The following is a 142665-nucleotide window of genomic DNA, read 5'->3' on the forward strand; positions in this document are numbered from 1 at the left end:
TGTATATATATATATATATTTATTTATTTATCGCTGGATTTATTTTTCATTATTATAATTTCATTTGAAACAAACAGAGAGATTGTTAAGGTCCGTTTGGATACAACTTATTTTTGCTAAAACTGAAAATTGAAAATATCGTAACAAAATAACTTTTAAATATGTGAATAGTACCATGGGACCCATTTTTAATAATTTTTTTTGATGAACAATGCACAAACAGTAGTGAACAGTGCACTGTCTCCTAAAAGCTATTGCGTGTGAATAAAAAAAGAAAAAAAAAAAGAAGGGAAAACGCAGATGTGAAACATAGCCCAACTTGGATCCAAACACTCATTTAGTTGAAAATTTCAACCAATGGCATGTCCAAATCTTCTACCAAACACATTCATGACAAATTCATATGAACTTTCCCACACGTATTGACTAATCAAACTAACAAATAAGAAATGAAGACTGTAAAAGGCTTAAAGTGAGTTCCCTTAATAGATTGTGTGATTTCGAATCCTAAATAGTAAATATCTAGTGTAAAAATTCATTGTCTCAAACACATGAAACATGAAAAGTGAACAGACTATTCCTTTCCTTTCTCTATCAAAATTAATAGTTCAATATATATATATATATATATATATAAACTATTTAAAATTGCAGTTTAAGTCGTTGGTCTGGAAGTAAGTTTTACTTAACTTAATTGGTAAAATCTTTGTTGCCTTAATAAGAGATTTAAGATGTTCAATTTTCGTCAACACTAAAAATTAATTGAATTTTAGTTAGATAATAAAGAGTTGTTATCAAAATAGACTATTAAATCTTTCTTAAAAAAAAAAAAAAAAGTTTCGTTGGCCTAGAAATAGATTGCGAATCTTAACCTACTAAATAAATAATAAAATAGCTACTACTGTTGAAATGATTGAATAATTTAACTAAAGAAATTGAATGAACAGTTTTTCTTTTTTTACAAAATGGGAAATGGAAAAGCCGTTGGCAATGAAAGAAGGTGGGCCCTTAATTAATCCTACTCTCTAATCTAATTTCCATAAACATGTCCTTGTCTCTCGTTTCTGGCCCATTGGCCCACTCCCTCTCTTTCTCTCTAAACTATTGGCTCTCTCTCTCTCTCTCTCTCTCTCTCTCTGTGTTTTGGTTTTCCAAGATAGAGAAAAAGGAAACGAAAGGAAAACGAATCATCATCATCACAGCAAAGAAGAGGAGGCGGCCATAGAGAGAGAGAGAGAGAGAGAGATAGATACTTTGTTGAGTTTCTCTGAGTTCTCATTTTAACTCATTGTTTGTCATGGCGGTACGTCCCAACTCACACCCCAAATACCCAGAAAATGAATTCTTATTTTACTACATGTATGCGTATATATAGATATGTGTGTATGTTTGTCTTGAGAGGAATTCGATTTGTTTAGTTTCCAATACGTTTTTTTGCTTCTGGGTTTTGGTCCATTTTGTCCTTTTGTTTTGTATGTGATTTGATTTTGGTTCTGGTTTTTTGTTCATTAACGATGTTAACTGTGTTACCTTTGATTTTTTAAGATGTATGTTTGTATGTGTGTATGTATTTATTCAGCAACAACACATGTTGGTTTTGTTCTTTGTTGTGTAAAGTTAAATCTTGGAAGTGCAACCTTAATGGATTTAATGAAGATGCCCAGTTTTATAAAGTTTGAATTTTTCATACTTTGACTTGATTGTTACCTCAGTTCATGAACTTTGTTTGTTTGGTCATAGCTCATAAGAATAGTTTGATTATAGTGTTTCAAACTATCCTCTATTTCTAAGGATAGTTTGAAATTTTGGACAGAAAAGTTAGTATGAGGTCATAAGAATTTTTTTTTTTTGGGGGAAGAGTAGTATGGTTATAGCTCATAAGAATAGTTTTTGTACATAAAATTTCAGTACTATGGTTATCCGGTCCATAACATGGCCTTTCGGAAATAAAAGTGGATTGGTCCCTTTTTCTTGACAAGGAATTGTTATCATTTCTGTTTATGCCCACATTTTGTATCCTGCCTTCTGTCAGTACAGATTGTTTACTCTCCAATGAGTTTTTCTATCATCTTAGTTCTTGCTTGTTTTATTGCGATTCAACGACTATTCCTTATAAAATTTTCTTTTTTCTTGACATTTTTAGTTTGATTTCATGGGTTTTCTTCTTCCTTTGTGATACTGTTAATAACACGTGAAACTCCAGTAGGCCTACTTTGTCACTACAGTATTGGGTCTTGGTCTCACTTTCCTTGCCTGCCATCATAACAGCTTATCATCGTCCAAGAAGCTACTTCTTTTAGTGATAAGACCTCTTGATTTATTTTTTCAATGTTTCTGTTTTGTATCCTGAAGTACATATTTTCTTAGAAGAATCTAATATCACCTTATGGATCAAAATGGTACAATTATTTTGGTTGCTTCATTAAGTGCATGTGAAGCACCCATCCTTCTATATATGATCATGGAAGAAGATTTCATTAGTCATACAAATCATACGAATTTTTAATGTCTACAGGAAAAGGATAGACCATTGCCAAAGTTTGGCGAATGGGATGTCAATGACCCGGCCTCAGCTGAGGGGTTCACAGTAATCTTCAACAAGGCTCGGGACGAGAAAAAGACAGGTGGACAGCCTGGCTCACCACCAAAGGATGACTCAAAATATAAGCACAGAGAAGTCCTTGGAAAGCCTCACTCTGTAAGTTGCAATCTTGCATATTTCATATATTGGCTTCCACTCTGATTTGTTTAGAGCCTTGTTCAAATTTATGCTTCGAGCCTTTTCGTTTCACACAGCCATTCCATGTTACTTCAATTGAGATCATATAAGATTATTCATCTTTTAGTTTGAACTAGTTTTTCTGGGTAAGAAGTGGTACAGAAAACGCCTTAAGCCAATGTTTGAGGGCCTTGATTCCCAATAAAAGCAGGAGGATTGTGACCGGTTGACAAAATAAAATATTCATCTGAACCTTCATTATCAGAAGAATACTCAAGTACTTACAACCGTTTTTGATCATATATCTGTATCAAAATCAAATTTACGCTATATAATTCACTATTTCTTTAGTTGCGGCCAAGATAATGTGATGTTTCTCAAAATATATGTTGAATTAGTGAATACTGTTTGTTCAAACATATTTCTTACATCTCAAACAATTACTAATCTTGCTCTCAAAATTTTGTTAGAATTACTTTCAATATACCTCCCACATTTAAATTATACTCAATAGTTCTGGAGTCCCAAAATTTTCTCTTTGCTGTTAAATCTTATCATTTACAATATGTGGAATTCTCTTTACTCAGTGTAAAGAAATGTGGGTGGCCTTAGTTCATCTACAAAGCCATTATTGCCACAACTGGGGGTAAATCTGTTCCACCATTAGACTTCATTTTAAGCCATGTATCATCCAATCAATCCTCATGCAATATTAGTTTTGGTCGTCCTTTTGCTTTTCTGCAATTACTATTTCAAATCAGTTCATCCTTACTATTTTTCTCTATGCTGTTAAATCTTATGGTTTGACAATGTGTGGAATTCTCTTCACTTAGTGTAAAGAAATGTGGGTGGCCTTAGTTCATCTACAAAGCCATTACTGCTATGACTGGGGGTAAATCTGTTCTGCCATTATACTTTATTGTAAGCCATGTATCATCCAATCAATCCTCAGACAATATTAGTTTTATTTTTCCTATAGCTTTTCTGCACTTACCATTTCTAATCAGTCCATCCTTACTATTGCTGCGCTCATTTTTTCTTCTTTAATGTCACGTCTTAGTTTACACTACTACATTCATGTTATTCTTACATGTATATTCACTTTTCATTTAGGTTTAGCTCATATTGCCATCATTTGAGGCTGGTTAATGGGTATGATTGTCAATGAAGATATGCATGAGAAAAAATGTCTTAGAGTGTATCGATGGGACTACCATGTTGCTTTACAATGATGTTTAATGGTTAATATATTGCTTTCACTTTGATGTTTACTGCAGAAGAAATGGTGTTGTTGCATACAATCTTCTTATGCAGAATCATGAGGCTGCCCCAAAATGTATTCCAGAAGACTGGAGCTATATACATAAGCAATGATGGTTCCTACTGGAATCTGTTTGTTGTGTCCTAAACATGGTGATAAAATAATGATGTGCACTTAGAAAATTTTAAAGAATAATGTTATATTATGTTCAATATTCTGGGGTAATTATTGGGGTGCTTCTCTCCTTTATCGGAATTCAATGATTTGACCCTTCTATATGTGACAATTTGTTTCTATATTGTTTTGAGTGGATTTGATTTTCTTCTGGTAACTGCAGAGTGCAAACTTAAACCTTATGTGGCCTCCTTATTTCTCTAATATAAGATATGATGGTTTGTCATTGAATCATGTGTGTTGCCTTTACTAGATCTGCTGAGTCTGCTATGTTTGCTAGTTAAGTTGCTGGGCAAAGAACTAGATTGGCTTTATAACGAACTGATGATAAGCAGATATTTCTTCGAAAGAAAAAATTTCAAGCTGAACTTTGTTAGCAATATTGAGCATAATGCTATTCATTTGGGAGGTTATAAGCTGCTTACAGCTTCTAAGCTGTTTACTGTTAGGGCTATAGGGGCAAGTAATTGCTATATGGGATAAAAGTAAGAAATATGTTTTTTTTTTTTAATTGAAAGTAAGAAAGATGTTGATTCTGCTCAACATTTTTTGATAATTTTTTTTTTTTTTTTGTTTGATAAAGTTGATTCTGCTAAACTTGTTCATGTTAATGATGGTTACTGTGAGGAAGACTTGGCCAAATTAGTAAGTTTTAGTCTGAATGGGCATGCATTGTTGTGTTGACGAAATAGTCCAACTTCTTTTCCTGGTGAATTCATCATCCGTGTACAATGATCCCGAGGTGATGGCAATGTGCAGTTGATGTGTGATGGAAGTGTTGAAGATTCTAAGTTATTTAAAAAACTGTTTTAGCAGTGAGACTTTCTGATATAGTGCTATCAATGCTGAAATATGAAGTTCCATTGGCAAATAATGCAGTTGTTTATAGGTGGTATCCATTTGTGAACCTGACTTCTTACCATCCATTTACTCTCCTTGACCACACGGAGAAACAAAAACTCTAAAGCCCTTTCCATGGTATGTGAATTGATCAACATGTACATCACAGTCAATAATTCTATGGTAGGGGTGCCTGTTAGTGGAACAGAATCGATAAAGCCCTTTCCTCTGATCTATAAACTCTAATTTCTCACTTGTCATGTAATGAAAATCTTGAATCAACTCACCAGTAAGTAGGTCCCTTTATCTAATAATTTCAACATAACAGTGAGATTAATAAAGATTCTTTAGTGAATGATTACAGGAAAAACAAATCAAAAAAATAACACAGCAAAGATGTGCAAAATATCTTAATCGATAAAGCCCTTTCCTCTGATCTATAAACACTAATTTCTCACTTGTCATGTAATGAAAATCTTGAATCAACTCACCAGTAAGTAGGTCCCTTTATCTAATAATTTCAACATAACAGTGAGATTAATAAAAATTCTTTAGTGAATGATTACAGGAAAAACAAATCCAAAAAATAACACAGCAAAGATGTGCAAAAAATCTTAAGTCCGTTAATATCGAATTCTCCACATGATTAAACAATATACATCTTTCTCCATCCAAAGTGTGCCACAAAAAAGTCGAAGTCAATCAATTGAATCTTTTGAGCATAAATAAATCATTTGTTGGGCATCACCTACATAGGAACTAATAAGTATCAGATGTATATTGAATCAAAGCTCTCATGAGATTACTATTTACTAGTATATTTAATAATCAACAATTCCCATCAATTCTTGCAAACAAAATTTTATACAATATATATAATTTATTTATTTATTTTGATAATCAAGGTACATAATTTATATAAAGAAAAAAATTATAGGGTTTCTGAATCACATTTAATCCGGGCATTTGTTACCCTAAGAAAATAAAAATAAATAAATAAACCCTAAAAAAGACAAAACCTTCAAGTTTTATTTTATTTTATTTATCATATAAGAAATGGCTAGTGTTATAGGATTAAGAAACAACAATTTACGTGGAGATAGAGAGGAAACGTTCATTAAGCTCTTCAATAAGGGAGGAAAAACGACAATTCAATAAATGAGATCTTTAATGTGTTCCCAAGAGTTTTCATATCAATATTATTTTTTCACCTATTTATGAACACAAGTATTTTCAATTAGTTGTGCCAATTCATATTTTTCTAGCAAAAATTAGATCTCTTTCATTCTACAACTCAAGACAACTAACACTCGCTATTTGAAGAATTTTAGGAGTAAGTGTTAATGGAAGGTTACAAGCAATTTGTGGTGAAGGTTTTAATGATCATATTGTTGGCATTCTTAGCTTTTTTTGGAAGCATACAAGGGCAACCAATTTGTTGCTTTCGTGACCCTTGTTGCTGCAATGGTTGTACCTTTCCCCTACGCCATCCCCCATTGAAATTGGAAAAAAACTTATAAAATGTATGAGTGAAGTATGCAATAACATATGAAATGTATGAGTAAAGTATTTTAACATTTGGTTGAGTTGCTTCATTTTTTGTATGTTGCCTCTCTCTCTCTCTCTCTCTATATATATATATATATATATATTATATTCACCATTTAAAAAAAAAAAAAAGTTCAAAGATACTTACATGATAGCATGGTTCAAAGATACTTACAAGCAATTTGTGGTGAAGGTTTTAATGATTGTATTGATGGCATTCTTAGCTTTTATTGGAAGCATACAAAGGCAACCAATTTGTTGCTTTCGTGACCCTTGTTGCTGCAATGGTTGCACCTTTACCCTACACCCTCCCCCATTGAAATTGGAAAAAAACTTATAAAATGTATGAGTGAAGTATGCAATAACATATGAAATGTATGAGTAAAGTATTTTAACATTTGGTTGAGTTGCTTCATTTTTTGTATGTTGCCTCTCTCTCTCTCTCTCTCTCTCTCTCTCTCTCTATATATATATATATATATATATTATATTCACCATTTAAAAAAAAAAAAGTTCAAAGATACTTACATGACAGCATGGTACAAACACCACAATAGCAATAGTTGTTGACACGACAAATGTCTCAAATGAGGAATTTTAGAGCTTCAACTTAGCGAAAATAACAACAAAAATTGAATGGAATTGGGTTTTATGTTGAAGCGTTAATTTTTTCTTTTGGTCATTTTATGGGCTTTAGGTTGATTGGAAGTTGCTAATGGATCAAACCCAAGGATAAAACTACACCAAGGCTAGGGGTCCATGGTTTTTGCTTAGTCCAATGATTGTGCTTCTTCACAACTTTTTTTATACTAACAAAAAATGGTTCCAACTTCATATATTTGATAAAAAACAAAAAAAAGTTGAAAATAACAGCTCTATCAAACAAAAACAACAAAAGGTACACCATTCATAACAAAATATTCGTTTTCTTCATTTAGTTTGAATGCTAGTTTCATTACTCAATATTGCAAAACACATGTTTTCAATCATCAACTAGTACATAATAATACCACCGAACTTCTTAGGCTAGTTGATACCTCCCCTAGCACAAAGTGCTTGGAGGTCTGAGGGACAGGATTTATGGTGTGGGTAGTAATTAATTTATATCTATATCTCAGTAGTAATAACATATAAAAATGGAAGCTTAGCATTTAATATTGTTATGGAGGGTCCTTGGTAGGCCCCAAATCGGTGTCATTTTCTACTTAGCCTTTTTTCTTACGCAGGATATCAAGTCGTCCATCACCCTAATGAGGAGCATACTGATGAGGTCAAATTGTGCTTCATCAGTTTGGCGCCATCTATGGGGATCGACCACAAGCCGTTGAATTCTCTACTGACTAAGTTCTTTAGAATCGATGGACTCAACCATGATTGCATTGCCGAACCCGGTGGTGATGGCTCAACAAATTCAAGCACTAATAGCTCATGTGCAAGAGTTGATGAAACAGAGGACTTGAAACGGAAAGCACATCCAGAGGGCATGAGTAGGTCACAGTCACGATGTAACCTATATTTGTTCTTTCCCCTCTAAATCAAATCCTATATTTGTTCTTTCAAATCTCGACATTCGTCGGTATAGTGACCATGATCCTTGTGGAAACGGCAGTATTTCTTTGAATGTCTATGCTTTGAGGATGAGCTTAATGGTTTGGGCCACTTCAAAGCAGGATTTTCCTTTATCTGCATGAGGATTTTGTCCACAGGCATCAGCAAAGGTGTGAAATTTAGCTTTTTCTTTGACGACATCTTTGGACCACTTTTGCTGGCCTTGGCTTATAAAGGATTATCTTTGCGATCCTTCTTCTTGCCCAAGGATTTAGCGCTTTCTTCCTTCTTTCACTTGCCCATCAGTCCTTTTATAGTCAACGCATCTTCTCCATTCATATGCTTCTATGATTTGAATAGCAAATCCATCATTGAGGTTGAAAGAACAAATATAAGCTAAATTAGCATTTAATATTGTTATGGAGGGTCCTTGGTAGGCCCCAAATCGGTGTCATTTTCTACTTAGCCTTTTTTCTTACGCAGGATATCAAGTCGTCCATCACCCTAATGAGGAGCATACTGATGAGGTCAAATTGTGCTTCATCAGTTTGGCGCCATCTATGGGGATCGACCACAAGCCGTTGAATTCTCTACTGACTAAGTTCTTTAGAATCGATGGACTCAACCACGATTGCACTGCCGAACTCGGTGGTGATGGCTCAACAAATTCAAGCACTAATAGCTCATGTGCAAGAGTTGATGAAACAGAGGACTTGAAACGGAAAGCACTTCCAGAGGGCATGAGTAGGTCACAGTCACGATGTAACCGCAATGACAATGACGACAAAGCCCATAGCCCAGGAAATAACAAATAGGAAATTTTAGAACACACCGCACAGTCGACTCATGGTAGCAATCAAATGATAAAGAACATGAGGAAGGAGTTAGACAAAGTCAAAAATGCCTTGAAGGGGAAGATAGCAATAAATCTTGATGGCATGATCAAGAGGACGAATTCACCCTTCACTACCAGCATTTTGGAGTGTCCCTTACCTCCCAAATTTTGTCTTCCTCAACTGGAAGTTTATGATGGCACTAAGAATCTCCTGGATCACATAGGGGCATTCAAGATGACATTGAATCTCCAGTAAACCCCAGATAAAGTCATTTACAGATCATTCCCAGCAACCCATAGAGGGGTAGCAAGGATGTGGTTCAACAAGCTGCCTACGGCATGTATTGCAAACTTTGATTAGCTGAGTGATTCTTTTGTTCGCCATTTCATTAGGGGCCAACACCATAAAAGGCCCACCTCCCATCTGTTAACTGTGAAGCAATAAGAAGGGGAGACCCTAAGAGAGTATGTAAAGCACTTCAACAAAGCAATGCAGGAAATTGACGAAGCAAATGATAAGGTGATAATGATGACCTTCCAAGCAGGGTTGAACAACCCTGACCTCGTCTTCTCTCTAGGGAAGACTCCTTCAACCTCAATGATGGATTTGCTATTCAAATCATAGAAGCATATGAATGGAGAAGATGCGTTGACTATAAAAGGACTGATGGGCAAGTGAAAGAAGGAAGAAAGCGCTAAATCCTTGGGCAAGAAGAAGGATCGCAAAGATAATCCTTTATAAGCCAAGGCCAGCAAAAGTGGTCCAAAGATGTCGTCAAAGAAAAAGCTAAATTTCACACCTTTGCTGATGCCTGTGGACAAAATCCTCATGCAGATAAAGGAAAATCCTGCTTTGAAGTGGCCCAAACCATTAAGCTCATCCTCAAAGCATAGACATTCAAAGAAATACTGCCGTTTCCACAAGGATCATGGTCACTATACCGACGAATGTCGAGATTTGAAAGAACAAATATAGGATTTGATTTAGAGGGGGAAACTCCAGAAATTTATCAAAAAAGACTATCAGGCTCACCATCGGACGGAAGAGAAGTCTATTGACGACCACAAGGAAGAAGATCAGGATAATCCTAAACAAGTCATGGGAGAAATAAGGAAGATCACCGGAGGAGCAGTTGTGAGGGGATTGTACAAGTCACTCAGAAAGTCAGTCCAAAGATAAGTTAACAGTGTTCATGTCAAGCACCTAATAGCCAAACATCATCGTGTCGAGAACGATGACATTGTTTATTCTGAGCGAGATGCAAAAGGAATTAGGTAGCCACATGATGACCCCCTCGTTGTTATGCTAACCATTGAAGGGTATAACATCTAAAGGGTGTTGGTGGACAACGGAAGCTCGACAGATGTAATGTACATGACAGCATTCCAACAGATGAAGTTGGATCCAAAACGTCTCAAACCCTTCAAATCTCCATTGTTTAGCTTCATTGGAGACCACGTATATCCAAAGGGCATCATTTCCCTATAGATTACAACAAGGACTCACCTAGCTCAAATAACAAGGGAGGTAGACTTTCTAATTGTTGACTTCCCTTCATCTTATAATGTGATTCTTGGACGACCAACCCTTAACCGCCTCAAGGTTGCAACTTCCACATACTGCTTAAAAATAAAATTCCCAACCCCCCACGAGATTGGAGAAATCTGTGGAGACCAACTTTTAGCTAGAGAATGTAATCAGACGGTCCTGGTGTCCAGAGAGAATCATGCTTGGCTGGTAGAAGAAGAACAACCCATGCCTATGGAAGAGGCGGAGAATATAGAGCTGGTGGAAGGAAACCCTTTTAAAACTACCAAGGTAGGAAAAGAGCTCTAACTGTCCTTAAAGGATGAGCTAGTAAAGATTTTGAAAGAGAACCTGGATGTCTTCGCATGGAGCCACGAAGATATGCTAGGAATTGACAGGTAGGTAATAGAGCACAGTCTAAACGTTGACCCAATGAAGAAGCCCGTCCAACAGAAGAGACGAGTATTCGCCCCAGAGCGAAACAAAGTAGTTATGGAAGAGGTAGAAAAGCTCTTGGCTGTGGGATTTATTCGAGAGGTTTACTACCCCGAATGGCTTGCCATTGTTGTCATGGTAAAAAATTCCAATGGGAAGTGAAGAATGTGTGTGGACTTCACAGACTTAAACAATGCATGCCCCAAAGATAGTTTTCCCCTTCCCAGAATTGACCAGCTCGTTGATTCAACAGCTAGTCGTGAACTGCTAACCTTCATGGATGCTTTTTCAAGTTATAACCAGATCCTAATAAAGAAGGAAGATCAGGAGAAAACTGCGTTCGTCACTAGCTAGGGCCTATATTGCTACAAAGTCATGTTGTTTGGACTAAAGAGCGCAAGTGCTATGTACCAAAGATTGGTTAACTAGATGTTCGACAAGCAGATAGGCAAGAATATGGAGGTCTATGTGGACGACATGCTCGTGAAAAGCAAGGAAGCCAAAACCCACCTTGAAGACCTCCAAGAGACGTTCGATACTTTGAGAAAGTATAGAATGAAGTTCAACCCTATGAAGTGTGTTTTTGGAGTTTTGTTTGGAAAATTCCTTGGTTTCATGGTGTCTCTACGAGGAATTGAAGCAAATCCAAAGAAGGTTAGAGTCGTACTTGACATAACTTCTAAAAAGACGGTCAAGGAAGTGCAAAGGCTGACAGTTTGAGTGGCAGCATTAAACAGGTTCATCTCAAAGGTCACTGATAAGTGTCTCCCCTTCTTTAAAACTCTTAAGCAGGCTTTCTAATGGATGGATGAGTGTGAAGCCGCTTTCCAGAACCTTAAAGAGTACCTAGCCAAGCCTCCACTCTTAAGCCCATCTGTAGAAGGAGAAGACTTGTTCTTGTACTTGGCTGTATCACAGACAGCCATCAGTTCAACTTTGATTTGTGAAGAATTTAAGGTACAACGACCCGTGTATTACATAAGTCAAGCCTTTCAGGGCGCTGAAGTGAAGTACCCAAGGATAGAGAAGATTGCCTTTTCATTGATCGTCGCTTCATGAAAACTTTGTTCGTACTTCCAAGCTCACACCATCATGGTAATGACGGATCAGCCAATTCGAAAAGCCATGAGCAAACCAGATGCAACAAGGTGCATGGTCCAGTAGGCTGTTAAACTCAGCTAGTTTGCAATTGAGTACAGACTAAGAATGACAATCAAAGCCCAGGCACTAGCAGATTTTATCGTTGAGTTTACTCTTCCAGACCCGGATAAGGAAACAGAGTATTGGACAATCTATGCAGATGACTCGTCTGTCACAGGAATCAACGAGTATAAGGAAAAAGAAAAAAGAATGAAGAGGTACCTCAAACTGACGAGTTAACTCGTTGAAGATTTTGATAACATTAAATTCAAACAAATCCCACAAGAATACAACTCAGCTGCTAATGAGGTTGCTAAGTTGGCATCAACTAAAGATGCCACAGCAAAGCCAGGGCTATTCATGGAAATCTAGACGATCCCTAGCATAGACGGATTGCAAACCTTCAGCGTCCAACTACCAAGCAGCTGGATGGATCCAATCCTTTCTTACATCAAAGACAGTCAATTACCATCTGACCAGTCCGAAGCAAAGAAGGTTAGAGTTTGAGCGGCCAGATTCACTATCATGAATGGTGAACTTTACAAGAGGGGATTTTCGATGCCTTACTTAAAATGCTTGAATCCTGATGTATGTGTTGCAAGAAATCCATGAAGGCATATGTGGTAATCATTCAGGACCTCGATCGTTGGTGGGAAAAACAATCAGGGCAGGCTACTTTTGGCCAACTATGCAAAAAGACGCTATTGAGCTCGTCAAGAAATGCGATAAGTGTCAACGGTTCGGAAATGGACAACACATTCTTGGAGAACTAATGACGAACATTTTCTCTCCATGGCCTTTTTCCACCTGGGGGATTGACATCGTTGGTCCACTCCCATGAGGGAAGAAACATGTTAATTTATTACTTGTAGCCATTGATTATTTCACTAAATAGGTTGAAGTAGAGCCATTAGCAGTGATCACTGAAAGCAAGATACAGAACTTTGTCTGGAAGAACATTGTTTGCAGGTTTGGAATCCCAAGGACGATCATCTCTGACAACAGTCGACAATCTGATAGCCAAGGGTTTAGGGAATTTTGTGTAGAGCTGGGGATAAAAAACCACTATTCATCGCCTAGCCATCCATAGGCGAACAGATAAACAGAGGTAACAAATCGTACTTTGCTCAAACTTATCAAAGTATGACTTGAGGGGGCAAAGCGTGCATGGCCAGAGGAGTTACCAGGGGTATTATGGGCTTATCGAACAACTGCAAAAACGCCAATAGGAGAAACGCCTTTCAAGCTAGCTTTTGGTACGGAAGCAGTTATCCCTGTTGAAGTAGGGTTGTCTAGACTTAGACGAGCCCATAATGACGAAGGTTTAAATAATGACGACCTAAGACTCAATTTTGATTGTCTCTCTAAAGTAAGAGACGAGGTAGCCCTGAGAATGGCTCGATATCAACAAAGGGTAAAGCTCAGAAGGTTCAACCTCGACGATATGGTACTGCGAAAAGTCTCACAAGCCACTAGGGACCCAACCCAGGGAAAGTTAGCCCTTACTTGGGAAGGACCTTATAAGGTTGTCCGTTACTCAAGAAGGGGAAGCTACTATTTGAAGGACCTCGACGGTAATCCATTACCTCGTCCCTGGAACGTGAAACACCCCAAGAAGTATTATCAGTAAGAAGTACTTGGATCAATCAGCTCCGTCCATAGGAGTACCTCGCCTGATGATGCATTAGATAAGCAAGCATTCTTTGTGTTTTTTCCTTTTAAAGCAATTTTTCAGTAATTTCCCTTCCAAGTATTTTGCTCAAGTTATTTTCAGTAATTTCTCTTGTAATCCCCTGATAAATAAGGTTGCATGAAATAATAAGGCTCCATAAGCCATCCCTTTTTCAAAAAGTTTGACAAAGCCTCAAGTTTAAATTTACAAACGAGATTGGGTTATGAAAGAGAGATACCCATTTTCAATATGGTAAAAACTTAGACGACGGGTTTAAATCATAAAATGGTAAAAACTCAAACGACGACTTTAAGTCATAAACATGGTAAAAACTTAGACGACGAGTTAAAATCTTAAACATGGTAAAAACTCAAACGATTAGTTTCAATCATAAACAAGGTAAAAACTCAAACGATGAGTTTAAATCATTAAAAAAAAAAAAATCAAATGACAAGTTTAAATCATAAATATGGTAAAAACTCTAACATCGAAGTACGTCATTAATGACGAAAACTCCAAGTTCAGATCATGTATTCCCAAAGGAATATCATGAATGGTCAAAAGAATCTCAAACAACGAAATTTGATGTTATAATGAGAACTTTGAGGTTTAGGCCATAGCAAAACCTTTTCAGCAAAGACTGAATAAGTGAATAAAGCTTAGGCAAAGACATTGCTTAAAAAAACGAAGGCCTCAAAATAGGAGGCATACAAAATGGTAAAAACTCAAACGACGACTTTAAGTCATAAACATAGTAAAAACTCAAACGACGGATTTAAATCTTAAACATGGTAAAAACTCAAACGACAAGTTTAAATCATAAACACGATAAAAACTCAAACGATGAGTTTAAATCATAAACACGGTAAAAACTCAAACAACAAGTTTAAATCATTTTTTTTTTAAAAGAACCCAAATGACAAGTTTAAATCATAAATATGGTAAAAACTCTAACATCGAAGTACATCATTAATGACGAAAACTCCAAGTTCAAATCATGTATTCCCAAAGGAATATCATGAATGGTCAAAAGAACCTCAAACAACGAAGTTTGATGTTATAACAAGAACTTCGAGGTTTAGGCCATAGCAATATCTTTTTAGCAAAGGCTGAATAAGTGAATAAAGCTTAGGCAAAGACATTGCATAAAAAAAAACAAAGCCCTCAAAACAGGAGGCATACAAAATGGTAAAAACTCAAACGACGACTTTAAGTCATAAACATGGTAAAAACTCAGACGACGGGTTTAAATCTTAAACATGGTAAAAACTCAAACGATGAGTTTAAATCATAAACACGGTAAAAACTCAAACGACGAGTTTAAATCATAAACACGGTAAAAACTCAAACAACAAGTTTAAATCATTAAAAAAAAAAAAAAAAAAAAAGAACTCAAATGACAAGTTTAAATCATAAATATGGTAAAAACTCTAACATCAAAGTACGTCATTAATGATGAAAACTCCAAGTTCAGATCATGTATTCCCAAAGGAATATCATGAATGGTCAAAAGAACCTCAAAAAACGAAGTCTGATGTTATAATGAGAACTTCGAGGGTTAGGCCATAACAAAACCTTTTCAGCAAAGACTGAATAAGTGAATAAAGCTTAGGCAAAGGCATTGCTTAAAAAAACAAAGTCCTCAAAACAGGATGCATACAAAATATTCAATGTTCCTAAGTTAAAGCCTCAAAACACGAGGCATCTATTGTCTTTAAGTTAAAGCCTCAAAAAATAAGGCAACCAGAGTCTTCAAAAAAACAACAGAAAAGGTTATTAAAAATCTTCGTTCAAGGAGCACTGACGACCTCCTCAATGTGGCCTTCGTCCATGTGAGCCTCGTCCACAACTCCACTTGTGGCAGTACCATCACTTTTAGTAGCATCAACAATAGTTTCACCTTCCTTCTCTTTAGTTTCGTCGGCAAGGATCTAAGTATCAATGGCTTCGAAATCAAGGTTTTCAAAGTCCGCTAATTGACTATAATGTTTCATCATCCACCTACGAAGAAGCTCAAAGCCTTTGAAGTACTGGAAGAATTGAAGATCAGAAAAGTGATCAGACTCAAGCCTTTGAAGTACTGGACCATTAGCTTCTCACGTTCTTCGTTTGTCTTCAGAAGGGCAGCTTGAACTTCCTCATCTTTTTGAATGACGAGCTTCTTCTCCACCTTTAGCGTGACCTTGAGCTCCTTCACCTTCTCCTTAGCCTTTGTCGCTTGGTCCATTGCCTCAATCAAATCTTTCCTCAACCTCGAGCTCTCAGCCTCAACTAAGTCAACCTTGGAATTAGCCACTTCTACCTTCTCTTCACTGCTCAAATAGTTTGTCATCAAGCGTAGGGATTCTCTGAGAACCTGAAGATAAAAGAAAGGTAAAAAATTTTAATAGGTGTAAAAATTCAATGAGCAAAAAAAGTAGCTGAGTAAAATACCTGCACTAGTTTGTGGATATGACAACTGACCAATTTGTGAGAAGGGATGGACGAGAGACCTTTGAGCTCATCATTAGTGATAACGTTGTGAGCTCATCCAAGGGCTGTGGCAGGATCTTCCCAGACACTTTTTCCAGCCTTACCCTTCCCTTTGGAGCCAGTGGTTGGAGGAGTGAAGGTTATCATCTCGAGGGAAGGTGTGGGAGAAGATGGGGTGCCAAAAAGAGATAAAGGGGCAGGAGTTTCGTTTTTTCCTTTGTCTAGCTTACATTTCTTCAATCTAGGGATAGGCTGAGATAAAGGCTCGTTCTTCAAGCTCTTCACACTGGCATATTTATATTTGCTGTACTTGGTAGCCATTTCTACAAAACAAAAGTCAGAAAGCCAAGCTCTTATGAAGAAAAGGGAAATAAGAGAAGAAAAAGTAAAGTTAAACATGCTTTTCTCTTCCCGAGCGATTTTCTTTAACACAAATGCAGAAGGTTCAGGTCCAAGACAACAGTCATACAAGTGACCAGGGTCTACCAAGTCATCAAACTCATCAATTGTATAGGCAAACTCAAGAGCAGTTTGAACTTGTCCTTGATAGCGGTCTTCCAACTTAGGACGATCAGAAACTGCAAAACAAGTTTAAAAATCAAAATATGATAAGTTAAAATAGTTGATCTAACGGAAAGGTAGAGGCACACACCAAGAGAGGGGATTTCCAATTTTCGTAGCAACCATGGGACCTTACCCCACAGGTCGTCAGTCATGGTTTCCCATCGGGATCTAGAAACAAAAAAAGTATCGTGATTTCCAGTCACGAAAAGAGGTAGGAAAACTACGGACGATCCTAAACTCCTTACTCCAAGGAAAAAGTTCAAAATACCCATAGTGGGTTGAATGTTTCAAGCAATATAGATGAAGGAATTCATTCAGGGTTATCATGTCCCCATCATGGGCAGATACCCAAACTAACATACAACCAATAATCGTCCTCCAAGCATTAGGGATGAGCTGTCCAGGTGCAACATTAAGAATAGAAAGTAGTTGCATGATGAAAGGATGAATAGGAAAACAAAGGCCACACAAAAAAGTAGCCTCGTAAAAACTCACCTTACCATGGGCGATGGAGCAAGCTTTTTCATTTGGACAAGGTGATTTTGTCACAACCCCTCTAGTGAATTGAAATCTTTTTCTTATAGATTTTAGGTGTATCTACTCCAAAGAGCAAGATTCATAGAGAGCATGGAAAGGGATTGAAGATGAAGAAGAGGAGGGTTAGAGGACGACGAGGGTTTTGATACTACAATCTCAAAGTCTTTATCCATAGATTCACCATTTGAAGACAGACCGGTTTCGGGTTTGCTAGACCTAACATCAATATCCCTATACTCTACAGCAGTCATCTCTAAATGATGAGCAATCAAAGAATGACGAAGCATGGGGTAAAGAGTGGTCAAAACAGGTCTAAAAGCTTCACAATCTCAAGGTAAAAAGAAACCTACTTGAGGATGATGCCCACCAGAAAACTCTAAGAACACCCCTAATCTAGAGAAGAAGAATGAAATAGAAGGAGCTTCCTGCCTAATGAAAGCAAAATCAACCATTAATGGAGTTCTGAAGAAAAGAAGTCTAACCGTACTGAATGTGCAGGAGCCCTTTTTTTTTTTTTGGTTTCAGATTTCAAATACAGCCTACGTTGAAGAAGAAGGAGAATATGAGGAGTTTTTGCTGAAAAAGGGAAGCAAAATCAATGCATGGGAAACACAAGGAAACACACATGTGCGACCAATTGAAGAAGGAAGCGTGGAAATCACCCGATGGGAATATCGCCTCACAATAAATGTGAGGAGATTAAAATCTCGGGGCACGAACAAGTTGACCTGCCAAAAAAGACTTTCCATATTCCTTTTCTCGTCCAAATGAATGACGACAAAGGAATAAAGGAGGCAATTGACAAGTAACATATAAATGGTCATCCGTACTTGCAAACCGTCCATGATAATGACGAGTAAGAGTATGGACAAGCGTAGGTGCATTAATTCTAGATAGCATTCAATGATTGAGTGATAAATAAGCGCGAAAGTGTTACTACTGTCCAATAATGTGTATTTAAATGGCTATTATGGACAGTAAAAGGCTGGGATTAAGTGGCCACCATTAAGCCATAACTCCTCCAGCTGTGGTACAACGTTACACTGAGCATTTATACACACTAAGGCTATATAAAGCCAAGGGAGACAGGTATATGGAATACATCAAACACATACGCAAATTGCTCTATAGATTACTGATCTCAAAAGAGTTTTAGCTAACTTAAGCATCGAAGGGTCCTTGGCAAGCCCCAAACCGGTGTCATTTTCTACTTAGCCTTTTTTCTTACACAGGATATCAGGTCGTCCATCGCACTGACAAGGAGCATACTGACGAGGTCATATCGTGCTTCATCAAAAATAATTTTAACAAACCATAATTGCCACATCTCTACAACATCATCAAAGGTTAGGCAACTCAACTAGCGTGATATGCTACAAAACTATAAATAAAGTGAAACGGCAATGGTTACATGATATTTCTATCTTGTAATTACACATCCAAGCAACAAATGAATTTAAACCCTGGATGTCCCAAGCTTCCGTTCAAACAAGCATCGAAGAAGGCAGACTTAAAGAATGCTAGACTTGTTGATTCAAACACTGCCTTATGTATTGCTCTCCGGCTCATTGCATCATTAACTACAACATTTAAAAAAAAAAAAAACCACTAATTTGTAGATCTTAAATCACTAAATACAACTTAACAAGTCCAAACATGATTAACTTTTTATGTGTGCATGTGTGTACGTGCACGCCCATGAGCTCGGATACATTGATTGAGGAGATGCATTGTACATTCAATTTCAACATAGAAAGGAAACTTGGTTCTTCAAACTTTACCTATTTGATTTTCAAACTAGATGTTCTAAAGGTCTTCCTCCAAATTTGCTATCTGTTCTAGCAAGGGGGAGAAGTACTCTGCGTAGATCAACAACAATTTCAGATATCATTCTTCAATGTTGGTAAAAAAATAAAAAGGAGGAGGGATTATTAAGGGTTAAAAAGAAATGAAGCCTCTCACCATCCTCATGCTGATCAAAGTATGTGAAGTTGTTAGAACATATGTGAATCAATGTTAGGAACATATTAATATAGAATTGGCTAATCCTTTGACAAAACGCACTTTACTTGTAATTGGGTAGATCTAGGATGTGTTTAATGCTTCAAGGAACAAGATTTCAAGTTCAAGTGTTAAAACCATGCAAGTCTGTCCAAGAAACAAGTAAAGAAGTGCTAGATTTTAAAGCTCGACAGCTAGTATCTATCGAGGTTTAAAAGGTTGCTAAAACCCGATGCTCGACAGCTTCTCGACAGATAGGGTATCTATCAAGGTTTATGAAATTCAGTTTTTCATAACTGATTTCACTCCAATCCGTGAATAGATGTTTGGGCTTTCTTTTCTCACAACCCTAAACATATATAAGGATTGTTTTAAGGGCCGTCACAAATGATGCAACTTAATGCAAAAGTTTTAATGCAAAAGTTTTTCACAAGCATATTGTGAACCAGAGACATATTCCCTAGTTCATCTTTCTCTTCAAGAAGCTGCTGTGTTTGTACACCATAGGGTTTTGTAACCAAGGAGTTTCGTGATTTTCATTGTATGATGAAATAAAGAACTTTGCAGCCAATATCCTTCTCAAGTTGGTAAGTAAGCCACGTACTGGGATCCATGCATCAAATTGGTTAGTCACGTACTGGGAGCAGTGCATTAAAAGGAGAGATTGTCACTACAGAACAAGTCCAATTAGGTATTGGGATAAGGGTTCAACTGTAGGTTAGTATAAGGTCCTGGGATTTCTTTACTTGTAACCACTTGTTGTGATAATAGTGAATTCTTGGAAGTGGTGACCTTAAAATCACCCGGTGGGGTTTTTGCCGTGTAGGTTTTCCCCATTTGTAAACAAATCACCGTGTCAATTTAATTTCCACTTCATTTAGTTATTTGGTGATTTTTTTCTGCTACCACGCTTATTGCATGCAAATTGAATTAATTAATTAACTTGGTTAACTAATTGGTTAATTCATTACAAGGGGTCAATACATTCTTGGCTTATCAGAAGTGATCAACAGGTACATCAAGGTCAATAGTTCCATTGTAGGGATAGTTGTTAGTGAAACCGAATTGACAAAGCCCTTTCCTTTGAGCTTTAAACTTAAATTTCTAACTTGTCCTATCATGAAATCTTGAATCAACTCGCTAGTATGTCCTTTTATTTGACGAATCACAAACCTCAACACAATAGTGAGATTAATAAAGATTCATTAGTGAAGGATTACAAGGAAAAAAAATCAATAAAATAACAAAGCAAAAATGTGCAAAAAATTTAAAGTCCAGTAATATCGAATTTCTAACATGATTAAAAAATAGGCGAAAATGCACTTTTGGTCCCTACATTTTGGGTCAATTCCCATTTTGGTCCTAAAATTGATTTCGTTACTAATGTAGTCCCAAAAAAAGAAAATTGTTTTTAAAATGGTCCCTGCCGTCAACCCACTAACGAAAACCTCCTACGTGGCGAACAGAGTGTCCTGCTTATTGACATGGCGCTAACGTTGCTATTAAAATATTATTAAAAATAATTATTTAGCTTTTTCAAATACCACGTCAGCATTTTAATTTTTTTAAACAAAGCCACGTCAGAAAATTTATATAAAAAAATAAATTAAATTAAAAAAACCCTTAAATCTAATTTAATTAAAAAAATTATTACTTATTATTATTAATTTTCATTAGAACATTACAAGAAGAACTCAAACCCAAATTACAAAAACACAAACCCAGCAACTAATAACTCAAACCTAGATCACAACAACACAAACGAAAAAAAAAAAAAAAAAAAAAAAAAAAAAAAACAGAGATCAAACACAAACACAGACCTAGATCACAAATAGAGATCAAACACAGACCTAGATTACAACAACACAAACAAAAAAGAAAAACAAAAAGAAAAAAGAAACAGAGATCAAACACAAACACAAACCCATATCACAAATTGAGTTTAAACACAAATAAAACCCAGATCACAACCCAAACCAAAATCATCAGCAGACCCAACCACCGATTTGTGTTCACAACACCCACTGATTCGAGTTCACCAAAACCACCGAGCGGCGGTGCTCTTCTTCACCAAACCCACTTCTCCAAGCCCTTGCTGCTCACATTCTTCAATCAACCCCACCAAATCATCACCAACATCAACATCAACATCATCTCCATCACGATCCTTACTCTCATCAATCTATGAAACTCAACCCCCACAAACTCCATCCTCAAAACCAACACCAACATCATCAAAAATTCCAAGAAATTCCATGATCAAACTAGATATGGTTTGATCATAGGATGGGTTTTGTGGGTCTTCAATTTAAAGGGTTAGGGTTTGTCAGATTAGGGATCATGAGATTGTGGGTTCTCTTGATCTTGATTTTGATTTTTGAGTGGTCATGCTGTTTGGCTTTTGAGATTGAGAGAGTGAGAGATGAGAGATGAGAGTTGAGAGATGAGAACAAGATGAGAGCTTTTTTTTTTTTTTTTTTTTTCCTAAATGAGAACACGATGGAGCTTGAGCTTCAATCTTTACAGCTTAAAAAAAGTAAAAAAAAATTTTGGTTTTTATTTTTTTAATTAAAATTAAAATTGTTAAATCTGGCTTTTTATTTTTTATTTTATTAATTAAAATGTTGACGTGGTATTTAAAAATACCAAATAATTATTTTTAATAATATTTTAATGGCCACGTCAGCAAGCAGGGCACTCCGTCTGCCACGTAGGAGGTTTCCGTTAGTGGGTTGATGGTAGAGACCATTTTAAAAACGATTTTCTTTTTTTAGGGACTACATTAGTAACGAAATCAATTTTGGAACCAAAATGGGAATTGACCCAAAATGTAGGGACCAAAAGTGTATTTTCGCCTAAAAAATATACATCTCTGTACATCCATAGTGTGCTACAAAAAAAGTCCCAGTCAATCAATTGAATCTTTTGAGCATAAATAAATCATCTGTTAGGCTTCACATAAGTAGGAACTAGTAAGTATGTATATGTAATCAAAGCTCTTGTGAGATTACTAGTGGAGTTAGTAATCATCAATTCCCCCAAATTCTTGCAAACAAAACTTTAATACCTTTTGTGGACGCCCCAAAAAAAGGGCTGGTGAGGGTTCTTTTCTTGGGTTATCGCACGTTAAGTCCTTGGCAATGCGATTCTTTGTGTGCATGTGTTTCTAGGGTGAGTTGTGTAAACTTAACTCTTGAAAGTGCAACCTTTATGGATTTAATGAAGATGCCCAGTGTTATAGAGTATGAATTTTTTATACTTTCTCTTGATTGTAACCACAGTTCATGAACTTTGTTTGTTCGGTCATATCATAACTCATAAGAATAGTTTGATTATAGTGTTTCCTCTATTTCTAAGGATAGTTTGAAATTTTGAATAGAAAGTTAGTATGATTTTTTTTTTTTTTGGCAGAGTGCCTAATTCTTCTTCGTACATAGAATTTCGGTAGTAGGGTTAACCGGCCAATAACATGGCCTTTCCGAAATAAAACTGTATTGGTCCCTTTCTCTTGACAAGGAATTGTTATCTTTTCTCTTTATGCCACATTTTGTACCCAGCCTGCTGTCAGTACAGATTGTTTACTCCCCAATGAATTTTTTTATAAAATTTTCTTTTTTTCTTGACATTATTAATTTGATTTCATGGTTTTCTTCTTACTTTGTGACACTGTTAATAACACATGAAACTCCAGCCGTTGAGGTACTGTTTTCACTTAAACAAACCAATCATATTGATATGTGTTTCTTACCATATGATGTGATATATAGATCCTGCATATGGAAATTGGTTAAGTATTGGCTGTCACTGTCAACCTATGAATCTTTTTCTTAACAATTGAAAAAGAAAAAGAAATAAAGGATGTAGTTTTATGATCAATCTCCCCCTCCCTGTCTCTTTCCCCAAATATGGTAGGCCTCCATTGTCACTACAGTATTGGGTCTTGCTCTCACTTTCCATGCCTGCCATCATACCAGCTTATCGTCGTCCAAGAAGCTACTTCTTTTAGTGGTAAGACCTCTTGATATTTTTTCATCAATGTTTCTGTTTTGTATCCTGTTCCATATGTACATATTTTCTTAGAAGAATCTAATTTCACCTTATGGATCAAAATAGTACAATTATTTTGGTTGCTTCATTAAGTGCAAGTGAAGCACCCATCCTTCTACATCTCATTCATTTGTTGTATCATATTTTCCTTTATATATGATCATGGAAGAAGATTTCATTAATCATGCATATCATACAAATTTTTAATGTCTACAGGAAAAGGATAGACCATTGCCAAAGTTTGGTGAATGGGATGTCAATGACCCGGCCTCAGCTGAGGGGTTCACAGTAATCGTCAACAAGGCTCGGAATGAGAAAAAGACGGGTGGAAAGCCTGACTCACCACCAAAGGATGACTCAAAATATAACCACAGAGCAGTTCTTGGAAAGCCTCACTCTGTAAGTTGCAATCTTGCATGTTTCTTATATTGGCTTCCACTCTGATTTGTTTAGAGCCTTGTTCAAATTTATGCTTTGAGCCTTTTCATTTCACACAGCCATTCCTTGTTACTTCAATTGAGATCATAAAATATTATTCATCTTTTAGTTTGAACTTAGGGTTTTTCTGGGTAAGAAGCGGTAGAGAAAATGCCTTAATCCAATGTTTGAGGGCCTTGATTCCCAATAAAAGCAGGAGGTTTGTGTTAGGTTGACAAAATAAAATATTCAGAACCTTCATTATCAGAAGAATGTTCAAGTACTTACAACTGTTTTTGATCATATATCAGTATCAAAATCAAGTTTACACTATAATTCACTATTTCCTGAGTTGCGGCCAAGATACTGTGATGTTTCTCAAGATATATGTTGAATTAATGAATACTGCTTGTTCAAACATATATATTACATCTCAAACGATTACTAATCTTGCTCTCAAGATTTTGTTAGAATTACTTTCAATATACCCAATAAAATTTTTGTCACCTCCCTCATTTACATTATACTCAATAGTTCTGGAGTCCAAAATTTTTCTCTGTGCTGTTAAATCTTATGGTTGACAATATGTGGAATTCTCTTTACTCAGTGTAAAGAAATGTGGGTGGCCTTAGTTCATCTACAAAGCCATTACAGCTACAACTGGGGTTAAATCTGTTCCACCATTAGACTTCATTTTAAGCCATGTATCATCCAATCAATCCTCAGGATATATTAGTTTTGGTCCTCCTATTGCCTTTCTGCTCTTACTATTTCAAATCAGTCCATCTATAGTATTTCTGCACTCATTGTTTCTTCTTTGATGCCACGTCTAGTTCACACTACTACTACATTCATGTTATTCTTACATGTATAATCAAATTTCATTTAGGTTTATAGCTCATATTGCCAAATTATTGATGTCCCAAATAATCCATATTCATGCCATTATTTGAGGCTGGTTAATGGTTATGAATGTCAATGAAGATATGAATGAAAAAAAAAAGTCTCAGAGTGTATCAATGGGACTAACATGTTGCTTTATAATGACATTTATTGGTTTATATATTGCTATCACTTTGATGTTTACAGCAGAAGAAATGGTGTTGTTGCATACAATCTGCTTATGCAGAATCATGAGGCTGCCCTTAGCCTATAATTGCATGAAGAGGAAACCATTGTTTTGATGATGCCCCAAAATGTATTCGGGAGGACTGGAGCTGTATACAGAAGCAATGATGGATCCTACTGGAATCTGTTTGTTGTGTCCTAAACGTGGTGATGAAATAATGATGTGCACTTAGAAAAGTTTAAAGAATAATGTTATATTATGTTCGGTATTCTGGGGTAATTACTGGGGTGCTTCTCTCCTTTATCTGAATTCAATGATTTGACCCCTCTATAGGTGACAATTTGTTTCTATATTGTTTTGAGTGGATTTGGTTTTCTTCTGGTAATTGCATATTTGCACCTAATGAGTCCTATTTCTCTGATAAGAAATGATGGTTTGTCACTGAATCGATGTGAGTGCCTTACTAGATCCACATGGGTCTGGTAAGTTTGCTAGTCAAGTATCTGGGCAAAGAACTAGATTGGCTTTACAACTAGCTGACGAGCAGCAGATATTTCTTTGAGAAGCAAAAATTTTAAACAGAACTTTGTTAACAATATTGAGCATAATGATGATTGTATGTCATCATCTGGTTCACTTGCCATATGGGATAAAGTAAGAAATGCGTTTGATAGGGGTATTTTTGACTAAGGTTCAATAATCCTAGACACGCCACGCAAGGAAACTGACAGCGCCTACAGGTCCGTCAGTCCCACAGAAGTGAAGGGAGGATCTAGAACGATGACATGAAAAGCGACGGAGCCACACTAAAACCCGACAAGATGAAAGGCTGACGAGTGAATGAAAGGCCGACAGAGTGGATGAAAAATCCGATGGGTCCAGCATGGCATTGCTTGGTCCTTACGAATGTTCATATAAGGAAACATCTTGCATGTCACGCAAGATGAACCTACTACTTATTTATATCTCCCTCATATGGAAAGACACCCTACAATCTCGGGAACCCTAGTACTAGATCTTCTCCATAAGGAAAAATCCCCACTTTCAAGGGATCTTGGTTCATCACTCGCCACTATATAAGCACCAGACCCTCTCTTTTCTCAAGTACACAGAAAATTCCTAGCTCTCTCACTATAGATTCCTTAGAGGTTTCTCATTGATTGACTTGACTTTCGGAGGGTTGTTGGCCAGTACCACATCGGTGCCTTCTATTTGGTCCTACTGTTCTTATTCCACAGATACCCATTGGAGTGATTCGAAGCCTACAACTCACTAACGATTTCGGCACATCATCAATGTTGATTCCACTAAGCATGTTCATGTTGATTGTATGGGTCATATTATTGTATGTTGGCAATAATATTTTATGAGTTCAAAAAAAATCAAAGCTTGTGTCATATTTTGTCTACAAGTTCTATAAATTGAAGACATAAGATTTCTCAAGAAACTATTGAAACTACTACCTTAATACCTGGCTCAACTGCACTCGACTAATAGAGCATTAGTGAATCTTGATAGTACCTCAATACCTCACAATCTATCGAGATTTCAAGATTTTTTATTTAACAAGCAACGTTCTATTTTAAGTGGGATATATTTTATGGGTTTTTATAAACTTAGTTGGAGAAACTATTTAAACACCCACTAAACCCCTATTTAAATAAGTGGTGGGGACAGAACACCAAAGATTTTTCATATTGAAACCCTAACCTTCACCTATTGAACTGGTGAGTTCAAAAAACAAAATGAGATATTGGCACCAACAATTGAAAATCTTATTCGTGTTTTGTGTGAAGCTGCTGCCAAAATCAACTACAACAATCAAAAGGGTTTCAATGGTGTGTTAGTCACAAATAGGAGATTCGTGCAAAGGAGAAGTCATTTGCAAGAAGCCAAGAAGTAGTCCAATTGGGGGATTGAAGTTGAACTTCCTTCTAAATCAGTAGGTTCTACTATAAGATGGTACTTCGAGATAGGATAAGATTCCTGACACTCGTAACATCTACTCTTGTTAGAGGATTCTTTGGGAGTGTAGCTTGAAATTCACCAATTGGGTTTTTGCTTGCGAGAATTTTCTCTATCTTGATCAAATCGCAGTTTCAAACTTATTTTCCGTTTCACTTAATTTAGTTTGACGATTTGATTGTGCCTTAATTGGTTTTGTAGGTGATTTGATCTAATTAATCAACTTAGGTAATTGTTTAATTTAACTGGGTCAATCAAGGTAGTTCTTGGTCCAAATTGGCATGGATTCTTTTGTGTAGACTAAAAGGTTAACTTCTTTTCCATTTGTCCTAGTGAATCCATGAACAATGATCCCAAAATGTTGGCAATGTGCAATTGATGTGTGATGGAACATGGAAGATTCCATGTAAGTTGTTTAAAAAGGTGTTATTGCAGTGAGACTTTTTAATATCGTGCTGTTAATGCTGAAACAGACACCGTTGTTTAAAAAAGAAAAAAACAACTCATATATTAAGGGAAAAATTCTTTTAACAAACCGTGGTTGCTACATTATCCAAAACTAAAAAAGAAAAAAGTGAACAAACAATGGTTACATGATTGTAATTACACATCCAATAAATAAGCCACAAACAAATCTAAACCCTGGGTGTCCCAAGCTTCCTTTCAAACAAGCGCAAAAGGTGGACTTGGAGGAAGCTAGCCCCATTGAAAGCTGTTGATTCAAACACTGCCTTATGTATTGCTATCTAGCTCATTGCATCATTAACCGCAACATTATATTGAAGAAGAAGCACAAGTTTGTAGCTATTACATCACTAAGTACAAATTAAAAAGTCTTAACTAGAATGAACCCATCAGCTTTTTTTTCAAATAAAAAGAGTAAGCATTGTATGTTTGGAGCCTCGACTCCAACCACCAATAAGAAAATGAAATTTGTCTTTATAATATTCATTGCACATGACTCATTTAATTGGTTGAATTAATGGAAGAATTACAAGGAAAATAAATCCAGAAAATAGCAGGGCAAAGATGTGCAAAAAATCTAAAGTTCATTAATATTAAATTTCCAGCATGAATAAGCAATATACTTTTCTGTCCATCCAAATTGTGTTACAAACAAGTCCCAATCAATCAATTGAATCTTTTGGGCATAAATAAGTCATCTGTTGGGCTCATTTACATAAGTTATATAATCGGTGTTCTCATGAGATTACTATTTACTTGTAGAATTAGGGTCTGTTTGAGATCTGCTTATTTTGCTAAAACTGAAAACTTGTTGTTGAAAGTACTATAAATAAAGGTAAATTTTTTTTTTTGAGAAACAAATAAAAGTAAATTTTAGTTGAAATAGTACAATGAGACTCATGGATAGTACTAAAAAGTGCCATGAGACCCATAAATAGTAGAAAAATAAGCTGAATAGTAAAATAAGTTGGCAAAAAATAATCTAGCCAAACAAACACTTAGTAATCAACCATTCCTCTCAATTCTTGCCAAAAAAAAAAATTTAATACCTTTATTGTCAAAGCACATACGTTTTGTTTTGTATTTTTTTTCCCCCTAATAATCAAAGCACATAAGTTACCCAAGGAGAAAATTAATATTTGTTTTTTTTTTTTTTTTAATAGAAGATAGAAATTCTACTCTAACCTAATCTAAGTGTATATATGTGTAAAGCTCCCTTCTAAAAACTTGAATCCCGACCTTGCCCCCCCACACCCCACAAGCACTTATACTTGTAGAGTGATAATCACATTAAGGGTAAGCGGTAGTTAATATTTGGGTTTCTTAATAACATTTAAACCGGGCATCTTCTACCCCAAAAAAATATAAATAAATAAATAAACATTAAATAAGATAATGGCTAGCGTTAAGGGATTTGGAAATGACAATTAAGTGGAGAGAGAGGAAACATTCGATAGGGGAGGGGGGGATAGGGGAGGGAAACAACAATTTAATAAATGAGCTCTTTAGTGTTTTCCCAACAGTTTTCACGTCAAAATTTTTTTTTCCACCTATTTCTGAACACAATCTCTGTCATTCTACAACTCAAGACAACTAACACTTGTCATTTGAAGAACTTCAGGACCAAGTGTTAATGGAAGGCTACAAGCAATTTGTGGTGAAGGTTTTTATGATTGTATTGATGGTATTCTTAGCTTTTATTGGACGCACACAAGGGATGATTTGTTGTTTTCGTGACCCTTGTTGCTGTCAATTTTGTTCCAACGGAGGCCATTTCCATTACCATTATATCCCTCATGGCATTGGCCTTCCCACAAACCACCCTATTGAAACTGGCCTTCCCCCAAATAGCCCTATTGAAATTGGCAAAAGCATATAAAATGTATTAGTGAATTGACAAAAAACATATAAAATGTATTTGTGAAGTATGCAATAACATATGAAATGAATGAGTAAAGTGTATATATATATTCAACGTTAAAAAAATAAATAAATAAAAGCTCAACAATTGTCGACATGGCAAACATCTCAAATAAGGAATTTTAGTGCTCCAACTTAGCAAAAATAACAATTGGAATTAAATGTATTTATTTTAATGCGTTATTATTATTATTAATTTTTTGGTCATTTTATGGGCTTTAGGTTAATTGGAAGTAGCTTAAGGATCAGAAAAAATGACGAAACTAAACTAAGGCCAATAATGCCAGGGAATTATGGCTTTTGTTTAGACAAATGATTGTGCTTTTACACAACTTTGTTCGTACAAACAAAAGATGGCTCCAAATTCATTTAATTTGAAAACTAATTTCTTTTTTTTTTTTTCTTTTTTAGAATTCAGTACTTTCATATAACAAAAAAAGTGACTCTCTAATCTTGCATTTAGCCTTTTTAATCTCTTCTCATTAACTCTTTTTAACAGTTGCCCAAAATATCATGTCAACTTTTTTTTACTGTTATCTAAAAGATGAGCTGCTATTGAATATTAGACCAATTCAGACAAAACCTTATGAAAAGCCCAAACACACTTATTCCCTTACATATTATGACCCAAGCATTATCCTTTCCCATGTGTAGATGACAGCTAAGGCTCTAACCCAGGAGAAAATGGGCAAATGCCCTTTTCTCCCAAACTAAGCAGCGTTTTGCTCCCTTTTCCAAACTAATTAGGGAAATACCCCTCTTTTGTAACTCGATTTGAGATAAATCGAGTTAAAAAAAAAAAAAAAAATATTGGAGCCCTATAGCGGCGCTTTTAAGGACATATAGTGACGTTTTAAGGACCTATAGTGGTGTTTTGTAACTCGACCTCCATGAAATCGAGTTATAGGCAAATTTTTTTTTTTTTTTTTTTTTTTTTTTTTTTTTTTTATACCTATAACTTGATTTCATAGAGGTTGAGTTACAAAATGCTATTATAGATTCTGAAAACGTCACTATAGGCTCCTTAAAAACGCCACTATAGGGTCTAACTCGGTTTATCACAAATCGAGTTTCAAAAAAGGGGCATTTCCCTAATTAGTTTGGGAAAGGGGGCAAAGAGTTGCTATTTTTTCCTGAAAATGGCATTTGGCAATTTTTTCCCTCTAACCCACTTACAAACTCTCTTTCTCCTCCCCCACATGTAGATGAAACTTGAAAGCCAAGGTCTTGACTCACTTAGAATCTCTCTTCCTCCGTACAAGCTTCCTTTCAAACTACACACTCTTTAGCTTCTTTGAAAACAACGATTTGTAGACAGGATTCAGGGATCCCATTTGACAAAATCAACATTCCTACTCATTTTTTAAATCTTAATTCATCCCTCCTGTGTAAACTAATGGAGATGTACCGTCAAGACAAATATACAATAACTATATAAATACAAAGAAAAAAAAGGAAATGTACAATCTAACCTTAACAATCCCACCACTCTATTTTCTCTTCCTCTTCCAAAACTTCTCTCTCTCTCTCTCTCATATTGAGTGGTATATTAGGATTCTCCAAATTGAATATAATATTCAATCTTACCAATAGGCTACACATTAAAAGGATTGTCTTCTAAGATTACGAGTACTTCTCTTGCTATGTTACAAAAAATGCCAAATGGTATGTGATATGTGATATGACATAGTCACTAATAGTCATATTGCATTCAACTATATTCATATTAAATTTTGAGTTGTCAATGATGCTATGGTATTAGGTATGAAGACCAATTTGTTGATATGACTTTTGATATGCTCCTACAACCGATTAAGAAATTCACAACAAGTTGGACCAAATTGTTTGTGATGCCTTCAGATTGCAAGTGTATCTTTTAAAATCAAATGCATGAAAGTGGTAAGTCTATCATAAGCATATAGATGATCATAAGTTTAGATATTGACAAACAATTGAGATACTATTGTCATAAATTTTGATCGCATTTTTCCCTTCTAAAAATCTAACCAATTTATAGGATTCTAGCCAAAAATATATGGCATATAATCTATGATGCAAAGAAAATTTTGGTATACCATATGGTAGAAACTAGAGAAGACTACATAAACTTTTAGTTAGATGTATACCATTTTTAAAAAAAGTCTTCCCGTAGTATTTAAATTTTTTTTTTTTTTGGAAGCTTCCCATAGTATTTACATGGTTTGGCATAAAGCAGAATTTCATTGGCAAAATCAAAGATATGTTCATTCAATCAAATCCATGAGCAACAAGGGTATGCCATACACGATCTTTTTATTGCAATGTTACTTCCTTTAATTATTTAATTATATATGTACAACTTTTTTTTTATTGTTAGTTCCTGATTTATATTGTTTTTAAAAAATTTTAAAAAAATATCGTGGCTAACAATATGTACTTGTAGGGACACGATTATTTTAACGACCCAAGAATGACATTGGGCTCGTATGTAAAGGGCCCTAACAATATGATTTGTAGAGAAGTGGACTTGAAAGGCAGGGCCTTGGTCACCGGTCAGCGATTTAGTCGTGATTTTTATGAGAGCTTTTACATGGTTGGATTTGGCTTGACTGGCTAAGCATTCCATTGGTATGAGTTGTAGGATATAGGTCCTCGGATTTCATCCAAGGAGCCTAGTATCCTTCCCCTTCTCCCTTTTTGTAGGATTTTTATCCTCCTTCTCCTGGGCCTCCTTCCCCTTCCTTCTCTCCTCTTTTTATACTAGTGATCACTCCCCTTTTAGTGTTTACGTGCCAGTTTCACTTTCTGGAGTACAGACCTGTTCTATCGATCCATACCTAGAATGGTTGGAGGTGTTGGGAAAGTTAAATAGCATGGTTTGGAGTATCGGCCTGTCAGACGCAGGATTCTGTACTGCTATGTTGGCAGCTTTCTCCCTCGTCCTGCTCCTGTACTGAGTTTGTCCTTTTTTTCGGGTGTTTTGTAAGGTGCTAAGCATAAGATCGTACTCGGCCATATCCTTGTGCCTCTTTTGGGCTTTCATTATGCGTCCTTGGCAATAGCTCTCCTCAGCTTAGGCCTTGGGCCTTAATGTAGAGTGGGCCTGGACCACGAATTCTCTGGCCCCACAGTACTTATTTTACTTATTATAGCAAATCAATGTTTATTTAGATGTTCATTTCTATGAATCCTCTTCAAGCTTTTCTTGCTTACTCAATTTCTATTTATGTAAATGGTGAAGATCAGAATCCTATAGAAAGCAAGTTTATTGTTTCAGTTTAAGACCAACATATTTGAATTATACTTTTATGCAAAACTTGAGACCAACATACTTTTTGGCAAAATTTTCCAGTGCATCGCACAGATTTTCAACTAGTTGGCCATAAGAGCTACTAGCATAAAAGAAATATGCTCAGGTAACAAGGTGCAAGCAGCATGCCCCATTTTTTAGCTCTAATGTCCCTTTTAATTCCCTATATAATTTGTTCCTCAGTCAAAACAACTCCTCCATGACATCTACTGTTCCTTTGCAACTATATGGGATAGATTGTGGCCCACAAGACCATTTTGCAGAATGTAGGTCTAAAACCTTTTCTCTTTAGATTAGTCACTTCCCATTGGACAATTTCATTCCAAATGATAGGAACATCAATTACTAGGAAAAGCCCCATCACATGCTTCCAATATCCTCTTGGTAAAGGAGCACACAAAATGCAAATGTTCCCTACTCTCTATATTATTTATACATAATGCACAATGACCATCCCTAGAAAAACCCCACTGCATCAGTATATTTTTTGTAGTCAACCTATTTTTCAAAGTAAGTCACTCCATAAGAGCATGTTTTTGTATTGCTAGAGGAAACCATACTAATTTCCACCACACCACTTCTATCTCTTAATTCTTTATCTGGTTCCAAGTAGCAGCACAAGTGAACTTGCCATTTGGAGAAGCAGTCCAAATAGGTTTGTCTTGGTTACCAATAGAAATGAGGTTGAGCATACTTTGAATGCTCACCACATCTTCTGATCTAGCAGGAGGCCAACACCATTCTCCTTGTTTCAAGACACTATTCACCTTAGCCTCAGTGGAGCTTGCTGCATCATATATTGGTCTCTACCCATAAGTCTAAATTAGAATACCATCAGGATGCCAATTATCTTGCATAAGAAGACCTGGCTGCCATCCCCAATCTCATGTTTTAGAAATTCTCTTGCTGTAACTCTTAGTTCTCCAACCCCATGTACTATTCTGTGGGAGTTTCACTGACCAAAATCTCATGCCCCTTAGTAGATTCTCATGAACCTAAGCAACCCATAATGAACCTGCCTTTGTGAACAGAGCCCAAATATGCTTCATGACAGCAGAAATGTTCCCATCGTCAATCCTCTTTGAGTCCTAAGCCATCCTCTTTTTCTGGGGTACAGACCTGAGCCCAAGATACCTTGTAATTTCCCCTCCCCTCTTCCAAACCCCTCCACAGAAAGTGGTTAAATTTATGTCTGTAGCTTTAATTGCTTTCTTAGGGAGGATAAAAATGCTAGACCAAGATCTTTGAATACTATAGAGTACAGATTGAATAAGGAGTAGTCTACTTGCAAATGAAAGCTTTCTGGCAGTCCAAGAATTGATCCTTGCTGTGATTTTTTCAATAAGAGGCATACAAATTGCCATAGAAAGTTTTCCAGTGATCCGAGGCATTCCCAAATACTTAACTGGAAGAGAACCAGCATTGAAATGCAATGAGGATAGTATTTGCTGCTGCAATACAGGTTTAACAGCCAAGCAAGATATTTCACTTTTGCTATGATTTACTGAAAGGCCTGACAACATTTTAAATTCTTCTAGAGCTTCCTGAAATAGTGTCAAGGATGGAATGTCTACTGCTGCAAAGAGCAATAGGTCATCTGCAAAGCATAAGTGAGTGATTTGGAGACTTTCACATCCTGGATGAAATTTAAACTTTCTTTCAGCACTTATTTTCTCCTTAACTATCTAATTAAATCCTTCCATTGCCAAGACAAAGAGATATGGGGATAGGGGATCCCCTTGTCTAATCCCTTACCACCTTTGAAATACCCTACCAAGCTTCCATTGAAGGCAATAGAGTATCTTGGGAGAGGTGATACAGATCCTAACCCAATTTACAAACTTAGGAGGACAGCCCACTGCCAAAAGACACATTAATATGAAATTCCAATTAGTGGAATCATAAGCCTTCCTCAAATCCACCTTTATAGCACATCTACCAAGACCCTTATTTCTATGATATCCCTTTACTAGCTTATGAGCGAGGAGGATATTTTCAGGCATGTTTCTGCCATTTACAAATGCAGTTTGATTAGAGTTAACCATGTCCCCAAGATGATCTCGTAGTCTAGAAGCCAGGATTTTTGTTATTACAGTGAGACTTTTTAATATTGTGCTGTTAATGCTGAAACAGACACCTTTTTTAAAAAAAGAAAAAAACAACTCATATATTAAGGGAAATATTCTTCTAACAAACCATGGTTGCTACATTATCCAAAACTAAAAAAGAAAAAAGTGAACAAACAATGGTTACATGATTGTAATTACACATTCAATAAATAAGCCACAAACAAATCTAAAAACCCTGGATGTCCCAAGCTTCCGTTCAAACAAGCGCAGAAGGTAGACTTGGAGGATGCTAGCCCCAATGAATGCTGCTGATTCAAACACTGCCTTATGTATTGCTATCCGGCTCATTGCGACATTAACCACAACATTATATAGAAGAAGAACCACGATTTTGTAGCTATTACATCACTAAGTACAAATTAAAAGTTCTTAACCAGAATGACCCCATCAGCTTTTTTTCAAATAAAAAGAGTACGCATTGTATGTTTGGAGACTTCAACTCCAATAGCCAATACATAAGAAGATGAAATTTTTCTTTATAATGTTCATTGTGTATAATTCATTTGGTTGACTGGGTTAAGTGAAGGATTACATGGAAAATAAATCCAAAAAATAACAGGGCAAAGATGTGCAAAATATCTAAAGTTCATTAATTATTGAATTTCCCACATAAATAAGCAATATAATTTTTTGTCCATCCAAAGTGTGTCACAAAAAAGTCCCAGTCAACCAATTGAATCTTTTGAGCATAAGTAAGTCATCTGTTGGGCCTCATCTACAAAAGTTATGCAATCAAAGTTCTCGTGAGATTACCATTTACTTGTAGATTTAGTAATCAACCATTCCCCTCAATTCTTGCAAACAAAATTTTAATACCTATAGAGAGATGCTACGTCTACAACATTTTTACAACAAATCACAGGTAGTTAGTTGTTATTGGTTCAAATTTGAAACTAACATTAACATTATTTTTTTTTCCTAACAATAACAACCAGTAACAACCTGCCACTTAGGATTTGTTGTGAAAATGTTGTAGACATATCATTCCTCATACCTTTATTGTCAAAGCACATACGTCCTGTTTTGTTTTGTTTTATTTCCCAATAATTAAGGCACATCAGTTGCATAAGAAGAAAATTAATACTTGGGTTTCTTAATCACATTTAAACTGGGCATCTGCTACCCTAGAAAAATAAAAATAAATATATAATCGTTAAATAAGATAATGGCTAGATTTAAGGGATTTGGAAACGACAATTAAGTGGAGAGAGAGAAAACATTCAATAAGGAGGGGGAGGGGGGAAGGAAATGACAATTTAATAAATAAGCTCTTTAGTGTTTTCCCAAGAGTTTCCATTTCCAAAAAAAAATTCCCACCTATTTATGAACACAATCTCTGTCATTCTACAACTCAAGACGACTAACACTTGTCATTTGAAGAACTTTAGGAGCAAGTGTTAATGGAAGGCTATAAGCAATTTGTGGTGAAAGTTTTTATGATCGTATTGATGGTATTCTTAGCTTTTATTGGAAGCACACAAGGGGAAATGTGTTGCTTTCGTGATCCTTGTTGCTGTCAAACTTGTTTATATATTCCACACCGTCATATCCCTCATGACATTGGCCTTACCACAGGCACCCCTATTGAAATTGGCCTTCCCCCAAATAGCCCTATTGAAATTGGCAAAAACATATAAAATGTATTAGTGAAGTATGCAATAATATATGAAATGAATGAGTAATATAAACACCTTAAAAAAACTAAACTAAACTTAAAAATGTATAAGTTTCCAAAACTAAACTTAAATAAATTTATCAAAAAATAATAATATTAAATCTGAAATTACAGGCATAAAAATCTGCTCCTTACCGGTATTAGCATTTTTGAAATTACACAGCACAAATTGTAACTTATCCTCTTAATCAAATTTGAAAAATCTACAACTACCACAATACAAATTGGGACGAATGGAGTATTATTTTTTTGGGGGGACATTTTATGTGCTTTAGGTATCCACAGTGACAAAACTACACTAAGGACAGGGAGCTATGGTTTTTGTTTAGACATGATTGGGTTTTTACACAACTTTGTTTGTACTAACAAAAAATTGTTCCAACTTCATTTAATTTGAAAACTAATTTCATTTTTTTATTTTTTATAATTCAGTAATTTCATATAACAAAAAGACAGTAATTCTACACACTTTGCTAAAAATAGCCAACTCCTCTGGTAGACTTTAGAATCTATAGAAACCTCAAAATAACAAAAATACCAACTAGCAATCCTATTACAAACAAAGAGCAATAGGTTTGCTGCAAATCATAAGTGAGTGATTTGGAGACTTTCACATCTTGGATGAAATTTAAACTTTCTTTTAGCACTTATTTTCTCCTTAACTATGTAATTAAATCCTTCCATTGCCAAGATAGAGATATGGGTCTAATCCCCTTACCACCTTTGAAATACCCAACCAAGCTTCCATTGAAGGCAATAGAGTATTTTGGAGAGTGTAAAGTTGTGATTTACAACTATATTTTATGTTGACTTTATTCCATAAAATAAAATAAAATAAAATAAAAAAGTGTTGTAAATGCAATAAATTATTTCCTTGTATTTTGTGGGATTTTATTGTATTGAGTTTAATATTAAGTTAGTGAAGAATCAAGCATGCAATGAAAATCAGTGCAATTTCGCAACTAGCTCGCAAGAAGTTCGCGAGTAAAGGTTCATACGAAAAGGCCACATGAGAAACACATGCTGGAAGTTGAAGAGTCAAGTGTCAAGCTACATTTCGCAAATACTTCGCGAGACAGGCCATCTCACGAGGTACCTGCGAAACTCTCTGCCTGGAGGATTTTAAGTTTGACTTTCTTACCCCTCACTCATACTATATATACCCTCATTACTGACAAAAGTATTAAAAAAAAAAAAAAAAGTGTGAGCTTTCAAGCTCAACCATAGGAAACCTTCCTCATCCAAACAAAATGATTGTTTGGAATGAGTGTCTCATGAGAAGTGAGACGAGAGTTGAAAGAATGAGAACTGGAGATCCACATAAATAAGGAGGTAAAAGCATTAACAACATATAATTTTCTCCCAAATCCAGTTTTGCTTTCATAGCACAACTTCCAAGAAGCTCAAGTTTCTCTTTTCTTTTGATTCTTTAAAGAGCTTGAAACTTAGAGCAATGAGGTCTTAGATGACCAAAAGCACCATAATGGTGACAAACAATGTGTTTAGGTTCACTAGGCTTTTTAGGGAGGGATCTAGCGACATGGTTTTGCTCTCTTCAAAATGGAACATTGAGGTCTTATGTGATTGATCACACCGCAATGGTGGCAAGTGGAAACAAACTTAGATCCATTCAAATCCCTAGGATGAGACCTAAACAAAGGCTTTGGCTTAAGAGCCTTTCTCTCCACCTTTTGATTTCTTTTGTGTGAGAGAATGTACATCGATGTCTTTAGAGGTAGAACTCACACAACATGATTGCAACAAATAATATCTTCCTTTTTAGCAATAGGTTTAGCAATCAAACACTTGACATGCATCTTAAGAGATTCATTTTCACATTTAAGATCATCAACAAGTTTGTTAAACAAAACAAGTTTAGCATCCAAGTCCACATTCAAACATTCAAATTCTTTTAGTTTTTCAAGAGAATATTTAGCAAGTTTCTTATACTTTTCAACCAATTTGTTGGATTCATTGAGCTTAGTAATCAAATCATCTTTTTCACAAATGAACTTGCTCAAATTCTCATGAAATTTCTTAGCCTTTTTCTTCAAGAGTTTGACGTTTGGAATTTTAACACCACCCAAAGATTCATGTAACATATCATCACAAGCATGAGGACAAACACTCACAAACACATGGCATATTACAATCAACAACATCCAAAATATGCAAAGAAGCACACAAAGCACTATCCATGGCAATAAACACAAAGGGCCAAGGATCACACTTAGGTAATTAAACAAAAAAAAAGTGTGACCGCTCTAATACCAAGTGAAATCTCAATTAGTGTGAAAACACTAATGGTTGTTTAGACCCCCAATTTTAAATTACGTCTTACTTGCTTTTACTTTAACTTAACTAAGTGCGGAACAAGAGTAAAGCATGCATTATAAACCAGTAACACTACTCTAAGCCATAAGCAACCATAATGAGCAATAAATGTAAAGCTTAAAGAGTAGGGAAGAGAAATACAAACGCAAGATAACACCAAGACGTCGAAGAGGAAACTGAAGTACTTGGCAAAAACCTCTCTGCGACTCTCCAAGTCAAAATTGATCCACTAGTGAATAAGTTGGAGTACACAAATATCAAAAAGACCCTCTAAGTATAATTTATCCAATGTACTTGAGCCCTTCAAGTTCCTGCTACCAACGAAATTCTCAGAGTCTTGTCTCTACTAACTTTCCGGATCCCACAATTTTGCTTAATTGCATTTGCCACTCAATGGCTTCTTCCAATACTTTCCAAAAGCACCAAAACTTCTCTCAACACTCAAAAAGAGTGAGGTAAGTGTTTGAGCTAAGAACTTCTCAAGGATGTATAGATGGAGAGGTAGTAGAGGAAAACCAAGAGAATTTGTGTAGATGATTGTGAGTATGACAATTTCTAACTCTCAAGTGTTTTGCAAGGGTTTTCTCTCTGAAAATGACTCCTTTCAGTTTTGTAGGTAATAAGGGTATATACAGTGTGTGTAAAGAATATAGAAAAGCACTTTTCATTTTTGCCAAACAAAGAGTTTTGCGAGTACCTTGCGAGATGGCCTTTCTCACAAAGTACTTGCGAAATGACAAGTTGGCATGACTCTTCAGCTTCTAGTTATGTGCTTCACACATGGCCTTTTTGCAGGTTCCTTTACTAGCGAGCTAATCACGAAACTACACTGATCTTCATTGCATGCTTGATTCTTCACCAATCTCTCACACTCATCCCTTAGAGTATTAGCATTGAAGAATGCTAATGTCATATCTAAGGCCTTTTTGGCATTTCATATCTAAAAAACATTTGCATCAAAAAATGGTATACCTCACTATTGCAAAAATTTTTACAATAGTGCTACAGTACAATTCTAAACTTAGAATTGTACTATAGCACTATGCTAAAAAATATATATATATATATTTTATTCCACCCCTTAGCTGAAAAAAAGTGATGATGTGAAAGAAATAATAAAGAAAGATTAAAAAATAATATTTTAATGAAAAAGTAAAATAATAGAGTTTTTGGATGTAGGGTGTATTGTAAAATAGTATGGTATAATTGATAAAGTAGTTTTTTGAAATTGTAAAATAGGATAGAGTAGCATTTTTCAATGCTGATGCTCTTACAATTAAACCTACATAAATACAGGGAAATGATTAACTGAATTACAACCAAATTTGACACGGAATTAAAACCAACAAAGACCAATTGAAAATCACAACTTTACAATGCTAAAACAGAAACCTTTGTTCAAAAAAAAAAAAAATACTAATAAATTAAGGGAAAATTTCTTTTAACAAACCATGGTTGCCATATCATTGAGGGTGTAGGCAACTTAACTAGCGAGATAAGTTACAAAACTATAAATAAAATGAAGAAGCAATGGTTACATGATATCTCGACCTTGTAATTACACATCCAATATATTGGCCATGAACAAATCTAAACCCTGGATGTCCCAAGTTTTCGTTCAAATAAGCGGCGCAGAAGGTAGACTTGGAGGATGCTAGTCCCAATGAGTGCTGCTGATTCAAACACTGCCTTATGTACTGCTCTCCGGCTCATTGCATCATTAACTGGAACATTATATAGAAAAAGAACCACCACAAGTTTGTAGCTATTACCCCTAGTACAAATTAAAAAGTCTAATCCAGAATGACCTTTGCATGTGTGTGTGTGCTCGCGCTCACCCATGAGCTTGGATTCATTATTGAGTAGACACATCATACATTCAAATTTTAACACACAAAAGAAACTAGTTCCTCAGACAGTACCTATTGCCTTGCGATCAGTCTGAGCCTCTAACCAATGTTGTTCAAATTGGATGTTGTAAAGGGCTTCCTCCAACTTTGCTATCTGTTCCAGCAAGGGGGCGAAATGCTCTGCAGAGATCAACAACAAATCCAGAGATCATTCTTCAAAAGAGCTTGGTAAAAATTAAAAAGGAAGAAGGATTATTAAGGAGTAAAAAGAAGCGAAGCCTCTCACCATCTTTTGCTTGCTGATCAAAGTATGTGAAGTGATCAACATGTACATCAAAGTCAATAGTTCCATGGTAGGGAGACTTGTTAGAGAAACAGAATTGATATAGCCCTTTCCTTTGAATTTTAAACTCAAATTTCTCACCTGTCCTATCATGAAAATCTTGAATCAGCTCGCCAGTGGGTCCTTTTATCTGATAATCTCAACATAATAAAGAAATTAATAATGACTCTTTGGCGAAGGATTACAAGGAAAAAAATCCAGTGAAATTCAGGGCAACTATGTGAAAAACAATCTCAAGTTCATTAATATTGAATTTTCTACGTGATTAAACAATATACATCTTTGTCCATCCAAAGTGTGACACTAAAAAGTGCCAGTCAATGATTTGAGTTTTTGAGCCACAAATAAATCTTTTGTTGGGCTTCACCTGCAAAGGAACTAGAAGTATCAGATGCATATGTAATCCAAGCTCTCATGACTATTTACTGGTAGATTTAGAAATTAACAATTCCCCTCAGTGATTCTACAAATGTCTGCAAATATATAATGAGTAGGACCAAGACAGCACATGAATTCATCCTTTATCCATCGAACTCAAGAGGATTTGATATATCTAAATATAGGACATATGTTCTCTAGAAGTGAAACCTTTTAACCTTCGTGTACATCGAACCTGTTCCTATTCTATATATATTCTCTTAGTCTAATTACACACTAAAAGTCCATACATGGACTCCACAAGATTTTGTTATCGTATTCCACCAACTTAGAAATGGGCATAAAAGAACCTTCAGTGACTTTTGCCTTCCGCTCTTAATTCATAAAGCGCATCAATCAAGAAAGCGTAAGAAGGCTTATTTAGAGAGCACCAAAGTCTCCACTATTAGGAATGGTGAATTTAATTAGCTCGAATACCATTATAAATTACCGATTGTCCCGAAAGCTTAAGTTAATATAAAATGATGAATTTTGTCATTAATTTAATCATTATTCTAACACTTCTTTCTTATTCAGCAGGATAAAATCAAAAGTATTAGGGTTGTATCCTTTTCCACTCATCCCACAATTTCACATCTCTCTTGCGCATTCTGGCATTCCCACAATAAGCATGAAATATTATGTTCAAGACACTAAACTCCAAACTCAACCCCAACTCAAGAGGCTCATTACTTCCCCACCATATATTACCCTCCTTACAATGCCCTACAAGGCTACAATCAACTGGGACCATAACAAGGCACAGCTCATTTCTTTTTGCTCGGACCAATAATTGTGCTTCTTCACAACTACTGTTCATACTAATAAAAAATTGTTCCAACTAATATCATTCATTGAAAAAAACAACAAAGAGTGCACCATTCACTACTGTATCCTTTTTGTTCATTTAACTTAACAACTAATATCATTTTACTCAATAAGTCAAAGTGCATATTTTCAATTGTCAACTAGTACTACATAACCATAAAAACAGAAATAGAAAAGAAGTATATGTCAGCATTCATTGTAAAAAAAAATATAAAAAAACCAGCACCAGTAATTCACTAAACATGGCAGAAAACAATCTACAAGCACAAGAATCTTCAAAAACAAGGACATATGGTAAATTATCATTAGTACACAAAAGTTTAAGCTATTAGAAAACTGTGAATTTAATCATTTAACCATAATAAGATCATGTATAAACAAATGCATACCACAAGATCAACACTGCTGTGATCGTAATGCCAAAATGAATTGACCTTAATGACAACGAAAGAAACATGAACTGTGTCCCCATCATACTGTAGATTATGTGACAATCAATCTTCTCTGTCTATCACAAACGTTATGCCTTCTGTTCCTTTTGTTGTGAATAAACACAGCACCACTATGATCACCACTGCATACCTCAGAGCCCACCATTCCATTTCTACTAAATATTTAGTTTCTAAGCTCTGGTTACTGATTTTACTACAGATAGAGAGACAGACACGAATGTTATGTTAGAATGTGTTTCTTTTGTATGAGAGTGAGTGACGATGACGAGTTCTGAGAAAACTATGTGGTCAAACCGTACGATGTCGTTTTCCTTGGCTTTGTTTAAATCCGGCGTGGCATTTTATGATTGGGTGAGGAAACAGCCTTGACCAATGGAAATATCCCATGTTGAGATCGTTACGTCTAATTAGTTGTCTTATAGATTTTTTTTTTTTTTTTTTTTTTTTTTAAGGAGTGACTTTATACACTTGTTAAGGAAGCTTGAAAAGAATCTCATCTATATTAAAAAATAGCAAAAGTTAATAAAAATTGTAGCAGTATAGGTCACGATTGTGTGGTAATTGTTGTGCTTAATCTCCCAATTAACATGTGTAATACTTTAGGTATAGCTCACAATTGGAGGTCCCAAGAAGAATTGGGTTGAGAATTGGTGGTTAGGAACGGTTGTGTATTGTCAATTGAGCTGCCTAAGGAGGTTCTCAAGTGGCCCAAATGCCCTTGAAGTATCTCCGGCTGGACTACTTCTTCTCAAATATAACGTGATATCCTCTCGTTCACTCATGTTTCTCTCCCCAGAAAAAGTTCCAACCCCTTCTCTAATGGGCTTCTCCCCTCTTATACTATTTCGTTAGTAGATTGGTAATGATGAGAATATTCCACTTGTGTGTAGGCCCTGTCATTTGCAAGATATGGGTGGCTCTTTGGGTCTGACTCTAGACAATTGTTCTAGCATGTCTAATCTCACATCAAGGGGTGGTTCCCCTTAACTTCATTACTGTAATGATTCTCAAGTAACTTGAGCCTAACATCGAGGTCCGTGCTCTTATGCTGGACTCCTCTAAGACATTATTCCTCACCGGCGTTATTTCACCTATCATAATCACTTGGTAACTAACGTGATGGTCCAGTTCGGACCTGGTACATGTGTATTGGGCTAAAGGTTGATGGGCCTCGCCCCGAGTTCAATTTGGGCCAAACTTTGTCCACCCACAAAACTTTACTGCTTTAAGTTAAAATTGACTCGACTCCATATAAAAAGTGACTCACTATGATATAAAATTTTACATTAACTTGTGCTCACATAGCCTTTAATTTATCCATTTCTTGATGACCAACTTAGGAAATTTGACCATTTGGATATGGAGGGTGTTCAATGGAGGGGATAATTGTGTCGTTTATCTTTTTGTTTTTTTGTTTTTTGTTTTGTTTTTTAGAGCAATGATAGGGATAATATAAAATTTAATGTGATAGTACATAAAATCATCCATGTTTATTAATGTTGTAATTCACTAAATCATTTAACCAAAGTTACATGACTATTAAGTACGTTATATGACTAAAAGTATACATTTATAATCTTTTGAGTTGTCACATAGTACAGGAGTAACTTTCCACTAATGTGGTTTGAAGAAAAATCTTTGACTATTTTTTTAATATTTCTTAAACATGACAAATTCTAAAATTTTAGCTTTAAGCTGCTTGAAAATTTTCATATAACTAGGTATGCTCTAATTTACGTATGATTAATAAGTTTGTAACAACAATGTAAAGTTGTAGAGTTGTATTGCTTTATATAAATTATATATGGTCTTTACGATGAATGATAAAAAATTTTAAAAGTGATTTATAAACCCTAACTGCATAAAATTTTCTTTTAAATCAATTTGGAGGAAAATTCCTCCAATCCATACATGACAATTTGAAAAACTATCCACTTATATTTTAGGTTATGTCACTTGTTTAAATAATGGAAAATGCTAAAGGTACTATAAATTTTACTACATAAAACTTAGAAACTGACATGACAATAGATATGATTAGTGGGACTTAACTATCTTATAACTGAATATTTAAATTGCCTCTATATGGTGGATGACACATCAAATAATTTATCAGTTTAATGATGTGGTAAATCCTATAGTACATGTAGCACTACTCATAAATAATTAAATGAATTTTATGATTTAATACACATAGATGGTCTTATAATAGTCATGCAATGAGTTAGAGAGTACTCCACCAACCCAATTTGAAGATGGAGTTTTTCCATATCTGCATGTACACAAAATTATGTAGTTGGAAGCGTAGTGACTTCAATGCTCAATTATGAACTAGTGCAGAGCATTTACACTCAGAAACAACACTCCTATAGAGAGGTCTAATTATTGCTTTTTCCCCTGCAGATGCCAACCAGAGAAAGCAAAGTTAATGGTAACAGAACCAAATGCACTTCTAAGCGAATAGAGACCAGCACAATATATTCGACAGAATAATCCTGAGATAAAGACAGCTATGTTTGTCACAGGAGTGCAAACAAAGATCAAATACATGAGACCAATTCCTTAAAATTAGGCGTTTGTAAGGAGAATGCTTTTAAACTCCCATGCAGGCAGTTGCCACAACAGAAGGGCAGTGATCTAAACAGACGTTTACAAAGCATCCTTGATTCTTATCTCAGGCATACAAGCTGTACTACTGCTATGACAGATTTGTTTCACATGAAACTCCAGATTTCTTTCCCTTCCTATTCTCTACAAAAATATGCACCTGGGGTTGGGGAACACGGCTCAGATTAGTACGTAAAACCTGGAAAACCTTTTCTCTTTCCACCACTTACAGTTTAGTCAATTGCAAACATTCATTTTGCAAAAGGGAACACCAAGTGATCATAGACATATTCGAACTCCATTATAAGTTCAGCCAAAAGTATCCAGATATTAGCAATAGACAACTAAAAACATATATATCAATGCACATCTTTGGATAGAAAATTGCTGAGTACATTTAGTTTCAAAAATTTGTACGCCAAAAACCCCATTTGTGAACAAGTACATTGGAATCCGAAGGCAACTACATGTGCATAAGAGATGGTGCATGACAAACTAAGTGACTCATTTACATTGATGCCAGCCTAACCCTAAGCATATGAACAAAAAACTGAATTTTAGCTCAGCAGTTACAATGCTTGATGTAGCAGTAAGATATTTTCAACATCCAAATCTAGCTTCTCACGCAGTCGCTTTTGATGATTAAAAAATTCCACATATAAATCCTTTAGCAGCTTAGCCATCTTGTGTTCTTCAGTTCCAACATGGACAACCTTTATTCCTTTGCTACTTCCAAAGCTCATATTCTGTAATGTTCTCTGCAAATTGTAAATGCCAAATCAATTAGTAATCTGAACAGTCCCCCACCCCACACACACACACACAAAAAATAATATAATGTTAAGTAGAGAATTAAATTTTGTAGTTACTGTTAAATTTAATCTTGCTTTTGTTGTTGGGGTGAGGAATCATTGTTAAGAACTAAGAGGTCATGTTGCACAAATATGTACTCGAACCAACAAAAGGCATGTAATTATGTACTTGAACCAAGTGTTCTTGCAGGTAAAAGGTGAGATTATATGCAGAGATTAGTCAAACATGCTATTGTACAACTAATTAATAATGGGGCTGTATGCCACACACATGCTGCAACCCTCTAGTGCTTCAGAGTGCAGCATATCTTTCAATACCAATATAACTGAATATGATCTATCACTTAGCAATAACATATTCTACTATATAGGCCAAAATGCTGAAATGCAGTGCTTGCCTGAGATTGGATCCCAGTCGAAGCTCTCAGTGGATTATGCCTTGTCATTTTCTCAACTATCACCCATGGCCTGCAGATTAAATAACAAATACTAACTCTATAGTGATTATACTAAATAAAATTAACCCAAAAAGCATGATAACAGGAAACAGAAAAGGGAAAGGGATCAACAATGAACCATTTGACTAGCACAGGGCATTTATTTATTTGAAGCATGGTGTAGAGCACACTGTTTTCATTTCATGAGCCACAAAAAATGTGTCAATTAGATACAAAGCAGTGCCTATGGGAAAAGAATTCAAGGAAGAAACAAAAAGAGGTACCAACCTTGAAGCTACAAAGGTGAAACTATAATGCATATGACATTACATACCTTCCCCCTGACGACATGATGATGTGCTTGGGACTATCCAGGAAATCAATTAACTTTTGAAATTCCTTTTTACTATCCAATGAAAGCACTCCCCGTGTTGATTTCTCTGAAGAAATATTTGGGAAAATGTAAACTTCAGGTGATACAGAAGTTGCTCTTTGTATGAACTCTGCAATCATTGAGGGAGACGATCCTTTATCCAGATTCTCAAGTAGTATCACATACTCATTTCCACCACCCCCAAAATCCATATCCAGTATACTACTATCTGAATGACTGCCAATCCTCTCTGCTTCAGACATACATAAACACAAAAGAAAAAATACAGAAAGAATCAAAATGGGGAACCAGTTTCTAAAACACTATTGGATACGATGGTAAACTAATGCAATTGACAAAAGGCAATTAATACTAAGGGACATTCATCTTGGACAGAATAGTCATATAAAAACAATGAGTATGCTAGGAAAAATTCAAAATTTAACTCATTTCAGTGTTATTAAAACATTCGGAAGGCCAAAGATACAAGTTACAAAAGTCCTCTGTTTAAAGGAGGATATTGCCCTAGCTAAAGCTGAATAACAGGAAAAGACAAGACCAACGGAGCCCAGGTATTTGGGATTTAGGACTCTTGAGATCAGTCTAGTTGAATCTCCACAGTGCAAAAGGACAAACCTTCAGATGAGCAGATTTTACTCACAGACCGCTTGGCACACCTTGTGTCCTACAAACAAGCATGTATTATGTCAATACTAAAAGATCATCCAAGCAATTGAGTATGCCATACAATTCTAAGTTGTCTCATTAGTCGTTTATCAGGTTAACAAAGATTTCTTTGTGCTTTCTACACAAAATGAAAGAACTCCATACATAAAGTAACCTACCTGGTTGGCAAATTGAGGAAAACTTCGCTTGAGCTTGACGTTTGGGCTACTGTCTCCTTTAGAAATCAAATCAGGGTCAGATGTCATTACAAATCTCTCCCCAGCTCTTTTAAGAAAACAATCCAACTTGGGATCTATTTGTTTACATGACTGGACTTGACAAATGTTTTCAATAGTAGTAGAAGACAAGTTTTCAGCATTTGGACCATGCATCCATATGAGGAAAAAGTTACATAAGCACTCTTCTTCTCCTCCTTCTTTACGAGCATGCGCATGATTTTCAACCTACTAAAACATGCCCATCAGATCACTTGTAAAATGACAACCCAAATATATAATTTGAGATGCAGAGAATAGGATAACCTTAACTGATACAGGAAACTCAGTTCTCAACAATGACATGTTGTAACTGTTAAAAGACAGCAAAACTGAATTGATATTTGTAGTACAATATTGTACATCAGAAACTATGTATAGGGAACCTAGCCTAACCCTATTATGATTTTAATAGAACTAGGCAACTTGTCGCACAAGTAAAGGTTTACAAAGATGAGTTGACCTGCAAGTACAGACTTGCAGATGGGATTGCAACAGATTTGGACCCAAGCGCCCTAATATATCTAATAGTAACCAACCAGCTAGAGAGTCCCCAAGGGGCACCATTTAACCAAAAATGAACTACTAATATGCACTAATCAAGAGAAAACTCCCAGGCAAACTCTTTTGGAAAGTAATTGATTAAGAAATACATATAACCAACACAAACAGTAAGTAAACCCCCAAATTATGCAAATTCACCAGCCCAACTCTATAGGTGAAAGAACAACATTGTGATGAAACATGATCAATATAACAAAATAGATTAAAAGGCAATCCAACCCCATCTGATATATGATCCACATGAGATAATCTGAGATTGTTATACCATCAAACCACATGTTCAGTGCAAGTAAATTAATATTTACATACCAGCCACAAACTAATCAAATGGATTTACCCTTTACTGTTGAGGCTAAGAGGAAAGAGCAATCTTTTCTTTGCCTATAATTCAAACCAATTTTTTTACAAAATACAATAGAACCTTGAAACTTATAGTGTCCACTCTATGATGATTGCTCTTACCTTCATTCTAAGACACCAATTTGTTTCTTTTTGTACATACGGGATTCAAATCTAGATCGCCTATTCAAGGTTCATTCCAAGACACCAATTGGTTTCTTTTTCTGTATACAAGATTCGAACCTAGTTCCTTATTCAACGACAAGAAACTTTAATAGTTGAACTAAGTGGAACCCATCAAACCAAAGTTGTATCACAATAAAGAGGTAAACATTCTCAAACTTGAATGCCACAAAGACAAAAACCACAAAGAATACAAAGCTTCCTACCCATTAACTTCCTAAAAAATATAAATTCCTAGTTAAGCTACCAAAGTTGTATCACAGTAAAATGGTAAACTTTCTCAAAATTGGATTGCAAAAAAGACAAAGACCACACAAAACTCAATTATTTCTACCCATTACTTTCCTAAATAAGCCACACACACAACAACAACAACAACAACAACAAAAAAGAAGTAATTTCCCCATTTTCCAAAAATCACATATACAAGCTCAGTTAAGTTTCCATGGACTCATCTTTAAAAAGTAAATTCAAATATTCCAACCCATTACTTCCCTTGGGAAAAAAAAGTGATTTCCAAGCCCCATTTCAAAAATCATTTATATAACAAGGTTCTATCACAAAAAAGAAGTTTACTTTCTCAAAATTGAAGTCAGGAAAGACAAATACTACACCAAATTCAAATATTCCTTCCCATTACTTTCCTTAAAAAAAGTGTAATTCCCAAAACCCGATTTCCATAATCATAAATAAAAGCTCAGTTAAGTTTCCATGCATTCATCTTCAAAGTGTAAACAAATATTATTCTACCCATTACTTGACTAGTTGAACTACCAAAGTTATATCACAATAAAGAAATAAAATTTCTCAAAATCGAATGCAGAAAAGAAAAAGACCACACAAAATTCAAATATTCCTACCCGTTAATTTCCCATTACTTTACTAGTTGAGCTACCAAAGTTGTATCACAATAAACTTTCTCAAAAATGAATGCATGAAAGACAAAGAAATACCCATTAATTTCGTAAAAAAGCACCCAAAAAAAAAATGTAATTTCCAAACCCCATTTCAAAAGTCATATCTACAAGCTCATTTCATGCCTTCATCTTTAAAAAGTGGAAACAAATATTCCTACACATTACTTTCCTAAAAAAAAAAAAAAAACAAACAAACAAACAAAAGTAATTTTCAAACCCCATTTCATAAAATCATACAATACAACCACCCCAGCTAAGTTTCCATGCAATCATTCATATTTAAAAAGTGAAATCAAATATCACAACCCATTACTTCCCCAAAAAAGCACCCAAAAAAAAAAAAATTTCCTAACCCCATTTCAAAAATCATACATTACAACAATCTCAGTTAAGTTTCAATACATTCATCATTAAAAACTGAAATCAAACATTCCTTCCCGTTACTTTCCTTAAAAAATCCAAAAAAAAAAAAAAAATACACATAAGTAATTCCCAAACCCCATTTCAAAAAATCATATAATACAACTACCCCAGCTAACTTTCCATGCAATCATTCATATTTAAAAGTGAAATCAAATATATATCACAACCCATTACTTTCCCCAAAAAAAAAAAGTAATTTCCAAACCCCATTTCAAAAATCATACATTACAGCAATCTCAGTTAACTTTCCAAGCATTCATCATTAAAAACTGATAGCAAACATTCCATCCCGTTACTTTCCTTAAAAAACCCAAAAACATAAAAAACATAAGTAATTCCCAAACCCCATTTGAAAAAATCACAAAACACAACAATCCCAGCTAGAGAGAGAGAGAGAGAAGAAGAAGACCCCATCAACGAGAGCATCATAGAAGCGAACATCGTCTTCACGGAAAGCAAAGGAGGCGCAAACGATGTCGCCTACGGAGACTTTAGAGCAATCAGAGTCTTGGACCTGTACGGAAATGGGTCTGAAGCGCTCGCTCAAGTTGTGAATGTCTCTCTTGCTCTTCAACTCGCTTCCTCTCAGAACCTTGTCGCACTCCTCCGAGAACCCACAGAACTTCACCCTCAATACGTCGCCGTTTTCCTCCGCCACCACCCTCACGCTGTACCACGCGTCGTCCACGTCCGCTCTGTACTCCATCTCCGCCTCCTCCAACCACGACGACATGTCGTTTTTCGACTCTTTCGTGTCGTTTTTTTTTTCCTTTTCGAATTTTGACACCAACCAAATTGTAAAAAAATTGTACCTTCTTCTTTTTTCTTTTCTTTTTTCTCTTTGTTTTGTTCTTTTTTTTTGTTTTTAGGAATGAAATGAACAATTTTTTTTTTTTTTTGAGGAATGAATGAACAATATGTTAGTTGCAAAAAAAATTATAGCACCACAAAAAAATGCACAATTTTAATTACAATTCTCCAAATGGCTAAATGTGATTATGAGAGAGAAAGTAATGGATACATTTGAAATTGACAGACAACTATACTTTTATGTAAAAGTTGTGAGTTTATTTGTAGTAGTAGAAAAACTCCATTTAGTGCTATGAGTGCTTTTTTGAGATAGTTTCAACTTTTAACGTCCGCTACTAATGATATCTTTTATTCAACCATCTTAGCTTTCTATTTTCGTTGATTTTTGAAAATTAGAAACTGAAAATAGTCTTTTACATGTTTTCAGTTTCCTTCACAAACTGAGTTTTGAGAAGAGTTTTCGTTTTTTGTTCATTTTGAGTTGTCAAACAAGTTTTTTAGTTTCAAAAATAAAAAATTGTTTTTAAAAACAGAAAATAAGGAGAAAAAACAGTTATCAAACATACTCTTATTAATTACTCAATTCAGAATTGCACCTTCATTGTTAATAAATTTATTTTTTCAATGTAAAAATTTTGGAAAAATGAGGAATCTTTTGTTTGTGTTTGAAATTATTTGAAAGAAGCATATGAAAATGATTTCCTTGATCATGGAAAAGAAATTACAAGGGGCTCAACCATCTTCTTCACTGAGTTAGTGTCATGTTTGGAAAATTAAGATTATACCCAGATTTTAACTCCCATTTTGATGACTATATAACTCTTACTCTTCCCTTTTGGTGGCTTCATTGTTTGATTCCTTTCCCACACTTTCGATGCCTATTTACCAATCCAAGGCTTGAGGTTTACTCTATATGTACATGTATTTTGATACCTAACATTTACCGAATTTGACTACATTTTATGCCTTCTTTCGTGAGACTCCCTTTTTTGAATTACGTTCTATCCTTATTGCAAAACATCATACTAGAGTATCACTGTAGTGATCATACAAGCACCTATCATTTTCTGTGATATTCATAGGCATTGGTGGTACTACTACTACTTCTCTTTTTCTGTGATTTTGGTCAGGATATTGTATGTCAATTTGCTACATATGAAATTGTTCATTATTCCTTCTTAATTAGTGTGTCTGTCAGTTTATAACCCTGACGAAATTAACAAGCAACCAAATACTATATCAATTTAGTGTATATACGTATTAAATTCTTTTTATCAATTTGGTTGGTGTAGGGCTTAGTATTTCAACATAACTATAGGAGCTAAGATTTAGAAATTTGGTTACAAGGAGGTATCTTGTACATGGGTATATTCATCATCTCTCTTGTAACATGCTTTAGGTTTACATATTGTAAGAGAAATAATGCATATAATGAATGCATGAGATAATTATTGGGTTACACGAGTCATCACTATGGTTGGAGCTCTCTTGGTCTTAGATAAACATTATCTATATTATATATGTAATAAGGGTTCTGTTAAATAGTATCATTATTTACATATTAAGGTAGAATTTTATAATGTAGATGAGCCAATTTCATAGGAAGTCAAGCTAGTTTCAACTTAAGTCTATGTTATTATTAGCTTTCACTATTTCTCAACGTAGGTGGAATCCTTTAGAGCCTCCTAAATGATTGCACAAAGGGCACTAGTTAACAAAATTCATTTAATAAAACAATGATCTACTTCTTTCTATCCTTTTTGTTCTTTTGGTTTTTTGTTCAAATAATTTTTGAGCAAAGCACAAAGCTTAGGTGCAAATGCTATAGTGATGTAGGGTCTTAATAATAGTTGCCTTTGTGTACTTGTTAAGGTAGAATATTATAACATAGTCAAGTCACTTTTTATAAAGAATCAAGCTAAGTCTTAGCTTAATAATCCATATTTTTATCAACTTTTGTTATTTCTTAATGCAAGTAGAACCCTTTTTAAACCTCCTTAACAAGTGCACAAAGAGCACCCCCCTTAAGAAAAGCCATTTAGAATGATTTGCTCCTATCTATCTTATCTCCTTTTTTAATGGTTTAAAGAAGGGTCTTTTTTTTCCCGTTTTCTTTTGATGAATAAAAGACTTTATTGAAGGAAAGAAACTACACAAAAGAGTCGGCCTCTTTTACAATCACATCTACAACACTAGGAGGCCAGTGACTACGAGACCATTCGGCTAGTTCATGGGCCGCTAGAATTCGCCTCACGTAAACCCAGCTAAAGGAAACATAACCAAGATCGATAGATATAGAATTAATAGCCGATACAAAACTAAGTAATCCCCAAGGAACTTGATCAATAGGAGCTCTTATAGATTCTATGCATATCTTGGAATCACTTTCCACTACGAAATGGGGGGCATTCAACTTAGTAGTAATATTAAGCGCCAATCCCTCATGGACAACTTTGTTTCTCCACATCCATATACGGTCAAGACTCAAGGCTCCAAACAAAATGAACTTCTCTTTTCAGCAAAAGCCATTATAATGATTTGCTCCTATATGTAATTTTTTTTTTTTATAGTAATTCTTAGGTACTCCTGGATTATAGAAAATAGTGCTCCCTCCTCTCACATTCATGGTGGAGTCCGCTCATTAAATTCATGGTGTAGTCTACCATGAATGTGAGAGGATGGAGCACTGTTTCTCCGTGCTCCAAAAGTACTAAGAATTTTCCTTTTTTTTTTTTGTTTAAAGTTTTGACTAAAAGACAAAGCTTAAAACACAAATCTTTTAAGTGATTTAGTTTACGTTTTCAAATTAAATTCATTAAATTCAACCATTTGGTTGTATAGACCAAGAAATCATATGATTAAATTTAAAGGTCATGTTAATGGTTGCTCTTTTTTTATTTTATTTTTTGATAGTAAATGATTGCTCTTAAGACAATTGTTAACAAACCATTTTAGGAAAATTTTAACACAACTTTTATAGAAAATAGAAAAAAATTGTCAAAACTTTTTTTTTTCTTTTGCCATAAAACTTTTCTTAAAATGGTTCATTAACAAATTCCCTTAAAGCATTCATTAACATTTTCCTAAATTTAATTGCCATGAAGATGTAATAGCATGATTGCCACGAAAGAGATGTAGCAGCATGATTAAATTTCAATCGGCTAACCTAAGGTATAACAACTTAGGTATCACCCACAATACAAGGCAGACTTGATGTGTAATTTTAAAATATTGGGCATATCAAAGGCTGACTGGTCAAAGGGTAGACGCGACATGATATTATGGGTCTGTATGACTTCCTAGTGAATATTGATGATGAGTATTTGGCATTTATGCTTGAGATAAGTTCTTGGTTGATTACAATATTGTGACTGTGACTCTGTGACATGTTGAAAATGCACTCAAGAGTATGTTTTGTAACATCAAAATGCTCTAAAAAATAATATAAAGACATTCCTTAAACAAACAAAACACACTTAGCGTTTTCATGTTCACTAATTTTAGTTACATTTTAGCTTTTCCATTACACAAACGCAACTTCAAGCAAAATTTATAGGACACCTAGACCACACATTCTTGCTTTATGCATAATCAACTTTAGTATCACAAATGTCACTGGCATTCTTTAGAGATACTCGTTATTCTACTACACTTTTGGAAACTGCATGGGGATACAGCCATGTGGGGCAGGCAGAGACACAAACTTATGGTCGCAAATGAATCTGCCACTCACAAAAAAGGGGTGTATAAAACATTCTAATTTGGACTCAAAGAAATATCTTTGCCAAAAAGTCCAGCTATTCCCTTCCCAGGGTCACTTTGTTTAACGATTGACTCTCCAACCAAAACCTGCAAAGGAACAATATCAATTTTCAGCTAATTTACCCAAGAAGGTTGTAGGATGAGGCATATTCAGCTAAATTAATGCATGAACAAGCTGTTACGTAGGTCAGAAGCCTTGTGGCTTAGTGACACCATCTGGTCTTCCCATGAAGAGAACCTGGGTTCAAATTCCCACCACTCTCCACTTGTTTTAAGCAAAAAACAAAAAAAAAATTTTTGAAACTTACTGCTCTAACACCAGCTTCTTGTACAAAAGCGATATCATCCGGAGTAAACAATCCAGATTCCCCAACTACCTGAAGAATACAAAAAAGAAAAGAAGTCAATGAAATAATACAAAGTTAACATATATGTTTTAGTGAGTTGCCATGAATGGTAAATAGAGCACTTACCATTATGCCTTTGTCACGGATCCTTTGACCACGCTCTCCTTCAATAAGCCTCTTTGTAATACTTATATCAACCTCAAAAGTTTCTGCAGATAGGCAAAAATTAGAGTTGTTGGTCATTGGTATTGTGAGAATGTTTGAATAGTTATGCATGTAGGTCTGATCCTATAAACCCAAGTCTTACATATATGGCCAAGATGTCCTAGTGCCAATCAAATAACTAAACCTATAGCATATTAACCCTATCAGTTACTGCAGTTTTACGATGCTGATTCCCCATGCAGAAAACCAACATATAGTGGAAGCACACACACAGCCTTAGGCTATCATGACAATAGCTAGCAATATAAATAATGTGTTTTACTTAATAATTGAAAACATGTTATCTCTTACGTGACTGATGCAGACATAAGTGGTTCATTAGAAAAGCAGCAAAACAATTAATGTGTTTCTTGAAAATGAGGCCCAAAGCTATGGAACTTGGGTGTGGGTCTTTTGTCGAAATGTAATGGAAGGAATAAGGGGGCAGAGGCAATGAATCTTATCATGGAAAGTGACTCAACTGAAAGTTCAAGCACAAGTTCAAAATGACTTTATTCCCCCATATTTTGAGAAGCTAAAATTCAAATTAAACTTTAAAATAGTCATAGATTGACTTTCGCTAAAAAAGAAAATGGGGGTAGATTACACTAACCTCTGTCAGATATACATATATAACCCCTTAAGACTAGTTTGAATATTGATAAAATGATTAAATTCATCATTTTCTAATAGCTTAAGGTGGTCCTAAATTCGAACCTTGTCTTTGCTCTACCTCCTACTTCAGAAAATTTTATGTGTTGGGTCCCATTTATTAAGGGGAAGTCTAGATGCACACCTAAGGGGAGTAATAGAATATTGGTTAAATGATTAAATTTATCATTTTCTAATGGTTTAAGTTTTTTTGGAGAATTGGTAATTTATTAGGACCATTTGCGTGTTATTACAAATTGAGTTTATTCAAATTGAAATTCATTCAAAATTATGTGTTTACTAACCAGCCTGGTAAAATGATAAGGAAAATCATAAAAAATAAAATAAAAGTAATAACCTTAGGTAGCTAAGTGTCATTTCTAAGAATAGGAGGAGGTTTCTAACATTTCCCCAAACCTCAAACAGGTGAGTGTAATTTACCCAGAAAAGAGACTAGTATCAGATGTCATATATAAGTTACAGAAGAAAAAAGTTAGTAATGATATGTTTAACTAACAATTATATTAAAAACTGAGGGAAAAAAAAGAAAGAAAAAAGAATAAGAATAAGAGAAAGAGTATGCCAAGTCACAATAGCTGAAAAAATTTACCGAGATTCCGGTTGTTGATGCCAATAAGCTCAATTCCTTCAATTTCAAGAACACGATCAATTTCTCTCTCATTGTGCACCTACAACAGGAGCAACAATAGCATGTTCAATAATCTAATTTGTGAGGAAAAATGTTATCTTTATCACTTCAACAAAACTAATAAACTCAAAGTACTAGGAAGAAAAGAAAATAGGAAAACCAAAAACCGTCCCATTCCATAAATTCTTGCATTCAAGATAACGACAAAGACAACTAACAGCATAAAAAAACTGTTGTGAAACCAAAACTATATTACAGTGACATTTTTTTTTTAGAGTAAGCTTTAGCACCAAGGGGAGTGCGATTGTGCTACCCATTGGGAACAAACATTTAAACCAACAGTCAAGCATATGCAAAAGTTTGCCAAATCGCGTTCACATGAGAACTAGTCTGGAATGGGTGTTACTTTCAAATAAAAAAATTGGTCATAAAAGAGCAACCTAGTCACAACTTGAATCGCATCTCTTTTCATATAAATAAACCTTTATGTGATATAGAAGCTCATTATTAAGTCAGAGATTATGGTAATCATATGTTTTACCACATGAAAGGAGAAGACTGCGTCAAACATCTTCAACTACAAGAAAATTTGCAGAAATATAACAAAGAATAAGAAAGCACCATCTGTACCTCAACAAGTGTTGCCAAACCAAGTATCTTGCAAATCTTAGTCATGTATTTGATATCAAGATCTGGCAAAACAGCAGCAATTAAAAGGATGGCATCTGCGCCTTTTGCTCGAGCATTGTAGATCTGCCATGCATCTACAACAAATTCTTTGCACAATAGAGGGCACTGCGTATTTTGCTAGTATTAGACACATAACTCATACCAATTACTAAATAACAGCTTGCACCCTATTTTAGACAAAGCAAAACAATTCCGGGAGCAAACCTTTACTCCAGCATTCCTTATCAACTCCAGATTTTCAAAGCTTCCCTACATTGAAAATTCAAACGAAAGTATGAGGGTTTTTTTAAAAAAAATTAATTCTTTTAGCTTCAAGAATACAAACTTCAAAAAAATAAATTTATTCTGGAAACTTTCAAGTCATAAGAATTCCTAGAAAGATTAAAATAGATTTATTTACCTTAAAAAACTTTTCATCTGTCAAAACACTCAGACATGCTGCTCCACCTCGCTCATAAGATTGGGCAATTTCAACCTATCATGAGAAAATTTCAGAAAGAGACATAAAATTTGACAATCACAGAAAGATAGAAATAAATATAACCTCGAATTCTGCACTGGTACAGTTCTTGAAGGACTTATCAGGCTAAGAGATGGAAGAACTATAAGACTAATTAATCTTACTCAGATAACTCAAGAATCTGGCCATCTCTCTAGTGCCTTAGTTTCAAATAATTCATTCTCTCCTAGAACGAATACCATTTTACATTTACAGATATAGGACTTACCTAATCAGGAACTGCTATCCCAAAGCAGCACTGTTTATTGATTTAAGATAATGTATTCAAATTCCTAGACAAGTAAACTTTTAGTACGTGATCAAGGGATGGACTCTTTATCACTTGAACCAAGCTAGCAGAAACTCTTAACCATTTCATTGAGTGAGTAAAGGTGTGAAGTTCAATGACAATAAAAATGCAAGCAATATATTCATTAGAAATTTCATGTATGGTAAAATCCTAGCAAAACAACTGTGGCCTTCAACAGTACCATTTCAAACAACTTGGGTGGATCAGATGATGATGATAAAAAACGCACGAAAAAAAAATCTGGAGTTGTACTCTTACAAACATGACATCAACAAAGGATCTTGTAACAGATACCTCCAAGCACATCAATAAAATTCAAGAAAAGACAAAGAAAGAATGTAGGCTCACTGGATTAAAGTCCTCTCTTAGAATTCCTCTGCTTGGAGAAGCCTTTTTCACTTCAGCAATCAATCCAGGCAGTCCAGTTCGTAGATTTGCTTCCCTAAGAGCTCCAATAAAGTCTCTAGGAGGAGGAGCATTCTCAAGTTCTTTCTTCAGTGCTAAGAGAGGCCTTCTCTCTCTTAACTGAAAAATGTTAGCTATTGACATTAGAGGGAACTCATCAAAATATCAAAAACAGGAAAAAAAAAAAAAAAAAAAAAAAAAAAAAAAAAAAAAAACATTTTATAAACAAGTCAAAGAAATTACTCTTGCGACTTCCGTGTCCTTGTGCCAAATGATTTCTTCCAAAATGTTGCGAGGAGTATTGCCCTCATTCTGCAACCGAAACTCGAAAGGTCCCACATAGTGCAAAGGGGGTCCAGTTGGTGGCCTCCTCCTAATCCTTATACCCTGACTAGCAGCTACTTCATTGTGGAACATCCCCACTTCCCACTCCTTGACTTTAAGAGCTTCTTCAGGTACAGGTACTGGTGCAACTGTAGCAGAACCATCCTTGGACTCTATCTAAACAACATTAAGAACATAATTCAAACCCAAAAGAATTGTACATTTTAATATCCAAATACAAAAGGACTTCAACAATCACAAAGATCTTTTTCAATCCCAAATATTTGCAGGCTCAAGGAATTCTCTATTGCTCAGATACAATTACTGGTGCAACTGTAGCAGAACCAATCCTTGGACTCCTATCTAAACAACATTAAGAACGCAATTCAATCCCAAAAGAATTGTACATTTTAATATCCAATACAAAAGGACTTCAACAATCACAAAGATCATTTTCAATCCCAAAAATTTGCAGGCTCAAGTAATTCTCTATTGCTCAGCATATGATATCCAAAGAAGCTAACATATTAGACATAATCCAAGTATATTCTAACTTGCCCAAATTTTCTCAAAAAAACAAACAAAACTATTCACGTTCTTGAACTCAGAACTAAATTAAACTCACTATAAAGAAGATAACTTTAGAAACCCATTACAGAAAACTCAAATACCCATATAAAAACAAGCTTATATACCACACGCATTTCACTATAAACATTGAATTATCCAAAACCCAGAAAGGAATTGAAGGGAAAAGTAACTATAATGAAAACAAACAAACAAAAAAGCATAAAATCACAGAGAAATTGAAATATAATCCAACCCCATTACTAAGAATTGAAGCATTGACACAAAACCCATTTTAAAAAAAAAATTAAATTTAAAAAACCTGCTGAGCTCTAATGGAGAAGGAAGAAGAAGTAACAGAAACCGAATTTCTTGTAGGCAAGTCCATTGAAATGGACTTTCTCACGGATAATTTGTTGGGTCTGTGAGTTAGAGAAGGAACCGTTGCTCTCAGAGAAACCAAAGCCTCCATTTGTGTATTGGTTGAATTTTCAGATTGATTGAATTAAAAGGTGTCGATCTAAGTACTTGTGGCGTGTGTAAATTTTTTTTCTTTTTTTTTATAGGATTTCTAAGATTGAGACGATGGGCTTATTACGTCGAAAAAAGAGTCCAGATTGTTGTTATAAGTTATGCGTTACGAAAGATATTTGTTGCGGCGCCTATGAGATTTGTAGAGACTATGTGTGTGGTCACACTAGATAACAAAAATATTGAAACTTCTGTAACCATTTCAGGTGTTTTTGACGTATATCACTTACTTTTATGTAACAAAAAGTGTCTGACGTATTGATGTTTGAATTTTTTATTTTTTATTTTTTTTAAGGGAATCTTTTGATTTATTTATTTTTTTTAATTGAGGAAGTAACACCCAGAACATTAGATTTGACAAATTAAACTTTTTTTATTAGTTTTTTTTTTTTTTAAATCTAAGGGATTTTAAAGTGTATTTAATTTTTTTTCACATTATCATCTAATTATTATAATATAAGCCTTATCAAAAAAAAAAAAAAATTTATAATATATGCATATCATAATATCATACGACTAAATCAGTTATATTTTAATGAAAAAACTCTAACAAAATGTTTGATTTGTTGCGTACCAAGTGTTCAAATGACAAAGTGTGCATTTGAAATTGGCATTTAGCTTATTTTATGCATTATTTAAGAGTCTTTACGTGAGTGCTTCAAAAAAAAAAAAAAAAAAAAAAGATTTATTTCAAATTTGAGTGAGCTTATTTCTACCCATCATTGTGGGTTCCACTTAAGCTTGTTTTTATCAAAAAGTCACCATTTTGGTGACATTATCTAGTTATCGAGGCAAACAACTCGTTTATCAAAAAAACAAACAGCATTACATTCAACATTTAATTAGTAAAATTTTTTATGATTGAATAAAATATTTAAAGTTCAATTTCTGTTTACATCAAAAATCAATTGATATCTTAATTTGATGATAAAGTTTTTTATGGTTGAATAAAAGATTTAGAGTTCAATTTTCATCTACACCAAAAATCAATTGGAGTCTTAATTTGATAAATTGAAACTCTAAAAAAAAATTATTATGAATGCTAGAGTGATGACATCAGAGATGGTCTGAAGTTGTAATGGCCCAAACTTCTGATTTGACATTTGTCAACACGTGTGAACACTATAATGAACTTGTTGTAAAAGAAAAAATAAGAAGAAATGTTAGAACCTGTTGAGCTCTAATTGAGGAAGAAGCAAAAGACACTGACTTCCTTGTATGCAAGTCCATTGTGGGTCCTGGAACTGACCTTCTGATTGAGAATTTGTTGGGTCTATGAGTGAAAGATGGCAGTGTTGCTTTCAGAGAAACCAAACCCTCCATTTTTATTTTTATTTTAATTGAAGTTCAGATTGTTAGAGGCCTTCACAGTCTGATTTTGATGAGAGAAAAGGCAGACTGAGAGCCTGTTATATGGGAGGGTAAAATATATATATATGTGAGTGTGGTAAAATTGATGTACAGAATAGTTTTTGGTTGTGCTTCAACATAATCTTCCATAGTTGGTTCTCTTTATTGGATTGTGGTAGGTGGTCAATATTTTGCTCTTATATTTATGATTAAAGGAAAGTGATAATATTAGACATGGCAATTACTTGTCCCAATAAGACTACAATCATCTATAAAAAATAAAAATAAAAAATGTAATCTGTATGCCGCATCTGTTAGGTAATGAAAATGTGATTTTTGGTGGATTGGACTACTCAAATGAAATTTAGAATCCATGTGACTTTCATTTATCACATGCAGATGTATGTGCTGATTGTTTGGCCAGAGAAAATGAATCTTCTGAAAGGGACAAGTTGTATTATGATTTTTATGGGGTGGTATAGCTCAGCTTCTTTGTATAACTTTCTATTATAACGAACTTCCTCAAAAAGAAAGAAATTAAAAAAGAGAAAGGGGGGAGGGGGGAGGGGGAGGGAAGTGTCAAAGAAAACAGGGGAAGAACTATATATGGAAACGAATCTATCTCCCTGAATGCACCTACATTTTTTTTTTTTTTTTCGGAAGAAAATGTACCTACCCTTTGAAACATGGAATTTGAACATTTAAAAATCCTTTTATTTTGCAAAGGTTGCCCTATGTGGAAAACATGCTTCACCACTTCAGCAACTATTAAAGTCTTTTGAACAAATACGATACAATTTCAACTTCTAGTGTCCTCTCCATGATCATTAATTTTTATTGTCAGATTAGGACATCAAGCGGTCTTTGGTGTAGATAGGGTTCGAAAATCAAATCTCTTATTCGATAACAAGAGACTTTACCTATTGAGTTAATTGGAATTCATGGAATGAAGAAGCTATTCTTTTCTTTCGCTGCAAGTAGGCTTTATACAATGGTCGATGCAATTCAAATTGCATACTAAATGTAGGAGGAGATTAAAAAGAAAGCCTCAATAAGAGCTCCAATGCCAAGCAATGCTACAAGTAGGAGAAAAATTGTGGTTTCAAATTGGGAGAAGTCAGTTGATAATTCAAGGTCATTCTTAAACCACCCCCAACCCCCCCCCCCCCCCCCCCCCCACCCCCCTCACCACAAAAAACAAAAATTTCCGTTCTTATACTTCTTTATAACAAGGAAGTGGTAGTCCAATCGCATACTAAGTCAAATACCAAGCTTGATGCTCTAATTTCAGTAATTTCTCAAACTTTGAACAGTGGAAGTTGGCTGTGCAACATCAAATAGAACTTATGAGAAAATTAACTGAAACATTAGGCTCCAGGGTTTTTTTTTTTTTACCTTATATTTTGGCAGAACATATAAAAAAAATAATCTCATTTAAACATAGTTAATAGCCCCTTCCAAAAGTGTGCCGTTCTTTGAAACCGTTGCTTGAGGTAACATGAGAAACCTGCCAGGAATTAATTGAGCCAAATCCCATTGCCATATGGTCCCAAAAACATTCATCAGCACAGCCGAAACAGACTGCATTTGGAAATCCCTCATTTGAATAGCTTCCTCAACCCATCAAAGAGTCTTAGAGCTCTCAATTCACCACTCCTTATATCCCTCAATCTCCTCCTCAGTATCTGGAGCCAGAAATAAAAAAACAAAGTTAAACAGGAACCTCATATAAGTGATGCACCATAATTGAGTTATTAGGGCAGATGAATGGTATTGTACTCATATGAAACCATATCAATTCATAAAATGTTTGTTCAATGGGCATTGTGTTACTCAAGGATTCTTCTCTTCTTTTCCATTGGTTCAAAGGGATTAGAGAAACCATACAACATGCAAATTCTCATAAACCACATATCATCAAAACATGAGGCTTATATTAATGTCCTAGCTTCATTAATCCAACTTATCCCCATATTTTGATGTCTGATTACTAGCCACATCAGAGCACAACACCAGAATGAACAAATTAACTTCTTGAGCTAGAGGATTGCCCATAGACTCCCTCACTTTTGTTGAAGTGTCATGGCTTATATACTATTACATGGGCATTGTTATTGAAAATTCAGGCAAAACAAGAGAATCATTAACAAGAGAGAAGCTATGGCCTAACTTCTTTATATGTCTCCAATAGCAAACTGTTGATGGAGCTTCAAGTGGAATGAATATCAGACAAAGCTTTAGCCAATAATTGACAATGTGCTTCATACTTTTTGTGCACAATGAAAAACATTTGGCAGAAGGTGAAAGGGGTTTTCTCTTACATATTGTGCACGAAATAGTATTCTCCGCTCACTAGTACACAAGTCCACTGCTAACTGTTTCAGAAACAGTCGTCGGTTAAGTTGCTTTGGGGATGTCACATCCAAATCCATTGATCCACTTGCCTGTCAGGATATATATAATGTATATATAGGCTGATTCATAAGGAATCGTAACAAACTTTGGTAACCATACTAAACATTATAGAACAAAATAATCCTCACCTGCAAGAATCTGTTGTACTTTGATATGCTAGATTCACAACAGTCCAATATGAATTGCAGTGCTTGCTCCTCTATTTCAGGGTATCTTAGATCCTTCTTGGTGGTATTTTTATTTGATGCTGCAGCAGCCATCTGGAATAAATATGTTTGAGACAGGTTATGCAAAACTGAAATTTTGATTTATAATTAAGAAAGTTAAACAGTCAAACCTCTTCAAACTGTCTGCTCATACTTGGAGGGCTGACTGCTAAAAAGGCATATGCCATTAACTCCTTTGGCCAACCAGTTATTTGTATGGGAAAACACTGAGATCTGTTAAAAACATATACACTTTATTGAAGTAAGAAGAATATCATAAACATAAGTAGGAACTACAAGTTGAGTAATCATGCCCAAGAATTCAAATGTTATCATTATATTAGAAGAGGGAACAATCACTTACAAATGTCTAATTTCAGTTGTAACAGAAGATTACCAAATAAACATAACAAAAAGGTTCTCAATAGTCATGTCAAAATTTGACAAATTTTTTTATGTTATCTAAACTGATAAATCAGGTATTCCGGCAACATAATCCCATTAGGTGAGTCCTACTGCCATTAGCATCTCTTTTAGTACTTGAGCTAATCCCTCATTGTTTTCGTCCATCAAGCTTAGGAAATGCTTGAGAATGACTAAACTAAAGAAAGAATTTTTTTTTTTTTTTTAATTTTAAAAAAGGACTGGAAACGTTGCCATTGACCTATAAGGCACTTACCCTGATAATTCATACTTCCTCAGAGCTTCCAGCTTCTCCTTATAACATTTGTCTGATTTTTTAAGTGACAGTGACAATTCAACTGAATCACTTGGGTTGGTACCCTCTTTCGGCACAAATCCGTATGACAGCAATAGATCTCCATTAGACTTCTTGCCATAGGAAATGAAAACCTGCAGAAAGTGAGAAGGATTCAAACATATGATTCCTGCTTTAGATGACATATATCAACTATTACAGGTCTAAAAGATTATTCAGAAATTCACAACTAACACTGCGCTTGGGCTATGTGAACACATTTCCCCATGAGAGAATTCATTTGACTTTGTGGCAGATAACATACTGCTACTGTGGTTATTTTCAATGAACAAAAACTGACATAACCCATTTGGTTGGTTTTTCCCCCCCTTGATGTCCCTGAGTGAATCCAAGTATCAAAAAAAAAAAAAAAAAGTCCTAAACTTTCTTATCAAGTCATTAAACAAAACCAAAAAACAACAGGACTTATTTTTCTTCTAACCTTCCCCTCAAATGGACATTACGAGAGGATTCTTAATTACAAATGCATCAGAATCTTTGGTTTATGGTCCAAGCAGTTCCTACCTAAGAGAGGGTTTGCCATTGGTGGGATTACATAAAGCTTGTTTACCTGCTCACCTGGCTGATATGGCCGATCTGTTGTAAAGACAACTCCCTTTGACGACTTATCGTAATCTAAAAAGGTTTCCACCTAGAAAAGTCAATAAAAGATGCACTTGATTAGAGTTTAAATCAAGAAAGTTATATATCTAATAACAATGTCTCACAAAGTGGGAGCTTTGTGCAATGGGTACAACCTTTTAACATTACTTCACAAAGTGGTAGATTAGTGTTTTCTGTGTAAGAAGGGTGGAGAGATTGTAGATCATATACTGCTGCACTGTGATTACACTAGGGAGTTATGGTCTCCTATTGTGTGTTTATTTGGAGTGCACCGGATCATGCCTCACTGGGTTGTTGATTTATTGGCATGTTGGACAGGGTAGATTGCAAAGTATTGGATTGGAAATAGTTGGAAGGCTGTCCCGTTGTATCTCGTGTGGACCATTTGACATGAGCATAAATAGCAGAGAATTTGAGGGCCTCAAAAGATTTACAACAGAGCTTAACAAGCTTTTATTATGTTCTTTGTATGATTGGATGGCAATTTTACCAGGTCATCCTAGTGCCCATCTTTTAGAGTTTTTTAGACTCTTGTAATTTCTCATGATTTTGCTATTCTAGTACACACCTTGCATAGTGGCTGATGTCTTTTCTTCTTAATAAAAAATTTTCTCAATTATCAAAAAATCATACCTCACAACTGTGATTCAGCATATCTGCCCACGGAACCAAGGCAACCCTTCCATCCATTGAGGGTAACCGTACCTGTGCTTCAGAGAATAATGAAGTGTAAGAGATTCATTCATATAAACCACTGCATGCCTTTTGAGCTTCATAAGGAAGATCAAAATATCAAGCTTTGATCTCAATGACATTTATTTATCAAAGATATGGTAAAAATACAAGACAATAGTTGAAAGGTGTTTGGACAACATAAACCAAAAAAATTGAATATGTCCATACACCTTATCATAGTCTTCTTTCAGTGGATTAGGCAGAAAATTTCAAAGGTCTCATAATTAAATTTACTTACCAAGCGTGAGAAAAGAATGCCAAATGACCATTTGAAGGTTTCAATATTGAATACCTGTAAAATCATTCATGCTGATAGGTCAGGCAACATGCTGAAAAGTCAAAATAAGTTATATGGTAAATATACAGTAACAAATAAGGAGATCCAGATACAACTAGTAGTTTGGAATGTTCTTATCTTTTATGCCTAACTTAATACCAAAGACAGTTTTACTTAAATCCTGATTCTTTATATAAATGGAAATATTGAAGTACAAGTAAACTAGTCAATCATTAGAATTATAAGAAGGAAAAGGCCAGATAAAATGAAAAGATGAATAAGCCTTCACACATGCTTACAATGAAATCATCAGGCCATTAAATTAGATGTCAAATTTCACATAGAGATTCAGCAATTTGAAATGAATACCTCCTCAGGGAATAGATGAGGGTATTTGGAAAATATCCTGAGCCTTAAGTCATTGTATCTGCACAAGAGATGGAATAGATATTCGACTTAGTACAGCCCAAATTGTTTACTCAGCAAAACATAGGCACTAGACTAAGAATACATATCAACAAAGGCAAATGAAAGAAAAACCAAGTTTAGCAGGAGCATCATACGTTCCAATGACATTTGTAACCCTCTCAATTGCCCGCTCTCTAATCTGTGATGCTTCCAAATATCGATCCAGCTCTTCACGTGTCCTGAAATAATAAAGAGAAGCTGTAGGGAAAAAAACTGAGAGTAGACCCTTTCCATAATAGAAGAAAGACTCGTAAAGACTCCACTCGGAACAAGTAATTAAGAGTAGAATTTACCAGTACAGAAGTGAATAGGGCTGTCGAGGTAAGGCTGAAATATAATTGCTCCATCTTGAAGATTCCATGAAGTTTGCTTCACTGATCAGGTAAGTTGCAATCAGTGGCCAATCTGGTACAGAATTCTGTTTTAGCACTTCACCAGCTTCTGTGCAGCTCCACTCCTAGCATCCAAAACACACATATACACAGACAAGAATAAATATTGCAGGTAAATATGATAGTCAAATCAATTTAGTGAAGAAAAATTACAGGTCTCATAGAAGACCAGAAGATAACAGTAATTTGGAAGTGCAGATCGAAGAAGCATGAAAAAGGCTGATATATATATACAGAATTTGGCATTCCAAAAAATTTATGCACGGGACAACAAGCTAGCCAAGTTAAATGCTGCAATCTGCAATGGCACAAAAAGAATTTGGTATCTTCTTTTTGACTGTTTCCTTCATTGATTTGTCTGATTGTCAACATTTGTGGTTTGTGAGCTAGCTTATGTTTTGGATTAAGCACGGGATTCCTCTCGGTGGTCAATGAATTCTATCACTCACTCAACCTTCAAAGTTAGATAAACTTAAGAACTTTGATGTAGAATGAACAACACAGACTTTTCTTGAATAGAAAAGTACTAGCATAAATCGTCAGAGCCAAAGACAGTATCCCATGAAATTTGGTGGCTTGAAGGGAATCATAGTGAAGATCAAAACACATCTTCATTGGCAGCGACCTACACTGCTTCGGGAAAATTCCTTTGTTTAGGCTCTTGTTTAGTTTAGTTTGTTATATATGATAATTTTTCCTTTTATTTTAGTTATCCATTTAAAAGTTAGACTAAGGTCACATCAGTTTTGGGACGTTTCCTAAATCCCATAGGATTTGATTTTGTAATGTTATAAAATTTTCCTTTCTTTTTTTTAGCCTTATTTTGTTCTTAACAAATATTAAGGTTTTCTAGGATTTCCCAAGGGTCTCTTACCCACCCTAGGATTTCTTTCCTATAAATTAGTGGTTGTCAAATACTGAGTATTCTTACTTTTCTTATTAAAATTGATAAATTACAAGTTGTCCCAAAAGCTAAAGCTTTTAAAAAACAATGAATTTAATTATTTAACCATTATTCCAATATAAGTTTTCCAGAGAGGTTTTCTCCTTTACTTTTTCCAGTGGATTCCGGGAATTCTCTTTCGTTTATTTAAGGAACCCCTAATGGATTCAAGGGTTATGTTTTTACTTTTTAGAAAGACGTTTCTGTTTTTTGTGACTTTTTAACTTTCATCTGTGTCAAACTTTTTCTCATCTCAGCCTTGTATAAAGCATACATTTGGACTAATCAAACAAATGTAGCAGACACCCACATAATGTATATATGTTCCAATTCCAACTAAGTCCAAAAACATTATGGAAGCACTCTTGTATCACTTGGTTTTCAACAACATGCATAAAAGTTCAAGCTTAGACAGTTATAAAACGCAGATAATTTTACAGAAACACACAATTAAGCAACTTTCCTACAAACTTTCTGTCAAGGAAATCTTACCGAGTCTGCAGTGATGAACAGTGAAGGAGGCACAAAGAGCAAATTCTCACCCTTCCTTATATTCTTCAAAGCAACAAGTCCTCTTTCTCCAACTTCCACTCTTTGAATGGCCATTTTCTGGGGTGGGAGACCTGACTCAGACAACCATCTCTGCAAAGCTGACGCATTTTCCAAAGAATCGATATCACAACCCCAAGGGACTTTCTGGGTCACTGTGGCTTTTGTAGTGTCACTTGTAGAAACTGAGCAGTTAATTGGGCGCTTATGAAAGATTATTGGGGGAGACTGAGAGTATGAGTAAGGCTTGGTTTTGTGGAGTGGATTGAAACTTGGTATCAGTGTGGTGTGAAAGAGTCTTGTAGCTTCAGCCATGGCTGTGCAGAGAGAGAGAGAGAGAGAGAGAGAGAGAGAGAGCTACCTTATCTGCTGTCTGTTAAGGTTGTGGATGGGTTATGGTAGTTGTGGCAGTTGTACAACGCAGTGTTTGGTTAGTTTTATTTTATGGTGGTAAATACTAAAGTCTTTATATTTTTTGCCGATTTCCATTTAGGTCACTCTTTTTTCCCGGTCCCAAAATAATTAAAAAAAAAAAAAAAAAAAAAAAACCATTCTCGTTATTGTCTCTACCATCTTACTAACGGAAATAGTATACGTGATAGATAAAGTGCATAGTTGACACACAAAGTGTCTACGTGGTTATTAAAATAATAATAAATTTTTTTAATTAACATTTAAAAGTTCAATGTCAGCATTTAAAATGAATTTAGAATAAAAACTTTTTAAAAATAGAAAAAAATAAATAAATATGAACATTCTTAGATTTTTCTTGCACTTTCTTATCAACCAAACAAAATCACAAATATTTTATACAATCTCTTTTGTTTTTCAGATTTTGATTACCTCCCATACTTTTTTAAAATGAAACTATTTTTGTTTTAATGAAAGACTATCATATCACCTATTAATTAAATAAAATGTGGGGATTAAAACTCACTAACACTGATCATTGTATATTTAAAACAAAAGAACATGTCTAATTAAAAATTTAATGGAAGTAAACTAAACTCTTATTTCTCTCAGTCAAACCCAAACTCTCTCTCTCTCTCTCTCTCTCTCTCTCTAGAACCCTATGGCCAAAGCTCCCCATTTCCACCATTCATCTCAACCGTTTGATGCCACCACCACCACCATTCATCCTACAAAACCCTCTCTCAACATTCACCTATTTGTTGTTTATCTTTGTCATTATATTTGATTTTTCTGAAGTGGATGTCTTTCCTTCTTTCTTCTAAGGTTGTCGCCTGTTGGTGTGATATGAGTCTGCAGCTAGTGATGGAGGTTGCTGATTGCAATTGTTAGAGTAGTGTGGGATCGGCAATTGGGTTCGCAGGTGGTGGGTCAGTATTTTTGCTATGGTCGCTTTCACCTAAGTAGGTGGGGTATTTGGGTTTCGGCCAGGTAGATCTGAAGCCGATTTGAAGGCCCACGTTTTCCTCTCCTTCCTCACTTTCTCATCTCACTCTCTCTATCTTTGGATTGAATTTGAGATGGGTGGGTTTGCTATATTTGTTTTGGGTTTTTGAAAAACTTGTTAATTAAAGCCCCTCATTTGTTGTATTTAAGATTAATTTTCTATGCCTTGAGAATGGATATTATAAGTTTGTGAAAGGGAATTTTTTGGGTTTGTGAAAGGGGATTTTCTAGATTACCAATTAGGAGAGATAAATGTTTAGGTCATGAGATTGACACACTTTTGGGTGCCAAGAAAATGCTTAATAAAATGTTATTTTGTTTAACTGTTATTGATTTGACTTTTGTTGTGTTTGGTTATAAAGAAAGTACAAGAAAGACAAAGAAAAGAAAAGAAAATATGAATTAATTATGAAAAACATGAACACGAACAGTCATGTTCTAGGGAAGAACACAAAGAATATGAACATGTTTTCCTTAAAAAAAATAATAAAGCAAAAGGTTTCTGTCCAAACTAGTTTGGAGAGAAATCCTCTAAACTTGTCCTATATCTTTTTTATTGAATGTGAATTTTGAAATTTTAAGGATTGCATATTCTTTATGTTATTAACCTACATATCAAATTTCATTTAAATCAGAGATAAAATTATTTTTTTTATGCATAATTGCTTACCACAAAAACTTAAAATTTAAATTTTGATCTTTCATCTTCTTGAAGTTTTACAAACATGAAAAATATAATAAGAACATGTATTAAGATCAAATTTGAGAACCTTTGCTCAGACTAATATCGTGGGTAGTGTTGAGAACACCAAGAGATTAGTGGTACACCCACGAATTGTCAACACTTCTTAAAATGGTTAATGCATTCAAGATAGTAGCACCACTTAAGTTGAAGTATTTATTAAATAATTTTTTTTTGTATTGCTTTGTTTTAGAAGGAGGTATAGCAGTATAGGTATTAATTAGTTGGTTATTTCTATTTTTCAAGATCTTTGTGTATGTTCAAATATTTAGTATTCTAAAAAAAAAAAAAAAAAAAAAGAAAGAAAGAAAGAAAGAAAGAAAGAGAGAGAGAGAGAGAGAGATCTCATTGTGTTGACTTAATTGTTAAGAGGGAATTATGAAGAAGTATAACTTTTGAAAATTTTTGACACCAAATTTAAACTATATTTACCATAAACAAATTAACTACATTTATTGTTAAAAAACTTATGAACCAATCCCACCCCCCCCCCCCCCCCCGGTCCACAAGTAATTTCAACCCTAATTTTATTAATAATTTCCAACTTTTCTCTACTCTGATACTAGTTAGAATATAAATACACCCGGACAAAGGTTTCAAATAAAGCCATTTCACAAATATGATAATTTAATTGACAAAATTGAAAATGTAGGGATAAGGGGCCCAAGAACATATGTTGAGTCTTGGGCTTTGTCCGAAGACACTTTGCAAACCGAGGATAGATAAACAGTAATGAATATGTAAGACTCAAGACACCATGAGCGAGCTATGAGTGTGAATGTTAGGGGAGGTAAGCATCGGAGGAATATCTCCTCGGCTAAGCGAAGTAGAGGTCAGAAAGAGTGTTCTAACATCCAGGGTAACATTCTGGGAAATTCTACTGATAAGTATATGCATTATGAACATATAGGACAAATGGGATTTGGGAAATATCTAAGGGAAAGCTGCTACCACCGCATTAAATGCTCTGCAGCTAACTCTCTAGCCGCATTTATGTGGAGAAGACCCCTGAACAGTGCTGCCTTGGTTGCTCCATCTCACAGAGGGCCTATAAAGGTGTCTGATGGGATAAGCACTCAAGTAGTGGCCTGAACGATCAACAATTGGAGGACCAAGATCATTCAAAGGGCTATATAATATAAGAGACCCTCCATGAAAAAGGAATCGAGAAATTGAGAGAGAAACACTGTAACAATCAAGAATTGAACTTGTAATCAAACTTGAGAAGAAATATATTAGAACTAATCTCCTCGGATTGTGCCGATGACGATTTTCTATAGATTAAACCAGTCTATCTTCATTTTTTTGTTATCTGGATCCACTTTGCTTATTGTCTGACTCATTAAAACACAGTTTTCCAACCCACTTTTTACAAATTCATTGTATTAGGTTCTTTGGGTCTAAGTTCATCCATCCTTTGGGCTTGGAAGACAAATTGTGCCCTTACAAAAAACATAACTTAATCTAAAATATAATATAGGCTTTGGGTTCTAGGCTGCCTTGTCTATTTTTGTATGGTAGTGATTGTTTCAGGTCCAATAGTGTTTCTATTATTTTACATCATGTTCGCATTCTTTTATATCATGTATAAAATATGAACATTTTATGTAAAAGCATGGACATTATATAAAACACTTCACATCCAAAGTATGAAAACTAATTTCCTTTTTTGTCTTGGTGTGGAGAAGCATTTTGTAAAATTGTATCTTGGGCCTCACTTGTACATAGGTTGGGTTAGGTGGTTTTTTCAAGCCAATACAATCCAACATAAATTGGGCTGGGTTGAGTTAAGTCGGTGAGTTGTATTTACATGTATAATGCATGTACAATATTAAACTTTCATGCATTATCCAATTACTTTTTATAAGTAATTATTATAAATTACTTAATATGCTTAAATTATAATTATAATGTAAAATTCTAAATTTATCAACAATATAATTCATAAATTACAAAAATAAATCAGACTAAAAAATTTAAATAAAGTAATAAAATTCAAACACAACCCAATCCCACTGCACGAAAATCAACTTAAGGCAATGGATTAAATTGGGTGGAGTCAATTTTATTGGGTTCGTAGATTGAATGAACACCTTACTTTATAAAAAATTAAAAAAAAAAAAAAAAATTATCTTATGAGATTTATCTTTCACAACATATATAGGTCTCATCGGTCACAAGATACCTTCTCATCATATTCATATTTGTTATGTATAGCTTTTTATTTATTTATTTATTATTGTTGTTGTTGTTGTTTTTGTTTTCTAGGAGAGTTCTATTCTATAGCTCACTTTAAAAGCTACAAATTCGATTGGAATATCTTTCAAATAGCCTCATATCTTCAATATGTTAGCTAATGCCAACATTATCTCCTGCAACTTTTCTTCCTTCACATCTTCCACTCTCAATGGCCCAAAACTCAGAACTTCACTGCAAAGCCAAAACCTTAAACCCAGAATCTCATTTCTCAAAACAACCTCAAAATTTTCAGCTTTTCTCAAACCCCATAATCATACAAGTTCCATCTTGGAATTTCAGATAAAGGGTCTTGTTCAAATTTGTCATAGTAACTTAACAAATCAGAACTCAGAAGACCCAGCTGTTGAAAAAGGAGATTCCTTGGAAGGTGGGGTTGGTGGGAGCGGAAATGGAGGAGAGGGATGGAACTGGTCAACCTCAATTTTACTCTTGGTGTTGTGGGGATCACTCATGTACTATGTTTTCAATCTCACACCAAATCAGACCCCGGTATTATTGATTTTTTTTTTTTTTTTAATTATCAAATTCATAATATTTGGTTTGCCTTGTTAAAATATCTTCGTTGCTTGTGTACATATGGTTCATTCCAATTAGTCTCTTGAGGATGCATAGCCAACTCCAAAGTTTTGGGACTAAGGCTTTCTCTTCTTATGCTTGGTGTTGATGACTGCATTTCTAGTGTTGATTTTGTATGTTTTGGATAATTATGTGTAAAATGCTAATGCCCATTTCTTACAAGTGTTTTTCAATCATATCTTCCACTGGATTGAAACAACAAAAAAAAAAAAAAAAAAAAAAAAATAATTTAAAAAATTTATTTATATTTATTCAAATTCAGCATAGTGAAGTCCCTATTTTGTATCTTTCAATCTTTTTTAAACAGTCTTAATCAAAATAACCAGTTTCTGTTTGTCCATATTGTTGTTGTAAGCAAAGTAGCCATTTTCATTTTATTCTTAACATATTGTCTTTTAACTGTATTCAGTCTAGGGACATGTATTTCTTGCAAAAACTACTGAATTTGAAGGGAGATGATGGCTTTAGGATGAATGAAGTGCTTGTGTCTCTGTGGTACATAATGGGTCTGTGGCCTTTGGTTTATAGCATGCTGCTGCTCCCAACAGGTAGAAGGTACCTGCCATTCCTTAGCTTAGTCAATCAATGATCTCAAGTACCTTTTTTCCTGCACATACTTTTTCTTATGTGTTACTAGAAACAGTAAGGTTGGTTAGAAACTTAGAATAGGCCAATATCTAGCCAATGAGTCCACCAATGCTTATTCCTCAAATTATTTTTATTCCTGTAGAAAAAGAATTCTGTGACCAATATGACAAAGCGACTCATAAGTAATTAAAATTCTACTTGGTTGCATTCTTTGTCATAGATTTTGGTTTGCCAAATGATGCAAATAAATGGAATAATAGGAGTGTTAACATGTCAAGTATATCTGATGATTCATGCAAGCTAGTAAGCTACATTTAAGGTGGCCTGAATGCTAGCATCTACATGCACAGCAGTGATTGAGATGAAGGGAACTCACAAGCATCTAGCTATGTTTTTAAATTTCTTGACCATTAGTGTTTTGCAGCTGAAATATTTTTTCTTTTTTGTATCTGCAGCTCAAAAAGCAAAATTCCAGTCTGGCCATTCCTAATACTTTCATGCTTTGGTGGGGCATATGCTCTTCTTCCCTATTTTGTACTTTGGAAACCACCACCACCTCCTGTTGAAGAAACCGAGATCAGAAGATGGCCTCTGAATTTTCTGGAATCAAAATTAACTGCAGGGGTGAGAAATCTGTTTAACTTTTAAAAACTCAAACTAACTCTCTTGATAACATATCTGAAAATATATTTATATAATTGTTTTGCGAGCTTTTGAAATTTGTTACAAGTAGCTAACAAGAAGAATAAAGATATAAGACTAAACCATGCACATATCAAAACCATAGTCCTGTTATGAATGTGATACCAAAATATTAAACAGTCTTTGGGAGCCAAAAAAAATAGTGGATGCTGCTTCAAATCTGCACAGTATCCTATCAATATCTGAATTATTTGATTGAAGATTACCTGTAGATATTGACCTCTAAATCTTTCTCCTGATAAAGGCATGGAAGTAAAACAAGTGAATATGAAATTCTACCTTTTTTTTTTTTTTTTTGAGGGGTGTGGGGGCAGAAGAGGGGGGGGGGGGGGTTATTTGATGCAGGATGGAATCACTTAACAGGCTTTGATACCAATTTTGATGTAGGATATTTAATAATTCAGAACTAAATTAGATTTCTTAATCAGATCTTGAAGGGTTCTTAAATAAGGATTGATTTTTAAGGAGTTATGTAAATAAAATACTAAATCTTGAATATGTTGGTGGCTGTTTGGAGTTAAAATAAGAATAGAACAAGAATAATATTAGATAAAACAGTAGCTTAAAATAAGCTACTTTAATTTTATTTGAATCTCTCACTGTCAATTTTATTGACTACAATAAACCGTTATATAGGCTGTTGTTAAATCATTTCCTGGAAGGACTAGAACTCTAAATAACCTATTCCTAGAATGATTAGGATTATAAATAACAAACAAAAAGTACTTAAGAACTTCTAAACTAAATAGGGAGAGGACTCAAAATATAAAATAAGACTCATGACACCTAGGGCAGCCCATTCCAGAAAATTTGAAAATTACCAAACTACTATTTTATTAAAACTTTATTATAATTAAACCAGCAACTTTCCAACCTAAGAACTTATACTAACACTCAACAATAACTAAAATAATGTATGAAATGTTCCAATAAAGCCCCACATCAAAACTAGACCAAAAATATTGAATCTTTTGGTATTTAATCTTGTTTTTCCTCAAACTCTCTGTTATCCGCATCAGTAGTTTTCACCTTGTTAATTTCAATTTGATTTTAATTGAATCAGGCAGCCATTTTACTGACAGCTTTTAATGATTAAGCCTTTAGGTTGGTTGAGAGCGAAGCATTGTGTTGAACTCAAATAAAAGTCATTTTTGTTTTCCCACATTTTTTTTTTCTTCAAAAAATAAAATGGTTATTATATACTGACTTTTGGTCTAGTGGTGGCACCTCTTCCTTGTAAGTAGGACATGCCTTGATCAATCCTGTGTATGAAGTGTTACCCTTTTATTGAGAACAGAAGTTGGCAATTAGATTAGTTTCTTAATTTTATATTGGAATTGCAAGTTAACTCCATTACACATCAGATATCACTTGCTGCAGGACTAGGTATAATTGTTTATGCAGGTTTGGCTAATTGGGATGACTGGAAGGAATTTGCCCAGTACTTCAGGGAAAGCAAATTTGTAAGTGTTGTGTGAAGCATTTATCCATGCATATCATAGATATTCCTATAGTTTGGAAAACATAATGCCCATTTTGATAATTGGATACCAAGTCATGTTGAATAGTGAGTTGGTTTTCCATGACAACAACTTTCAGTGGAGCTTTTGAACCTTCAGTAGCAATCTCAAAATTTCTAATCATAAAAGTTTTGCCCATTGATGAAATTGATTCAAGTCCAGAATGCAAGTCCTGGTGTCATGTGCACCTTCCTCTTCTTCTTTTTTCTTTTCCTTGAGGAAGTACCTTATGTATGATATATTAGGTCAATTTTAGACAAAAACTTATCATATACTTTTTTTCATTGGTAATTTTGTATGGTTGTTTAGTTGTGAATCGTGATATTTGCAATCTTATAAACCTACAAAAATTTACCAGTAGCACTGGACCTTTATGTTGCAGATCCATATCACGTCCCTTGATTTCACTCTACTATCTGCATTTGCTCCATTTTGGGTCTACAATGATATGACTGCCAGGAAGTGGTGAGCTTTTGGATACTCTTGAGTGCTTCTTTCTCATTTTAAGCTTTGAAATCCTCTTTTGGAAGAGTTTATGTAGCATAACATTCATATGCTTACCACAGGTTTGACAAAGGTTCTTGGCTTCTTCCCTTATCAGCGGTACCATTTTTAGGCCCGGCGTTGTACCTTGTCCTAAGGCCATCACTAACAACAATGCCTATTTCACTAAACCCCACTACATCCAAGTCTGAATGAGAATCACATTCTTTGAGTCACATAAGATATTCACATTCTTTGTGCTAATGTCAATCGCTTCGCTTGGCGACTTTATCATTGTATGGAGAATGAAGCATAGCCTGTGTTTAAAATGTAAAATCAGCCTTTATGTAAAAAAAAAAATTGAAATGCCATCATTGATAACATGCCTGAAATGTTTACAACTTGTTTGGGAGGGAGGAATGGAATAAAATGGATTCATAAAGAATATTTCATTTGAGAGTTTTGTGAGAAGGAATGGAATCCCCATTCTATTTCGCATTTTCCCTATGTTTGTTTGTTCCTCCCAAAAGAAAAATGAAATGATCAAATCCCCAAATTTATTGAGATGAAATTATATTTTTATTTAAAACGTCAATAAAATTTAATTAACGTAATAGAAAAAGAAAATATATTTGCTTCGTTTCCTTTACTTCTTTTAGTTTTTAATGCTCAATGATGAGTAATTTTCCACATTGTAGACTGCTAGATGTTTTCAAGTAAGGATGGTTACAAAACGCAATAACTCTAATAACAAAACAAATTTCACAATGTTTTTCATGTTAATTTTTGTTGCACACATTGAGTTATACACTGCTGAACGTGCACGAGCTGAAATCGTGTTTTCACAATTTTAGTTGTCTGTACACAGTGTAATTTCATCACTTTTTTTTTTTTTTTTTTCCATAATGGTTGAGGTGACAAATTATGACTAGTGCACAATAAAAGTGATGTTAGCTGTGGTTACATGAAGTGAAGTTGCACAAGTTATTCAATAAAAAAAAAAAAAAAGTTTCACTAATCATAGTTTATCACCTTAACAAATTGTAACAAAAAAGAAAGTGAAATATATTATGTTTGTGACAAAAATGAAAAAAAAAATAGTTAGCTTCTCATTAAGGCATGCTGCCTTTATAACTTAGAAGCCTGTGATTAAAGAGCTATGTTAGTGCCACATAAAGTGGCATAACTTGACCACAACTCACCCATGTGGCGAGTTTTGAGTGATAGAGAGGTGTCTTCACATAAACTCACTATCACCCCTATTACTTTTAACTCACCATGTAGACGAGTTGTGACACAAGTTGTGCCACTTTATGTGACACAAGCATCTTTCTTGATTAAATGTTTTGAGATTACAATATCATTTTAACTACTTCACTTTGCCTTTTATAATGCTTTTAAAGAAAAGCAAGGATTAAAAAAAAAAAAAAAAATCAATGTCACACTAATAAAATCACCCCTATCACTTTTAACTCACCATGTAGGCGAGTTGTAACACAAGTTGTGCCACTTTATGTGACACAAGCATCTTTCTTGATTAAATGTTTTGAGATTACAATATCATTTTAACTACTTCACTTTGCCTTTTATAATGCTTTTAAAGAAAAGCAAGGATTAAAAAAAAAAAAAAAAATCAATGTCACACTAATAAAATCACCCCTATCACTTTTAACTCACCATGTAGGCGAGTTGTAACACAAGTTGTGCCACTTTATGTGACACAAGCATCTTTCTTGATTAAATGTTTTGAGATTACAATATCATTTTAACTACTTCACTTTGCCTTTTATAATGCTTTTAAAGAAAAGCAAGGATTAAAAAAAAAAAAAAAAATCAATGTCACACTAATAAAAATGTGGTGTTTAAATTGGCACAATTAAAAATACTTAAATATGTAATTTAATTTGTCACAACTATAAAGTATAAGTTTTTTTTTTTTTTTTGATATTTTTTTTAATAAATATTTTCCTAGAAATTTGTTAGGTTCATCGTGTTGGCTAATTCCATGACAAATTTAATTGTATTTTGGGTTTCAAACTTCCATCATGTGTATGTAATTTTGAGAACTTTAATTGTATTGGGCTTGTGATTTGAAGAGGTATAAAGTGCAAAACAAGTGGAAGTCTGATGCAGTGGAGCTCGTCCCTACGAATTGCATGTGTATGGGGCGAAGACGGTACAAAGTTCAAGTTTGAAAAAATGATGGTCAGTAAGTTCGCCTCATACTCACCTCCTTCTCGCCCTTACGAATTTTGCAGAACCTGAGACAATTCATTTATGTTTTTGTCTGCAGTAATGGCTCTTTTGTCTACCTATATAATTCTCATTTCCCACAAAATTGTAACCCTAGTCCCCATATTGAAGAGCTAGAGAGAGACCTAAAACCTTCTCATTCTCTCTACCTTTTCCCTCTCCAATTGCCAAACTCTGTGAGAGGAGATTAAATCCAATACACACACAAAGAAACCTTCAAAGTTCTTACTGTTGTTTGGCTCTTAGGAATCATTGGAGCAGTGCTAAATCTTCAAGAGGCCTTTGAGTGGTTAAGGAGACTTGATCATGTGATTGACTGCTAAACTTGCAAATCTCAATGCTAGAATAGAGAAAAGACTAAGGAGTTGATTGCTAGCAGGGTTTGGAGGACTCAAGTATGATTTTGCTACATTACTTGGAGGATTCTGTGAGTAAATTGTACTGCAACTATTTATTTTAGTGGATTGTTTCTAGCAATAAGACCATAGAGGTTTTTACGCCTAGGACTTGGGTTTTCCTCATCCCTCGTCGATAACACATAGGTCATAGGTGTGTTATCTTGTGCTTGATTTTCTATGGATTGTTCATTATACATGTTTTATATGTTTATGCATGCTTGTATAGATGTCCATGCTTATATGATTGGTTAATCGCATTAAATTGGGTGTTAATTGATAGATTAACCTAAAGCTGATTAAGCCATAATTAAAAGGTGAAGCTATACTATTGATTCCTGGAGTTTATCTTATGAATGCAATTGGTCTCAAGTTACAAATGAGCGTTATTAGTTCCTCAAGTTTAAAAAATGAGTGCTACTAATCATTCTATTAACTGCTGTTAGTGTCAATACTTACGTAGATAATGAATTAATGACTTGAGATATTCCTATATTTCACAATTGATCGGCTTGTAAAAACTGGTCCATCCAATATTTTTGTGCTGTTCAAATCTATCCAAAACTATACAAAATTAACAATGGTGCTTGTATTAACTTGTAAAAAGGCACCGAAAAAGTGATTGTGCTATGCAATCTTCACCACTAAACCATATCTTTCAAACATATTTGTGTCTGAATTAAAAATACTCAAAGCATTTTTACGACCCTGCAACACATCTGCCCTGTCCAAATAATCTGGATTAAAGCCCAGATCAAGCATTTTAATTAGTGTTTGTGCAGCATCATCATAATGTCCTCCTTTAACATAACCTCTCAATGTTAGGAACTTAGTGGAGATGGGTAGGAAGTGTAGGGAAATTAACTTAATTTGAGATAGTCACCATCCATAAAGAAATATTAACAGAGAGGAAATGCACTAAGCAATGAGATGGTTATTCTTCATTGATATCTAATGTTGAATTACAATTATGTATTTATAAGAGACTAGCTCTAATTCCATTGGCCCACATGACTCAAGATAATTGGTTAGTTAATTCAACATGTGCTCTATAAATTAAGTCATGTGTTAAATGAGTTAGATGTGCTCAAATCCTAACTAACTCATTATAATCTCAACTAACTACTTAAAGGGATTACAACAACTACGAGGAGATTGCAAGGCATATGACATAATTTGGAGTTCCTATGATTCAACAACCATGATAGGCTTTTCTTCTCACGTAAAGAGTGTGCAACCTCGATTCTAGTTATCAACCATGATCAAAGTCACTAAGTGGCTGGAGCCACCAATCTCAATTTGTTTTGGGTTTTCTGGATTTTTTTTTTTAAATTAATGTTTTTTTATAATTTAAGAAATAAAAAAATTAAATATTAAATTAATGGCAAAATGGTGTTGTTTTGGGGATTTAATGGCATAACAAATGACTAAATTAAGGAGTTTTGAAACTAGAGTACTGAAATAAAAGAATGCAAGCTTAGAGGATTGAAATGAAAAGTAGTGAAACTTAGAGGGTGGGTTTTGGAATTTGGCCCCAAAAAAAAAAAGACATTCTCCAAATACTTAGGATCTCTTTCATTCTACAACTGGAGACTACTAACACATGATATCTAAGAATTTCATGAATAAATGTTATTCTAAGGCTACAAGAAATTTGTGATGAAGTTTTTTATGATTGTATTGATGGCATTTTGAGCTTTTATTGGAAGCACACAAGGGCGATGAGCTTATTACTACCTGACCACTCTTATTTTTGTTAATTAGTTGGAGAATATCTAGTTTGGGATCCTAAACAGATCGTTGAGAGGATCTGAAGATCAAATCATAGGATTAGAGCAAGGATCGTAAGATTCTAGTTTTTGTAAAAGAATAAAGTGAAAAATCATCAATAATGATGATATATGTTAAGACCATTGAAAAAAATAAGTAAATTTGACAAAAATTAAGGCAATAATTACTAAGTACCCAATAACCAATACATTAACTAAAGGGGAAAAGGACAAGAATAGCAAGTAAAAAGGATAAATTGATAAACTAAAACATATTGACAATCTCAGCGTAAGACTTGATTATCAAGAGAGAGAGAGAGAGAGAGAGAGAGAGAGAGAGAGAAGAAAAAAGATGCACACTCTACTCTATAAGCTAAATTTCATTAAGTTTTCATTTGTACTTAGAGTCAAAGCCAGACCTATAACAACAAAATAGCTTGAAAAGAAACTAAAATGTTTCAACTTGAAAGAGTTTTTCTTTCTTTTTTATATGTAATTTGCATGCCCATCAACAATAGATATTTGAAAACATCGCTCATTGGACAATTAAAAGAAGGGAAATCATCAATCAAAGGTAGGTTTGATCTATATTTTCACCGTTAACATAAAAGTTAAAGCTCAAATATACTTACATAAGGCATGGATGAATTCTAGTTTCTTTGTGCCTAAGAAAGCTCTCCATCTAGCTTTTCTTATACAGTAGAATAGAGGTCCCTTCCCTAGGAAGGAGTAATAGTATTCATTGGGATAACAAGGTTATTCTGAGGCTTGTTGGGTTCTTTTCCAGAGATACTGGGAAACAGTGAAGTTTTTAATTAATCCTTTCATGCATTAGTGTTTTTTTCATCACCATGGATGATTTGACCACTAATTGGAATCAACTTACTCTGTCAGACAAAGAAGGTCCGGGCTGTTGTCTGGATGAGGAATTTAGCTCACTTGAGTTCAGTATTGCCACAAATTTCTCACAAAAAGAGCATTGAACATCAAAACTATTGCCAAAACCTTCACTCCACTTTGGCGCTCTAAGAACAAATTCAGGGTATGTAATTTGGGGGAACATAGAGTGTAATTCGTGTTTGATATCAAATTGGAGGTGGACAAAGTGCTCCAAAGTGAACCATGGACCTTTGATAAACACCTGATAGTTATGGAAGGGTTCGATACAAACTCCTCTATTGACGACCTCAAACTAGATAGGACTTCGTTTTGGGTGCAAGTACATGGCCTCCCTATCAAGTTTATGAGCGTGAGGGCAGCGGAGAAGATTTGCGAGGTTCTGGGAAGAATCATACCTACTGCTAACTCGAGTGAATCAGAGGGAGGGAACTTCATTCGTGTTAGAGTTTCAACGGATGTGACCAGCCCTTTATGCTGTGGATGATTGGTTTCAATTGGGCAAGAGAAGCAAGTCTAGATTAGCTTTAAATATGAGAGATTACCAAATATATGCTACTGGTGCGACTGCTTTGATCATGACGATAAGGATTGCAAAGTTTGGCTGAATAGTGAAGGCTCACTTACTCAGGAGCAGAAGCAATTCGGGCTAAGTCTTAGGGCAGCTCCGTTCTCTTACTCTCACAAACAAGTCATCTCAGTCCCTAGGTTCTACAAGTCCAGACCATCTAAAACTCAGGGCTCGACAGAGAAGGCTACGGTGGGGAATAGAAAATACGTGGAAAGGAAGGAGCAGATGGAGGTTCAGGTTGAGGAATGACGTGCACCACCGTCAGGTAATGGTGAAACCGGTGAGCAACAGAGCCAATTTAGTTCAGTTGACATGGACAATCATGAGTTAAGGCAGTCCGTTACACATGTTAATCCCTCAATGACAGACACATCGAATGGTGCCCAAGTATTAAAGTGCAATGATTTCTCTCCCCCAAACACGCAATGCCCTGATTTTCACCTTGATGAGATTGGTGCGGCATTAAAGGAGTTTTGACTCCTCAGAGAATCCCACCCAAATAGGAAACTCCTCAGCCCACCCTTGTACAGAATCACGTCAACATTCATCCATTGAAGAAAACCATACAAACTCAAAATCGAAAGAAAAAATTACCTCATGATTTATTTCGGAATTAATTCCGAAATCAAGTCCTAATGAGGCCACCAACCTTGCTTGTGACACTCAAAAAATCCCAAGGGTTTCTATGCAAGCACCTAAGCCATGTTGGACTAGGGTTGTACGTGTCAACAAAGAACCAATAGTGGATGTATAATATGGCAAGCTGAGCAATGGGAAGAGAATAGTGGCACTTAGTGATGATCATTCCAAGTTACCCAATAAATGCTACCAAGTTTCAAGGAGTGAGGAGGATGCTGGTATTGAATTCGTAGAGGCTTACACCTAGCCCCGCTAGTCACCATGAATTGCTTAGTTTGAAATTGTCGCAGGCTTGGGAACTTGCGTACAAGGAAAGAGCTTAGAGAAATAATCTGGGCTAAAGACCCTCTATCGTGTTCATTGCCGAGACACTGGTAGACGAAGTAAGGCTAGACATGATCCAACAAAATATAGACTTTGAACACAAGTGGGTGGTTCCGAGGGTGGGGCACGATGGTTTGTTTGTTTGTTTGTTTGTTTGTTTTTTTTTTTTTTTTTTTTTTTTTTTTTTTTTCCTGGAAGTCCTCAGTCAACTTGGTGGTGATAGATTCATCCAAATATTATATTGATACCTAGATTGACAAAGGCTCCCCTAACAAATGGAGATTCATAGGGTTTTATAGAGAACCAAACACTTCAAAGCCGAGGTGAGGCGTGGGATAGTCTGAGAATTTTAAATCACCACCCTGATGTACCATGGTTGTGTGTAGGTGACTTCAATGAGATAGTCCAACAGGAAGAGAAACTTGAGGGTGCAATAAGACACCAAGGTCAGATGCAGCTATTTAGGGATGTGATGTGTTGGATGAGTGTGGGTTCCTAGATCTTGGCTTTGTGGGAAACATATTCACATGGAGTAAGCACTTTGTAAATGGACATTCTATTTGGGAGAGACTTGATCAAGTTGTGGTCAATGCAAATTGGTTTATTTAGTTCCTAGGTACAATTGTGTATCACCTCCATTGTACTTCATCATACCCTATGCCTCTATACATTAATCTGTCAGGTTTGGAGATTCCATCATGAAAGAAATTATTCAGATTCGAAGAGATGTGGTTATTAGATGTGCGATGTGGTGAAGTGGTGGAGGCTTTGTGGTCCTCCTACCAACAAGGGTTCAATGATAGTGACATCATGAAAAGGGTTGAAAAATGTGGTCAAGATCTTGCATGGTGGAATCACAACATATTTGGCAATCTGAGGAAAGAGTTGGCAAAGAAGAAGAAGCTTTTGATGCAAGCCGAAAAAGAAGCACAAGAAATTGGGTAGAACACACAAGTTAGGGCACTTAAAGAAGAAATAAACATTCTCTTGGATAGGGAAGCATGCATGTGGAGCCAAAGATCACGCACACTATGGCTAAGGAATGGAGATAAAAATACGATTTTTTCATTGTTGAGCCACTCAAAGGTTCAGGAAAAATTTAATCTGTGGGATCATGGACGAAGCAAATAATTGGAGAGTGGATTTGAATAAGATTGTAGCCCTTTTGATCAAGTACTATCAGGATCTCTTCACCTCTTTAAAGCCGAATTCATAAGGGGCAGCCTTGGAACATATTCCTAATGTAATCACCGACCACATAAATGCAACCTTAATTGCACCCTTTAGAGAAGATGAAGTTAAGGAAGCTCTCAAGTAAATGGCCCCAGGACCCAATGGCATGCCACCATTATTTTATCAACACTTTTGGGGGGTGGTTGATAATGAGATAACAAATCTAGTCCTATCTTGGCTCAATTCAGGTACAATCCCTCATCCAATAAATCAAACCTTCATTACACTTATCCCCAAAATAAAAAACTCTGAATTTGTCACTCAATATCGTCCCATTAGTTTATGCAATGTCCTCTACAAAATTTTCTCTAAAGTTCTAGCAAATAGACTTAAACATACTTTACCCACCATCATCATTGAACACCAATCAGCTTTTGCTAAGAATAGGTTGATTTATGATAATATTCTTGTGGCATTTGAATCTTTACATAGCAGGAAAAACATGAGTGCAAGAAAAACAGGGTACATGGCTATTAAACTTGATATGAGTAAGGTATATGACCGGGTGGAATAAGTGTACCTAGAAAATGTTATGAGAAAAATGGGATTTAATGAGAGGTGGATCAGATTGATCATGGCATGTGTAAAAAAAAATCTCTTATTCCATTTTGGTCAATGGCGAACCTCAAGGATTTATCTAACCCACTAGAGGTATCTGCCAAGGTGACCCACTATCACCATTCCTCTTCCTTCTATGCATAGAAGGCCTCCAAGTAAATCTACCACGGAAGCAACCAAGTAAGAAATCATGATTGCCTTGGGTTTACAAGAAATTGTGCATTTTGAGCAATACCTTGGACTACCATTATTGGTGGGTAAAAGAAAGAAAGAAGGCTTCAATTTTATCAAAGAAAAGGTGTGGAGAAAATTACAAGGGTGGGAAGGGAAACTCTTGTCTCAAGCCAGTCGCAAGGTGCTCATTAAAGCGGTAATACAAGCCATCCCAACTTATGCTATGGGATACTTTAAAATACCTTTGGGTCTTTGCCATGAAATTGAAACCATGATCAAGAAATTTTGGTGGGGCCAAAGAGGAGAAAAAAAGGAAGATCCATTGGTTGAAGTGGGAGGAACTAACAAAACCAAAATTGGAGGGAGGCATGGGGTTTAGGGACATAGCTATGTTCAATGACTCCTTGTTGGTTAAACAAGCATGGCGACTCTTGAAACACCCAAACTCATTATTGCACAAAGTTTTTAAGACGCGCTTCTTTCCAAATTGCACTTTTATGGAGGCTAAACACTCAAGTGGTGGCTCTCATGCTTGGAATAGCATATTGCATGGAAGGGATGTATTACTTAGGGGCTGCAGATGGAGGATTGGGAATGGGAAGGCAATGAGTATATGCCAAGACCACTGGCTGCCAAGGAAAAACATGCCACAAGTTTTATCACCCATGGTGGAAACATTGGCTGGTGCAAAAGTTGAGATATTGATCAAGGAAGACACAAGGCAGTGGGACTACCGCTTGATAGATGGAATGTTCACCCTGGAGGAAGCGGACTTGATCAAATCAATACCACTCTCTAGATGCAAGGCAAAGGATACTTTATTTTGGCCTTTCATAAGTAATGGAATCTACACAAGTAAGTCTGTGTACAGATTTTTGAAGTCCGAAGAACAAACCGAGATTGGTGAAGAACAGAGGGCGCAAATTAAGGAATTGTGGCGGAAAATTTGGTCTCTTCAAGTACCGAATAAAATCAAGAATTTGGTGTGGAGGGCATGCCGTAACTCATTGCCAACAAAAGATAATTTGGTGCAGCGACCTATCATCGAAAGCCTGACATGTGATCGCTGCAAATAGGTACCTGAATCAGCTCTCCATGCTCTCTGGACTTGCAGCGAGTTGGACGGGTTTGGGAAGATGAAACACTTGGACAAAGCCAAAGAAGAAACACCTCTGTGGATTTTAAGCTAGGATGCACGGACGCGGCTCCGAACCCAGCGCACTCGTGTCCGACGTGGTGGGATGCAGCGACGCAGGAGGGATGCCGCAGACCGCGCGCCTATGCCGCGTCGTGCCACGTGGCTGTTCCTGACTCATGCCGACGCGACTCAAATCGGCGCCAACGCGGCTCAAATCGGGCCGACGCGGCTCAAATCGGGCCGACGCGGCTCAAATCGGGCCGAAACCGCCGAAATGGCCGGTTTAAGCCGAAACGGCCAAGTTAGGCCGAAATTCAAAAAAAAAAAAAAAAAGGTGCAAAACGCACCGTTTGAACTTAACTTAAATACCTAAGACTCTCTTAGACACTCTCACTTCGTCCAAACACCCTCTCTCACTTCGTCCCTCATCTCTCTTCTCTGTGCGACTGTGTGCTCTGTCCCTCATCTCTCTTTTCTGTGCTCTAAGCTCTCTGTGAGTGTAGTGTGCTCTGCTTCAACCTTCAGGTGTGATCTCTCTTCTCTTTTCTTGAATTTTTACTCTTTGTTTTTTACGATTTCTCTCTTTCAAATTGCTTAGAAATGAAATTGTGAATCTGAAAATTTGTGTGCTTGACTGCTTGTTGTGTTTTTTTGCTTGTTTTTTATGTTCTTGTGGGAGTTAAAGGGTTTTGTTAACCTGTGATTTGTGGGAGTTAAAGGGTTTTTTCGGTTCTGTGTTTTTTTGCTGTGAACTTGGTTGCTGTGTTTTTTTGCTGTGAACTTGGTTTGATTTATCATTAATTTATTTAGTTAATAGTTATTATTTGTAGGTTAAATTGAATCTATTGAATTTGCAATGGACGAAGTTAATAGCACAAAAAGTTCACAAGAAGTGTCAAATGATGAATCTCCTCTTTGGCAGTATGTGACTAAAGTAGAAAAACTAGCTGGTGCATCTGTTAAATCAGGTGGAAACACATACTTTAAGTGCAACTATTGTTATATAGTTTTTATGGGATCCTATTCTAGGGTTAAGGCTCATTTATTACAAATTTCTGGCAAAGGTATTAGAGCATGCGTTAAGGTGTCAAAGAGCCATAGGTTGGAAATGCAGCGAATGCATGATCAAGTTGAGAATAATAAGTTAGAGAAAGAACAGAGAAGTCAAATTCCCTTACCCCCACCTCCCCCAGGCCGTGGGATACCTATTTCCCCATTTCGGAGATAGAAAGGGAGTGATAGTAGCCATAGTACAAATCCGGTTGATGTTAAGGGGAGGAAGGTGACTATGAATACAACTTTGGAGAAAGCATTCCAGAATAATACTAGACATGATTTGGATAGCAGAATTGCTAGGATGTTTTACATCGGTGGGCTTCCGTTTAACTTTCCAAGGAACCCACATTATCAGATTTCCTATGCATTTGCTGCTACCTATAGCATTTTGGGTTATCTTCCTCCTGGATACAATGCCTTGAGAACAACACTTTTGCAAAAAGAAAGAGCTCATGTTGAAAGACTTTTGAAACCAATTAAGGACTCTTGGCTTGAAAATGGTGTAAGTATAGTTTCTGATGGATGGTCAGATCCATAAAGGAGGCCTCTTATTAATATTATGGCTGTATCAGATGGGGGTCCAGTGTTTATAAAGGCAATTGATGGGTCAGGTGAGTTCAAAGACAAGTATTACATTGCTGGGGTGTTGAAGGATGCTATAAAAGAGATTGAACATGAAAAAGTTGTCCAAGTCATCACTGATAATGCTGATGTGATGAAGTCTATTGGAGCTCTTATTGAGGGTGAGTATCCTAAAATATTTTGGACACCTTGTGTTGTCCACACTCTCAATCTAGTTTTGAAGAATATTTGTATAGCAAAAAATACTGAAAAGAATGAAGTTACATATGGGGAATGTAGTTGGATTACACGTGTTGCTGATGATGCATCTTTCATACGTGTTTTTATCATGAACCGTTCAATGAGGTTGGCAATGTTTAATGAATTTTGTCCATTAAAACTGCTCCAAATTGTTGATACTAGATTTGCTTTGGTGGTTGTAATGTTGAAAAGGTTGAAGTTGATAAAAAGATGCCTTCAAGCCATGGCTATTAGTGACCAATGGGCTTCTTATAAGGAGGATGATGTTGGGAAAGCTCAAAAGGTGAAAGATATGATTATAAGTGATTTTTGGTGGGATAATATTGATTATATCCTTGAATTCACATCACCCATTTATGATATGATACGAATAGCCGACACAGATAAGTCTTGTCTTCATCTTGTGTATGAGATGTGGGATTCAATGATAGAGAAGGTGAAGGCAATAATATATCGACATGAAGGCTTGGAAGATGATCAGTATAGCTCATTTTGGGGTGTGGTGTATGATATACTCATTGGTCGATGGACTAAAAATTGTACACCACTACATTGCTTGGATCATTCCTTAAATCCTAAGTAAGTATATTTATTATCTATTTTCCTTAGTTCACCCTTTTAGTAAAACACACGTTTCATCTATATTTGTTTTTTAATCTTTAACTAGGTATTACTCCATTGAATGGCTTTCGGAGAATTCAAAACGCATCCCTCCACATCGGGATCATGAAATTTCTATGGAAAGAAGCAAGTGTTTGGAGCGATACTTTGAAGATGAGAATGACTTAACAGTGGTGAAGTTTGAGTTTGCTAAATTTTCAGGAGGGAGGTTTCCTTCACCAAGTGCCTTGACAGATAGGTGGACCTTACAACCTTTGGTTTGGTGGCAATACCATGGCTCCGCATTTCCAACTCTTCAAACCCTTGCCCTTAAACTTCTTGGACAACCTTGCTCATCCTCATGTGCTGAGAGAAATTGGAGCACATACAAATTCATTCATTCCTTAAAAAGAAACAAAATGGCTCCTGCACGCGTTGAGGATTTGGTATATGTGCATTATAATCTTTGACTCTTGTCAAGGCGCAATGAAGAGTACATACATACAACAACAAAGATGTGGGATATTGCAGGAGACTCTTGGAATGAGAGCGACATGCATGGAGGAGCTGCAATTCTTGAGAATGCAGCTCTTACACTTGATGAGCCAGAGTTGGAGGCCATAATTATTGGGAATGTTAACACTAGTGCTACTACTAGTGAAAGTGAAGTTCGAAGTGAAGCTATTGATCTTGAGGATGATGATTTTTGTGTTTGATTGTCTTGTTGATTATCTTTTATTTTGTTTTAGTTTCAAACTTATGAGTTGTATTCTGATTTCCGAACATCATGGAATGTTTTAGTTTCAATCTTGTGGATTGTATTTAATTTACGAACATCATGTTTTAGTTATTATCTACTATTGCTCTTACATTTGGTATTTGTTTATATAATGTGAAAAAGTATGCTTAGCAATATATTAAAAATATTTTGTAAAAATATTTTTAATAATTTTTTAATCGCTGAGTCCTGCCGCACCCGCATCCACCTTTTTCAAAAATTATCGAGTCCCGCACCCGCACCCAAGTCCCGAAATGCACCCGTGCTTCATAGATTTTAAGGAGCTACTCTCATGGATCGGTACAAATGACCATAACTTGGAGTTGTTCTCAACTTTAGTGTGGCTAATTTGGACTCAAAGGAATCAGGTGCGTTTCAGCAAACCCAACATAAGTGTTCATTAGATTGCATCATCGGCAAAGGAGCGAGTGACTGAGTTTGCATTGACTCAATCCATGCCATCCATTCCTCGACCTGACCTCACTTTAACTCGAGCTACGTGGCGTCCTCCAACTCAAGGAGTGGTGAAGATAAATTGTGATGGAGCTACTTTCAAGGAGCAGAAAAAATCGGGTGTTGGCATAGTGATCCAAGACAACAACGGCTTAGTCATGGCTTCAATGTCCAAACTTCTGCCATAGCTGTACATGCCAATGGAGATTAAAGCATTGGCAGCCTCAACAGCACTTGAGTTCGCATCTGAGCTGGGTTTTAGTCGAGCAATTCTGGAAACTGACTCCCAAGTGTTGGCAAATGCTTTGAGAAACAACAACCCCTACTTGTCTTTAGATGGTTTATTAATGGAGGACATCAGATTTAGTGCTAGTTTGTTTAATCAATTACTTTACTCTTATGTAAAGAGAGAGGGTAATAAGGTAGCGCATAATTTAGCAAGACATTCAATTTGTATTTCTGATTTTTCGATGTGGATGGAGACTGTTCTACCACCCTTTGTTTCTCTTGTCCTAGCTGATATTGCTGGGTTTTCTTAATAAAGTTTAATGTCTTCCTTCTCAAAAAAAAAAAAAAAAATATATATATATATATATATATACACACACACATACATAATAGCATGGTATCTACACCATAATAGATACGGTTTTCAACATGACACATGTCTTAAATGAAAATTCTTTAGTGCTCCAACTTAGCAAAAATAGATTGAGAATTGACAGAAATGGGGTTTTCTTTTAAAGCATTTAAATTCATTTTATGGGCTTTAGGCCAATTGGTGCTTGATTTTTTTTATTTTTTTAATGAACCATGTGTGCTTTTGTGCGAGACAAAAAATTCCTTTTATTTTGGGCTTATATTAAAGGACTAATAACAAGAATAAGCATAATTAAAGTGGATGTGGTAAAATTGTGTAAAATCATTGTGGGACCATGATTTTGTATGATCCTATGATTCGACTCGCGATCCCATTCTGATTTTTCTTTACAAATGATCCCAATACAATCCAAATCAAATTCTATACAATAGGATTGTAGGATTTTACAATCCTGCTATCTTAGATTGTGCTCTTGACAACCATGGACCAATGTGAAAGTATAAACTATAATGTATGTTGCTCCTCCACAAGAAGAATGAGTTTGGTTATAGCCTTGACATTGACAATAACATATGAAATGCATGAATAGAGTATTTTAATACTAATAATTGGAGGTCATTTGATGTTCAATGTTTTGGTTGATTTGCTCTCTCTCTCTCTCCAAAACCAACACTGAATGGGACGAAAATACCTCCACAATTATCGAGACACAACTCCCATATCTTGATGAGAGTAAGGTTAAGAAAAGGGGAATAATGGATTAGCTAGCATAGGAAGGTTAACCACACAATTGTTGTCATCGATGGTTGTCCCTCTCTCTCTGAAACCAAGTCAAACACCCAATACCCATCGAGAATCATGAAATTAAAACTACTTGAAAACTGTTGGACCACTTGCCTAGAGCAAAGGGGTCTGAGTTGGGATAGCCTTAGAACTCTCCTAGTCTCCCCCACTTTCAAAATAGCTCAAGATTGCAAGGTGTGGGGGTAAGGGTCAAGGTTTAAGTTTCTATAAGAGATCTTCTTCACACATATATACACTTAAATTATGTTAGAGTAAAATTATATCTTAGAGCAAAAAAAAAAAAAAAAAAGGACTTGGGCTTGCAAAACATTTAGGGCTAATGCATAGCCCACCCTTAGTTTTATAGTTTTACTCAAGCCCATTGATGGGGGCATTGGCCTCAAGAAAGGTCAGATGGAACACATTTATGTCCAAGATATTTCCATCACCAGGCTAGCCCAATGGGTCATCATCTTGATTATTAAAATTACTTACCACTTGGCTAGGGGGGGAGGTTTGGGTCCAATGTCCAATGGCGCTGGACTTGTTGGGATTGTGACACGTGTCCATTTTTAAACATGTGTCACCATCCGACCAGGTCTAGTGCACTGGAAGCACTAGATCTAATCTGGATCCCTTTGCTAGCATGTGGCACCCATTCCGTATATTTGATACTGACCAAAGCTATTTGAATTCTATTGAAATGTGTATGCCATATCTACCTCACCAATATTGCTCAATAATCGTAGTGCTGCCTTCCTGGCCAAAAAAACATGGATCTCATGCCTCTCTCAAAAATTGAATTGAAAAACTAACAATAGTTGGAATTTTTTTGATTTATTAAAGCAAAACATTAATATACTATGTAAGACCAAATTAATTTATTAATTTAATTTAGGGGTCCACATGATAAGGCGCATGTGATAAGTTAGAGGTTTAAAGGGGAAATAAATGCATATTCGTTAGTGTCTTATCTTTTTTTATTTTTTATTTATATAGGATTAGTGTCTTATCTAATTGGTTAATTAGAGAAATGTTTTCCTAAACGTAACTCCAACTTTGATGGTGAAGTGGAGATTAAAGTAAACTAGAAAATTGGTACTCTCTCTACCATTAAGGTATTCTGTTTTTTTCTCATCATAAACTGAATTTGACTAAACTGAGTGTATACAGGGTGAAGAGAGAAAAACCAATCCTACAGGGAATTATTATTATTTACTGGATCTCAAGAGAATTGCATCAATAGATCCAGGTAAGTCTCATGACTACTTTATTGTGGTAATTTTATTGTGTTTTATATTAGTGTGAAATCCAGAATAAGTTCTACGTCCTGAAGTTAAAATTTTTTGTTGAATGCTTTAACAACATAAAGAATTAAGTTTACATATTATACCTATAATATTGTATCTAAGTTTGAGTAAGTTGAACATATTATTGTTCTTATCCAGCATTGCCACAAATCCTCCATCAAATTTGAGAGATTATTAGGTCCGATAGCTAAAGTCTACCATACATTTTTTTCCCCCTGAATCATATGCACCCCTTATTAACACAAAATTAAACATGTAATTCATGCAAATACATGAATTCATTTAAAATTAAACACAATTTTTATTATAAAATTATAAATAATTAGTCAAATTATTTATAAAAAAAATAGCATGTAAAATATTTATATGTATAGATATATTTAAAATTAAACACAATTTTAATTTTAAATCTGTCTTGGCTGGGACTAGTTTATGAGAACATTTGCTGCATTGCAGTAGGTCTTTGGAGTGTAGCTATTAGTTGTGTTCGTCTTAGTGCCAACTCAGTTGCCCACTCTTTAGCTTGTTATGCTAGTCAAATAGATAATGACATTGTATGGATGAAAGAGTCACCACCACCAGCCCCTATGGCTTTGTATTTGGATTTTAGTTTTTTAATGAATAAATGAATCTTGTTTCAATTTCCAAAAAAAAAAAAAAACCAAAAAAAAAAACACTATTTTTATCATAAAAATATAAACAATTAATCAATTTTTTTTTTAAAAAAAGTAAACATAATTAGTTACATATTAAAAGGCTTACCTAAATTTAATACTAATTATGATAATTTTTTTCTAGTTTTTAATAAGATAGAACATGTGATGATCTTTATTGTGTAGTGATTTTTATTGAGTATATGTGATTGGTTTTTTTTTTTTTAAATTTTAATTTTAATTTTTTTTAAATATTTTATAGTTTATTAATATATATATATATATTTTTTTTTTTTTTGGAGGTAACTGTTAGAAATTTCATTGATGTAAAAAACTTTTGTATACAAAGTATGCCCACCAATAGCCTAGTTTGCGGAGCCAAATTCCATTACAATACATCCTTTTATTTCCCAAAGACCCTTTACACTAAGCTGAAACAAACCCGAACCTATAACCCGGCGAAGTGCGAAGCCAGCATTTAGTATCTTCTTCCCCAGGCTATACTTGTGCATTTTGGAGCCTCTGATACTCCAGTAAAAAACCAGTAGCCTCCCTCATAATCTGTTCTGGGTGCCTCTGAAATTTCTCGAAACAAAACTTATTTCTTGCGCTCCAAATTGACCAAGACACCGTCGCCCACTGCTCTATCTCTTGCTGAGAAAATCTGTTAACCACCATCTTGAACAGAGAGAAAAAATCCTGGACTGTGTTCGGACATTTCTGCACTTTTCCTTGGCATAGTGCCCACACATTTCTGGCTAGCGGACACTCCCACAGCATATGCGCAACAGTTTCTGTACATTGGCAGCACAGCTCACACCATGGCTCCACCTGTACTCTGCGTCTATGCAGATTTTCTCTAGTTGGCAGAATATTGGAGCATGCACGCCAGAGAAAATTCCGTACCTTTGGAGGGATGTTTAGTTTCCAAATTTTCTTCCATATTGGCCGATCCAACCCAGCTCTTGAGTGTTCAGCTTGTGTGTTTTCCTGAAGTCTCAATGCTACCTTGTAAGCGGATTTCACCGAAAAGATTCTGTTTCGGCTTTCATTCCACTCCATCTTGTCTTGGGCTGTGCTGTTCTGCAACGGAATGGACAATATTTCCATCCTGGTTCTATAGGCGAATAGAGTAGAGATCTTTCCCCTATCCCACTGCTTTGTCTCAGTATCCATAAGGTCGCTCACAAGCATATTTGGCCGCTCCTCCCCAAGGAAGACAGGTTTGTGGGACAGCCATCTATGCTTTGAGACTTGTATTTTTCTGCCATCTCTAACCTTCCAGACCGACCCCTCCCAGATAATCTCTCGTGCCACCAGCAAGCTACGCCATACATATGAGGGGTTGTGACCAAGACCTGCATCCATGAAAGAGCAATTGGGAAAATATTTTGCTCTGTACACCCTATAAAACAGAGAGTGGGTATTATGGATTAACTGCCAAGCTTGTTTAGCTAGAAAAGCTAAATTAAAAGCTTGGATATCCCTAAAACCCATTCCTCCATTTTGTTTTGGTGTGCACAATTTCTTCAAATTAATCCAATGTATTTTCTTTTCATCCTTTATCTGACCCCACCAATATTTTGCCACGGTAGAGTTTAAAAAGTGTCACATAGGGACTTAGGAAGTTTAAAAATCCCCATAGTGTAGGTAGGGATTGCCCGAGCCACAGTTTTAATCAAAATTTCCCTCCCTGCTTGTGAGATGAATTTTTCTTTCCACCCCAAAACTCTTTTTGAGATTTTCTTTTTCCCCTAAGGTCCCTAAAAGTGTTCACCTTAGATTTACCCCCAACCATTGGGAGGCCCAAATATTTCTCACAATCCTCCATAATTCTTGCCCCCATCAATCTTTGAATATTTCTTCTAACTTTTGGTCTTGTGTTTCGGCTGAAAAAAATCGAGGCCTTTTGCTAATTAATTGCTTGGCCGGATGCCTTCTCATAGCACCTTAGTAACCGAAGGAGGTGACGGCATTCCTCCACAGTAGCCTGGCAAAATATAAAGCTATCATTTGCAAACAGAAGATGAGATATGCATACCCCGTTGTGGCATGATAAAATACCATGTACGCTCTTGGATGCAACTGCCTGTCTAATCAGAGAGGATAGGCCTTCAGCACATAATAGGAACAAATAAGGGGATAATGGGTCGCCTTGCTTAATACCTCTCGATGGATTAATAAATCCCTTTGGCTCACCATTTATAAGCACTGAGTATGAAGCAGTACAAATTGTTTCCATGGCTAGCTTGACACAAAGATTAAAAAACTTAAGTAGACACATGGCACAAACTTAAGTGGATAATTATGGTGTGGTTCCCACATAAATTTAGACACATGATGCAAAATTGGATTCTAATTTTAAATTCTAATTGAATTTTCTCTAAGTTTTTACCTATTAATACACACACACAACAACAACAACAACAACCATATACAAATATCTCCCACAAAGTCAATAGCGAATTAAGACATTAATTAGGAATTCAATCCAAGGACATTACAAAGTACAATGCCTATTCTACATAGGGGCATCGAATGAGTGGGTTTGAGGTGGGCATAATTGGGTTGAGTACATAAAACACATTTACCCATTTATTAGTTATTACCCATTTAACTAATTACTTCTAACTCAAACTCGACCCAACCCAATTATTATGGGTAAACCCCAACCCACCATATTACCCAATAATCAAAATTACCAAAATGCCCCTAAAACATGAAAAATGACCAAAGTACTCTTAAAATCCTTTAAAATTACTAAAATACCTCCTAAACCTAAAACCAGATTAAAATATGATAAAAAAAAACCCACTAAAAATTACTAAAATACCCCTAAAACTTGAAATTGACCAAAATATCCCTGAAACTTAGAAATTGACCAAAATACCCCATAAACCTAAAAAATGACCAAAATACCCCATAAACCTAAAAAATGACCAAAATACTACTGAAACTAAAAAATAACCAAAATATTCTCGAAACCTAAAAATTACTAAAATACCATCTAAACCTAAAAAATGACCAAAATACCTCTAAACCTATAAAATGACCAAAACACTTTCGAAACCTATAAGATGACTAAAACCCTCAAACCTATAAAATGATGAAAGTACCCTTAAACCTTTCAAATGACCTATATACGCCCAAAACCTCTAAAATAACCAAAAATAACCCAAAACCTCTAAAATTACCAAAAATACCTTGAAACCTCTAAAACAACCAAAATAGCTCTAAACCTCTAAAATGACCAAAATAACCCTCAAAATATCTAAAATGACCAAAATACCACTAATCCTATAAGATAAACAAAATACACCCGAAGCCTCTAAAATTACCAAAATAAAGGTTTAGGGTATTCTAGATGTTTTGAGGGTATTTTCGTCAAATTAAAGATTCTAAGAGTAATTCAATCATTTGTAGGTTTCAAGGGAATGCCACTAGTTTTTTAGGTTTGAGAGGTGTTTCATTAATTTTTAAATTTTGGGGCTATTTCGGTAATTTTTCTAGGTTTTAGAGATCTTTAAGAAATTTTTTAGGTTTCAGGAGGTATTTTGGTCATTTTTTATGTTTAAGGGGTATTTTGGTCATTTTATAGTTTTAGGGGGGATTTTGGTCATTCTTTAGGTTTAGGGTGTATTTTTAATTAGGTTTTGGAGATCTTTTAGTAATTTTTTAGGTTTTGGGGATATTTCAATCATTTTTTAGGTTTCAGGGATATTTAGTCATTTTTTAGGTTCAGGAGGTATTTTGGTCATTTTTTATGTTTAGGGGGTATTTTGGTCATTTATAGTTTTAGGGGGGGATTTTGGTCAGTCTTTAGGTTTAGGGTGTATTTTTAATTGTCTTATAGGTTTAAGGGGCATTTTTGTCATTTTATAGGTTTCAGGGTATTTTGGTCATTTTATAAGTTTCGAAGATATTTTGGTCATTTTTCAGTTGTTTTTTTTTTTTTTTAGGGTATTGCAATCATTTTAAGTTTAGGGGATATTTTGGTCAATTTTTAGGTTTAGGAGGTATTTCGATCATTTTTTTTTTTTTTTGGTTTAGGGGGTACTTTGGTAATTTCTAGGTTTCGAGAGTATTTTGGTCATTTTTTAAGTTTAGGGAGTATTTTGGTCAATTTTTAAGTTTTGGGGTTATTTTAGGTTTCGGAGGTATTTTGAGCATTTTTTAGGTTTAGGTGGTATTTTCGATTTTAAGGGTATTTTGATAATTTTATAAGTTTAAGAGGTATTTTGGTAATTTTTGAATTAGGGTATTTCAATCATTTTTTAGGTTTGGGGGAGTATTTTGGCAATTTTTTTAGGTTTAAAGAGTATTTTAGTCAATTTTTAGGTTTTGGAAGTATTTTGGTCATTTTTTAGGTTTTGGAAGTATTTTGGTCATTGTATAGGTTTAGGGTTATTTTGGTCACTTTTTAGGTTTTAGGGATATTTTGGTCATTTTCTAGGTTTTAGGGGTATTTTGGAAATTTTTGGGTTTAGGGATATTTTGATATATTTTTTAAGGTTTCAAGGGTGTTTTAGTCATTTTTTAGATTTAGGATATGTAGGGACACAAGATCTTTAACGGCCCAGCAACGATGTCGGGCTCGCACACGGAAAGTCCCTCACAATAATATTTGTAGAGAGTGGGCTTTAAAGGCCAGCGTTGGATCACAGGGCGACATTTCGGGCCGGACTGTAGGTGAACCAATACGAGAACGAGCTTTGGGCTGGATATTCAGACCCTTCAATCTTGTATCCAGGAGGATTTGGCTCCTCGGATCATGTCCGAGGAGAGATGGTGCTGTCTCCGGTTACCCGTCGGTGGGCTTTTAGGTGGTGTCCGGCGTATATTATCCAGGCATTCTCTTTCATCAAGTCTTTCTCCAGAAGCTCGATGGGAGTCTCCCCTTTGGTCACATAACATTCTCTTTTATACTAGCCTACGTTCGTTGTCCTTCGTCCACGTGTAGGGTCGATCTTTCCAGGACAGATATCTGTACCATCAGTCTAATCCCAAAAATTGCTGGAGATGATCCATAAAGCCTAAGATCCCGGCTCTGTTAGGGGCAGTGTCATGTCAGGGAAGGGTATTAAAGACAACTTCCCCAGGATATTTTCTGATCTTTCTAGCTTACTCGTGTTCCATTCCTATCCCTGAGGTTTTGGACCTGCCGAGGACGAAACCGTCCTCGGCTGTGTCTTCGGGCCATTTTTTATGTTTCCTGGTTTCGAGCTTGGGCCCTGGCCTCCTTCAGTTTAGGACCGGTGGGCTTCCCATAAGTGCGTGGGCCGGACCCATAAACTATTGGACCCCACAGGATATATTTTGGTCATTTTTAAGTTTAGGGGGGTATTTTGTTAATTTTTTGTGGTTTTGGAGTATTTTAGAGTTGGATGAACTATAGAAATGATATTTGGATCTAATTTGGTACTCAGTTAAAACCCAATAAATATTAATATTAATGTTAATTGAATTTAATTGTGTTAATACCCATTTAACCCAATTAATAATTGAGTGAGTTGAGTTTTTAATTGGGTTAATATCCATTTAATCCAATTAATAATAGAGTGAGTTTGGATTTTTTTTTTTTTTTTTTTTTTTTTATGAGAGGGTTGGATTTGGATTTAGGTGCGCAAATAAGTCTAGGTTGATTTTGTCACTCCTAAATTTTATTTCTACCTAAAGTCCTGGGACTACGTAGCACAACAACAATTCCAGTTGAACAAAATTTACTCACGTTTCAGTTTTGTTTTAGCAAAACTCACAAATTTTCTGGGCTAAACTTTTTTTTTTTTTTGGGCTAAACTTTATGCTTCTACATCTCTAATAATCCATAAATATCATATTATAAACCCCCAGCCAACAAATATGTCACTAGATTTTTTCGGGAAATAGTTTGATTTTGACACAGCAATATGGTCCACTTTTTTCTCCCCCTAATTTAAATATCAATATGGTCTCTGCCTTTTGCCCAAATGCCACAAATAATGTAATTATAGCAAGCAGCATGAAATGAAATTTTAATTATGAACAATTAGTACCATGCTGTCAGAATATATTCTTTACTGGAAATTTTTGAAAATTGAGAAAAACTTTAATTGCGTATCTTGAAAATATAGCAGAAATGCACAACAGTGGAAAATACATACACTAAATACATATTTCACCCATATAATTTTTGAAGCTCATCTTTAAACTTAGCCTTCAGTTGTTCTCTCTTTATCTTGAAAGCAGCCGAAAATACATACACCAAATACATATTTCACCCATATAATTTTTGAAGCTCATCTTTAAACTTGGCCTTCAGTTGTTCTCTCTTTATCTTGAAAGCAGCCGTGACTAATCCAGACTCGGGGGTCCATGCTTCAGGCAGCAACTTAATCTTTGCAGGAGTTTCAAACTTATCCAATTTTGCTGTTTTCGCAGCCTGCAGACATTTAAAAAATCAAAGAAAAGTTCATCACCCCTTTGTGCATATTATGACATACTAATAACAGGGATGAATGCAAGAAAATTGATGAAGATGGTGGATAGTATTATTTTCACATATGCGGATTGGTTTGTTTCAAAGGAAACAAAAAGAATCGGTGAAATATACAATGCAAATGGCATTATGATGCGAGGAACTAGTATGACTTTGCTAGTCTCTCACTCGCTTTGAGTGCATAATGGCATTTTTTTTTTTTTTTCTGTGTAAGTGCATGAATTTGGAAGTAGATTGGCAACATGCACAGTGCTCACAGAATTGACTTCCCCTCCCCCACCACCAAATGCAAGTGTATTTGTATCTCTCAACAATGAAACCTATATATCTCCTAAATTTGTCTTCTGAGCGCTGGCAGCAGTAGTAATATAACAAATATGACTTTGTCAACATAGTTTTGGATAAGTCTTCAGGAGATAAAGAAAAACACACAAACCTTAGAAAGGGATTGCTGGACCTCACTGACAGTTTCAGCCTTGTCACACAGCTCAGAAAAATCTCTGTAGTTGATGCCAGCTTGTTGTGCCCACTTCTCTAGGGCTTGATGTGAAGGAACAACTAGTGCTACACAATAATTATGGAAGGGATCTGCATGTAACATGATATTATCCACATAATTACTTGTCGAGAGAGCTGCCTCAACCTGCAATAATGCAGCCACTAATCCAATCAGCACCAAGCAAAGCTTCTTCTCCAAGGCTTAGTCTATCAAGAATAAAAGGCAAAATGTTTAATGCACCTTTCCAAGGGAGACATATTCTCCATGTTGAAGTTTCACAATATCCTTCTTCCTGTCAATAATTTCAAGGCATCCATCAGGGTGAAATTGTCCAATGTCACCAGTATAAAACCAGCGCATGCCCTTTTCATCAACCTGTAGCATGTAACAGATCATGAGTAGCAGTATATACAGACTGCAAGATCAAGTTGCAGCATATGTGAAAAGTAAATAGAAGTAAGACACAGACACAGTTTGGAAATTACCTTGTACGCCTCATTAGTTTTTTCTTGATTTTTATAGTAACCAGCAGTTACACTGAATCCCCCTACTACAATCTCCCCTCGAGGCATTGGTTTGTCTGTTGACTTATATCCACCTTCTTCCCAAGAAACAAGCTACAGTGTAACAAATAATAGGAACTTATTAAAACCAGTGCTAGTAAAAGTGTGAAGCGGACTTAAGCGCACAGGGATTTTGGAGCCTAGGTGCAAAGTGCAAAGTGCAAAGTGCAAGAGTGCATCTAATTGAAGTAAAATGTGCATTTTAAAAAAAAAACAATATATAATAACCTCTAATAGAAGATTCATAACTTTTAATTAAAAATTTAATAAATCAAAATTGTAATATTTTGCCTATTAGCTAAAATAGATAGTACAATCACACAAAGTTTAGAAGTTCAAATTTTTCATAAGCTCTTCCAATTTCTTAAAATGTTTATATAGTAATTTTGAAAACAATTATCAATGGACAGTATGATAATAATCTAGTCACGGAAAGTTTAAACATAATATTTATATAATCCTCTTGTGCTTATAAAAATCATAACTGTGATAGCTATGATTAAAAGAAGTATATGGTTCAATGAAAATATATCCAAAAGCCAAAGAACAAAAAAGAAGAAAAGTAAATTATCATGGTTCAAGGCATTTTATATGTAAACAATTCTTTTTTGTGTGTAATATAGCACCTTAAGAATAGTGTTCTTACTTCTTACAATAAATCAAAGGTCCATGTCATATCCTTCAAGATTGAGCAATTAATTTTAATGATTCATAATTTTTTTAACAAAGAACACACTCACACCTAGGCATCCTTTGTGTTTCTTCAAAAAGCACCAGAAAAGTGTGCCCAAGACATACTTCATTAATTGAGTTTCACCTTGACCAAGAGAAGCACTTAGACCTTGGGGTTTTGAGCTTTGAGCTTTAAGTACATAAGCATGCTATCAACAATATTTTTAAAACCCAATTGAAAAGTATTCTACCTAGTACACCTCATACGCTTATTATCATGAATTTTTAATGGAATGTACAAGTCATGTCTTATTCAACGAAATAGAAAAGAATTGTACTTCCACAGAAAAACAAACTTGTGATCGTTACTGTCAGTTGGAAGCACTCACCAAAGCTAAGCCACTATGAGCTGATTTGGGCCTCCACAGTACAATTTACATGATTCTGAAAAAAATTTCATTAAGAGGTAGAGGCATACCTTAATGTAGCAACAAGGAGCAGGTGGCCCAACACGTCCCACTGTAGTGTCATCAAACTCAGAAAAAGTAGCTCCAGCAAATGTTTCAGTCAAGCCATATGCTTGACCAATAGGAGCCCTGAAAAAGGGAAATGTGTTCAGAAAATCATCTTAAACTTGAATACAAAGCACAAGAAAGAAACTTTTATGAGCAATTTACGCACACCAACCCATTGAAAGCCATGGAGCATCTAGCATGGAATTGAACTTGAACTTCTGAGGTAGTTTAGACCATTTTAAACTTTCGATTCTAAACTTAAAAAATACGAATAATATATGATTAAAAATCCAATTACCCCATGCAGATGTTGATAAACCGCTGTGAATCTGCAGATAAAGGAGCTCCACCACATAGCATGAATCGCAGGCCTCCTCCAAGTAAAGCGCGTATTCTTTTAAAGACAAGGACATCCCACAACATTCTTTCCAAGCCCCAAGCCCCAAGCCAACTTCCTTCTACAGCAGATAATCGTCGCTTATATGCAATGTTGAATAGATTCTTCGCTAGCCCCCCTTTCTCTTCAACCTAGATTACATCATAATAGATAGCAAAGAAGAGAGCTGACTATTTGCCTCAACCACCAATAAGCACTAATCACAAATGCAGTACAACAATATATATTTAACTCAAACCTTTTTTAGAACTCCATCTCGAACACGATCAAGAATAGCTGGAACGGCTGTCATGATGGTGGGCTTTAACACAGAAGCATCTCCCTTGGTTCCTTTCTTAATTTTATTAGAAGTGTCAGTTAAAGTCAATGTCGAACCATAGCCCATTGAACAACCTGCAGCCAACATCACAGACTGGACAACCACAATCATGTAAAACAATCTCAACCAATTAATGTTGAAAATAAGAATGCAAACAAGAAGATACCTCAGCTGCCAGTTCAAAAACATGAGCTAAGGGCAAGTATGCTAAGTATATATCACTTCTACGAATATTTGGGACCACCATCATAACAGCTGCAGCCGTTGCTACAATGTTTCCATGAGTAATCATGACTCCCTACATTGATACAGACTATACCATATTAAAAATAAAAATAAAAATTGAGTAAGGATACAAAGCTTTCAACAAACATAAACAAAAAAAGAGACAAACACAATTGGGAAAGTGTTTATCAGGATTCAAGCACTTAGAAAATCTCCGGGAACTGGAGTAGAACTTGCCCCAAGAAGAACTTGCAAACATAAATTTTAACCCCTTTAATGTCAAGGAATATAAGTTATAGAAAGACAAATTACAGGGGTTTCTGGACCACATTGAAACTGGGCATCTGCAACCCAGAAAACGAAACCAAAAAAAAAAAAACCTCCAAGTTCTTTGACTTCCAGTGCTGGCAATTGTGAAAGAGTTATGAAGCATGATTCTTATTTATCCTCTTGCTGGCATATGCAGCAAAGAGCAATTGAACAACATAAGAAATTAAAAGCAGGAACAAACCTTTGGTAGACCTGTACTGCCGCTTGTATACATGACAACAGCATTACCATTTTTGGAAGGCAGGCTTGGATGAACAGGACTTGTTTTCCCAAGTTTCTCAACATCAGAAAAAGCTGAGACCGTCCAGTTGCTCATGCTTCCAGAAACACTAATATCATTTTCAGTTCCATCATCTTCAAAGTATATAATATTTTGGACACTCTCAAGGCCTGAGCTTATCGCAGCCAACTTCTTCAATTGCTTGGATTCACAGATAAGTGTTGATACTTGGGTCTGTCAAAATTTTACAGTTCTGACTTAGGACTATACATAACCTGTGTTTTTAGCTATTTAATATTATATGGATTTGCACAGAGTTAATCATCCATATCCTAGACAATATAATCTCCTAAGTATACAAGAGCAGCAATTACCAACCTCATTAAGTGAGTGGATCAGGGCATCCTCGCCTAGGGAAGCATAAATAGTGACAACAGTGATATTTTGTCGAAAGCATCCCTAGAATCAAAAAATGAAATTCTTTTAGCATCTCCTGCATCTACAAATATAAACCAAAGGAAAAGAAAAAGAAATTACCCACCCCCAACCCCAAAAAGCAGAAAGAGATCTATGAAATTTACTTGTGATGAAAAGGCTACCTGAAGGGCAATGAACCACTCTGGCCGAGTATCAGAAAAAATGGCAGCATGGCTGTCCAAATTATGACCTAATCTGACAAGCCCAGATGCAAAGTTACAAGCACGATCAAATATCTCTCCATAAGTTTGCCATTCATAATCGCCCAAGTGTAGCTTCTCAAACTTCCTACCATCACTAGCTGTGATGAATTCCTTGCTAATTAGCTTTCTTGTACCAAGAAAGTTATATTGTGAATTCTTTTTACAAGATTGCTCAAACAGAGCTGCCATGGTTGTGGCTCCTTCCCATGGAACTTCAACCAACTCACTTGCCTGAGCATTACGAACTGCATAACCTGCCTCACCACCAACTTGCACCGGCACACCTCTTTGCTTTTCCTTTTTCTTTCCCATGAACACAGAAGAAAGTACTATTGGTATGAGTATACCAACAACAACAGCACCCACAATTCCATATACCCCATAGTCTTTCCAAACTGACAAGTAGTCACCAGCACCCAATTTTTCCATTGGTGGTGAGTTCAACAAGTCTCCCTCAGAGTCCCCCATTTTCAATGTTTATTTTACAAAAATTCTTTCCCACAGCACATCAACTGATAACCTAAAATAGATGATAAGGATTAGAAACATAATCCACTTTTGACTTACAATGAACTGACCAATAACACTAAAGTTCATTCCATGACAGGTATTGAATAGGACTAAAATAGGTTCAAACTGGGTAATTTGTGTACTAAATACCCAATGGCACTATGGCATGTGTTTTAAAAACTAAGAATTGTCTAGTTATGTAGGTAACATGGACTGCATAACATCGAAAGTAGACCAACAGCAACAATGAAATCCACATTTCATGAAAAATCACTTAAACAAAATTTGGTAACTTTGGCAGTTCTGGTACAAATAATGAGCAACCTCCAATGTTTGGCAATCAAAAGGAAGAAAGAGAAGACTGTGTTGCAAGTATTCCAGGAGTCTGATTCCTAAGAAACCAGGGGCTACATATATAAAGGGTTTTCAATCCATAAGTTTAATTGGGAGCATGTATAAGTTGATCTCTAAAGTGTTGGCTAATCGGATGAAAATTTTATTGGGAACATAATTTATGATACACATAATGCTTTTGTTAGGGGGAGACAAATCACAGATTCTGTACTATTAGCAAATGAATGGCTAGACAGTAGGTTGAGATCGTGTATTCCGACTGTCATATGTAAGCTTGACATTGAGAAGGCCTATGACCACATGAATTGGGAGTGCTTGCTATTCATATTCAGCACCATAGAGCTGCCATGGTGTGGCACACCTTGCCCTCGTACATCATGTGGAATATATGGTTTGAAAGAAACAGACAGGGTTTGATGGCATCAAATGTCCTGCCTATATCACCGGAAAACGTATTTCACGGATATTTTTTTATTGGATTCATGCTTTAGGAAGCACCCCCTTAATGTCTTTTCTTGATTTTATTGAAACTCTTTCATTTTGAGTTGTATTCTTTGAATTGGGCTAGTACACATCCTTTGTGTCTTTCCCTTTTCCTTTTCTACTATAATTCCAAAAAAAAAAAAAAAATTGTCAATCTTGGTTGCACTTGAACTATTGTGATCAGACACTGTTGTTTCCACTTCATAACTAATCAATCATCACAAATTATGAAATTTCCTACCCAAAAAACAAAAAAACTATATCAAACCCAAAACCCAGATGGCAGATGTAAAAAAAAAAAAAAAAAAAAAAAAAGATTTAATGTGATCAAATGCTCAATTTGCTACATAATCACTCATATAGAATTGACAACAAAGCTCATAAACTCAAATATCAACTGGGTACATAAAATTAAATCAAATATCCATAATCTCAAATAAAAACCCAGTAATCCCAAACTCAGAACAGATCTACCAAACAATAAAGCTGATTCTGACAACTACATCTCCAAAAAAAAAAAAATTTCAAAAAAATAAGGAAAAACAATCTCACCAAGACAAGAATGAAACAAGCATGGATGAAACTTAAAATATGAAAATGGAAATGAAAATTCTCACCTTGACAAGAAGGAAATACTAGAAACTTGTCTTTGTGTGTGAATGTACGATCACAGCTAGAAAAAGCGGGGAACAAGACTAAAAATATGAATGGAGTGGCACTTGAGTTAAAGTTTTGGAACATGTTCTTTCGGATATATTAATAAGGCGAAATTACAAAAATGGGTCTGTCGGGATTTGATGTAGACGGTACTGAGGGGTATTTGAGAGACATTGTGTTCAACTTGGACCAAGTACTGTAACGTCTAGAACTTCTTGAGATGACAAAAAGACACGTGGCGTAGATGTAGAGAGGGTGACGTGCTGATCATGCAAGAGTCACGTGCGGATGACACGTGCAAGGCTTTGGATTTTGCAGCCGACGTTTCTTGAGAGGGATGTGGCCTATTTATTTAGTCGGAGGAATAGGAAATTGATAAAGGATGAAAATAGTGAAAGGATGGAAAGACGAACAGAGTTTATTTTTTTGGTATGTGTTTGGTTGTGTTAAGGTAATAGATTAATAGGATCAAGTTAATCTTATTGATGCTAGTTTTGAGAAAGATAAAGATGAGCACCAAGTTTAAATCTCATCATCTCAAGATCAAGATAAGACCAAATATCCTATAAAAAAAGAGCTACAGAATATTGAGATAAAAATGCATACAACTAAAATTTAATCTTCTTGTAATTTGAATTGTTGCTATTTCTTTTCAAGTGTAATAGATTTACATGTATAACTATATAAATATTAATGCATATACACTGACTTTGGTCATTGAAGTCAAAACTAATTCCCCAACTTTATTTTCAGGTTAGGAATGGAAAAACGGAAGAACAAAAAATTAAAATCACTTTTTTAATTGAGAAAAAAAAAATGTAGTTTATATAAATTTATACCTATATCCTTGTTATTTATTTTTTTAAGATATCATTAATTTTTTTTTTAAACAATGCATAAAATAGATACACAATTTATTGTGAAATTTTAGGATAGAAACACATAATTTATATGGGCTAGTAATGTGTCTTTTTTTTAAATGATGTCAATAGACTATGACGACACATAAAAATAAAACACAATTTCAAGTATCAGCAAGGAATATTAAAAAGAAGATAAATAATATAGACCGACATTTCTCAACCAAAAAAAAAAAAAGAAAAAGAAAAAGAAAAAAAAAAAAAGAAGAAGAGTGATTGAAAGATCAAAATCTAGATCCAGTGAGAAAATCGATGCTCTCTTTTAGGCAACAAAACCGACGAAAAGCAAAAGGAAAAGAAAGAAGAGGGAAAAAAATAGGTGGAGAACCAAAAAAAAAAAAAAAAAGAAGTAACGGCAAGGAAGGTATAAGAAACAGGTGTTGTAATAGTAAGCAAGGACGAGATCAGCATTCTTTGTTTGTTCCTAGTTTTCTGTCCGAATTGGAGAAATTGTGTTTTGGTGGGACCGCTTTCAATTGAAAATACCCTGGATCACTCATCTTTTCCCCAATTATCTTCCCACTTTTTTCTTCCCTATTTTTCACCCCAACCAAATAGACCCCTACAGAAAATAGAAAATAAGAGAAAGAAAAGAGTTGTTTGATTGGGTGGAAAATTAGAGAGATTTTGGTGGGGCTTAAGTATTTTCTTCATGAACCAACTAAAATGTTTTCTCCAATTCAAAGAGAAAACTCGGGTAATTTTGTTGCTGTCGAGTTAGTTATGTTTTTTTCTTTATTGTAATGATGAACAGGGCTAATAGGCATCTCTCTCTTTTTGATTTCTTTCTTCCTATTTTTTCCTTCTTTTCGTCCTTTTAGATTTTTCTTTTCCTATTTTCTCTTCTTTTTTAGTGTTTTTTTTTTCATTGTTTTAGACTAAAAAAAGTAATAAATATAATATCAAAGAGGAAAAAAAATTAATATGTATAATTTTTTAATTTCTATAGAATGTTATTTTTTTAATTTTAATTGATAAATAAGTAATATTTTATTAAAAATAAATTATTTCTTATATATAATGAAATAAGAGCATAAGAGTAAATTTATATAACTTATATTTTTTATTCTCTTATTTTTATTCTCAACTAAACAAATGAGTTTTTCATAATTCCCTTTTTCTACCCTCCCAACCAAACAACATGAGAGGAAAAAAAAAAAAAAAAGAAGAAGAAGGAAACGACATCAATAAAAAAAAATTAAAAACACAAGAGAACATAAAAGAACATAACAGGAAAGAAAGAAAAAGACAGAAAAGAAAGAAAAAAGAAATACCCCAACTATATAGCCCCTTAGCCCCTACCACAAAGTATTTCTACCTATAGTAAAATAGTCACTATCCCCATTGTAAAAGACCCAAAACTCTATAATACTACATTCATTTAAACGGTTGTGCATTTTTTTAAAGACCGGCAAATATACTATTTTGGTCTTTATATTTTGGGGTCATTGTCAATTTAGTCCACACCATCAACTTACTAATAAAAATTGATTGCAAATTGACCGTAAATTGAAAATAACATTGACCAAATTGACAATGACCTCAAAATGTAAGGACCAAAATGATATTTTACATTGTAAGAATGATGCCAACAAAATTTTACTATAGTCTTACAAATTGACATACCACCAATCACATAAAAGCAATACAAACATTTATTAATTAAGTTTAACTTCATCTCACAATCATTGTCACATCATATTTTATAATAGTTTTAGCATTTTTCTATTTCATTTCTTTATAAGGCCTTATAAATAAAAGATCAATATAAACCTAAACCAATTAAAACCCTAAACTGTTTAAACAAAAAAGGTAATTGTAGTTAACCTACTTGTAGTTTGGCCAGTTTTAACTAACCCTACCCGTGGTTGAAAAAGAGTCACTTAACCCACTTGAGGTACCCTCCGTTGGACAACAGTAATCCACCTCTCCCTTTATCGTTAGGAGCACACCCTTAGTATATAAGTCAAAATAAAAAAACCCCATCTAGAACAACATATCTTTGAAGAACAACTCTCTCACTATCTTAGAAATCAAATCTCATGAACAACTCTCTCTCTCTTTGTAATCATAGCCCTAACCTTAGGAAGAAGAAGAAGAACTTCAAGAAGAACATGAAGATGAAGAAGAAGAAGAAGATGATGATTTACGATAACACTAACACCACTTGTCTTACTTACGAATCCATTTCGTACGTAATCTATCGTTGTTGACTTGTTTCTTTATTTCTTTTGTTGGAGATGAGCTATGGAATTTGTGAAATTTTGACCTAGGGGATTTTAGGATGATTGAGTTTTTTTTTTATTTTTTTATTTTTTTATTTTTTTTTATTTGGAGTTTTAGATCCAAAGGAGGATGTAGAAGAGAGAAACGTAATAGACTAGCAAGAATACATTTTTACCCTTATTTTTCTAATGGAAAGGGGAGGGTTGGGTTACGATTGTCTAACGGAGGGCATCTTAGGTAGGTTAAGTGATAACTCTTAAATGACAGGTAGACTTAGTTAAAATAGGCCAAATCACATGTAGGTTTACTGCAATAACCTCCCCCCCCCCCCCCCCAAATTGCAAATGTGTTAGATAATCAATGATGATTAATTTCCCCTAATAATTTAATACTTTAATTTTTGTAAACCAATATCATTTTTTTAGAAGATTGTAAACCGATATCCTAAATGATAGATTGTCAACACTAGTCATCTAAACAAATCCACACACCAAATAATCTCTCTCTCTCTCTCTCTCTCTCTCTCTCTCTCTCTCTCTCTCTCTCTCTCAACAACCACATATAAAATTAAAAAAAATTAAATTACAAAACTATTAAATAAATAGTAATAATAAATTATAAAATAAGTAAATAATTTTAATTAAAAAAATTGCTTTAAGTTCTAATTGTTTAGAGTTTGGACTTTATCAGTGTTTATCTATTTTTATATATGAAAATTCTCTTTGTGCTTTATAATATTTTCTTAATATGAGATATGGAATGAGTTTGATGATTCCTATTTGGGTTATGTTTAATCTATACTCTAGCCATCACAAACAAAATAGTTTCTCAATACAAATTTTTTCCTAGTGATAGTCTAATTAAAAAAAATCAACACATTTACAAATTAAATACAATAACCAAAACCCAAAATCAAAACATAATTGAGAATATAAAAAAAAAAATTAAAAATTTACATTAGATAATCAAGAACTTAAATGAGTGTCCATTGTTTTGCTTCTTTATAGTAAACTTCTTTTGACATAATATCCTATGCACAAATTCATAAGTAAAGAACAATAAGTAAGATGAATTTATTAGATTAAAACATAAGCGTAAGTAGCATCTTGGGAAAAAATGAAAAAAAAAAAATACAACAACGTGGAGTGTGTTATAAGGGATTTAATTATAGGGATGACTTTATTGTTTAAGAGAGATTATATATGTTGAAAAGCTATGGCTTAATATATAATTTAAATTTCAAAAACTTAGATGATAAATTTTTATTTAAATTAAATTATTTTTAAATCTTATCCCTTAATCAAAAGTCTTGTAGCTTAATATCCAAACAAAATATTAATTTAATAAGATGCAACTTGAGGAAAAACAAAAACGTGAGTTGTCTGGGATTAAGTTTAGAAAATTTTGATGACAGAATCTTATTTTTATTTAAATTAAATAGTTGTTAAATATTATTCCTTAATTTGAGGAAATATATCATAACAAATACTCCCTCCATCCCACTTTATTTGTCCTCTATTCCATTTAGGGATGTCCCAAAATATTGTCCTGTTTCTAAAAATAAAAATCATTAATTTACTAATGTTCCTATTATACCCCTATTAATTTACTAATTCAATTTTTTGATATATTTATTTAAGGGTAGTTTTGGAAACTTATACATTTTTAAAAGATAGACAAGATAATAAATGATGTTCCTTTAAAAAGTTTGATTTTTCAAACAGGACAAACAAAGTGGGGCGGAGGGAGTAAAATAAAATTAATTTACTAATTAATTTTTCTTAAAATGTTGATAATAAACTTTTAGTTGGAGTAGAAGTCAAAATGTTGTTTTGTTAGAAAGAAAATATGGGTTGTTGTCTGAGATTTAAGTTTATAATTTGTTATAATAGACTCTTAGTTTGAATAGAATTTAAATTTGTTGAAATATTTAAGTTTAGAAATTTTTGATAATAAAATTTTAGTTTGAATAGAATTTAAATTTTTTGAATTTTAAATGTATAAAATTAATTTACTAATTAGTTTTTCTTAAAATATTGATAATAGACTTCTAGTTGGACTAGAAGTCAAAACATGATTTTAAATTTTTTTTTTAAAAAGAAAATGTGGGTTGTTATTTGGGATTTAAGTTTACAATTTTTTTATAATAGACTTTTAGTTTGAATAGAATTTAAATTTGTTGAAATTTAAATGATAAAATTTTACCTAAATTAAACAGTTGTTAAAAATTATCCTTTAATTTGAGGAAATATATCCTAACAAATAATATAAAAATAATTTACTAATTAGTGAGAGTAGCCATTTGACGCAACTATGGTTTCTGAGCCAAACTTTTATTATATAGTAAATAATTGTATTTATTTTTGTTATGTATTTAAAGCATCAAATTAACCGTAATTTGGTTAGTATTAAATAAATTTAATTAATTAATATTTACATATAAAAGACCCCGCATATATATATCGCCTTAGACTTAAATTATGTTGGGCCGGCCCTACACATAGGGTGGATTCCACCCTTAAGGCTTCGTTTGGTTGGGGATAAAAAGATTTAATTTTCCTCACATACGTGTAATTAGGGGTGAGAAAGTGGAAGGATGAAATAGTTCTTTTATTTGGTTATGAAGATAATGAGATGATAGAAAGTTGTATTTATAAATTTACTCTAATGCCCCTATTACATTAAAAATTAATAGTTAATTAGAAAAAATACCTAATGTTAATGGGGAAAAATAAATATTAGCATTGCAAAAAAAAAAAAAAAAAAAAAAAAGATACTAATGCAAGGGAAGATGAGGAGCATAAGGGTAAATTCCCATCTAAGCCCCTCTTTCTCATCTATTTTCTCCTCAATGTGGGGAGAAAACAAAACACTCCAAAATGGTGGGTTTGAGGAGAAGATAAATAAGCCCTACCAAAATCACATCCCCCCACCAAATAAGGGCACCATTCAAAATCCTTCCCATTTTCTTCTCCCATTTTTCCATTGTCCCTACTAAATGGGACCTAAGTAAGAGAGGCGTTCCATATATATATATATATCGATTCATCAAATACAAATACCTTCTCAGTTGGAATATTTTATAAGAGCATTGTGGACAAACTTTTAAAAATTTAAGTCAAAAAACTTTTTTCTGTTTGAACTAATCTATTTTGAAATACATCCTTCAACAATTTTTTTCTTCTTCTTGGAATTTCATTAAATAATTATTTTAATTTATACACAAAACTTAATGTTGAATAATATTGTTTGAGTGTTTTTGATATACGTGTGGGTGAAAAAGTGTGTTAATGTGTTTAAAATACTCTAAAAATTGCTTAAAATGACCTACCAAACAGGCTTCTACAGTTAGATTTTCCTTTCTAGTCCATCAATTCAAACCCATACACACGATGACAACCATTGTTCACCGCCTAGGTGTCAATGACCCCTCCATTTTCGCACCCAAATGAGACCACAAGGACATACTCCTTGAGACGTGGTCAAGACCATCGAGGTCCATAGCAAAGAACCTTGGCGGCTGTCAGTACATCAACATTAATTAGGCGCCCTGTAAGCACATGTGACGCCTGCGCTATATAGACTTAGAACATTCATATCAGCCTTGTTGGGATTTTAGTCAAATTTGATCTAAAAAGTTATTTTAACTAATTCATTTGTCAAGCATGTGCATAAGAAAAGATAAAAGATGACAAACACCCACATTTACTTAAGAAAATATATAAGATGAGTCAGATGACAATCTGTTATGAACTCGAACGCAACCTTCATGTTCACTTCAACTTTAGCTTCCATGTTTTGTTTTTTTTTTTTTTTTTTCCTTTTGAATTTATGAAAATATTTTGAGTTATTCTTACCCCTACACTAGAAATTTTTATGTTCTTAGTTCAGATTCTTTTTGTTTTGCTTCTATTTTATTTATGCTTTTAATGTTTTTAGCTTAGATTCCTTGCTTTTCTTTCCTATATGCAGAGATTCATGAGTGTCATCGATATCTACAACGCCCCCTCTTTCCGCTGATAACAGTGACTATTGTAGTGGTGGAGGCATTGGTGGTGTTTATCGGTCATTGGTGATGACCTTGGGTTATTTTAAGTTTGAACAATTTGTGGCATTGAAGCAGTCAATGAGAAGAAAAAAGAGTTGGGCAGAAAAATAAAGAATTAAAATAAATTAAATAAAAATATAACGCTGAAGTGAAAACTGTAAAGCCTTCAAAGTTGATGCGTCCTAATTTGAAAAAGTCAATAAAAAGTCAAACATTTTCAATTTTATATATACTAACTTAAGAAGTGCAGTTGTATGATTATATACTAGTTGAGAATTGAAAATATATCTGCTTTAAAGTAATAATTATTGAAATTTACATTCTAATGAAAATAAGAAAATGAATATTAGTTATGAATACTGCACCATTGTTGTTTTTGTTTGATGGAGTTAGGTTTTTTTTTTTTTTTTTTCTCCTGATTTATCAATATATATGAAGTTGGATCCATTTTTTTGTTAGTATGAACAAAGTTGTGAAGAAACACAGTCATAATGTAAGCAAAACCCAAGGACCCCAAGCCATAGTGTAGCTCCATCACTGTGTTTCATCCAGAAGCAACTTCTAATCGATTTAAAGACCATAAAATAACCCCCCAAAAAAAAAAAGGGTTAACGCTTAATTTAAAAGAAAATGCATTTTCATTAAATCCCAATTTTTATTTTTGCTCAGTTGAAGGTCTAAAATTCATCATTTGAGAAGTTTGTCACATCAACAACCTTTGCTATTGTGACATTTCATGTTTGTATCATGCTATCATTTAAGTATCTTTGAGCGTTTAATTTCTTTAAAAAGAGAATATATATATATATATTGAGAGAGAGAGAGAGAGAGAGAGAGAGAGAGAGAGAGAGAGAGAGTATGTGTATATGGAAACATACAAAAAATGAAGCAAATCAACCATAGTTTAAAATAATTTTTTTTTTTTTTTAGGGTTTCAGTTAGCTCAATAAGTAAAGTCTCTGATGGTTGTATAAGAGATTTGTGGTTCAATCCCCACCTACACCAAAAACTGATTTGTGTCTTGATTTGATGATAAGAGCTATTATCAAGAGTAGACGCCATAGGTTGAAACTCTAAAAAAAAAAAAAAGTTTAAAATACTTTACTCATCTATTTCATATGTAATTCATACTTCACTCATACATTTTATATGTTTATGCAAATTTCAATAGTGTATGGTTACTAACACAAACTTTATAGCAACAAGGGTCACGAAAGCAACAAATTGGTTGCCCTTGTCTGCTTTTGACAAAAGTTAAGAATGCCATCAATACGATCATAAAAATCTTCACAAAAAATTGTTTGTAGCCTTCCATTAACACTTGCTCTTAAAATTCTTCAGATAGCAAGTGTTAGTTGTCTTCAGTTGTAGAATGAAAGGTATATAATTTTTGATAGAAAAATATGGAATTGGCACCACTAATTGAAAATAATTGTGTTCATAAATAGGTGAAAAAATAATTTTGATATGGAAACTCTTGGGAACACACCAAAGAGCTCATTTATTAAATTTTCGTTTTTCCACCCTTATTGAATAGTCTAATGAACATTTCCTCTCTCTCCACATAAATTGTCATTTCTTAATCCATTAACATTAGTCGTTCATATATGATAAGAAAGAAATGGGAGGTTTTGTCTTTTTAATGGTTTTATTAATTTATTTGTTCTTTTTTTTTTTTTTTTTTTCAGGATAGCAAATGCACGGTCTAAATTTGATTTAGAAACCTAAGTATTTTTTTCTGTATATAACTTATGTGCCTTGGCTATAAAAATAAAATAAAAAAACAAAAACAAAAACAAAACTAATGTGACTTGACAATAAAGTATTCATATTCTATTTGCAAGAATAGAGAGGATGAGATTAATTAGAGTCATAAAAAGGAAGATAAATGGATAGAGGAAGAGTGATATTAAAGTAGATAGTAGTGGGGAGATGAAAAGGTAAAAGGGAGGGAGAAAGGTTGGAGAAATTGTAACAATAATTGTTGGAAAATGAATAATAAGAATATAATTTAAAAGATATGATATTTTGATTGTTAAATAATGGAGTTTTTAATTCACCTTAAATGAGTAAATGTTGAAAAAATCATAACAAAAATTGTAAAGAAAAAGAATAATGACATGATCACTGATATACTCAACTGGGGTGTAGCAACAATAGATGGTATACTTAGCTTTTTAATGATATAGATGATATGACTAAATTTAAATGTTGAATAAAAAAAGATGAGAAGAAAAAGAGAAAAAAATAAAATACATAGCAATAAACACCAAATTAATCAAGTCGTCTTATGTAATAGAATACCATTATATTCTTATATACTATTTTTTATGATGCAGTATGATAACATTTAACAATCAAACGTGATTTAAAAATCCAAGTTTATTTATTTATTTTATATAACTTATGTGCCATGATTATAAAAACAAAAAACAAAAAAAAAAAAACTAATGTGCCTTGACAATAAAGATATAAAATTCTATTTGCAAGAATAAAGGGGAATTGTTGATTGTTGAATCTATTAGTAAATATTAATCTCACGAGAGCTTTGATTACATATACATACTTACTAGTTCCTATATAGGTGATGCCTAACAGATAATTTATTTATACTCAAAAGATTCAATTGATTAACTAAGACTTTTTGTGGCATACTTCGATTGAGAACAGGGATGTATATTGTATAATCATGTGGAAATTTGGTATTGGGGTGTTTCATGTTTGTACCATGCTATCATGTTAGTATCTTTAAGCTTCTGATATATATATATATATATATATATATATATATAGAGAGAGAGAGAGAGAGAGAGAGAGAGAGAGAGAGAGACATGAAGCAAATCAACCAAAAGTTAAATATTTCATATGTTATTCTTACTTTACTCACATATTTCATTTGTTGCTTTACTCATACATTTTATATGGTTTTGCAAATTTCAATTGGGGTGTATATGAGAAGGATGAGGCCCGCCACAAGAGTTGCAGCAACATGGGTCACGATAGCAACATATTGGTTGCCCTTGTGTGCTTCTGATAAAAACTAAGAATGCCATCAATACGACCATAAAAACCTTCACAACAAATTGTTTGTAGCCTTCCATTCACACTTATTCTTGAAGTGTTAGTCTTCTTCAGTTGTAGAATGAATATATGGAATTGGCATCACTAATTGAAAATACTTGTGTTTATAAATAGGTGAAAATATAATTTTGATATAGAAACTCTTGGGAATGCACTAAAGAGCTCATTTATTGAATTTTCGTTTTTACACCCTTATTGAAGAGTTTAATGAGCGCACTCTCTCTCTCTCCCCACATTAATTTTCATTTCTTAATCCCTTAACGCTAGCCATTTATTATATGATAAGAAAGAACTGAGAGGCTTTGTCTTTTTAGGGTTTTATTTATTTATTTGTTATTTTTCTTAGGATAGCAAATGCCTAGTCTAAATGTGATTTAGAATCCGAAGTATTTTTTATTTTTATAACTAATGTGTCTTGATTATTAAAAAAAAAAAAAAAATACAAAACTAATGTGCCATATCAATAAAGGTATTGGAATTCTATTTCCACGAATAGATATGAATTGTTGATTATAAAATCTATTAGTAAATATTGATCTCACGAGAGCTTTGATTATATATACATACAAGTTCCTATACAAATGATGCCCATTATGCTCAAAATATTCAATTGATTGGCTGAGACTTTTTTGTGGCATACTTTGATTGAATCAGGATGTATATTGTTTAATTATGTGGAAGTTTGCTTTGCCCTGCTATTTTCTTGATTTGTTTTCCTTATAATCCTTCACTAATGAATCTTTATTAATCTCACTATTATATTGAGATTTTCAGATAAAGGAACCTACTGGCAAGCTAATTCAAGGTTTTCATGATTGCAAATTTGAGTTTAAAGCTCAAAGGAAAGGACTTTATCAATTCTGTTTTGTAAAGTTGTGAATTTCCATAGGTGTTTTAATGGCATTATTCTGTGCCAAATTTATTGTAATTTCATGCTTTTATTTTCTTGTATTTTGTGGAGTTTTAGTGTATGGTCTCAGAGTTAGAGAAGCCATGCTAAATCAATGGAACTCAGAACTGACTCGATGGTGGGTTGTGACTACAGCACCCTCAAGTTTGCAAGTGATGAGCACTTGAGGAAGTTCAAAACTCAATCAGAGTTGGAGTGCTCGCAAGTGCCTCTGGACAGTTCATATTTTTAGAATAAGTTGAGATTCTTTTTCCTCTATAAATACCTGCGTTTTCCTCAAAATTGTTGGCAGAGATTAAGGGTTTTATAAACAAAAAACACCCACCTTGAGAGAGTACCACAATTCACTTAAGAGAAAAATCTTTATAACCTCATCTCCTTCCCTCTCCCAATTTACAATTACATATCCATGAGAGGAGATTCTAACCCTCGCCACTTAGATTTTTGCTTGTTGCTGGGACATTTGGGAAGCATTGGAGTTTGATCACATTTTCAACCGGTAAGGCTTAGTGGTGCAACTAGGCAGTGTTACAGGATCCGAAAAGCTCGTTGAAGACAAGTTTTCGAGAAGTCCATTGGTAATTAGAGCATGAAGGGCTTGAGTATATTGAGTAGTTTAGGCTTGGAGGGTCTTTGTGTATTCATGTAATCCAACTTATTTGCTAGTTGATCATTTCCTACTTCAAGGCACAAAGAAAGATTTTTGCGCCCAGTTCTCTAGTATTGGGTGTTATCTTTGGTTTGCTCTCTCTTTACCTATTGCCCTTTGCCTTATGGCATTGTTCAATTATGTTTATCCTTGCAAATTAATAGTAGCGTGCTTGGTTAATTGGTTAATCACATAAATTTCACATTAATTGTGATAAGCTTAGAATTGATTACGCGGTAATTAAAAGTTGGGGGGTCTAAATCAGCACCTAGTAATTAGGCGTGCAAACTTTCATTTTTTGCTAACCAGTCTCCCTACCATCGAATTATTGACATTGGTGTACTTGTTGATCCCTTTACATACTTGATCACCATGCAAAAGATGGTGATGAAAAACCATTCACCCACTAACTATAAATAATCAAATCACGACTCCAATCCGTATAAACAAAAATGTCTACAGGCTTGGAGTAAAGGGAATTTTATCAGGTAGACTCCATTTGGATGATAAAATAATTTTTTTTTTTTTTTTTTTTTTTTTTGAAACCAAACAAAAAATGATTTGAATATGATAGTTGGGTAACGTTTATTGTTCACACTTAAAATAGCAACCTTCGGCCATAAACATAAATTGTTAACATAAGTGTGATGCCGCGATCAAATCAACAAATACCAAAAAAAAAAAAAAAGGAAAAGGAAAAAGAAAAAGAAAAAAGACATTAGTGAACATATATTGATTTTCTTCCCATGTTTTTAGAATTCCTAATCTACAGATTTTATACAAATATTGTTACCATGGAGAGAAATATGAAAATTTCTTTGAAATTTTTTGATTCAGTATACATACTCTATGAATAGAATTAATTAATTCATCTTCAAATTATACTAGCTAGTAACCTATACATATGCACAGACATAATAAAATACACATAATTATAGTATTTTGTAGAAGTATAATAAATTTAAAATTTTAATTATATTTTTTCCAAGATAGATGCAAAGAATTTCAATTCTCAAGTATAAAGAAATTGTAAAACATAATCTAGTCTTAAGAAAATATATAAGATGACAATCTGTTATGAACTCAAATGCAACCTTCATATTCACTTCAATTTTAGCTTACATGTTTTGTTTTGTTTTTTTTGTTTTTTTTTTTTTTTTTTGCCTTTATTTTATTTATGCTTTTAATGTTTTTAGCTTAGATTCCTTGCTTTTCTTTCTTATATACAGAGATTCATGAGTGTCATCGATATCTACAACGCCCCCTCTCTCCGCTGATAACAGTGACTATTGTAGTGGTGGAGGCATTAGTGGTGTTTATCGGTCATTGGTGATGACGTTGGGTTATTTTAAGTTGGAACAATTTGTGGCATTAAAATAGTCAGTGAGAAGAAACAAGAGTTGGGCAGAAAAATAAAGAATCAAAATAAATTAAATAAAAAAAAATAACGCTGAAGTGAAAATTGTAAAGCCTTCAAAGTTGATGTGTCATAATTTGAAAAAGTCAACAAAAAGTCAAACATCTTCAATTTTATATATACTAGCTCAAGAAGTGCAGTTGTATGATTATGTACTAGTTGAGAATTGAAAATATATGCGCTTTAAAGTAATAATTAATGAAATTAGCATTCTAATGAGAAGAAGAAAATGAATATTAGTTATGAATAGTGCACCATTGTTGTTTTTGTTTGATGGAGTTTTTTTTCCCCTGCTTTATCAATATATATGAAGTTGGAACCATTTTTTGTTAGCATGAACAAAGTTGTGAAGAAACACAATCATTGGTGTAAGCAAAAGCCAAAGCCCCCTTAGCCATAGTGTAGCTCCATCACTATGTTTCAACCAGAAGCAACTTCTAATCGATTTAAAGCCCATAAAATTACACCCCCCCCCCCCCACCCCAAACAAAAAAAAAAAAAAGTTAACGCTTAATTTAAAAGAAAATGCAATTTCATTAAATCCCAATTTTTATTTTTGCTAAGTTGAAGGTCTAAAATTCCTCATTTGAGAAGTTTGTTGTGTCAACAACCTTTGCTATTGTGGTGTTTCATGTTTGTACCATGCTATCATTTAAGTATCTTTGAGTGTTTAATTTCTTTAAAAAGAGAATATATATATATATATATATATATGTTGAGAGAGAGAGTGTGTGTGTGTGTGTGTATGTGTATACGGAAACACACAAAAAATGAAGCAAATCAACCATAGTTTAAAATACTTTACTCATCTATTTCATATGTAATTCATACTTCACTCATACATTTTATATGTTTATGCAAATTTCAATAGAGTGTGTGGTTACCAACACAAACTTTATAGAAACAAGGGTCACGAAAGCAACAAATTGGTTACCCTTATCTGCTTTCAACAAAAGTTAAGAACTCCATCAATACGATCATAAAAATCTTCACAACAAATTGTTTGTAGCCTTCCATTAACACGTACTCTTAAAATTCTTCAGATAGCAAGTGTTAGTCGTCGTTAGTTGTAGAATGAAAGGTATATAATTTTTGATAGAAAAATATGGAATTGGCACCACTAATTGAAAATGATTGTGTTCATAAATAGGTGAAAAAATAATTTTGATATGGAAACTCTTGGGAACACACCAAAGAGCTCATTTATTGAATTTTCGTTTTTCCACCCTTACTTAATAGTTTAATGAACATTTCCTCCCTCTCCACATAAATTTTCATTTCTTAATCCGTTAACATTAGTCGTTTCATATATGATAAGAAAGAAATGGGAGTTTTGTCTTTTTTATGGTTTTATTATTATTATTATTATTATTATTATTATTTTAGGATAGCAGATTCACGGTCTAAATTTGATTTAGAAACCTAAGTATTTTTTCTTTATATAGCTTATGTGCCTTGGCTATAAAAATAAAATAAAAAAGCAAAAAAAAAAAAAAAAAAAAACTAATGTGACTTGACAATAAAGTATTCATATTCTATTTGCAAGAATAGAGAGGATGAGATTAATTAGAGTCATAAAAAGGAAGATAAATGGATAGAGGAAGAGTGATATTAAAGTAGATAGTAGTGGGAAGATGAAAAGGTAGAAGGGAGGGAGAAAGGTTGGAGAAAATGTAACAATAATTGTTGGAAAATGAATAATAAGAAGATAATTTAAAAGATATGATATTTTGATTGTTAAATAATGGATTTTTTAATTCACCCTAAATGAGTAAATGTTGAAAAAATTATAAGAAAAATTGTAAAGAAAAAGAATAATGACATGATCACTGATATACTCAACTGGGGTGTATCAACAATTGATGGTATACATAGTTTTTTAATGATATAGATGATATGACTAAATTTAAATGTTGAATAAAAAAAGATGAGAAGAAAAGGAGAAAAAAAAAATACATAGCAATAAACACCAAATTAATCAAGTCGTCTTATGTAATTTACCATTATATTCTTATATACTATTTTTTATAATGTAGTATGATAACATTTAACAATCAAACGTGATTTAAAAATCCAATTATTATTTTTATATAACTTATGTGCCTTGATTATAAAAAGCAAAAACAAAAACAAAAAACTAATGTGCCTTGACAATAAAGGTGTAAAATTCTATTTGCAAGAATAAAGGGGAATTGTTGATTGTTCAATCTATTAGTAAATATTAATCTCACGAGAGCTCTGATTACATATACATACTTACTAGTTCCTATACAGGTGATGCTCAACAGATAATTTATTTATACTCAAAAAATTCAATTGATTAACTGAGACTTTTTGTGGCATACTTTGAGTGAGAACAGGGATGTATATTGTATACTCATGTGGAAATTTGATATTGAGGTGTTTCATGTTTGTACCATGCTATCATGTAAGTATCTTTAAGCTTCTGATATATATATATATATATATATATATAGAGAGAGAGAGAGAGAGAGAGAGAGAGAGAGAGAGAGAGAGAGAGAGAGAGAGAGAGAGAGAGAGAGAAGTGAAGCAAATCAACCAAAAATTAAATATTTCATATGTTATTCTTACTTTACTCATACATTTTTTATGTTTTTGCAAATTTCAATTGGGGTGTATATGAGAAGGATGAGGCCCGCCACAAGAGTTGCAGCAACATGGGTCACGATAGCAACATATTGGTTGCCCTTGTGTGCTTCCGATAAAAACTAAGAATGCCATCAATATAACCATAAAAACCTTCACAACAAATTGTTTGTTGCCTTCCATTAACACTTATTCTTGAAGTGTTAGTCTTCTTCAATGGTAGAATGAATATATGGAACTGGCATCACTAATTGAAAATACTTGTGTTTATAAATAGGTGAAAAAATAATTTTGATATGGAAACTCTTGGGAATGCACTAAAGAGTTCATTTATTGAATTTTCGTTTTTACACCCTTATTGAAGAGTTTAATGAGCGCACTCTCTCTCTCTCTCTCTCTTCACATTAATTTTCATTTCTTAATCCCTTAACGCTAGCCATTTATTATATGATAAGAAAGAACTGAGAGGCTTTGTCTTTTTTGGGTTTTATTTATTTATTCGTTATTTTTCTTAGGATAGCAAATGCCTAGTCTAAATGTGATTTAGAATCCTAAGTATTTTTTTTATTTTTATAACTTATGTGCCTTGACTATTAAAAAAAAAGAAGAAAAAACAAAAACAAAAACAAAACTAATGTGACTTGACAATAAAGTATTCATATTCCATTTGCAAGAATAGAGAGGATGAGATTAATTAGAGTCATAAAAAGGAAGATAAATGGATAGAGGAAGAGTGATATTAAAGTAGATAGTAGTGGGGAGATGAAAAGGTAAAAGGGAGGGAGAAAGGTTGGAGAAATTGTAACAATAATTGTTGGAAAATGAATAATAAGAATATAATTTAAAAGATATGATATTTTGATTGTTAAATAATGGAGTTTTTAATTCACCTTAAATGAGTAAATGTTGAAAAAATCATAACAAAAATTGTAAAGAAAAAGAATAATGGCATGATCACTGATATACTCAACTGGGGTGTAGCAACAATAGATGGTATACTTAGCTTTTTAATGATATAGATGATATGACTAAATTTAAATGTTGAATAAAAAAAGATGAGAAGAAAAAGAGAAAAAAATAAAATACATTGCAATAAACACCAAATTAATCAAGTCGTCTTATGTAATAGAATACCATTATATTCTTATATACTATTTTTTATGATGCAGTATGATAACATTTAACAATCAAACGTGATTTAAAAATCCAAGTTTATTTATTTATTTTATATAACTTATGTGCCATGATTATAAAAACAAAAAACAAAAAAAAAAAAACTAATGTGCCTTGACAATAAAGATATAAAATTCTATTTGCAAGAATAAAGGGGAATTGTTGATTGTTGAATCTATTAGTAAATATTAATCTCACGAGAGCTTTGATTACATATACATACTTACTAGTTCCTATATAGGTGATGCCTAACAGATAATTTATTTATACTCAGAAGATTCAATTGATTAACTAAGACTTTTTGTGGCATACTTCGATTGAGAACAAGGATGTATATTGTATAATCACGTGGAAATTTGGTATTGGGGTGTTTCATGTTTGTACCATGCTATCATGTTAGTATCTTTAAGCTTCTGATATATATATATATATATATATATATATAGAGAGAGAGAGAGAGAGAGAGAGAGAGAGAGAGAGAGAGACATGAAGCAAATCAACCAAAAGTTAAATATTTCATATGTTATTCTTACTTTACTCACATATTTCATTTGTTGCTTTACTCATACATTTTATATGGTTTTGCAAATTTCAATTGGGGTGTATATGAGAAGGATGAGGCCCGCCACAAGAGTTGCAGCAACATGGGTCACGATAGCAACATATTGGTTGCCCTTGTGTGCTTCTGATAAAAACTAAGAATGCCATCAATACGACCATAAAAACCTTCACAACAAATTGTTTGTAGCCTTCCATTCACACTTATTCTTGAAGTGTTAGTCTTCTTCAGTTGTAGAATGAATATATGGAATTGGCATCACTAATTGAAAATACTTGTGTTTATAAATAGGTGAAAATATAATTTTGATATAGAAACTCTTGGGAATGCACTAAAGAGCTCATTTATTGAATTTTCGTTTTTACACCCTTATTGAAGAGTTTAATGAGCGCACTCTCTCTCTCTCCCCACATTAATTTTCATTTCTTAATCCCTTAACGCTAGCCATTTATTATATGATAAGAAAGAACTGAGAGGCTTTGTCTTTTTAGGGTTTTATTTATTTATTTGTTATTTTTCTTAGGATAGCAAATGCCTAGTCTAAATGTGATTTAGAATCCGAAGTATTTTTTATTTTTATAACTAATGTGTCTTGATTATTAAAAAAAAAAAAAAAATACAAAACTAATGTGCCATATCAATAAAGGTATTGGAATTCTATTTCCACGAATAGATATGAATTGTTGATTATAAAATCTATTAGTAAATATTGATCTCACGAGAGCTTTGATTATATATACATACAAGTTCCTATACAAATGATGCCCATTATGCTCAAAATATTCAATTGATTGGCTGAGACTTTTTTGTGGCATACTTTGATTGAATCAGGATGTATATTGTTTAATTATGTGGAAGTTTGCTTTGCCCTGCTATTTTCTTGATTTGTTTTCCTTATAATCCTTCACTAATGAATCTTTATTAATCTCACTATTATATTGAGATTTTCAGATAAAGGAACCTACTGGCAAGCTAATTCAAGGTTTTCATGATTGCAAATTTGAGTTTAAAGCTCAAAGGAAAGGACTTTATCAATTCTGTTTTGTAAAGTTGTGAATTTCCATAGGTGTTTTAATGGCATTATTCTGTGCCAAATTTATTGTAATTTCATGCTTTTATTTTCTTGTATTTTGTGGAGTTTTAGTGTATGGTCTCAGAGTTAGAGAAGCCATGCTAAATCAATGGAACTCAGAACTGACTCGATGGTGGGTTGTGACTACAGCACCCTCAAGTTTGCAAGTGATGAGCACTTGAGGAAGTTCAAAACTCAATCAGAGTTGGAGTGCTCGCAAGTGCCTCTGGACAGTTCATATTTTTAGAATAAGTTGAGATTCTTTTTCCTCTATAAATACCTGCGTTTTCCTCAAAATTGTTGGCAGAGATTAAGGGTTTTATAAACAAAAAACACCCACCTTGAGAGAGTACCACCATTCACTTAAGAGAAAAATCTTTATAACCTCATCTCCTTCCCTCTCCCAATTTACAATTACATATCCATGAGAGGAGATTCTAACCCTCGCCACTTAGATTTTTGCTTGTTGCTGGGACATTTGGGAAGCATTGGAGTTTGATCACATTTTCAACCGGTAAGGCTTAGTGGTGCAACTAGGCAGTGTTACAGGATCCGAAAAGCTCGTTGAAGACAAGTTTTCGAGAAGTCCATTGGTAATTAGAGCATGAAGGGCTTGAGTATATTGAGTAGTTTAGGCTTGGAGGGTCTTTGTGTATTCATGTAATCCAACTTATTTGCTAGTTGATCATTTCCTACTTCAAGGCACAAAGAAAGATTTTTGCGCCCAGTTCTCTAGTATTGGGTGTTATCTTTGGTTTGCTCTCTCTTTACCTATTGCCCTTTGCCTTATGGCATTGTTCAATTATGTTTATCCTTGCAAATTAATAGTAGCGTGCTTGGTTAATTGGTTAATCACATAAATTTCACATTAATTGTGATAAGCTTAGAATTGATTACGCGGTAATTAAAAGTTGGGGGGTCTAAATCAGCACCTAGTAATTAGGCGTGCAAACTTTCATTTTTTGCTAACCAGTCTCCCTACCATCGAATTATTGACATTGGTGTACTTGTTGATCCCTTTACATACTTGATCACCATGCAAAAGATGGTGATGAAAAACCATTCACCCACTAACTATAAATAATCAAATCACGACTCCAATCCGTATAAACAAAAATGTCTACAGGCTTGGAGTAAAGGGAATTTTATCAGGTAGACTCCATTTGGATGATAAAATAAATTTTTTTTTTTTTTTTTTTTTGAAACCAAACAAAAAATGATTTGAATATGATAGTTGGGTAACGTTTATTGTTCACACTTAAAATAGCAACCTTCGGCCATAAACATAAATTGTTAACATAAGTGTGATGCCGCGATCAAATCAACAAATACCAAAAAAAAAAAAAAAAGGAAAAGGAAAAAGAAAAAGAAAAAAGACATTAGTGAACATATATTGATTTTCTTCCCATGTTTTTAGAATTCCTAATCTACAGATTTTATACAAATATTGTTACCATGGAGAGAAATATGAAAATTTCTTTGAAATTTTTTGATTCAGTATACATACTCTATGAATAGAATTAATTAATTCATCTTCAAATTATACTAGCTAGTAACCTATACATATGCACAGACATAATAAAATACACATAATTATAGTATTTTGTAGAAGTATAATAAATTTAAAATTTTAATTATATTTTTTCCAAGATAGATGCAAAGAATTTCAATTCTCAAGTATAAAGAAATTGTAAAACATAATCTAGTCTTAAGAAAATATATAAGATGACAATCTGTTATGAACTCAAATGCAACCTTCATATTCACTTCAATTTTAGCTTACATGTTTTGTTTTGTTTTTTTTGTTTTTTTTTTTTTTTTTGCCTTTATTTTATTTATGCTTTTAATGTTTTTAGCTTAGATTCCTTGCTTTTCTTTCTTATATACAGAGATTCATGAGTGTCATCGATATCTACAACGCCCCCTCTCTCCGCTGATAACAGTGACTATTGTAGTGGTGGAGGCATTAGTGGTGTTTATCGGTCATTGGTGATGACGTTGGGTTATTTTAAGTTGGAACAATTTGTGGCATTAAAATAGTCAGTGAGAAGAAACAAGAGTTGGGCAGAAAAATAAAGAATCAAAATAAATTAAATAAAAAAAAATAACGCTGAAGTGAAAATTGTAAAGCCTTCAAAGTTGATGTGTCATAATTTGAAAAAGTCAACAAAAAGTCAAACATCTTCAATTTTATATATACTAGCTTAAGAAGTGCAGTTGTATGATTATGTACTAGTTGAGAATTGAAAATATATGCGCTTTAAAGTAATAATTAATGAAATTAGCATTCTAATGAGAAGAAGAAAATGAATATTAGTTATGAATAGTGCACCATTGTTGTTTTTGTTTGATGGAGTTTTTTTTCCCCTGCTTTATCAATATATATGAAGTTGGAACCATTTTTTGTTAGCATGAACAAAGTTGTGAAGAAACACAATCATTGGTGTAAGCAAAAGCCAAAGCCCCCTTAGCCATAGTGTAGCTCCATCACTATGTTTCAACCAGAAGCAACTTCTAATCGATTTAAAGCCCATAAAATTACACCCCCCCCCCCCCCACCCCAAACAAAAAAAAAAAAAGTTAACGCTTAATTTAAAAGAAAATGCAATTTCATTAAATCCCAATTTTTATTTTTGCTAAGTTGAAGGTCTAAAATTCCTCATTTGAGAAGTTTGTTGTGTCAACAACCTTTGCTATTGTGGTGTTTCATGTTTGTACCATGCTATCATTTAAGTATCTTTGAGTGTTTAATTTCTTTAAAAAGAGAATATATATATATATATATATATATGTTGAGAGAGAGAGAGTGTGTGTGTGTGTGTATGTGTATACGGAAACACACAAAAAATGAAGCAAATCAACCATAGTTTAAAATACTTTACTCATCTATTTCATATGTAATTCATACTTCACTCATACATTTTATATGTTTATGCAAATTTCAATAGAGTGTGTGGTTACCAACACAAACTTTATAGAAACAAGGGTCACGAAAGCAACAAATTGGTTACCCTTATCTGCTTTCAACAAAAGTTAAGAACTCCATCAATACGATCATAAAAATCTTCACAACAAATTGTTTGTAGCCTTCCATTAACACGTACTCTTAAAATTCTTCAGATAGCAAGTGTTAGTCGTCGTTAGTTGTAGAATGAAAGGTATATAATTTTTGATAGAAAAATATGGAATTGGCACCACTAATTGAAAATGATTGTGTTCATAAATAGGTGAAAAAATAATTTTGATATGGAAACTCTTGGGAACACACCAAAGAGCTCATTTATTGAATTTTCGTTTTTCCACCCTTACTTAATAGTTTAATGAACATTTCCTCCCTCTCCACATAAATTTTCATTTCTTAATCCGTTAACATTAGTCGTTTCATATATGATAAGAAAGAAATGGGAGTTTTGTCTTTTTTATGGTTTTATTATTATTATTATTATTTTTTTTTTTTTAGGATAGCAGATTCACGGTCTAAATTTGATTTAGAAACCTAAGTATTTTTTCTTTATATAGCTTATGTGCCTTGGCTATAAAAATAAAATAAAAAAGCAAAAAAAAAAAAAAAAAAAAAACTAATGTGACTTGACAATAAAGTATTCATATTCTATTTGCAAGAATAGAGAGGATGAGATTAATTAGAGTCATAAAAAGGAAGATAAATGGATAGAGGAAGAGTGATATTAAAGTAGATAGTAGTGGGAAGATGAAAAGGTAGAAGGGAGGGAGAAAGGTTGGAGAAAATGTAACAATAATTGTTGGAAAATGAATAATAAGAAGATAATTTAAAAGATATGATATTTTGATTGTTAAATAATGGATTTTTTAATTCACCCTAAATGAGTAAATGTTGAAAAAATTATAAGAAAAATTGTAAAGAAAAAAAATAATGACATGATCACTGATATACTCAACTGGGGTGTATCAACAATTGATGGTATACATAGTTTTTTAATGATATAGATGATATGACTAAATTTAAATGTTGAATAAAAAAAGATGAGAAGAAAAGGAGAAAAAAAAAATTCATAGCAATAAACACCAAATTAATCAAGTCGTCTTATGTAATTTACCATTATATTCTTATATACTATTTTTTATAATGTAGTATGATAACATTTAACAATCAAACGTGATTTAAAAATCCAATTATTATTTTTATATAACTTATGTGCCTTGATTATAAAAAGCAAAAACAAAAACAAAAAACTAATGTGCCTTGACAATAAAGGTGTAAAATTCTATTTGCAAGAATAAAGGGGAATTGTTGATTGTTCAATCTATTAGTAAATATTAATCTCACGAGAGCTCTGATTACATATACATACTTACTAGTTCCTATACAGGTGATGCTCAACAGATAATTTATTTATACTCAAAAAATTCAATTGATTAACTGAGACTTTTTGTGGCATACTTTGAGTGAGAACAGGGATGTATATTGTATACTCATGTGGAAATTTGATATTGAGGTGTTTCATGTTTGTACCATGCTATCATGTAAGTATCTTTAAGCTTCTGATATATATATATATATATATATATAGAGAGAGAGAGAGAGAGAGAGAGAGAGAGAGAGAGAGAGAGAGAGAGAGAGAGAGAGAGAGAGAGAAGTGAAGCAAATCAACCAAAAATTAAATATTTCATATGTTATTCTTACTTTACTCATACATTTTATATGTTTTTGCAAATTTCAATTGGGGTGTATATGAGAAGGATGAGGCCCGCCACAAGAGTTGCAGCAACATGGGTCACGATAGCAACATATTGGTTGCCCTTGTGTGCTTCCGATAAAAACTAAGAATGCCATCAATACAACCATAAAAACCTTCACAACAAATTGTTTGTTGCCTTCCATTAACACTTATTCTTGAAGTGTTAGTCTTCTTCAATGGTAGAATGAATATATGGAACTGGTATCACTAATTGAAAATACTTGTGTTTATAAATAGGTGAAAAAATAATTTTGATATGGAAACTCTTGGGAATGCACTAAAGAGTTCATTTATTGAATTTTCGTTTTTACACCCTTATTGAAGAGTTTAATGAGCGCACTCTCTCTCTCTCTCTCTCTTCACATTAATTTTCATTTCTTAATCCCTTAACGCTAGCCATTTATTATATGATAAGAAAGAACTGAGAGGCTTTGTCTTTTTTGGGTTTTATTTATTTATTCGTTATTTTTCTTAGGATAGCAAATGCCTAGTCTAAATGTGATTTAGAATCCTAAGTATTTTTTTATTTTTATAACTTATGTGCCTTGACTATTAAAAAAAAAGAAGAAAAAACAAAACAAAAACAAAACTAATGTGCCATATCAATAAAGGTATTAGAATTCTATTTCCACGAATAGATATGAATTGTTGATTATTAAAACTATTAGTAAATATTAATCTCACAAGAGCTTTGATTATATATACATACAAGTTCCTATACAAATGATGCCCATTATGCTCAAAATATTCAATTGATTGGCTGAGACTTTTTTGTGGCATACTTTGATTAAATCAGGATGTATATTGTTTAATTATGTGGAAGTTTGATATTAATGAACTTTATATTTTGTTTTGTGGGCATCTTTGCGCTGTTATTTTCTTGATTCGTTTTCCTTATAATCCTTCACTAATGAATCTTTATTAAGCTCACTATTATATTGAGTTTTTCCAGATAAAGGAACCTATTGGCAAGCTAATTCAAGGCTTTCATGATTGCAAATTTAAGTTTAAAGCTCAAAGGAAAGGGCTTAATCAATTCTGTTTTGTTAAGTTGTGAATTTCCATAGGTGTTTTAATGGCATTATTCTGTGACAAATTTATTGTTAGATGTAATTACACATAACCCACCTGTGGTTTAGGTGAAAATCACTTTGCCTACCCATGGTTTAAAAAGTATTACTTAACCAACTTGAGGCATGTTTCCATCAATCTCTGTAACCAACCTCAGTCCCAGCTGTTATAAAAACACTCTTAACCCTAAAACACAACATAACACGAATCGAAACACCCAAAACTCAGAGACTTTTCGAGAGAGAGACCTGTGATGAGATCAACGTAATCTTTGTGGTTTGGAGTGTCTGGTGGGGGAGAAAACACAAGTTTCGCAACATCGAAGTTAGGGGAGGTAGTTTCGGTAAAGAAAATCAAGGTATTTGTGTCTATTCTCGATTTAGGGTTTCAGATTTTGTTCAAGTGCTAACTTAATGTGTGAAACTCTAAATTTGGGCTTCCTAGGAATTGCGTTTTGTTGATATGTCTTCATCAAGTGGTAATTTCTCGGGTTCATGTGGGCATATGTGCAATGAGCTGACTTGTGTTTTGAGAACAAGTTTGAGTTTGTACAATTTTGGGAGGAGGTTCTTGGGTTGTAGCCGTTATAAGGTTGGTCCTAAGTGTCCTTTCTTTGTTTGGCTTGATAACCCAACCTGTCCTCGTGGTAATGAAACTGCACCTTTGACTCTAGGGAGGATGTCTAGGGTTCAGAGTGCTCTCCAACTCGCCAATGGGAGGGAAAGGACAGCTCTGAAAATGGCAGAACAAGCTAGGCAAATGGCAGAAAAGGCTCTTGAAGAGGAAGCCAAAGCCAAGGAGAGGGAGAGGGAGAGAAAGGCTCGAGCTGTCTGTGCAAAAGTTAAGGAAAAGGCCATGTTTGCTGAAGAGAAGCAGAGAATGTGGAAGTTTGCATGCATTTTGTCATGGATTTTTTTGTTATTGTTATGTTGTTGTTGTTGTTGTGTTTTGGCTCAATTGAGTTCTCTGGAGTGAAGAGACCTAGGTTGTTGCCCTGAAGTAGTTAATTGGTTAGTAGAGATAGTTATGGCAATGGTGTTAATGAATTTGCATTGTAATAGCACTAGCCTACTAATATAATGTTTTGATGTGTCAATGAACAAAGAATTGGTCAATTATTGAGTATTGTTTTGTGCATACCATAACAACCATTCAATGAAAGAAGTATTGGTCATGCCACTAGTCTCTAGGCATATAATGAAAGAAGCGTTGGTCAATTATCAATGACCTACGCATACCATAACAACCATTCCACAATAACAACTTCCAGACACTATATTGAAAAAATCTACTTGGACACAATCTGTAATAGCAATAAATAAATTTCCATATAATCCAGTTTGGACAAATAATGGTCCATACAGTTACCTGCACATACCATAACAACCATTTCACAATAACAACTTTCATACACTCTATATTGGAAAAATCTACTTGGACATAATCTGTAGCAGCAATAATAAAACTTCCATATAATTTGGTGTGGACAAATTATGTTTCATACAAACTGTTTTGGACAAATAATGTTCCATACAAACTGAATTGAATAAATACCACAACTTCCATACCATAATACAACAGAATTTCATACCATAAGAACAACCTGGAGTGTATAATAACAACCCGGAATGTATTGTAACTTAACTTTTGGTAAATTACAAAAAAGCACATTCCAGGTCAGCTACATATATATATATATATATATATATGTGTGTGGAAGACATTCCTTTGCTGGATCTGAAAGTATTTCAAAAAGAGATCGAGAGACCAATGAATTTTTGAAAAAGAATTTGGAAACATCCTCTGATTTAAAGCTAAAAGGTATTTCAAGTGATAAATCTCAAATTAGCTCTATTTATTATTCTACTAAACCCGAAACTTCCACTTCATTTAGTAAAACTACTAATGAAGATGAGGAAGACACTGTTTCTGTTACTCCATCTAACTTTGATTCTCCTATTGAAAATCCTCCTGTTTACCAAAATCAATTAAGAGTTTTGACTGTTTTAAATGATGATTTTGAAATTGATTGGGATTCTTTGTACAATGAGTTCATGCTTGCAACAAACAAAACCAAGAGAAAATATTTTCAAAATAATTTTGCTCAGTCTGAAAAAGACCGTGTTAAAAGAAAATGGTTGGAAATGATGAATCAATTGAAAAAACATATATTGTTTTTTGATTTTCTTGAAAACCATTATGTTCCAAATAATGAGGTTTCAAAACAACATTTAAATGTGATAAAGAAATCAAATTTTGTTAAGGTTGATAAAACCATTATTAGGTCTAGTCATCCTCCTTTTGATTCAATTTTGATAACTACTAAGAAAGATGAAATGACAAAAGAGGAAGTGAAGGCCTCTCCTTTCAAAATTGCTAATGATCAAACTCCTATTGTTAGCCTTATTGAACAAAACAATTTTACTAATCAATCTTTGCATATTATTAGTCAACAGCTTGACCGTATTGAAGAAAAAATTGTTGAAAAATCTATTTCTGTTTCTGAAAAATTTGCTCCTATTAAAACTGAGAAACCTTTGATTGATTTACCCAATCAAAGAGAAAAAGTAATGTTTAAAACTTTTCAGTCCAAGACTCTTAAAATTGTTGAAAAGATGCTTTCTGATTCAAAAGCTAAAACTGAGGGTACTTCTGCAAGTACTCCAACTGCTCGTACTATTTCCAAAAAAGAAATTGTTTCTGAAGAAAATACAGATTCTGATACTGTTTCTTCTGTTCCTGCAAAAAGAATCTTTGATGATAATTTTCCAGAAATTAAAAGATTTGTTGGAAACTCCCAACCCATGTCTTTTACTAAAAACTGGTATTCAAAACCTACTCCTCCTGATATGCAGTTTGAAGAGAGATCTTTTCAAACATAGTTTTCTATTTCTGCTGATAAGCTCTATGAATGGAATATTGATGGTTTGTCTGAACAAGAAATTATTAATAAAATGAGTCATATGTCTATGGTTGGTATTGCTTATCAAAATAACCATAATCTTGATCAACCTGAAATTGTTAATTTACTTGCTACTGGTTTTTCTGGTACTCTTCGTGAATGGTGGGATTCATACATCACTGAAGAATCCAAAGAGTCTATTAAACATGCTGTTAAAAAGAATGATGAAGGTTTGCCTATTTTTGATGAAAGTATTGGTCGTGGTATTCCTGATGGCATTAATACCCTGATTTATACTATCCTCAAACATTTTGTTGGTACTCCATCCAATATTTCATCACGTGTTTCTAATTATTTGAATAATTTGAGTTGTCCAACTATGTCTAATCACAGATGGTATCAAGATGTTTTTACTTCCAGAGTGATGCTCCAGAAAGATTGCCATAAGCCTTATTGGAAAGAAAAGCTTATTGACGGTCTGCCTCCTATCTTTGCTTATAAGGTAAAACAAGAATTAATGGGTAAAAATGATTCTATTGATTATGATAATTTGACCTATGGTGATTGGTCAGTTCTACCGCCTTATTATTGTTCTTACATTCAAGCTATTTATTGTTCTTACTTCCAAGTTCTTTACATTATTTTCATTACATCATTACAATATTACTGTGCTTCCATCTCACTCTCTTCAACAGCGTGTCCCCTTCCCCCTTTATGGTATTAGAGCCACTCTTTTCTGGCCGGTGGTAATGTGGTTGTGTTCTTTGTCTCTTGTCCGTGTCTACCCGAACGCTTGATATTCCGTTGTTGTGTTCCTTTCTTACCGTCATTGGCGCCACCCTTGTCGTAAAGTAAAGTCCTAGAACCTAGCTGTAAGGCCCGTTTGAGCCAAGAGAAGGCGTGTAGGGCATGAGAGGTATAAGGTTGGTTAGGGTATGTGTTAGGAAATGCAACGGTTGTGAGAAAAACATGATAACTAAGTGTTAAGCCTAGGATAGTATGGATAAGTTATGGAGAACTAACTCCTCTATCAGCTCCAGGACTAGTTGTCCTCCTGATATTATAAATGAAGAAGATCACACTACTGATGATAATGAGTTGATCCCTGATTTTCGTAAATGGACTATTCCTAAAGTTGATACTAAAACTATTAATAAAACTAGTTTTGTTGAAAGTACTTTTCATTCTGCTTACAAAGCTAGAACTGCTGAACAAATTTTCTCTATTTCAAGAGTTCATGAAAAATGCTGTTTATTCACTAAAAAGAATATTAATGATTTCATTGCTGCTAAAAAATTCTATTTTTTACATATTGGTATGGTTCAAGTTGCTATTAAATCGCTTACCCGAAAGGGTATTAATGCTTTTGTTCTCATGTGTTAAAGAGATGCTAGATTTAAGATTTTTAAAGATAGCATTCTTGGTATAATTACTGCTTCTATGTATGATGGTCCTGTTTATTTTAACTGCTATCCTGATCTTACTCTTGCTTTAGATGATCCTAATATTGTTAAAGCTTTGACTTTGAATATTGCTTCATCTGGCTATCACATGGAAGAGGGAAGTAAGCCTTTTGCTTTGATCTATCGCATTTATTACAAACTAATGGGTACTCAAATGAATCCTTGTGCTATAATGCCTAGAGAACCTTCGGGTAAAACCATGTTAATTCAATGTTCAACTCCTGATGCTAAAATTCAAATTCCAAAAATGATTCAATGGCAAGATGTTAAACTTCCTAATGATTGGTTGTTAGAACAAGAAACCCCTCCTGCCAAACCCATTTTTGATGAACTTGATCTTACTCATATTCAACAATATCTTGATGGTACTGTTAAAATAAGTTTTCAAAACAATCCACCTTTGAGGATCAACGAAGGAAGACATATATGTATGATAATTACAAAAAGGTGATTTTTTTTTTTTTTTTTTACACTAATTGATAATTACAAAAAGCCAACAATGGTCTTCACAAAAAACACTAGTTGCAGGCCCACATGTTCCCATTAGCTTTACTCCCAATGCTGGCATGCGTATCCACTAGCTTCATTTCTTGCCTTTACTCTTTCCACCCATTGAATTCATTTTTGGTGGCCTTTGTGTAGCAAGCTGTCCTCTAGTCCTCACACCACCAATGCTCCTATTTACAGGTGAAGGCTACAAAATAAAAAATAGATCCACTTGTTAAAAAATATCCCAGTCTACACAACCATCTAGGAAAGAGGTAACTCAACTAAGTTACCTATGAAGAACTTGGTAGGGTATCCCAGGTCTCCTTAGGTGTGTGAAACTCTAGCTGTGAGGAAGAGAACCATCCTACTCTCATGTGAGCCTAGCTTGATTTCCTTGCTGTGAAGCTTGATTTTCTTGCTATGAGGATGAAGGCTGAGTGGTAGACCTCATGTTATAAGTCTAGGTAGGTTGCTAGGACGGTGGCTGGGGTGCAGCTTGAGGTGCAGGCACCCCTCCCCTTGCCTGCAACAAAACCCAATTTCAGTACATTAACACCTTTGTAAGTTTAAAAACAAGTTTTTTTTTTTTTTTTTTTTTGCCATTTACATCTCAATTACTTACAGCTTTTTCTCTTTCAAGCCTCTGTCTCCTTTACCATAGTGTCTCCCCAGTGATGCCAGCCTTGCACCCTCTTGAGTTATGCCCTTCCTTTTTGCATTTCCCATACCTTATAGGTTTGTTCAGCCTACTTGCTTTGTAAGGGTTCCTAGGCTCATCAGGAGCCTTCTTTCTTTGCTTGGGTGGCCTGCTTGCTGATTTGTATATGTGAGGTGCTAGGGTAGCAGGCTGTCCAGTCTCAGCCTATTCTAACTGGCCAAGCATAAGAGGAAGTACCTCCTTGTATATCTATGTGTAAGTTTCTTTGTGGTAGCATGGGTGGGTGTAGGTTTCTAGTGTCTCAATATTTGTATAAATGGCAGTTATGGCATGTTTGCATGGAATGCAATTTAAGTCCTAATACCTACAGCTGCATGTCTTCTTGACAAGATCAACTACATGCCTCTCATACTGACTAGCTACCTCATAAAGGAAACTGCCAGCTGGGGTAGAACTAAATGGCTTGCTTTCAACCTTCAATTTCTCCAACTTATCTTGTATGCTTAGACACAACTTTACAGCATACTTCTGTATCTCTTCCCTTTTTGTGTAAAGCCTAATCATAAGTCTAACCCTAATCCACTCCAACATTGCCAAGATAAGCTTGTCCCTAGACTTTAAGGTCATTGAGTTAAAAGACTTACTCAAGTTATTTACCAAATAATCTGTTAAGGCCCTAGGAGTGAAGTGTGACATTGTCCACTGTGCAGGGGCAATGTTTGTGAGATACTCATATGCCTTTTCATCCAAATCCTTTATGTACTGCATGCATCTTTCAAACTCCTTTACTGTTGTGGCAATAGCACACATCCACAGTGTATCCTTTAGCTCCAATCCCTTATGATCTACTTTGAAGTTGTTGTAGATATGTTTCACACAGTATCTATGCTCCACAGTAGGAAATAGTGTTTCCACAGTAGGAAATAGTGTTTCTATTACAGGTATAAGCCCCTGCAAATAACCAAACAAACAAACAAAACATGTTAGTTTAGCAAACAAACAAAACATGTTAGTTCAAGTGTAACTGAACAAAACTTGCATACCTTTTGCCTATCAGAAATGAAGACCAATTGAAGCTCCTTTGGCCTCCCTATATCATCAGTAAAAATTTCCAAAAACCTTATCCAAGACTCCTTGTTTTCTTGTTCCATAACAGCCATGGCTACTAGAAAAATGTTGTCATTTGCATACTTGATAGTGGCAGATAAGATTTGCCCTCCAAATCTGTGCTTTATGTGACAACCATCTAAATCTATAAATGGCCTATATCCACCTAAAAATCCTAACTTCTGAGCATTAAACCTAACATTCATTCTCTTAAATTTTGGCTGAGAAGTCTCATCAGCCATTTCTGTCTGTAGTATAACCCTACTCCCCTTGTCTATAGTGTTTATCATTTGTGCATAGTCCCTAAGGACACCATATTGCAGTTGCTCATCTCCATTGATCAAATCCTTTGTCTTTCTCTTTAACCTATACACTTGGTTTACACTTATGTCAACAAATAAATTTTGCATCACATGGTTGTGTACACCACTCACCTCCCAATTTGGATTTTTGCTAAAATCCTCAATGAACCTCTTAGCAACATAAGCTGATGTTACTTGGCTATTTTTAAAATACTTGGGGCAAGTACAGTCATTTGTCAAGGTCTTAATATGAAATGTTAGCTCTCCACTTATTTGAGATGCATAACATCTCCACCCACACTCATTCTTACAGTGAACTGATATCTTGGTTCTCTCATTAAGCTTGAATTTGATGTCAATAGGTTTTTTTAATTGCATACTCCCTCAAGGCAGCTCTGAATACCTTTGCATTAGGAAACTTCATCTCCTTCTTCAGTACAACATTTCTCATGTCACTTTTAGCATTAAATTCTGGCTGCTCAGGTACCTGCTCATCATCAGACTCATCCATGCTTACCAGGTCATCCTTAAGAGCTGGCTTAGCTCACTCAGGGTCTGCATGTGGTGCATTGCTTGATTCTGAGGCTGTATTGGGAGCATCACTTGATTTTGGAGCAAAACCTTGTGGAGCTGAGTTTGGAGTAGCAAATATGTCATCACCAAAGTCATCCCCCTCTAGGCCTTCATATAGCCAATCATCATCATTATCTCCTTCAACATTATGTTCTTCAACCCTTGCACCAACCTCAGAATCCTGCTCTTCAACTCTATCACCAACATTCTCAACATCCTCAACATTCTCATCATCTTCTTCTTCCTCCAATACAACTTCATCATAATCACTCTCCACATCTATTTCATCCCTCCCTCCATCACCACCTACACCACCTACATCACCACCTACATCATCATCTGCCACTCCCCCTCCATCAAGATGCCCAACTGCCAGTGGCTTCACATCTATGTCAGTATAGATTATGATTTTGTTAGCTGGTCATGCCTTATGAAGGGTAGTCATGTTCACCACATCTACATCTGTTTTTATGTCCCTTATATCATCCTTTACATTACCTTCAGGAAGTAAATACCTATATCTATTGTGTTCTTTAGGAGCACCAACTAGATGGCATAAATCTCAAATTTCAAAGAAACTTAACTTATCAGGGTCAATCTCTGTCAATGTATGTACAGACCCGCCCACATATTTAAGGGTTGGGTCCTCCACAAAACACCCCCAACATGAATTTCAATGTCAAATGTGAAGTCAACCATTTGCAATTAAAATAAGTAGTTTGTTTTAATTAAGTAGTTTGTTTAAAATAAGTAGTTTGTTTACATATTGACATGCTGAAAACGACAACAAGCCAAAAGAGACAACACACAGCCAAAGAACCACATATAGCACATGCAAAACCAGATTCCCAACAAATTCATAGGGACCACACTACCCACAGTTCACAAACAAGTGTAATCACTGACAAATAAACTTGATTCTTTCAGGTATACGCATTATATAAAAAACCATAGCAGTACATTAGCTACATCCTAAGCGATTCTATATATAAATAGCAAAATACACATTTAACATACACCAATTTTGAGAAAATTTTACAAAGCGATTCTACGTGGGTGGGTCGCAGTAAAAAATGCCATCAAGAACCCAAATGCAAAACAACAGTAGTCACACATACCTTCCCATAACTTCGATGTTGCGAAACTTGTGTTTTCTCCCCCTCCAGACACTCTAAACCACGAAGAACACGTTGATCTCAACATAAGTCTCTCTCCTGAAAAGTTTTTGAGTTTTGGGTGTTTTGATTCGCGTTATGTTGTGTTTTGGGGTTAAGAGGTGTTTTTGTAACGGCTGGGACTGAGGTGGGTTACGGAGATTGACGGAAACATACATCAAGTAGGTTAAGTGATACTTTTCAAACAACGAGTAGAAAAAATGATTTTTGCCCAAACCATAGGTGGATTATGTGTAATTACCCCTTATTGTAATTTCATGCTTTTATTTTCTTGTATTTTGTGGTGTTTTAGTGTACTTGGTTGGTTTCAAAGTTAGAGAAGACATGCTAAACCAATAGAACTCAAAATTGACTCGATAGTGGGTTATGACTATAGCACCCTCAAGTTTGCAAGTGATGAGCACTTGAGGAAGTTCAAAACTCAATCAGAGTTGGAGTACTCATGAGTGCCTCTAGATAGTTCATATTTTAGAATAAGTTGGGATTCTTTTTCCTTTATAAATACCTGCATTTTCCACAAAATTGTTGGTAGAGATTAAGGGTTTTATAAATCAAAAACACCCACCTTGAGAGAGTACCATCATTCACTTAAGAGAAAAATCTTTATAGCCTCAGCTCCTTCTCTCTCCCAATTTACAATTACATATCCATGAGAGGAGATTCTAACCTTCGCCACATAGATTTTTGCTTGTTGCTTGGACATTTGGGAAGCATTGGAGCTTGACCACATTTTCAACCGGTAAGGCTTAGTGGTGCAACTAGGCAGTGTTACAGGATCCGAAAAGCTAGTTGAAGACAAATTTCCGAGAAGTCCATTGGTAATTAGAGCATGAAGGGCTCGAGTACATTGAGTAGCTTAAGCTTGGAGGGTTTTTGTGTATTCATGTAATCCAACTTATTTGCTAGTTGATCATTTCCGACTTCAAGGTACAAAGAGAGATTTTTATGCCCAGTTCTCTAGTATTGGGTGTTATTTTGGTTTGCTCTCTCTTAACCTATTGCCCTTTGCATTATGGCATTGTTCAATTATGTTTATCCTAGCAAATTGATAGTAGCATGCTTGGTTAATTGGTTAATCACATAAATTTCACATTAAGTGTGATAAGCTTAGAATTGATTAGGCCGTAATTAAAAGTTGGGAGTCTAAATCAGCACCTAGTAATTAGGCGTGCAAACTTTCAAGTTTTGCTAACCAGTCTCCCTACCATGGAATTATTGACATTGGTATACTTGTTGATCCCTTTACATGCTTGATTACCATGCAAAAGATGGTGCTGAAAAACCATTCACCCACTAACTATAAATAATCAAATCACGACTCCAATCCATATAAACAAAAATGTCTACAGGCTTGGAGTAAAGGGAATTTTATCAGGTAGACTCCATTTGGATGATAAAATAAATTTTTTTTTTTTTTGAAACCAAACATAAAATAATTTGAATATGATAGTTGGATAACGTTTATTGTTCACACACTTGATTCTCACCAAAAAAAAAAATTTGTTCACACTTAAAATATCAACCTTCGGCCATAAACATAAATTGTTAACATAAGTGTGATGCCGCGATCAAATCAACAAATACTAAAAAAAGGAAAAGAAAAAGGAAAATCATTAGTGAACAGATATTGATTTTCCTCCCATGTTTTTAGAATTCCTAATCTACTTGTTACCATGGAGAGGAATATGAAAATTTCTTTGAAAATTTTTGATTCAATATACATACTTTATGGATAGAATTAACTAATTAATCTTTTAATTATACTAGCTTGTAACCCATGCATACGTACGAACATAATAAAATATACATAATTATAGTATTGTGTAGAAGTATAATAAATTTATAATTTTAATTATATTTTTTCTAAGATAGATGCAAAAAATTTCAATTCTCAAGGATAAAGAAATTTTAAAACATAATCTAGTCTTAGATGTTGACATGTATTTTTTTTTTTTTAATTTAATCCCATGCGTTACAATGGCAAAAAATATTAACTCCATGGATCTTTAACGGCATAAATTTGTTTACAAGTCATGTTGTAGATATATGGATCTTATATTTCCAAATATGTATCTTGGAACGAAGGCATTGTGATGCAAATATCACCTATGACGGAAAAAATTAGTAATAAATGAAATTATTTTGGTCCATTGAAGCAGTTGCACATGTTCTTTAAGCTCTATTTTCCTAAGAATGTATTGATTTGTTACACGTTCGATAAAGCAATAGAAGAGAGACATAGGTTTTTTTTTTTAAGAGAGCTTCAACCTATGGCGTATGTTTCTGATGATAGCTCTTTATTATCAAACCAAAACACCAATCGGTTTTTGATGTAGGCAGGGATTGAACCCCAAATCTCTTATTTAACCATCAGATATTTTATCAGTTGAGTTAACTAAAACACACAAAGACATGATTAAATGAATGGAACAAAGTAGTACTTGATCTTAGTATATTGCTGAAATTAGTTCTAAGGTGCTCTTTCTCATACCAAGAGAAGGGCTACATACAGTATTAACTTGTTATTTTAAAACCTTGGGCCCCTTGCTTGCATAAGAGCATTCTCATCAAAGATTTCAAAAAATTTAACATTTACCATCTCAAAAACCTACTTTATCAGTTTTAACACTTCACTTTACAATACACTCAATATCAAAGATTTTATATTTTTTTACCACTTCATTAAAATATTAATTTTTTATTCTCTTTCACTACCAACAAACCCACAGCCACAGCCACCACCACCAACCACAACCTCAACCTCAACCCCCAACCACCAAAAACAAACCCACGGCACAAACCGCAACCCAAAACCCAC

The 142665-nt window shown here is 34.3% G+C and overlaps 10 protein-coding genes across 20 annotated transcripts; 4 read left to right on the forward strand and 6 right to left on the reverse strand.

Moving 5' to 3' along the window:
- Nucleotides 1–1061: 1061 nt before the first annotated feature.
- LOC126720938 (protein NOI4) lies at nt 1062–25186 on the forward strand. 7 transcript variants are annotated; one of them, XM_050423863.1, is made up of 4 exons: nt 1081–1303; nt 2516–2698; nt 3553–3611; nt 24828–25186. In XM_050423863.1, the coding sequence occupies exons 1-4, from the start codon at nt 1298–1300 to the stop codon at nt 24892–24894; spliced, it is 315 nt and encodes a 104-aa protein (XP_050279820.1). In that variant the 5' UTR covers nt 1081–1297; the 3' UTR covers nt 24895–25186. The 7 variants fall into 7 exon arrangements, with proteins under 7 accessions (XP_050279824.1, XP_050279820.1, XP_050279819.1 ...); XM_050423862.1 differs by lacking the exon at nt 24828–25186 and adding an exon at nt 3997–4311 and having other exon boundaries at nt 1084–1303; XM_050423867.1 differs by lacking the exons at nt 2516–2698; nt 3553–3611 and adding an exon at nt 23538–23720 and having other exon boundaries at nt 1062–1303.
- A 7847-nt stretch (nt 25187–33033) lies between these two features.
- Nucleotides 33034–34491, reverse strand: LOC126721606 (uncharacterized). The gene is made up of 3 exons (XM_050424654.1): nt 34266–34491; nt 33709–34043; nt 33034–33252 (listed from the first exon to the last, which is right to left on the reverse strand). The coding sequence occupies exons 1-3, from the start codon at nt 34489–34491 to the stop codon at nt 33034–33036; spliced, it is 780 nt and encodes a 259-aa protein (XP_050280611.1).
- Nucleotides 34492–40147: 5656 nt separating this feature from the next.
- On the reverse strand, nt 40148–42624 carry LOC126724396 (transmembrane emp24 domain-containing protein p24beta2). Its single transcript, XM_050428948.1, is given in 4 exon segments — nt 40148–40308; nt 40507–40614; nt 40721–40907; nt 42412–42624. Coding segments are annotated over 4 exon segments (642 nt in total). The 3' UTR covers nt 40148–40174.
- Nucleotides 42625–45434: 2810 nt separating this feature from the next.
- Nucleotides 45435–50887, reverse strand: LOC126720939 (uncharacterized). Of its 2 annotated transcripts, none has more exons than XM_050423870.1 (6): nt 50480–50887; nt 47549–47833; nt 47340–47388; nt 46665–46956; nt 46292–46361; nt 45435–45839 (listed from the first exon to the last, which is right to left on the reverse strand). In XM_050423870.1, the coding sequence occupies exons 1-6, from the start codon at nt 50801–50803 to the stop codon at nt 45651–45653; spliced, it is 1209 nt and encodes a 402-aa protein (XP_050279827.1). In that variant the 5' UTR covers nt 50804–50887; the 3' UTR covers nt 45435–45650. The 2 variants fall into 2 exon arrangements, with proteins under 2 accessions (XP_050279827.1, XP_050279828.1); XM_050423871.1 differs by having other exon boundaries at nt 46665–46953; nt 50480–50885.
- Nucleotides 50888–54337: 3450 nt separating this feature from the next.
- Nucleotides 54338–59823, reverse strand: LOC126720941 (indole-3-glycerol phosphate synthase, chloroplastic-like). Its single transcript, XM_050423875.1, has 10 exons — nt 59611–59823; nt 58641–58898; nt 58341–58517; nt 57584–57658; nt 57388–57432; nt 57124–57288; nt 56455–56533; nt 55116–55198; nt 54951–55019; nt 54338–54729 (listed from the first exon to the last, which is right to left on the reverse strand). The coding sequence occupies exons 1-10, from the start codon at nt 59758–59760 to the stop codon at nt 54637–54639; spliced, it is 1194 nt and encodes a 397-aa protein (XP_050279832.1). The 5' UTR covers nt 59761–59823; the 3' UTR covers nt 54338–54636.
- Nucleotides 59824–62425: 2602 nt separating this feature from the next.
- On the reverse strand, nt 62426–68948 carry LOC126720940 (ribulose-1,5 bisphosphate carboxylase/oxygenase large subunit N-methyltransferase, chloroplastic). 3 transcript variants are annotated; one of them, XM_050423873.1, is made up of 12 exons: nt 68479–68948; nt 66945–67108; nt 66747–66830; nt 66553–66610; nt 66145–66198; nt 65805–65876; nt 65119–65199; nt 64470–64642; nt 63922–64024; nt 63713–63844; nt 63491–63544; nt 62426–62854 (listed from the first exon to the last, which is right to left on the reverse strand). In XM_050423873.1, exons 1-12 carry the CDS (start codon nt 68848–68850, stop codon nt 62768–62770), a joined length of 1434 nt encoding a protein of 477 aa, XP_050279830.1. In that variant the 5' UTR covers nt 68851–68948; the 3' UTR covers nt 62426–62767. The 3 variants fall into 3 exon arrangements, with proteins under 3 accessions (XP_050279830.1, XP_050279829.1, XP_050279831.1); XM_050423872.1 differs by having other exon boundaries at nt 63491–63613; nt 68479–68945; XM_050423874.1 differs by lacking the exon at nt 63491–63544.
- Nucleotides 68949–72955: 4007 nt separating this feature from the next.
- LOC126720942 (uncharacterized) lies at nt 72956–77278 on the forward strand. Its single transcript, XM_050423876.1, has 6 exons — nt 72956–73441; nt 73938–74083; nt 74572–74740; nt 76183–76281; nt 76721–76803; nt 76905–77278. Exons 1-6 carry the CDS (start codon nt 73040–73042, stop codon nt 77035–77037), a joined length of 1032 nt encoding a protein of 343 aa, XP_050279833.1. The 5' UTR covers nt 72956–73039; the 3' UTR covers nt 77038–77278.
- An 8724-nt stretch (nt 77279–86002) lies between these two features.
- On the forward strand, nt 86003–86710 carry LOC126721607 (uncharacterized). Its single transcript, XM_050424655.1, has one exon. It carries the CDS (start codon nt 86003–86005, stop codon nt 86708–86710), a length of 708 nt encoding a protein of 235 aa, XP_050280612.1.
- Nucleotides 86711–88387: 1677 nt separating this feature from the next.
- On the forward strand, nt 88388–89966 carry LOC126721609 (uncharacterized). Its single transcript, XM_050424658.1, has 3 exons — nt 88388–89229; nt 89318–89479; nt 89732–89966. The coding sequence occupies exons 1-3, from the start codon at nt 88388–88390 to the stop codon at nt 89964–89966; spliced, it is 1239 nt and encodes a 412-aa protein (XP_050280615.1).
- A 9899-nt stretch (nt 89967–99865) lies between these two features.
- On the reverse strand, nt 99866–106837 carry LOC126720944 (long chain acyl-CoA synthetase 8). Of its 2 annotated transcripts, none has more exons than XM_050423877.1 (12): nt 106688–106837; nt 104643–105243; nt 104422–104502; nt 104005–104277; nt 103435–103566; nt 103188–103361; nt 102851–103080; nt 102516–102633; nt 101288–101419; nt 101043–101177; nt 100740–100946; nt 99866–100246 (listed from the first exon to the last, which is right to left on the reverse strand). In XM_050423877.1, the coding sequence occupies exons 2-12, from the start codon at nt 105189–105191 to the stop codon at nt 100082–100084; spliced, it is 2196 nt and encodes a 731-aa protein (XP_050279834.1). In that variant the 5' UTR covers nt 105192–105243; nt 106688–106837; the 3' UTR covers nt 99866–100081. The 2 variants fall into 2 exon arrangements, with proteins under 2 accessions (XP_050279834.1, XP_050279835.1); XM_050423878.1 differs by having other exon boundaries at nt 104643–105235; nt 106688–106794.
- Between the last annotated feature and the right edge of the window lie 35828 nt (nt 106838–142665).

The sequence above is a fragment of the Quercus robur genome, chromosome 4 (genome assembly GCF_932294415.1).
Source record: "Quercus robur chromosome 4, dhQueRobu3.1, whole genome shotgun sequence".
Taxonomy (NCBI): domain Eukaryota; kingdom Viridiplantae; phylum Streptophyta; class Magnoliopsida; order Fagales; family Fagaceae; genus Quercus; species Quercus robur.

Coding starts and splice junctions, on each gene's coding strand:
- LOC126721609 (XM_050424658.1), top strand. CDS start 88,388: ATGGCTGTATCAGATGGGGGTCCAGTGTTTATAAAGGCAATTGATGGG. Junction 89,230..89,317: donor GATCATTCCTTAAATCCTAA/GTAAGTATATTT, acceptor ATCTTTAACTAG/GTATTACTCCATTGAATGGC. Junction 89,480..89,731: donor GCTAAATTTTCAGGAGGGAG/GTTTCCTTCACC, acceptor ACTCTTGTCAAG/GCGCAATGAAGAGTACATAC.
- LOC126720944 (XM_050423877.1), bottom strand. CDS start 105,191: ATGGGGGACTCTGAGGGAGACTTGTTGAACTCACCACCAATGGAAAAA. Junction 104,503..104,642: donor AGTGGTTCATTGCCCTTCAG/GTAGCCTTTTCA, acceptor TTTTGATTCTAG/GGATGCTTTCGACAAAATAT. Junction 103,081..103,187: donor GAGATGGAGTTCTAAAAAAG/GTTTGAGTTAAA, acceptor GATGTAATCTAG/GTTGAAGAGAAAGGGGGGCT.
- LOC126721607 (XM_050424655.1), top strand. CDS start 86,003: ATGGGGTTTAGGGACATAGCTATGTTCAATGACTCCTTGTTGGTTAAA.
- LOC126720940 (XM_050423872.1), bottom strand. CDS start 68,850: ATGGCTGAAGCTACAAGACTCTTTCACACCACACTGATACCAAGTTTC. Junction 64,643..65,118: donor CATATCAGCCAGGTGAGCAG/GTAAACAAGCTT, acceptor CACTTTCTGCAG/GTTTTCATTTCCTATGGCAA. Junction 62,855..63,490: donor TACTATTTCGTGCACAATAT/GTAAGAGAAAAC, acceptor TTCTGGCTCCAG/ATACTGAGGAGGAGATTGAG.
- LOC126720941 (XM_050423875.1), bottom strand. CDS start 59,760: ATGGAGGCTTTGGTTTCTCTGAGAGCAACGGTTCCTTCTCTAACTCAC. Junction 58,899..59,610: donor TCTCCATTAGAGCTCAGCAG/GTTTTTTAAATT, acceptor AATGTTGTTTAG/ATAGAGTCCAAGGATGGTTC. Junction 55,199..56,454: donor CATCAACAACCGGAATCTCG/GTAAATTTTTTC, acceptor GCCTATCTGCAG/AAACTTTTGAGGTTGATATA.
- LOC126720942 (XM_050423876.1), top strand. CDS start 73,040: ATGTTAGCTAATGCCAACATTATCTCCTGCAACTTTTCTTCCTTCACA. Junction 73,442..73,937: donor TCACACCAAATCAGACCCCG/GTATTATTGATT, acceptor AACTGTATTCAG/TCTAGGGACATGTATTTCTT. Junction 74,084..74,571: donor CTGCTCCCAACAGGTAGAAG/GTACCTGCCATT, acceptor TTGTATCTGCAG/CTCAAAAAGCAAAATTCCAG.
- LOC126720938 (XM_050423862.1), top strand. Junction 2,699..3,552: donor TCCTTGGAAAGCCTCACTCT/GTAAGTTGCAAT, acceptor CTCTTCACTTAG/TGTAAAGAAATGTGGGTGGC. Junction 3,612..3,996: donor CATTACTGCTATGACTGGGG/GTAAATCTGTTC, acceptor TGTTTACTGCAG/AAGAAATGGTGTTGTTGCAT.
- LOC126720939 (XM_050423870.1), bottom strand. CDS start 50,803: ATGTCGTCGTGGTTGGAGGAGGCGGAGATGGAGTACAGAGCGGACGTG. Junction 47,834..50,479: donor ATGATGCTCTCGTTGATGGG/GTCTTCTTCTTC, acceptor ATGTTTTAGTAG/GTTGAAAATCATGCGCATGC. Junction 46,362..46,664: donor ATCATGTCGTCAGGGGGAAG/GTATGTAATGTC, acceptor TTTAATCTGCAG/GCCATGGGTGATAGTTGAGA.
- LOC126721606 (XM_050424654.1), bottom strand. CDS start 34,491: ATGGTTAACTCTAATCAAACTGCATTTGTAAATGGCAGAAACATGCCT. Junction 34,044..34,265: donor TGTAAATTGGGTTAGGATCT/GTATCACCTCTC, acceptor TATGCTTTGCAG/ATGACCTATTGCTCTTTGCA. Junction 33,253..33,708: donor GACTACTCCTTATTCAATCT/GTACTCTATAGT, acceptor ACTTATGGGTAG/AGACCAATATATGATGCAGC.